General features: G+C 44.4%; 2 protein-coding genes and 1 long non-coding RNA gene across 9 annotated transcripts; all 3 read left to right on the top strand.

The window, feature by feature from the left end:
- Positions 1-2,531: 2,531 nt before the first annotated feature.
- PRDM15 (PR/SET domain 15) lies at positions 2,532-38,981 on the top strand. 7 transcript variants are annotated; one of them, XM_058853154.1, is made up of 25 exons: positions 2,532-2,821; positions 6,483-6,529; positions 9,745-9,838; positions 12,020-12,173; positions 12,892-13,144; positions 14,246-14,371; positions 16,717-16,815; positions 17,587-17,814; positions 18,436-18,571; positions 19,664-19,788; positions 20,417-20,511; positions 21,291-21,378; positions 22,091-22,258; positions 24,227-24,321; positions 25,436-25,567; positions 25,943-26,077; positions 28,405-28,568; positions 29,017-29,096; positions 29,691-29,810; positions 30,465-30,596; positions 31,087-31,170; positions 31,386-31,561; positions 32,651-32,731; positions 33,061-33,273; positions 33,742-38,981. In XM_058853154.1, exons 2-25 carry the CDS (start codon positions 6,493-6,495, stop codon positions 34,219-34,221), a joined length of 3,495 nt encoding a protein of 1,164 aa, XP_058709137.1. In that variant the 5' UTR covers positions 2,532-2,821; positions 6,483-6,492; the 3' UTR covers positions 34,222-38,981. The 7 variants fall into 7 exon arrangements, with proteins under 7 accessions (XP_058709137.1, XP_058709125.1, XP_058709132.1 ...); XM_058853142.1 differs by having other exon boundaries at positions 19,610-19,788; XM_058853149.1 differs by having other exon boundaries at positions 2,533-2,821; positions 19,607-19,788; positions 31,389-31,561.
- A 15,595-nt stretch (positions 38,982-54,576) lies between these two features.
- LOC131574460 (uncharacterized) lies at positions 54,577-57,572 on the top strand. The gene is made up of 3 exons (XR_009276511.1): positions 54,577-54,649; positions 55,964-56,073; positions 56,590-57,572. It is a non-coding gene; the product is annotated as an uncharacterized LOC131574460 (long non-coding RNA).
- Positions 57,573-66,364: 8,792 nt separating this feature from the next.
- Positions 66,365-89,898, top strand: RIPK4 (receptor interacting serine/threonine kinase 4). Its single transcript, XM_058828919.1, has 8 exons — positions 66,365-66,966; positions 74,595-74,886; positions 82,878-83,026; positions 83,788-83,837; positions 84,868-85,026; positions 85,954-86,060; positions 86,583-86,835; positions 87,737-89,898. The coding sequence occupies exons 1-8, from the start codon at positions 66,431-66,433 to the stop codon at positions 88,912-88,914; spliced, it is 2,724 nt and encodes a 907-aa protein (XP_058684902.1). The 5' UTR covers positions 66,365-66,430; the 3' UTR covers positions 88,915-89,898.
- The last annotated feature ends 20,821 nt before the right edge of the window (positions 89,899-110,719 follow it).

The raw sequence follows: 110,719 nt of genomic DNA, 5'->3' as shown, positions 1-110,719 counted from the left end.
TTCATCCTTTTCCTCCTTGTTCTAATCTGTGGTGAGTTTTTTTACCTTAAGTGATGCCAGTCCTGTACATTAAAGTTGTCACAAAAGTGACAAGACCTGTCAGAGGGAGAGCAGGAATGGATGTAGCTCCAAGTGTGGCACCAAACTCTTCCCTCCAGTTCATCATTCTTAAACAATAAATATAAAGGATCTTCAATTTTTCACCTCTCTACCCAGGTGAGCCTGGCATAAGGTGCAATTTCACAGTCTGAGGTTAATGCTGAAAAAAATAATTTTTGAGCTGCAGGATCCAGATTCACATGCATTGTAAATGTACAGATAACTATACTGAATTAATTTATACTTATTTTGAAAAAGTGAATGCACTGAAAGTAGGATAAACAACTCTGCTGTTGTTGGTTGCTGGATGCTGGTGAAAACCAGGCAGAAATCCATGTGAGTGTGCACTGAGATATAGAGGGAAAATAACTAAAAACAGACTACCAGTACAAAAACTACTAGTCAGATTCAGTCCTTGAAAAAGCAAATGATTTGTACATGCAGTTAGATGCTTAAAAAAACTCCAGTTACTACTCCTGTAGTAATTTAAAACTGGTGAGTCATTTTGAAAGAAGAAATGGTTCTGTTAATCCTGAAATTAACACTGTTTTGCCAAGTACAATATTTTGAACATTCAAATGCTGCCTTGTTTCAGTTTCCCCAAGCACCTGACGAGACAGTCACAGTATGGTCGTGGTGCCCTGGGGGGCATCATGATGAGCATTTTTGGAAGGTCAGGGAGAGGATCCTGCCCCTGTGCCCAGCCCTGGAGGCACCTCTGGGGTGCTGTGTCCAGCCTTGGATCCTCTGCACAGCAGGGACGGGAGCAGGGCCAGCAGAGGGTGACAAAATAAGGGCCTGGAGCATCTCTGCTATGAGGAAAGGCTGAGGGAGCTGGGGCTGTTCAGTCCAAAGAAGAGACACCTGAGAGGGGACCTCATTAATATAAATTTATTTATAAATTAGCTATAAATAGCTAAAGGGGCAATGCCCTGAGGATGGATCCAGGCTCTGCCACAGGATGAGAGGAACAGGCAGAAACTGATGCACTGGAGTTCCACCTGAACATGAGGCAGAACTTCCCTGTGCAGTGACCAAGCCCTGAACAGATTGTCCAGAGAGGCTGTGGAGTCTCCCTTGCTGGAGTTACTCCAGAACCATCTGGACACAACCCTGTGCCGTGTGCTCTGGGATGGCCCTGCTGGAGCAGGGAGATGTGACCTGGTGACACACTGTGGTCCCTTCCAGCCTGACCCATGCTCAGAATGCTCTCTCTGTGTCTCTTTTGAAACTGGTACTTGGGTTTGTGGGATGGGTGACAACTGAGAAAGGCCCTGGCTGTGTCCAGCTGTTAAAGGTGTAGCCAGATGTGAGAGGAGCACATTCCTTGGGGAAAACAGAGCTGGTGCCAGCTTCCCACCGCCTTTTGATGTCCAGGGGTGTTCTGCCTGTGAAGGCTGACCTGTCACACCGTGGTGGCAGGGAGCACTGCATAAGGCTTTGGGGGGACTCCACTGCAGGCAACACTTCTCAGCAGAGCAAAATACAAAATACATCTTGCTTGAATACAAAAAGCCTCCGTGCTTCTTACCCTGGTCACTACCTGGAGTGGTGCAATAACCACATAGAATCATTTAGGTTGGATATGACCTCCAAGGTGATTGAGTCCAACCCTTGCCCAATCCCCACCTTGTCACCCAGCCCAGAGCACTGAGTGCCACGTCCAGATATTGGACACCTCCAGGGATGGGGACTCCAACACCTCCCTGGGCAGCCCCTGCCAATGCCTAATCACTTTTATGTGAAGAAATTCCTCCTCATGTCCAACCTGAACCTCTCCTGGTGCAACTTGAGACTATGTCCTCTCATCCTGGAGCTCTGAACCTCAGTTTGGCTTGGATAAGGAGGCTCAGGTGCTTGTGTACATGGCCAGGGCTTGGGCCAACAGCCCACTGAGCGCCTGATGTGGCTTTTGTCCAGAGAAAGACAACACAGCTGGGGAAGGATCTGGAGCAGAAGACCTCTGAGGAGCGACTGAGGGATCTGGGGGTGTTCAGCCTGCAGAAAAGGAGGCTCGGGGGTGATGTTCCTGCTCCTCACAACTCCCTGACAGGAGGGCACAGCCAGGTGGGGATCGGGCTCTGCTCCCAGGGAACAAGGGACAGGGCGAGGGGAAATGACCTAAGCCGCGCCAGGGTGGGGGCCAGGTCGGACATTAGGAAGAATTTCTTCAGTGATGTGATTAAACATTGAACGGGCTGCTCAGGGACGTGCTGGAGTCCCCCCGCCTGGGTGTGTTTGAGGAAACACTGGACGTGGCACTCAGAGCCGCGGTCTGATGGACAAGGTGCTGCTTGGACTGGATGATCCTGGAGGTCTTTTCCAACTTAACCCACCCTGTGACTCTGTTTCTGCCAACCCTTGCGCCAGCTCGCTCCGGGCCGCCTCCCCCGCGGCCGGCACTGCCCGAGAGCAGACGGGAAACCCGGCGAGAGCCACGCGGGTGCTCGGCCACCTTCAGAGCGGCCCGGAGCCGCCGCCACGGCCTCCGGGGGCTCAGGCGCGGGGCCCGCCCGTGAGGGGAGCCGTGTGGCGGCACCCCGGGCGCTGGGGCTGTGAGGCGGGGACGCGGCGGGGGTCAGGGCCGGGGCCGGCCCCGCCGCACTACACTTCCCGCCCTGCTCCGCGCCCGCCCGCGCCGGCTTCCGCTGGCGCGTGGTTTCCGGAGCGGATCGGAACCCGGAGCGCGGATCCGATCCGGGTCTGGCCATTCCCAGGGCAGGTAACGCCGGCTCCCCGCGCTCCTCCCGCCGCACCTCGCGCCCTCCCCGCCACCCCCGCCCGGGACCCCCCGCGCCCGCCCCGCCGCGGCTCCTCCCGCCGCTCCCCGGGACGCGCGGCGGGGCCGGGGCGGGCGCGGCGGCCGCTCCGAGCGCTCCCGGGGCGGCGGCTGCGGCCCCGCCGCCTCCTCCTCCTCCTCCGCCGCCGCCGCCTCCTCCAGGCCGCCTGTTCTTTGTTACAGCGCCCGGGAGGGCGGTAGCGAAGGGGGCGAGGCGGGTCCGAGGCAAAACCCGGCGGAGCCGCTCCCGGATCCCGGGCCCCGACGGGCTCCGGGCGGCGGCGGCGGCGGCGCGGTCCCTGAGGGGCGGGCGCGGGGCGATCCCCGCGGGCTCGGCCGGGCAGGGCACGGAGCCGTCGCGGCCACGGGGATGCGGGGCCGGGAGCGGGGAGCGCCGGGGCTTGGCCGCAGGGGGTTGGGGATGGAGGGGGGTGGGAGCTCCCAGGTGCGAGGGCGTGATGGAGAGGGAGGAGGAGGAGGAGGTGTGGGGATGCCGCCCTGCCCCGGCGTGTGCCCTGGGAGAGGGTGCGGTGGGCGCCCGAGGAGACAAAAGGAGGAGAGCCGCGGTCTGCGGGGCTTCGCACATGTGAAATTTTCTGCAGTACGCTCGTTTTCTGCTCAGGGCCATTAAACTTTGCGTGTAGTTTATTCACGCGTTCCTGGGAAGGGCAGGTGGCACAGACCCCGCCAGCTGCTGTGTTACCCCATGCCCCCCCGACTGGCCTAGAAATCGTCTCCCTCCTCAAAAATAATTGATAGAATAGCCTTCTTTTTTAAAGAAATATGAGGCCTCACCGTAGTTTGTTCTGCAATTCTTTTGAGTGGTAGCATGAACAAGTTCTACTACATCATGAGGAAAACTGGGTTTTTAGCGTATCCTTCCACATACATATGTGCAGCGCCCATCTGCTTGTGTTCTCAAGTTATTCACACTCATAGAAACCCATTCTCAGATTGAAGAAAGGGTAACTTTAATTCTGCCTTGTTGATCATTAAGTTCAAGCGCAGATTTTCAGGCATTCTTTTAATTTTTCTGACCTACTTTTTCAAAAACCCAGTAGCAAGATCAAAATGGCTCAACTTAGCACTTGAGCCTGATTTTTTTCATCAGGAGTTTATAAGGGGAAAATGTGATTTTACATCTGTTCTTAAATTTTTACAGCTCACGTGGTTCCCTGACAGTATCTTTGCACATCATGGGCTGCAGGCAGGTACCTGTGATGCTGCAGCTCCTCAGTGTCATCATTTGTGTTCCCTCAAGTTCCAGATATGCTCAGAGGCCTGTGTTGTAGCCGGAATTTTTGTGCATTTTTGTGTGGCTCTACACTTGGGCAAAAAAATCACCCATCTAATTATACAAGCCAAAAAATGATTTATGCTCTTTTACTGCCATCAGAATTAGGCTTTGTACCTGGTCTAATTTCCTCTGTGTGGCTTTTCTTCTGATTATTGACCGCTGATGATTACTCGCTGTTTTATGGAAAAAAAATACCTGGAAGCTTTGATTATCCCTGCAAGACAAGAACAGAATTAGGAGCAGTGGGATGAGTTGACTATATGGAGTATTTTTCTGTTACAAATGTTTGAAAAGAAAAAAAAAAAAAAATCAGACGTGGCCCATAGCAACGGCAGATGAGGGCAAAAACAATTCTGAAGCCTGTCTTCAGTGCCATCATGTGAGTGGCACATCGTGACTCTGTTTACCAGCTGGAGCGGGTGGCATCGTGTCGTTTATTTCACAAACTCCTGGGATGTGCAGCTGAGATCAGGGAGGAGGAGTTTTTAAAGCGCACGGGTGAGGAGGGTGTAAATCAGAATTGTAAAGCAAGTGCTGGTGTTTGTTTGGGAGCGAGGGGTGCCGATGGATCAGGAGTGCTGTGATGTGCAGAACACGGAAAGTCCTTGCTGCAGAGACGGGAACTGCGCTAATGCAGATCGCTGAGGCTGCGCGAGGCACCTGTGAGGGCTCTTCACGCTTCCTCCCCATCACCTTGAAGAACGCTGATGATTTCTCCGCCCCTTTGTTGCTATTCTCATCTGACACGGAGCTGCTGCTCCTGTAATGTCACTTGTCCCCAGTCTGCTGTTTGCCAAGGATGCGACACAGCAGCGTCCTGGAGGGTGAATGCCTTTGGTGGTGTGGCTGCACTGCGCCCCTGAACCATTGACCAAGGCCATTATTTGTTAATTCAGCAGTATTTAGGATAAAGTCTTGTCAGGACACAAACTATCTAAAAATAGCTGGGCATGCCCCTCTTGAAATAGTGCAAAGCATCCAAAAGAAGTGTTGGTTAAAAGGCAAACCAAACCATTTTTGACATCAACTTAGGCCACTTGTTTTTCAGTATTGTGCTTGGACTCCCCTAAATACCTGTTGCTTTTGAGGAAATTTCCTGAATTGCTGTTTGTGCTCAGCATTGGACTTTTGTATAAATTTTTTTTGTTCTGTTATTTGAGCTTAGTCCCCAAAAGCTGCAGCCAAGAAAGGCTCAGCTTGTGCCATGGATGGGGAGTGTTTGTCCCTTGGAGCAATATTAGGGAGGGATCCTGCTGCTGACAGGTGGAGTTGGGAAGGGTGTGTTTGAAGAGTCCCGATCCTGATTAGTAGCTGTGCTCCCACATTTCTGGCTTGGCTTTTGTTGCTGTAGTAGCAAATGCTTTATCTATTTTCAAACAGGGCTCTGCGAGTTTAGTGTGTCATGTTTCCTCTCCCTCTCACAGGTTCAGGCTCTTAGTCCTTCCTGTCCTCTGCTTGGCCAATACACTTGCTGTTTTGCAGCCTCACCTCTCTCAGACTTGGGTCATGATCTTTGTGTTGCTTTGCCTCTCTTCTGGGGCATTGGGAAAATTGCTTATTTGAGGAGGAGACCCTTTTTTGGATAGAAAAGGGAAAAACCTAGAAAAACCTAGAAAAACTTCTACATCGTGTTTGTGTTGTGGGCTTAGCCATACTTAGTCAGACTTTTTGCCAACCATAATTTAATTGTTGAGGGCAAATAGCGTTCATGCAAGTTTTTAATACAGACTGACACTAATCAAGTGAATATAGATTAACTTTTTTTAACTGTGAAATCAAATTGGTCAGTTACCATTTCATGGAAGGCCAGTGACAGAGGCAGGATTTTATTTCCCCAGATTTTCTGGTGCTCAGTACCACATGATACCTTTACCTCTGGAAAAGATACAGTTCAATAAAATGTTGCACCGGGCCTCCTTCCTGCAGTGGTTGCTGCTGACCTGGATTATCCTCTGGTCCTGCATGTTCTGAGGCTCCACAGGAGCTTTTTAGCAGGGATGGCTGGAAGTTTGTCAGAGATGGGGAGCAGCAGGAGACAGCATTTCCTCACAGAGAACTGCCTGAGAACCCACAGACATTGAGGCTTCCTTGGTAGTGATGTCTGCAACACGTGTAATAATACAGCAGTCTCTGAGGCTTTATAGCAACTTTAATTTCTTTAATTTTCCATTGATTCTCCTGCAGGGACATTAATGTGTTTGGGTGGACTCGGGGTCAGTCAGCATCATTACTTCACAAGGGGATGTTTGTATGAGACAGAAAGTAAAAGTCAATTCAGAACTAACTTAGTCTTTTGTATTTTGGCAGGTTTAAAAAAATGGCTGAAGATGGCACCGAGGAGATTGTGTTTATTTGTAAGTATTAGGAAAAGGATCTAACTCTCACTGTGTGTGACTTGTCTACTCAGAATGCTTGAAATTAAAGTCTAAACCAGACTTAAGATTTTATTTAGAAAAAGTGCTTTATGTAAAGGAGGCTCAAACAGCTAAAGGATAGATAGAGAGGAGGCTGTGTAATTTAAGCATACACTTTCTGACACTGTTGGCAAACACACAATGAAACCTCTGAATGTGAGTTAGCAGCACAGCTTTTTCATGGCTGAAGTGAGTGAGATTGAAGGTCTAACACTCATGTAAGCCCTTTGTTTATACAGCCAGCTCTAGCTGCCAGGAGTGTCTGGGGATCACTCTGACCTCTGGCCTGACTTGGGGATCTGCACCTCCACAGCAGGGGCAGGCAGACTCATAATTCTTTCAGAACAAGCCCAGTTTAAGATGCACCAGATGCCCTGGCAGGTGTCACTTGTGGCATTCACTGTGCTTCTTGCTGTGCCCTGTGTGTAACCCTGAGTGCCAGGCTGGGCTCTGTGACTGGGATCCAGGCTCCTGCTTGGTAGTGGTGAGGAGAGGCTGCAGCAGGGCTGTGCCCAGGCTGGGCAGTGTCCCACACTTGCTGGAGCTTGGCTGGTGGGCTTGGGTCTCACATTAATCCTCTCTTTCGTCTCCAGCCTGGACATGCAGGACCTGGTGTCACTGCGGAAAAGAGTTAAGGGATGTATGGTCCTGGTGTGAGCAGAGAGGGCCCAGATATTGTGGATCCAGTCAGGGTGAAGCAGAATGGAGCATATCCTTGGTTTTTGGATCCACAGTATTTTACCTCTGATAGTTCCACAGCTGCATTTATGGCAACTATCAGAAAGTTCAATTTTCTCCTTCTACCTGATTCCTTCAGAAATAGTGTTGATAGTTTGCATTTTTACTGAGATGCAGGTACCAATAGTGGTTACCTTATTTTCCCCTTCATAAAAAGATTTTGGTGGACAGCAAAAAGAATGGGGATGTGATGCCACTCCTAATTAGATAGAAGGTGTAAAGCAACATGATTTTCTCCCTTCCAGTGGGGGTTGTGGTCACTGAATATCTTGAGCTTTTTCTTGTGCTCTCTGAAATTAGTTTTTCCCATGGGATATGGGGACTGCTTATGTTCCAAAAAAGTGAGCTGCTATAAATGACACGCTGCACTCCCAATAAAAAACATCCTTGAATATATATTTCATAGACAAGAGAATTTTGGAATTTTTTTTTTTTTATTTTTTATTAAGTGTGTGAATATAGTCTCTCCTGGGGTATTTTATGGTTATTCCCATGCTTGTTTTTGTGTTTCTCCTGTGAAGTGTTTCTCTCTTGAAAGTGTCACATTTTGCAAGTCTAACAGCTTTGGGGACGGCTGTGGTAGGGCATTCCTTGGATATTGAGCTGTGCCACACAATGTCATTGTCATGTTCCCCTGCAAAGGAGTGAGAGGAATGTGTGGCTTATTCCTGTCTGTAGTTGTGGGTAGTGCTGTCTGCACCTTTCAGAGGCTTATCTTTGCAGAAATGAGGAGTACCTTGATGCAGTCAAGAGATAAGGAAAATGACAAAGTGCTTTTTGCTTTGGACAGCAAAGCCTGTTGGAGAAGCTGTTACTCAGGCTATTCCTTCCTGTCCTCTTGCTTATGACAACCCTTTGTGGATGACAGTCCATTTCTTTTCAGCAGTCAGGTTTACACATTCTTCTGTGGCTCCATCACCCTCTCTGGTTTGGGAAATCTGCTTTTAGCCCAGATTATTTCAGTAATAGTAAAGCCAGCCTGGGCTACAGGCACACCTGGAGCAGCAGGGGAATGGTGGAACAGTAAACAGGACAGCTGTAGGCTGAGCTTTGGTGCTGGTGCTCTGTAAGTAGCACTTGGCCATTGATCTTTTCCTCTGGTACAATAACTCTGTGGTGTTGTACAGCAAGCCAGGCTGGGAAATCCCTTCTGCTGAAAAATCACGTGAAGAGCTGGTTGTTTCATTCCTTGGCTCACCAGAAAGCAGCAAAAACAGCTCAACAGGAGGCAGTGACCAGGCTTGGGGGTTGCACCAGCCAGAAATGCTGTTGGTCAAATAAATGTATTTTTTCACTGCTAAGCTGGTTTTATTGCCAGAAGAAATGTGAAGCAGTTTGAAATCCCTTGATTTAGAAGTCCTTTTGTTCACTGGGACGAAAACCTGGTGGGGAAAGAGGCTTCTAGTTGGGAGCACAGGGTAGCTTTACCAGAGGGGATATACCTTGGAATGACATGGCATTTGTCACGTCTTCCCCAAAAAAAGGGTTTAACAACCCTCTACTTTACACTTTCTGGGGTTTCTGAGTTGCACTTGTAAGCATGGAGCTCAGATGTAAAAGGCCCCACAGCAATATAACCCCTGTGTGATGATCTCTCCTGAAGCTGTGTCAGCAGCTGACCAGGCAGGGCAGTTTGACAGCTATTTTTTTCACAGTGAAGCACTGTATAAGCATTTGGAATCCTGTTAAGTTTGCTTATTTTAGAAAGCCTCAAATTATCCTCGTCTGAAAATTGTTTCTTAGGAACCACTCAGTTCTGGGTAATTTACAGCCACTTAAACTAAAAGTTAATTTAGCTAAGCTGACAGTGAATTAGTTGGCCAGTGTGTGTTGTGCAGACAGCTGACTTGTCTGGAAGGGCAGCAGGAGGTACCTGGGAGCTCTCTGTCCTGCCCTGTGGGTGAGAAGTGTGTGTGGCCAGGCAGATCTGGGCTCCCAGGACATGCTGGTGCCCTGCTGAGCCCTGTGCCAGTTCTGCTGCTGGTTCTGGGTTTGTGCCTCCTGTCACTGGAAGCACCACAATACCCAAGCTGTTCATAACAGCCTGGCTCCTGGGGAAGGCAGTGATGTGGTTTGCTTTAGCTGCTATGTGTTGCAGCACTTTATCTGAAGAACAATGCCATCTTTAAGCAGAATATTTACTGTTAGTGTAAGGCATTTATTTTCTTTGAGAGAGAATTTATACAATTGTGCTCTGATGGTACTGATCACAGTGTGTGTTATCTCACCTACGCAGGTGCTAGCTATCAACTCAGTGTTCAATTATTCATGTTCTTTTAAGCAATATAAATAAACACCTGCCCCTCTACCTATGTATTTTGCATTTTGTATTTTGTATCTGGTTTTCTCTTGAAAGAGGGAGGAAACTATCTTACAGAAGTGTTTTCCACCAACCTTTTCTGTCTGGTTCCTTGCAGGGTGCGAGGACTGTGGGCAGTACCATGATTCAGAGTGTCCTGAGCTGGGCCCAGTGGTGACAGTCAAAGACTCCTTTGTGTTGAGCAGGGCAAGGTAAGAAATGTTTGTGTTAATCCTGACTAACCCAACGCCCATGCTAGTCCTTTAAAGCATATTTGCTGTTCAGTGGTTGTCACGCTGAAAGCTGGAAACTGAAGTCCCAGAGGATGACAGAAATCTATGGAAAGCACATGGCCTTGATTAAATAGAAAAATTGATGCACACACTTAAGTGCTGTGCTGAATTGAAGCCAAAAAAAATAACTTGCTGCTCATCAGGACTAGTTTTCTTTGCTGAGGTTTCTGGCAAGAAGTCAGGTGGTACCAGATGGGGTGATGACTTCTGTCGTGGTTGAGTACCTGCCAATTTTATCCCCCTTAGATACATTGGATTCACTTCAGAGAAGTGTGTGAGGATTTCTCATTCATGTGTATGAACTCTGTCATTCCTCCACTTAGAAGCAAAACAAGTTGTTCTCATTATTGTGGGTCTTTGTAAACGATTAGGGGTAATAGTTCTGTCAGCAAATCTGTGACAGTGCAGCAGAAACACTCATGTTTGCCAAAAGAAACAAATAGACTCAATCTAGTTGGGAGAAAACAACACTGACTAATGATTTTTACAGGGAAAGACAATCAGGCACTGTCAGCAAAATTCATATTAAGGTGTAGAATGTAAGGCTAAGGAAAAGAACCAACCATTGTGAAGGTGTAGTACAGATCCAAAAAGAGAAGTGTTCAGATGCCTTCATATGTTACATAATGTGTGCAGGCCTTCTATATTTCCTCTTGGGAAGTCACAGGCACGTGGGCAGCAAGTCTGGCACATCCTGGCTGTGTAGGCCATGCTGTGTATTCCCAGCATCATTTTGTAACAAATGCTGATGTGCTGGATCTGCCACGTGGGTGCCACAGCCCCTTGGCCAGGGCAGGGTGCTCTTGGTGTCCCATGAGTACAGTGGCTGCACCTGTGCAGGAGTGTCCCTGCTTTTCTGGGCCTTCCCACAAAAGGAATTTCCCTGCAGTTCCACTGCCTTCCTGTGCCTGGAAACCTGCCCTGGATGATCCCCTCCAGCAGCTGTTAATGGTTAACAGCTCTGACACTACAGGTGCTTGAGGGTAATTTAAAATTTTAAAAATAATTATTGGAATAATCAAAGCTGGTGAGGGAGGTGCTTTTACTGTAAATAAAAAATGGGCAGTGCAGTAAGTCTCTAGTTTGTACTGCACACATTTAATGACAAACTACTATTTCCTACCTTTTTTCTATTTTTTTAACTTACCCTTTAAGGTCTAGATGTTCCAGCTGGGAATGTTTGCAAATATGGTGCATGCACTGGTTTTCAGTCTCCTTTTAATATGCAAATGCTAAGTTTTCCCTAGTGGAAGTGTGGGCTGCTGGACCATAGACTTTAAAGCAGAGCTTAAAATTGACTTCTTTACAGATAAATGTATTTATTCTCCTGAAGAGTTTTCAGCTGAAATCAGGTAAGATAAGAAAAGAATAAATTTAGTTGCAGCCTTTATAATGTGGGGAACAGTAGCTGAAAGTGAGTTATCTGAGGCTGAGGGCAAGTTTAACCACAAACTGGATATGAATCTTTTAAAAACAGTCTGCTTGCTTAACCATGTTTGTTGTTCCCTCTGTCTTACTGAAAAGATAAAATGGATGCTTTATGGTTAGAAGTGTTGAGAAACATCTCCTGAACTTCTCTAACGCTGCTTATTGTATATTTCAAACAAAAAAGTATTTTTATTTTGCTATCACTATGATTGCCAGTTTTTTGTATTTCTTTTTATCTAGGCAGTAAAGCAGTTCTGCCACTGTCAACCTCTACAGGATAGTCAGTAGCCTGTCTGACTATTTTTAGTTTTTCATCTATTAGCACAGACCTAAAAAAACAGAACTGCATTTGGTCTGTAAAACCAATACAGTGGGGCCAGTCATGTAAATTTTTGGGAAGATGTTCTCTGTGTATTGTATTTAGTAACAGTGTTTACTAAAATGTAGTTCTTCTTCATGAAACTTGTTTGGGAAAAGAGAGAGGCTGGTAGCACAGAAACACTTGTGTTTAATGCTGACTTCTTTCTTCCATGGGCTCCTGCAGTGCATAACGATTACTGGACGAGGTGCTGTTCAGCCAAAGGTTGAACTTGATGATCTTGGAAGTCTTTTCCAACCGAATTAGTTCTGTGATTTATTTATTTTTTCTCAATTCTCTCTTAAAATTTTTAGATCATCTCTGCCTTCTAATTTGGAGATAAGACAACTGGAGGATGGGACTGAGGGTGTGTTTGCTCTGACTCAGCTGGTGAAACGTACCCAGTTTGGCCCCTTTGAATCCAAGAGAGTTCTCAAGCTGGAGAAAGAATCAATTTTTCCCCTGAAGGTAAAACACAGAATTTGTAAAGCAATAAATAGGAAGGAGTCAGTTTTCCCTGTGATGAATTAGTGCTGTCTAACACTATGGAAACAAAGATATGTGAAGGGGGATTATTTGGAATATCTTTTAGGTGTGCCCTGTAAGAGATGAGCTAAACAAACATTCTCTGGGCAAGGAACAGCAGAACCAAACTAGAAGCTCAGTTATTTTAATGAGTCTCTTCAATTTGATTGAATTTCCCTAATGAGCCACATATGCATTAGGTTTATGGAACATGCAGAATAAGTGGGTTTTTTCCCTGTCTTGCAGTTGTTTTATTCCTCTCTTGACAAGTTTTGGTAGGAGAAATGCCACATTAAGAATGGAATTCAGTCTTCATTTTCACTAATACCTAACTCAGAAGTAAAGATTTAGAAATGTGCTTTGGGCTGATGGGTGTTTGGATACCCTTCCACTTATGTATGCAGTAATTTTTTGGGAAAAAATAGTGGCTACAGCAAGAATTCTTGGGGTACTTCTGTTCAGTTTGTTCCCATCTTGCTTCTGGTTGTGTGTCTCATCTGAAGGTGTGACTAAGTGAAAAATGCAAGACTTGAGGCTTGCTTCGTCCCTGATGTCCATTGAAAAGAAACCACTGTAAAAGCAGAAAATAATTTTTTTTTTTTTTTCCTTAACTTTGTATCACTTCTCAGAGTTTTTATTCTGTGCACATTTTGCTTGGCAGGTGTTCCAGAAGGAAGGGCCCCTGGTGTATTTTGACACCACAAACGAAGATGACTGCAACTGGATGATGATGGTGCGCCCAGCCACCGAGTATGAGCATCAAAACTTAACTGCCTTCCAGCATGACAATGACATTTACTTCACCACCTGCCAGGACATCCCCCCAGGAACTGAGCTGCGAGTGTGGTATGCAGCTTTTTACGCCAAAAAAATGGAAAAGCCAGTGCTGAAGCAGGTCACTAGTGTTGCCAATGGTATGTGTGGGGGCCTTTCTTCCTTCCTAAGGGCCCAGTGCTGGCAGGGACTGACAGTCCCTGGCTGTTGGAGTTGACAGTGCTGTTTGTCCAGTAGGCTCTTATCCTGCAGAGTCAGGCCAGCCTGCACATGTGGGTGCCCTGTGAGAAGAAAGTGTAGATTCTTCACCATGATACAGCCAGGTTTTTTAAAACAGGTGGCCTAGTTAGTGATTCAGCCTCTTCAGAGTGGACAAACCTGATAAATCGTCCTTAACTAAAGATTTGGTGGCTGTATCAAAAGCATTTCTGGGTAGAACAGCAAAGGAGCTCAGTTATCAGAGAAATCTGTGTGCAGATTTGCTAAAAAAGCTGTTCCTCAGTTGCAGTGAAAATTATTTGGTTTTACACAGTTCTAAAATGCCAGATTTGTCTTAAGCAGCTTCACATGGGACCCACTAGAGTAAGATCCACATGGCTGTGCTTTGGAAAGAAGAGAATCAGATCTTTTAGAATCTGAATTAGAATTGCCACAAGATCCATCATTTTTTCCCTTTGTATTCTCCTACTTTTCCATTTCTACAGCTGAAAGCCAAGATCCTTTAGCATTGCAAGGGTGTTTTCTTCCTGCTCTTGAGCTGGGAGACTCCCTGGGTGTTACAACTGCTCTGCTGGGTGTAATTTGTGGTGACAAATTTGGGGAGAGGCCATTGCCACCAGTGTCAGCTTTATGGCTGCCCTTTATCCTAAGCAGAGTGCTACAGCTGAATCAATGCAGTTGATGTTTCTGAACTCTGAAATGTTTCCAGTTGGTATTAATGGAGAGGTTTCATCTTTTCCCTCTTTAGTTTAACCTGTTCATGTATTTTTGTGGGGTTATGGGTATTTAAAAATACTGTTGAATTATGCCCTGCTCTCTCTGTTCAGCACTTCACAGAATATTTAAGGCACAGTGGGTGAAATTCAGGTATAAGAATGCCCTGGTTGAAATTTTACATGAGAATGTTATTTGCAGGCCTGTTACAGAATAAAACATTCTGACTGTGGTTACTGCCCTCAGCACAGAGCGAGAGTCAAAGGGTCTGGGCAGTAAAGAAGATGAATTATTTTTCCTCTTTGCAGATACATCCTTGGTAGCAATGGAATCTGATAAAGAAGGGGATAATAACATCTCTCCAAAACCTTCATCTGCTGTCTTACCCCATAAAAAAACCAAGAGATCCAGCATACTAGCAGCTGATCCAGCAGGTATGCAAAACTACAGTGCTCTTAAAGGAGATGGAGAACAGATACAGGTCTGCAGAGATGTTAGATGTAGCACACCTACACATGTATTATGGATGTATAACTTCTGGCAAATACTAATTTAGAGAGGATTTGAAAGCTTGAATTTTTCTTTTCATTTTCATGGCCACAATGCTTAAAATGGATACACAGGTTAAAAAGTGACAGAGGGGCCAATAAGCTTTTAAGCAGATTATTTTCATGAAAACCACAAGTGCTCCTGACTTTGGAGGTTGTTAGGGTTGGGGTGGGGACAGTCCCCAAGAAAATCTTCATTCTGCCTATTCAAAGTGTAGTAATTCAAATGATCAGGCCAAGTCTTAGAAGAAAACCTTTCAAATGTTTCGAAATGATCAGAACACTGGCCATTCCCAAATTACAGTAATACCACAATATATTCTACTTTTAGAGTTCAGACCATTCTAAATTACAGAAACTCAAATTTAAATAAACTTACAAGCACTATATATCCTCTTGGCAAAGAACAAACGGAAATAGCTGGTAGTGTCATAGGAACTCTGTCCCAAGGATTCATTACAAAGCAGTGCCTCCCTCCCCAGACTCTGTTAAATGAAGCAGGGAAATTAAGAACCCACTTAACACAGATTTCAGGAAGTACACTTAGAGTATACAAGATCAAAAGAAAACCATTCTAGGTCTGCTCTTTGAGAGGTTATTTTCCTAAATTTGCTTATTAATAGTAAAAGTAGCTGGGAGGAAAGGAGGAAAGTTGTTGCAGATATGTACTGAGCAATTTATCAGAGGATCCATTTGTCATCTTAGGTTCTGTCACAGCTAACCTGTCAAGGTGACTGGGGAGTTGTCTTCCAGTTTGGCAATATTGGTTTTTCCAGAGGTAAAATGATGAACTGGAGCAGCCCCATCTACCTCCTTCACCCTACTGCCTTAAAGTCCAACTTGAGTAGAAACAAAATGCTGCCTCTTCTATTTTCGGAACCCTGAGGTGTTCCCACTGATGTAGTCTTTTGTTGTTTCTAAAACAAAATTTTCTTCTTTGGATTCTGTTTGCCTCAAGTCATACCAAGCAGTTGCCAGCTGTCAGATCTGTGGTTCCAGGTCAGCCAGATTGCCCTGCAGCTGCCCTGGAAGCCCGAGGAGGTGGGAACTTAAAAAGGACCTGAGTCTTCCTGACAAACCAGGAGCAAGGGATGTGCAGAGTCAGGCACAATTAGCTTACACAGAATCTTGGTTTTCTGCTTTTGTCCTTCTGGACAGAGCCCTCAAGAAGTTCTTTATGTAGCCTGTGAAGAAGGAATTTTTGTTGCTGTATTGCCAAGTCATTTCTTAATAATTTACTTATTGCAGCATGGATGAGATCACACCTTTGTAGTGCAGAGTGTTGAATGTATCTTGTAGCAGGGAACAGCCTCTGCCTCAGAGAATCCTTTATTTAAGAGCCAGCACTGAAAAGAAGGAAGAACTTTAGTTTTCAGATGGGGTCCTCAGGCAGAGAGAGATGAACTGACATGTAACAACCATCCAGGAAATCTGTGGCAGAAACAGAGGCACAATATGAATTCCCTGTGCTGCCATTCACTTACCCTGACTTCAGTGTCATCCTCCTCCTCTGCAGGAGGAACCTTGTACACTGTGGGATATTCAGCTTTTTCTGTGCCAAAAAAATCTCTGAATCCATCCAAGTTTATCAGATCCTCTTGACAGTTCAAATATATCATCTAGGGACTGAAGTACAAAGGACTGTGAACAGAGTAACTCTATTTTATTTTTTTTTACTCCAGTTTCATTTTTGCCCTAATTTCTTTTTCTCTATCTTTCTTGAGTTGATGTGTTAATTAAAGTATTAGTATGGTGATTTCCTAGCACATCTAATTAATGAAACTGCTCAAACCCGGGTTTTCATTGTTGTCACCCTTACTTCCATTAATCTAAATGTTCTTACTCTGCAATGCCCTTCACAGAGAGCATGGAGATTTTTCCTGCTTCTGTCCTCAGCTAACCCAGAAGAAGACTGGTAGCTCTGGTTTTAAAGGTGCAAAAAATTGCTTTATGCCATGCCTTTTATGAACACAGTTCTTTAGAACGTGATAAAGGAACCCTAAGGAGTTTACAGGGGCACTGATACTCTCTCCTGGCATCATTTATATCTTCTGATAGTTCAGCTCTTCATGTTGGAGAATCCTGTAACGGTCCCAGCTGCCCCCAGGGGCTTCTTGCTGCTTAAATTGTACCCTGTGATACTCAGGGAGGTACTGCAAGATAAACAAAGCTACAGGGGTTTACCACCTTCCCATTTTCAAAGCTTTTCAGTATTTCTTGTTGTGATTTAGTGAACACTCCAGAAGGCAGTGGAACAGCAGAAGCAAAGCCCAACCAGTGGACGTGTAAAGTGTGTTCATCTGCTTTCCAAGAGCCCCAGCTGCTGACAGGTAGGAAGTGCTAGAAATTCATGTGAGAGCAGTGAGGATCATCAGCAGAATTCTGCTCTTCCACGACTGTGAAGCCACGCACCATCCATGGTGCAGTAAGATAAAAGTTTTAGATTTCCCATTCCTTTAAGGAAAGGAAGTACTAGGGAAGGTAGAACAGGGATATTTTGGTTGTTTTGACCATGGCAGCGTTCAGTCTCTGGACAAACAATTGTGATGTTGAATTAGAAATTAAACTGTGATCTAGAAGATGATGTGACTGTCAGGAAAATCAAGGATAGGGAGTTGCATGAGCAGTGTAAAGGTCAGTGATGCCAGGTTATACTTAGTGATATTGTCCATCTGGTATTTGTGGCACAGATTTAGTAAGGGCAATGAAGTACATATTTCTTTTCTGCATTTAATTTGCAGCTTTTTTTATGCAGTTTTCAGAAGGACTTAAAATTGTTTCAGAGCTTTGACCATTTGATGAATCAATTTTTGAAAAGGGGACTTAGGTCAGTAAATAACTTGGGCATTTGGAAAAATGTACCCATTATTAGAAACACAAACTTTTTACTGTGATATCAACAAATTTCTTTAAAAAATCAGTTCTTTGGACTCTTGAATAAATTGCAGGCTTTGATTTATGAAGGTATTGTGACTGCTTTTGAAATAATATGAAGTCTCTGCAAAGTGAAATGGACCTGATAGAAGGGCTTCACCTAGTTCCATTTGAATATTTTAAGGATAATTTCTTCCTTACTCTCCTGTTCTTCCCTATCCACCCAGAGCACTTGCTGAGTCACCTGGAGCAAGCCAAATGTGCCCCCCCAAGCAGCCAAAATGATGCTGAGAAAGCAGAGAAAGCAGCAGAGGCTGTGCCAGCAGATCAAGCAGTGGCAAGTGATGCAGCCAGTGCCAGCACAGACTCAAGGAGAAAGGCCAGGAGGGGAAGGAAAGCCAAAACAGCAAAAGTAGAAACACCTCTTATCATTGATGAAGAGAAAGATTCTGCAGGTAAAACAGAAATCTAGAAAATGCTAAGCAATATATCTGCTTATACATCTGTGACAATGCCTTTGCAGAAAGGTCAAAAAAGCAGCAGAGACAAGAGGGAGGTTTTTAGTTAGATCACTAAAGCTGCCAGTTTACAAGTTTTGTTAGTTATTTCTGAGAGCCTTGAAGGCAGCACCCACACTCAGTCACCTGCATTCTTCTGGCATGGTTTGTACAGAGCCCCAGAGAAACACAGGGTAGTGGTTATGAGAATTGCAAGGAGAGGAAGCATCCTTACCCTCAAGAGGACAAATCTTTCTCTCTCTACCTCAAGTTTAGTTTAGAAGGGGCTTTAATTTCCTTGAAGAGATGTTCTAATAGGAAATTTCATGATGCTTGGTCAACTGACCCTTCAGTAATAGCTTGGAAAGGTAAGAAGTTAGAAGAAGATGAGACGTCCCTGCCCGTGGCAGGGAGTTGGATTAGATTTTTAAGAGTCCCTTCCAACCACACTGGTCTATGATTATTTGAATGTGTTTGTGGACAATTGATTTGTCCTGTGCCACATCTTATAGCAAATTTGAAGTTTTACTTCCAGCTGTCCACATTACTGCTGTATTTACTTCTTTGGTGTGTGTGCAGTGGAACGTGTGGCTGATGCTGTCACTGAGGTCCCTCCAGAGGATGTGGCCCTGCCTCCAGCTCCAGATGAGAGGATTATGGATCTGGTTCTAGGAAAGATGCCCAGCACCACAAACAGCATCAGCTCAGTGACAAAGTAAGTGTTCTGGGATGCAGAATTTCCTCTTAGTTGCAGCTTAGATGATGTAGCAAGCAACAGTTCTGCTCAACTTCTGGGCCCACAGATGCTCTTTTTTATCAGCATAAAATTGTGTGATGCTGCTGCTGTTCAAGAGGCGATTTTGAGTGCCACTTGTACACTGGTAGGATTTTGGAACATAACATAAATGAAAATTTCTTTTTTCATCATGTTACTGCTTTTATTCAGTGTGTTTCCAAAAGCCTCTTGCAGCTGCAAGGTGAAATTTGCTCCCATTGAATGTTAGTGATAAGACAGGCAAAGAGATTTTTTTGTTTCAGAATATGTTAATCATTATTATTATTATTCAGTCTTGCTTGTCATCTTAGCTCATGAATGACTTCATGTTGATTTTGCATGTGATACTCTAGATTTGGAGCAGTAGGAGGGGAAACTTGAATATAACAGATCCTCAGGAAGGCTCTTAAGTATCACGTGATTAATTCAGATTCTTTTATGTCCTTTTGTCTTGGTAAAATTGGCCTTTTGAATTTTCTTTTTGTATAACAGAGCACTCAATTTTTATGAATTAGCTAGTAATGGTATATATTGAAGTCCCTAGCAGACACAGAGCTGTGAAAAAGGCATTTCAGCAGGTGGTTGTGCTGGGAAATGGCACAGTGCTGCTTGGCACCCTGCTGCCCTCTGCCCAAATACAGCTTTTACGTGGGGGCTGCCAAGCTTCCTAAGCTGAGATAGTGCTGATGTTTCCAGAGCAGAACAGATCCTTTCTGTTCCTCTGAGGGGCCTGCAAAGAGAATCTCTGCTGCTGATTTTTGCCTTGTTGGTTCTGGGTGAAGAAAATTTGGAGTGAGTGACATCTGCAGCTTCCAGGGGGTGGCCAGGGGAGCACCCTGGAGCTGGGAACTCCATCCAGGCCCCCTCCCTCCTGCCAGGAGCTGAGTTGAACACTCCTCTGGCTTTTGCCAGCTGCTGGAACTCTGTTGCAACCTGTGGGATAGCTTTCAGTCCCTGCCTTTCTCTCTAATCCAGTAGGTTTGCTCATCACCAAAACACCATGTCCCTCAAAAGAAGTTTAATTCTCTCCAGTAGACACGGGATTCGGCGGAAGCTGATAAAGCAGCTGGGGGAGCACAAGAGGGTCTATCAGTGCAGCATCTGCAGTAAGATCTTCCAGAACAGCAGCAACCTCAGCAGGCACATCCGTTCTCATGGTGGGTTGGCTTTTCCCTTGCCTGGGCATTGATTTTATGTCTTGGTTCCACCTTTGAGTTAAACAGCAGGGCTCGTTTTAGGTATAGGGATACATATTTATAAGAGAGCTGGTTTTGCTTTTTGCTTTCTTTCACTCTCCAGGAAACTATTTTAATATTTCAGACCAAAGCATGAGAAGATAACAGTGCAAAATTGAAGTTAAAACTATTTAAAATTTGAATCATCTTTTAAATGAGGGCAAGGATGTGATGTTTTTTCCAAGGCTCTTATTGCCTTTAAATATATACATAAATATCACCCCCACCTACACAGGCACATGGGTAACATAGTTGTAATATGGGTAAAATGTCAGGTGAGTGTTTTTCCACCTGTGATCTGCAGTTCCAGGTGTCTGTGTCCTATTCTAATGGTTCAATGAAAAAATCATCAGTGAAAAAGGGTGGGGGAACTAAACCAAAATTGCTGGAAATGGTTAAAATCCACTGGTTACATCTCCTGAATTACTAAATTTTTCATCACTAGACTGTTTGTTTGCAGTTGCTTGTGCTTTGGTTTCCTCTGCCTTGCCTGGGGTTGGTTATTATCAATCACTGACTACTTCCCTTTCATCTGGATTGATCCCCTCAGGTGACAAACTGTTTAAATGTGAGGAATGTGCAAAGCTGTTCAGCAGGAAGGAGAGCTTGAAGCAGCACGTTTCATACAAGCACAGCAGGAACGAAGTGAGTGGAAATGGCTCTTGCAGGGTTTATGTGGAAAGGCACAGTGAGATTCCAGGTGTGAGCTGGGCAGCTGCATGTGAGCAGGTATCCCATGTGAGTGAGAAAGGACAGAGAGGGGATGTAACATCTTACTTTAGAATAATTGATGAATTTGAGAAGTGTGTTTGAACAGGTGCAAACCCTTTTCCTATAGAAAATTGCTCTCAGGCATCAGTTCCAGCAAGACAAGCTGGAGTTAGCTGGACCTGCATGATACAGAGGTGACATCTGACTTGAGTTATGCTACTAAATAGGGTTGTTCTATTCTTGTTGGCTTGTCCCGTTTAATTTCTCCCCACTTATCATTCCTTTCATGTGTGAACTCTGCCTTTGGATGCTGCTGCCATAGAAATATTAAACACACCTGTAGTGGCACTTTATTAGTGAAAATTTCTGTTGTTCCTTGGCACCAGGGTCCTTAACCCTCAGATTGCTGCCATCTCATTTGGAAGATGAGTCAGGTCACAGCTTGCTTCTCAAACATTGTGTGTCTGTGTTAGACCAGGGGAATACCAGGGAGACTGCTACATCCTCACAGGAGCATAGTCTTTGGGGTTTTTTTATAACTCAGATGTAGGAATGTGGCAGGATGATACAGCATCAGAATTTTGCACCACTGTGTAGTTAAATGCCCTCTTGAAGGAATAAAAATTAGAAAGGAAACAGAAAACAGAAGAGGTGTGCAAGGTTTAGAATTTCTCTGTCAGAGTGACTTGGCTTTTGCTGTTTGTGACCCTCAGGTGGACAGCGAGTACAGATACAAGTGCACCACGTGTGAAAAGGCCTTTCGGATAGAGAGTGCATTGGAATTCCACAACTGCAGGACAGGTGAGAATGGATCACTCTTCCTCTGGCATCTCTGCTCCATTCTGGGAAGATGTCCCCAAATCCATCTCAGCAGAGAAACTACAGAAGGGGAGTAGGGATTTAGGTTTTTGTCATCATCACAAGAAGCAACCTGGTTTTTATATAAGAAAAGTATAACCAGTAATCTGTAGAGAAACACATCCACTTAGGAATTAGCTTTTTTTTAGTATATCTGTGAACAAAGGAAACACCAGTGAGGGTATTACACAGGTGAGCAGGAGAATCATCTGTCATCATCTCTGTTTAACCTTTTTCCCTGAAACTAAGTTCCACCTCTCTCCTCTGAAACAGAGGAACTGGAAACAGGACCCATATTAGTGGCAATTCACAGTTTTCTGGGATTACAGTTTTCTTCAGCTTTCTCCAGCTTTATACTTGCAGTAGTCTCTAAATTTTTTTCTTAGTATCACTCCAGTCTGTTTTTCTCCCATAGCCATCCCTTGTGGTTACTCATATTATTTATACTGTGATCTTATTCTCAGAAAATGACATCCTGGTTACTTTTATGGCCCCACAACAATGTTCAGTCCAGAATCACCCAGGTAATTGCCCTTAGAGCACAGGGATGGTTTACATGTTTAAAACCCAGATCCAACAGAAGAGCCACCTGTCTCACAAAAGTATAAAACCTGTTTTCAGCTGTAAAGAGCTGCATGGTTTCTCTTGCTTACAGATGACAAGACATTCCAGTGTGAGATGTGTTTCAGATTCTTCTCTACAAACAGCAACCTTTCAAAACACAAGAAAAAGCACGGGGATAAGAAGTTTGCATGTGAGATCTGCAATAAGATGTTCTACAGGAAGGATGTCATGCTGGACCATCAAAGGCGGCACTTGGAAGGTAAATTTACTGCAGATCAACCTAATTATTTCTCTTGAAACATCAGTGGAGGCGGGCAGGTTAAGGAAATGATAGTGTGCATTAGATTCTTCTAGATGTTGGCTGGGTTTTTTTTATTATCAGTTGCCTGATCAAGAGTTTCAAGTTTCAGCAAAATGTGACATTTATGAAAAATAACAGTAGTGGGTCCAGAGCTATTAATAGCCATAAGCTGCATGGCTTATTATGCAGCAGTTTAGACTGGCTGATTTTAATTATATATATTTCTTCCTTTGCATCCTATTCTTCCTTTTTTTTTAAATTCATGTGGTAACTTGAAAATCTGAAGGCAGAGAGTTAACTTGCTGTGTACAGCTGAGAGTGACTACAATATAAATACAGTGTCAGTGGCATGTTACCTTTGAAACATTTGAGAATATATGAAAAAGAGATTATGAGAGCTTACTGTTCAAAATCTCAAACATCTAAGGATTTTACAGGTACTCAAAGACTGGAAAAAGTTGGTACATTGCTCAACATGTATTAGAATGTGGTTTGTGGCTTAGATGATAAAACCAAAAGTGATTTTTAAAAAAAGTAGCCAGGTTGTCTATTTTGTGTCATGAACCAGAGGACAAGGGGCTGTATCACACTGGCAGTGTCTCATTTTTAGCTGTCAAAGAAGAGCAGGAGCCCTCTGCTCTCTTGAAAGTAGCAGAGAAAGAGGTCTGAAATCCTCTCTGAGCATTACAGCTGGTGCTGGATTGTTGCATCTCTCCTTAGTGACCTCCTCTCCTCTCTTTCTTAGTGAGGGTGAATTTCTGGGCCAGATACCAGATTGAAGTGCCAAGGCCTATGAGATCTGCCTGTTTCCTGGTGCTGACAAAAATGCTTTTGACAAGTGTTTTCAGACACTTTACAGTTGTACAAACACTGTGCAGTTGTTGGTAACCATAAGCCATAACCCATCACTTTGGCAGACTGCTTCTATATTCTTAAAACACACTTTTAATTTAGAAATCACCCTTTTGTTAGCAATTAAACCCTGCATTGAGGCCCTTCCCAGCTGGGGACACCATAAACTATCAAAGACAGTGAAAAAAGGAATTAAGTTTTAGAGGGGGAAGAGAAAATAAGAAGATGCTTTAATAAGCTAAAATATTTTTCTGTTAAAACTATAGAGATGATCAGTAGTGTTCTGAAAAAAACTCTTTTAATTCATAGCAGAGTATATTGAAAAGAATGGAGTGTTTCAAAGTGTAGATTTTGAGCAAATAGTGAAGTAGTTGTGATCCTGTGAGATCAGGGGGGGAAAAGTAATAGTTAAAGATTTGTAGCCTTTAAGAAGCAAAAAAACCCCTTCTGTTTCCAGAGAAACTCACAAAAACAGATAAAGAAAACTTTTACCTTTGAATAACTCATCCTTAAACTCATTGACCCATAAAACACCTCAGAGTGATATGAAACGAGAAGAAAAAACTGATGACAGTATTTCTGAGCAGCTAGCATCAAAAAAATAGAAACCGATGAAAAAAATAGTTTTCTTGTAAAAAACTCCATAAATTAACAAAAGAAAACTTCTTTTTCTCTACAGAAACTGATAAAAAAACTATAACAAGAATTAAGACTGTTTTAACCACCAAAGTTTTTTGTCTCTATGTTGTCATGTAAACAAGAAAATCATTAGGTAGTTAGAGAGAAAAAAGTTTCTAAAAGTTTTATTCTGGTTTCTTATTCTTGTAGTTTTTGTTAATAAACTTTCTTTGTTCCTTTTAAGTTTTAAACCTGTTTTACTCTTGTTCTAATCCATATCTCACAACAAAAAACAAGTAAGTTTTCTAGTGATTTTTCAGTTACTGCTTTAAAACCACGACGCCAGTGTTTCACTCTTCTTCCCTGTCTCCTCCTGAAAAGGCCTGCAGGCTGGAGTGGAAAGCCATGGTTTATTTCTTGTTTTGTTTTTTTTTTGATGGGAACTGTTGTGTTAAGGGGTGAGGCGTGTGAAGAGGGAAGACTTTGAGCACAGCACGGAGAACATGGTTCGCTACAAGAAGGAGCCCTCGGGGTGCCCTGTGTGTGGGAAGGTAGGAGCTTGTGCCAGGTGTGCCATGAGAGGCTCTGCATTGTCCAGGGGTGCTGCAGATCAGTCTGGAGAGGACAATATTGAGGGGATCCATCCATGCATTTAAATACCTCCAGGGGGTATCAGAGGGGGTGCCAGACTCTTCCTGGTGGTGCTCAGCAATGGCACGAGGAGCTGTGGCCATAAAATAAAACAAAATAAGTTCCACCTGAACATGGGGAAGAAATCCCTCACCTTGAGGGTGGCAGAGCTCTGGAACAGCTGAGGGAGCATGTGGAGTCCAGTTAGGACATTCCTCTTCATTCCTCTTCAAACACCAATAGCTCTGTTATTTATCCAAGGCCACTGTGGCCATGGATGGTGGGAGCTGTTAGCACAAAGATAAGAGCAGAAGTGCATTTCAGGCCTGAACTTGTACAATGTAGAGTGTCACATGGCCACTGTGTGTGTCAGTGGAATTTCATGGCTTATGTTATTTAAAATGGAATTTTTCTGGCTGGTTGTAAACAGCTGGAGTTGACTGTGTGCATTGGGAATCCTCTCCCATGGGGAATAAAAGTGAATTAATGGTGTAATCATGGCATGGTTGCATTTGAATGCTCAACACTCATGATCTTAAGTCACTGATGTCACAAGGAGTGTGGGTTTAAGTTGTGATTTTATAAATGTTTAATGATTCATGGTGCAAAAGGTTCTCAAGAACTCTTAAGTGGCTGCGTAGACCTCTGGTTTTGATGCTTTGGGTATGTTTCATATCAGTCAAGATAGATTTTGTGGCTATGTCTTTATTTAGAGATTGAATATTTGTGATTCAAAAGACATTGTCTAAATATTTCAAATTCTGCTCTATGTAATTCTGCTGGAGCTTTCTTTGGAAGTCCACCCCTGAGGATGGCTAGTTTCAGCTGGTTCCTTGGAACTGTGCCCCTGGATTTTGCCATGCCAGCAGTTTGGAGGCAGACTGCTGGCTGGCTAACAGGAGCTCCTGCATGCTTCTGGCCAGAATGAATAAAAAAAGACAGTAAATGTGTTCTGTGCTCTCCATTGGACAGCTTGCAAAGAACTGTAGCCCTGCTGGACATGATCCAAAAATCCTTCCTTCTCTTTTCCTTTAGGTATTTTCATGTAGGAGCAACATGAACAAACACCTTCTAACACATGGAGACAAGAAATACACGTGTGAGATCTGTGGACGTAAATTTTTCAGGGTGGATGTGTTGAGAGATCATATTCATGTCCATTTTAAGGTATCATGTTAATAATCAATTGGAGCAGGCAGATTGTTTTGCCAACTGAATTGTAAGGAATTAAATGAAATTGAAGGGGAATTGTATCATTCAGTGGTGCTCATAAAGATGCTTTTATTGATGTCATATTGCACCAGCAGAGTCTCTTTACATTCAAATTCCTTTTATATGCAGAAAAATTAATATTAGTTGTTCAAATAGGTTATTCCTTGTGTGGTCCTGGACAGAGAAACTCTGGATTGAATGAAGCAGGAGGATATTAAATAAATAATAAATAATACTACAGCAGTTAATGCAAAGCAGTCTGTTTTGGTGACTTTATTTTTGAAGAAGTTTAATCTATTGAAACAAAACATTCTTTCCCACTCTACACAGGACATAGCCCTGATGGATGATCACCAGAGGGAAGAGTTCATTGGTAAAATTGGAATCTCATCAGAGGAAAATGACGACAACTCTGATGAAAGTGCAGATTCAGAGCCTCACAAGTATAGCTGCAAAAGGTGCCAGGTAGCTTTAAATACTTTCAAATTAACTTGTTTTGGCATGGGGGAGGGGGGGGGTGTCTATAAATCATTCAGAATTTTAAGTAACATTAAGGGTTCTCAAGGAGAAGGCCAGCTTTCATGTCTGCTGTCTCCTGCAGTGCTGTTACCTCTGATCTGTGAACTGAGGCTATTCCATAAGAATTGAGGTGGTGTCCAGTAAGGAGGATGATAAACACTTAAAAAAAGGAAAGACAGATACATTGACTTTTTCCTGTGAGGAAGAAAACAAGCAAAATTAGAGGAAGGATCAATAAAGGAACACTCACATCTCAAACTACCTTTTAATTATGTGCAACTTAAAATGGTTACAGCATTTCTAATTGATAGAGTCCACAAATTGATTAATTTTTATGAAGTCAAAAGGTTCATTAGTGGATATCCAGTTCAGAGGATGAAGACTGCTGCTTAAGTTCAGTGACTGCTTTTTCTTGCCCTACTCCAGTACAAACAGGATGGTGTTGGAAGTGCTGCAGGAACATAGCTCACTTGTCAGCTGAGAGAAGCAGACTTTTTAAACCTTTCACTGTGTGGCTTTTGCCATTTTCTAAAGAAATAACGTGTTCTTAAAGGCTCTGTGGCCTTCCTGGGTGAGCACACAGTACTGGGACAGGTGGGATGCAAAACCAGCCAGTGAGAACAGCAGAACTGACCCAGGGACAGGGGGTTTTTGATTGTTCAGCTGCTGAATTGATCCGTGGAAATCAGAGCTTATTTCATAGCCCACACTTAATGTGGTGAAAGTTCTTACTTTATCTTCATTTTGAGACCTGGAGATAATAATATTTCAGTTTTCTTACCCAGGAGCTGGTTTTAAGTGCAAACTGATTTTGTGTTGGTAAACATGTGAAGGTGTGGTGTCACAGCATTTCATCATGTGCTTGCTTTCACTGTGCTGATTTTCCTGCCTGGCACTTTATGGGTACATAAACTATATAAAATTGTGTGCTTCCAAGTGAGGGCAGTTGGGCCATTCAAATCAGAAAGATCTTTTTGGAACTTGGGGGTTTTTTTAGTGCTTTTGCAGGTGTTTGTGAAGTAAACAGTTGTGTAAGGGAACAGCTGTGGGAAATGGGATTTGATGTCAGGAGATGGGAACACTGAACAGCCAAAGAGAGAACATCTTGGAGAAATCTCTCTTCTGAGCTCTTGAAAAATCTGTTTTTCTGGTCTCAAAGTACACGTTCACCAAGCTGTGCAGTGCTGTTAGAAATGCCCTGACTAGTTCCAGAATTGGAGCAAAAGACCATGTCATTATGGCACTTCCCCTGGCATGCTGAAACATATATGGATATGCTGGAGCACATCTGGATGTGCACATCTGGAGCTCAGTAGTGCAGCACCTGTCTGTTGTAGCTGCAGCACTTCCAGGAGCTGAGCCAGAGTCACTGCCCTGCAGTGCCTGGGAATTCCAACCCTTCAGGAGCTGCTGCCAAAGCTGACGGTGCAGGCAGGAGCTCACCATGCCCCTGGAGCCCAGCAGATGTTTTCTCCATCTGTGATGCCCTCACTCTTACAGAATCACAGAATAAGCTGAGTTGGAAGAGACCCTCAGGGCACACTGAGTCCAACTCCTGGCTCTGTGCTGCCCCAAGAATCCCACCATGTGCCTGAGAACATTGTCCAAACGCTCCTTGAGCTCTGGCTGCTGTGACCAGAACCTGGGGAGCCTGTTCAGTGCCCAGCCACCCTCTGGGGGAAGAACCTTTTCCTAATATCCAACCTAAATCTTCCCTGTCACAACTTCAGGCCATTCCCTGGGGTCCTGTCACTGTCACCACAGAGCAGAGATCAGTGCCTGCCCCTCCTTCTGCCCCTGTGAGCAAGTTGAAACTGCAGTGAGGTCTCCCCTCAGTCTCCTGCAGGCTGAACAGACCCTCTGTGGCTCCTCACAAGACTTCCCCTCCAGACCCTTCACCCTCCTTTGGACATTCTCTGGTACTTTAATGTCCCTATACTGTGGTGACCAAAACTGCTCACAGTACTCAAGGTGAGCTGGTGGAGCTTAAAGGTGGCTGTTCCTCAGTGCACCAACAACTGGAGGTCCTCTTCTTGTGCAGAGGTGGAGACACCATCTCCAGCTAGAGAAAAGAGTGAATTGATGTCCTGTAGCAGCATCCTTGTATTGTCCAAAGAGTTTGAGGCCTAAATCCAGTTGTCACAGGTTTTTCATCTGGCAGCACACGGGATTTCAGTGGTACACGGGATATTTATGTCTGCTCGACGTTACACAGTCATTGTCGTGCCAAGGATGTTTTTCCCCCTTCCATTCACTATTGGTTCATTCCCCAGCTGACCTTTGGCAGAGGGAAGGAGTACCTGAAGCACATCATGGACGTGCACAAGGAGAAGGGTTACGGCTGCAGCATCTGCAACCGGCGCTTCGCCTTGAAGGCCACGTACCACGCGCACATGGTCATCCACAGGGAGAACCTGCCCGACCCCAATGTGCAGAAGTAAGGCTTGTTCCACTGAGAAGAGCTGTCTGCTTGGAGTTCTAATGGTTCTGCCACCTGGGGTACTCTTAGAGAATTTGGCTGTGCTAAAAGAACTGTGAAATGGGGGTTAAAATGTTTATTACGAGCTTGAAACGCATGTCTCTTGTGGTTGGCTTCACACAGATTGATGAGTCAGCAGCCCCCCAGTTTGGCCTTTGCAAAGTATAAATCAATGATTTTAATAAATGTTTTTTGAAAAAAAAAATGAGTGTATAGCAATGCCAGACTGCTCCAAGCTTGCAGTCAACTTGGAGGTTTCTTAAGGCTCATTTAGCAAAACTTGTGCTTCAAGGAACTTTTATAGTAGTTAGTATCAGCAAACAAAATACAGTTAAGTGGCAGAGATGCCTGAGAATCACCTCTGCCTCAAGAGAAGAATCACAGTTTTTGGTCTCTTTGGTTTCAGATACATCCATCCATGTGAAATCTGTGGGAGGATTTTTAACAGTATAGGAAATCTGGAAAGACATAAGCTTATACATACAGGTAAAAATGTTGTGTTTCTTAATCAATACTAAAGAAAAATTGCTGTTGCCAGTGCCTGCCTTTTTTTTTTTTGTTTTTTTTTTTTTTTTTGTCTAGAGGATTTTCACTCTACATTACAACAAGACAAATAGAATATTTATTCTTTTATAGTAAACCAGTTTTCTAAAGCAGGTAATATTAATGAATACATTTGATCTGGACACACAATCCAAATTCCTAGTTAATATGTTTGCAGGATTCACCTAATTCTGTATTCTGTTCTTCTCCAAATTCTTATCCATGCCACCTTCTCACCATTACACAGGCTGAAACCTGCTACTGCAAAATCATTTTTAACAGCTCATTACTATTTCATGCTATTCAGTCTTCTCCTACCTCAGGCTTTATCGTCTTTTTCTCACACAAAAAGCCAGCTTTTCTCTCTCTTCAAAGTCCTCTAATTTAATTTGGGCTCCAATATCCATGAAAGGTGTGGTTGTCAGCATAGGTGGGCTGTTGCCCTCTAATTCACCACTTTAATCAATTTTTAGGAGATGCACATTACTCATTAACATTTTTTTTTTGTTTACGTTGTCTTTTAAATTTATTTTCAAGGTGTAAAAAGTCATGCTTGTGAGCAATGTGGCAAATCATTTGCTAGAAAAGACATGTTAAAAGAACATATGCGAGTCCATGATAATATCCGAGAATACTTGTGTGCAGAGTGTGGCAAAGGTATGTCTGATGCCTTGTTTTCCATTCATTGTGATACTGAGTAGCAGGTGAATATTTGAATTTAAACAACTTCTGTGCTGAGAGGTAGAAAATGTATTAACCAGGAGCATTATGGTTACATGAGCTGCCCTAATTTTGTACAGTTTGGTTTCATGGCCTGTAAGACAACACTGATTTTAGTAGCATTTGTTTCTGTCAGGTTAAGGAATGCCTGATTTGCAGCACAAAAGTGAGTGGAAGTTGATTTTTTTCATTCTGGGCTGTTTACAGGCTTAAAAAATAGAGTAATTTCTCTCTGTAAGAGCCTTAAGAGTCACAGTCACTTCAGCTTCTTTAATTTCTTGTGTTATAACTTGACAAATGTGAGCTGGTATTTTAGTGAAAGGCAGTCTGACACCTCTAAGGATATTTTATCTTTGCTTGTCCCTGCTGTTTTGTTTGTCTATCAGTGATCACTCAGATGTTTTCCAGAGCTTTTTTTTCCTGGAATTAAAATAATAATGATGAAGTGCATTGCTACATAAACAATTAAAAACACACAGCAGTGGACTCACAGCAAATATAAAATAGAGCTGTTGGTTAACAACATGAGCCTGCGCTGTCCCCTGAAGGTGGGAGTGATGGACTAAGTGTCCTGTGCCTTCTGTCTCACAGGAATGAAGACAAAACATGCCCTTCGTCACCACATGAAGCTTCACAAAGGGATTAAGGAGTACGAGTGCAAGGAATGTCACCGAAAATTTGCACAGAAAGTCAACATGCTGAAACATTACAAAAGACACACAGGTGAGGACTTCAAAGACAGACATAAGTTGCACTGAATCAATTAAATGTTTCCCAAGATAACTCTTACCTAGAACAGCCAGACAGTATGACATAAACTATTAAAATATGCGTGTTCTGCTCTTTGAAAAGTGAGATTTTTGTCCTGTACTCAGCCAGGACTGCTTGTTCTACAGATAAATGCAGTTTAGTTGGTTTCAATTTTTGCTTTTTTTTTTAAGTTCTTGGTCTAGGGTAGCTCTACAGTGTTGGGTTTGTTTTAAGTTAGTGTTGAGTTTGTAATTTCCCAAAACAAAATCTTACTTCCCACATCCATTTCTCTGGGATTTATTTTCTGCTGGATACAGTGGAATGGATTAGATAAAAATAGCTGGTGAAGCTGGGCTTCTGCCTTTTTTTTCTGTGATTTTTTTTTGTTACTAATACAAAACTCAGAATTGTCCCAGATACCTTTAGGTTGCTTTCACAGGTGCCAAATGTGCTTTTCATGCAGGAATCAAAGATTTCATGTGTGAGCTCTGTGGCAAGACGTTCAGCGAGAGAAATACAATGGAGACTCACAAGTTGATTCATACAGGTAAACCCTCTAAAAAACAGTATCCAGCAAAACTACCTTAATTTTGCCCCTTAATTTTGATTTAGACTGGCCAGTCTTGGAACTAATGCTGCACATCCTATTACCAAACTGTGCAGTTCCCTAAACCACTAGCCAAACCCAAGCTGTTGCTCTCGTCGAGGCACTGGCAATCTGATGCTCACCCATGGGCTTTCCTTCCTTCCCTCTGCCACCAGTAGGAAAACAGTGGACGTGTTCAGTGTGTGATAAGAAGTATGTCACTGATTACATGCTGCAGAAGCACATCCAGCTCACCCATGACAAGGTGGAAGCCCAGAGCTGTCAGCTGTGTGGAACAAAAGTTTCTACCAGGGCGTCCATGAGTCGACACATGAGGCGTAAACACCCAGAGGTGAGGGAGTTTCAGTGGAGGATTGTGGAAGTTTTTATTATTTTTTTTTGAAAGAATGTTTATGGCCTTTGGTGACTTGAAAGGAATTTCTTTCCTCTTCTCTCTTTTTTTTTTTCTGTTCTTTTCCCCAGTTTTAAGTAGTAAAACATGGACTTAACTAAATCAGCCATTTTATTATCTGATTCTCAGTCCCTAAAAATGAAGTTCTTCTGATTATTTAAATCTGCATTATTTTTCTGCCCTGGCTTAAATATATGTTTTTTCATGTTTTGTGTCCATCCATTAGTGAGTATAATTGATTCTTTTTTCCTCATTGTGTTTTCAATATTCAGAAGTGATCTGAAAGAAGTGGTGAATAGAGAGGTGATGGGAGCATCTGCTGATGATACAAAATTATTCTCAGTATTAGAGATGAATGCTGACTGGAGAGAATCCGGATTAGAGGGGTGTTTTGTCTGCCTCCAATGGTTTTTTTTCTGTGTTCTAAATATTGTGTTTCTCCTCAGCATTTCTTGTTTAGGTTTGACAAAGGCTTGTCTATTCCCTTTGAAGCTTTTTAAACTTTTTTTAACTACCAATTTTTCATTAGCATTACTTTGCTGTTTTATCATGATGACTGGGAAGGAAGTCAACAAAATGCTTTGTTTATTGATTTGGGGATTTCAAATGCAGCTACATATCTGAAATCCAGAGGGCACTTTGTCTCTATGCTTTGATGAGCTGTGATGTGTAGATTCATCCGAAAATAATGAAGTAGGACACAGTTGATAGGTTTATAAATTGAAATGCTAACATAATATTTTTTTTTCCAAACACGTTGTTCTCTGTAGAACTCATCACTTCCCAGAGGGTTATGTTCTGTCTAGAATATGAAAATAGACATGTTCTTTTACTGTGTTTAGATGTTGCTGGATTTCAGCAGGAGGGAAAAGATGATATGCCAAGAGGTTATTTTAAAAAGCCACAGTTAAGTCCCTGTATTAAATACTATTAGATTGCCTCACTTTTGCTTGGTGATGGGGTTTGTTGGGGAAGTGCAGTGCTGTTTGCCTGTGGTCAGTTCTGCAGCTGACACCTCTTGGTGTTCAGATTCTTTCAGTGAGGATTGATGATTTAGAGCCGATGCCAGAGACGACGACCATTGATGCCTCTTCAATTGGGATTGTTCAGGTGAGTTCCTGCTGCAGGGGGAGGTGGGACATCACTTTTTGGGTACATAACATAGCTGGGCGTGGGCTGATGGGTGAGGAATGTGCTTTTTTAGAGAGTCAGCCCCAGTGGAACATGTCCAAGCAGCCACAAGCTGCTGATCTGCTTGGTTGTATAACAGGCAGAATGTAATTACAGGGTGAGGTCTCAATCCCTGGAGTCAGGATTTTGCTAAAGTTTGTTTCTTTGCTTGAGAACTGACAGTAAGCCAGCTTCAGGTGATTGTCTCTTACTTGGAACCTCACTAAGCAAAAGGAGTTGATGTTTTGTTTGGAAATGTGTTGCTGCAGCCGGAATTAGCCTTGGAACAGGGTGAACTACCAGAAGGGAAGCAGCACGTAAAAACTCCTAAACGTGGCCAGAAACAAAAACAGAAGTCAGGTGAGGAGGAGGAAGCTCAAGTGCCTGAGGACCCTGCCTTCAGTGAATACACAGAGAAGGAAGGTGAATTCACAGGGAATGTTGGAGATGAGACTAATTCAGCTGTACAGAGCATCCAACAGGTGAGCTGCAGGAGGAGGGTGATGGGTGGCATTGCTTGGAGGGATAACCCTTCTTTTGGTTAATAAACATCACAGAAGTGGTTGGAACATTTGGAGCTGATTGGATAAATTGTGGTTATACAAAGATGGGTTTAAAGACCCAAGAAGTTGGACCGATATGCTCCTCATGTTTGCTTTCATTTCCTCTGGTGTTAGCACCAGTTTGTTTGCTAGATATCACTAACTGGCTGAAGCTGTGATTAAAAGAGTGAAAGTTAATTGGGCTGTTTGTTCTGAATGTCACATATCCCTCTCTCCCATCACCATCTTATCTCTACACGTGGAAGTTGGTACATTCCAAGTTTCCTGCGTTCCCATCTGCTTGTGACTTGTCTTGCTGGCAACACGTTGAGCCCACCAGCTCTTCCCTGGTGTTTGATGGTCAGTTGGAAGCTGCAAGGCTGAGGTTCCCTTTGTGTTTCTCCTCAGGTGGTGGTGACCCTCAGCGACCCAAACGTCACGGCCCCCTCCAGCTCCGTGGGGCTCACCAACATCACCGTCACCCCCATCACCACGGCAGCCGGCAGCCAGTTCACCAACCTGCAGCCCGTGGCCGTGGGCCACCTGAGCGCCCCGGAGCGCCAGCTGCAGCTGGACAACTCCATCCTGACCGTCACCTTCGACACAGTCAGCGGCTCGGCCATGCTGCACAACCGCCAGAGCGACCTTCAGCTGCCGCCGCAGCCCGAGGCGCCCAACCCCCAGTCCGTGGCCCATTTCATTAACCTGACCACCCTGGTGAACTCCATTGCTCCCCTGGGGAACCAGATGACAGAACAGCACCCCCTGAGCTGGAGGTCAGTGCCTCAGACTGATGTCCTGCAGCCGCCGGCGCCGGCCGCGCCGCAGCAGCCGGGCCAGCAGCCCGTTCCCACAGAGCAGCAGCAGCAGCAGATGTACAGCTACTAATTTATACCTGGGGAAGTGCTGGCATGGACAGTGCTCAGAGACACAAAAATAAAACATCCCCACACTGACCTTTGGAAAATTTCTAATAGGATTGTTTGCTGGATACCAAACAGAGATGGGAAAATGTTTATATGTTGAAATTTAAGCTGAAATTGGCAGATCACCCTGCAACACCCTGGTCTGAGATTCTCGTGCAGTCTTTAGACCTTGCACTGTCTTAAAAAAATAACAGGGAAAAAACAAAATCTCACCACAAATTTAGCAGCCCCTTGCAGTTGTGCACTAGGATTGAGATTTGACAGGTGCATCATCACACACCTTAACCACAGCAGGGAAATCCTAAATTTTGCGGCACTTGTGTACATCACTTTGTGATGTACAAAAAACCCTTTCAGCCATACCATGTCACTTCATTCCAAGTCTGGAAATGACATCTGAAGACCTTGTTCACAGTGGGTGGAATGTCCTTGTGGCCAGCTGGAAAAGACTGAAATGTGAAGACACAAAGGGGCAAAACAAGAATTGTCTTTGTTTCTTATCTTCTTTAAGTCTTGTATCTAACAACATCGGTAAAGTAGGTGGAATTTGGGGTTTTGGGGTGGGCATGAGTGTGGTGTGGAAGAAAATATTACCAATTATTTCCATTTTAGTCATGGGAAAAGCCCTGTACCCATCAGACAGTGTTAGTGCTACTTGAGCCAGAGAGCTGGTCTAATGCTGAAGCAAACTTCTATGGTCTTCTAGTCAAGTTTCAATCAAACCAATTACAAACTGAAAGAAGAATGTGATACAGTTTTATGTAATTTTTCAAACCTGCTCTTTCAATCTTGCTTTTAGCTAATAGGCCTGAAGAGCAATTAGACCCCTTTGATGAAGTTCAGGATGTGAATTTTTTTCAATTAGACTTATTACATCGTGTAATAAACATTTGAGAAAGCATTCTTTTTATATATATATACATATACATATATATATATAGCCTTTGTATTTTACTGTGTGTTCCTGGTGAATATTTGTGTGAAAAACACTGTTACCAACACAATCCATGAATTTTTTCATGCCCATGTTGCCCCTTCTCATGGAAAAAACATATGGCTTCTGTTCCTTCTGTTTCCAAAATTTATTTCCCAAGTCCACAGCCACACACAAGGTTGTGTGAAGTGCAAGAAAAAGCAAAAGGAATGTCTGAAGCATATTCTGTGTCCTGCCACATGGAGTCAGTGTGCCCCAGTGTATAATGGGTGAGGTTTGCATGACTGCTGGGGATGCAAGTTGTGGGTTGGTCAAACACATCTTTGCTGACAGTGCCCCTTCATTTCATTCTCCATCCATGGATGTGCAGTCTGGACTTTTGCATGTCAAGAAGATAGTATTATTCCCACAGGGAAAATGAGCTGATGGCAAAAAGGAATAAACTAAATATATATATGTATATATGCATATATATATATATATAAAAAAATATTGTTGCTTGGAATCCTGAAGGGGAAACCCAGCTGTGGTTGAAGAACAAGGTCCTTTGGGGCAGCAGACTGAGCCACAGAACTGTGCTGAAGGGTTTTTTTTTTCCTGAGGATGAAGCGGCTGCTGTGTCTGACAGTGAGGATGGATTGGTGGTTGTAAAAATCCTGTCTGTGCCTATGGTATTTATGAAAAAGTTGTATGTTTTAGCAAAAATATGAGTAGGAACGACTTCAGCTTTGAAAGTCTCTATTAACACGGACTACTTCACCCCTAAAGGTTGCCTTATAATCTCTACAACAAATTCTCCCAAAGTATAAATGTCTGGATATTAAAATGAACCTCCAGTGGTTTTCTTGGTGCCGTGGCTGTGGCCAGAGGCTTGGTAGAGCAGGCTTTGTGTAAAGCTGCAGGACAGGGATTGGAAAGGGATTTCTGGGGACAGATTTTGTGTGTCAGAAGAGCAGAACTGTTTTTATTTAAATGTCATCTGGTCCATGAAATACCTGCATGAGAGGGACCAGTATTTGATGGGACAGGGATGCATATCAGAAAGAAAGGAACCTTTCAGCAGTGTGGGAAAGAGAATTTTTCATTCCCTACCCACTTTTGTCTTCCTTAGGTACTTCTCACACAAATACTGAGATCCTGTAATTTTTTTGGCCTGACATCTTGAGTACAGTTCCTGGATTATTTCACCACTGCCTTGAGCTAGTTCAGTTTCTCCTCAGCTGTCCTGTCCACAAATGCTTGTGTTTCACACCAAACCACTGGGCAAGAGGAACCCAGGTTTTATTTATGAAATATATTGTTTATATACTTGAAACTTTTTTTTTTTCCCCCTGTGTTTGGTGCCTAATTGGTAAAGGCACATTATGTTTTGGCAGGGTACTATGGAAAAAAAGGGGAAAAAAAGGGAAGGAAAGCAAATGGAGAGCTCCTAGGTCGAGTTGTTATGGTAAACACGGAATTTTTACACAATCAAGGTGTTTTTGAGACACATATAAATAGAGATTAGGCTTGTAATTGGGGAGGAAGAGGTTTTTTGCCTTAGCAGAGCAGATGAACTCTAATGTTGATACTACTGACAGTGGCATTTGTGCTGCATTGAATCAACCTGCATCATTTTAACACATAATTTCCTGTTTGATAAAAGGAAATCAACCTTTAGAGACCTCTCTGGCTTCACAAAATCTCTATCCTAATGTGATACCCTGGTCTTCTGTACTCTTATGGGGTTTGGCATCCCTTCTGTGCTACCTGGCCTCAATAACCTCACCCAGGCAATAGGATCTTGCCTTTCTGGCATTGGTTGATTCCAGGTGATTTTAGAAGGAATGTTCCCTCAGTAAGTACTTGCATGCTGGTTTTCATTTGAAAAGGTCCCTCTTCAATTTCTCAGCATCCCCAAAATCATAGAACAGCCCAGGCTGGAAGGCACCTCAAAAGGTGATTGATCTGGTCCAGCCTTTTTTTGGGGGAAAGGGAGCATAGGTGAGGTGATAGAATCATAAAATCACAATTAACCAGCATCCTGTCTAATTACCTCTTTTAAACCTCCAGTGACACAACTCTGGGAAGGTTGTTGTAGTGGGTGATTGTTCTTCCTGTAAAAATTACCTTAAATAATGTTCAGGAGAGGAAAATATAACCACTGGGAAGGCTTTGGTTAGGCCAGGCAATAGAAAGCTCTCTAAAAGTTGATCTTCCCAGAGCACTCCTTTGAGATGGTGCCTCATCATCTCCCAGCATGATTTTATTATTACTCCTGTTATTAACATCCCTATGAGAAAACAACTGTATCTTGGGTGTGCTACACCATGGGAAAAAAAAAAAAATCCAGAACAAATTAGTCTGTTTGCTTTTTGTTTCAAATTGTTTTGTTTGGAGATGTTGGAAATTGCTGCCTTTTCAGACAGAGCTTCCCTTGGACAAGCAGCAGCTGCTCTCCCAACTAAGCCTTTTCCAGGTGAATACCAAAGTTGTACTGATGCTGTTTTCAAACTGCATAAGAAATAAAACCACTCCATAAGGGATGTGCAATCTAAATTTCCTCTGCCAATTTGTTCCTTGCCTTTTCAGCTGTAGGATGTGAAGGCTTTATTGTTTTCAGCCACCTGTTGGAGGTTTTTGCATAACAACTGTTCAGTCACAAACTGGAATTACTTTGAGCCAAAGGAGTGATGTTGTGTGGTGTTCTGTGTATTGTCATTGTTTATTGCTAAGACTATTATTTAATTGAATGCTGTTTGTGGCACACTGGGCTCTGAAGTAAAGGAGCATCGAGGTACAGAATCCTTTCTCTGCCAGTGTTATTCTTTACTGTTCCTTAACTAAGATATTATTAGGATAAACATTTTTTTTTCCTTCATATCTCTCATATTTGCCTCAAAAGAAGTAAGATTAACCCTCATCCCGTGGAACCTTGTACATCCCAAATTATGGAAACACGGGGTAGCATTTTAAAATATTTAGAATCTAAAATATTTATTCTGTAGCTTGTTACTGGTAATAACAGAGAGCAGGAGAGATTGCATCTTTCATAGTTTCTGTGCTGAGTTCTCTCAGGAGAATTGACTGTATCAAGTGTTACTACACTTTATAAAACCCCCTTTTTAACTGTGTCATTGTGAAAAGTGAGTATTTTTGCAGAAACCCTCCAGCCAGTCTCCTGCCAGTCTAACCAGCCACATTTCTGTACTCTTATTGTTCCAGAGATTGTCTGAAGTTAACTTCCAGGTTACAGTTGGATTTATTTCAAGAACTGAATTCCCTGCCAGTTTGTCAGTGATTTGTTCTGTATACACAAAGATGTCTCAGTTTCTCATCTGGAAAACCAGGAATGGAATAAATTCCACACATCCAAGTGACAGTCATACCCAAACTATAGGTACCCCATGCAAATGGGGTAAATACCTTTGTGAATTCTTGGCCAGTGATGAGATTTCCCTGCTGCTGTTTACAGTAATCATAATGTCACTCCTGGTTCCTTTTGACCTGACATTTATTATTGATTTGGGTGTTCCTGTTGGAAACTCTTTAACCCTTGTGTTCTTGACCCTCTCACTGTTGGCCTCATCTGTAAAAGGAGATGAATATGGGAGGAGGATCTGCTCACCCACACCATGATGCACAGCAAAGCTCTGAAGTTTTGGGACTGACATGCAGCCAAGTGACTTGAATCTCTGAGATTCGTTACCAAGGTTTGTTTCCATATAGAAGTTGTTGGTTTTATTTTGTTTGTTTGGTTTTTTTTTGCTACAGCAAACCCAAAATCCCATGATGGCAGCAGGATAAAGGAAAAAATATATTTCTATCATGTTTCTCTTCAACCTGACTGTTTTGAGTATTGATTTTGCAATGTTCATGGCAGGAAGCTGTTAAAAAATCAGTGCAACCATGGTTGGAAAGGATGTTTCTTGCCCTAAAATGCTTTGAGAAAGCTCTTCTGGATTTATTTTTCCTCCTGGGTGCTGCAGGGCTGTTCTGCATCTGTGCTGCTGCTCTCAGTTCAGACAGGATTCTGCAGTAGGATCTTAAAGCACAGAATGGCTCTGTTTGGGAAGGACCTTAAAAATCATCCAGTGCCACCCCTGCCATGGCAGGGACACCTCCCACTGTCCCAGGAGCTCCCAATGTCCAGCCTGGCCTTGGGCACTGCCAGGGATCCAGGGGCAGCCCCAGCTGCTCTGGGCACCCTGTGCCAGGGCCTGCCCACCCTCACAGGGAAGAATTTCTTCTTAATACCAAACCTAAGCATACTTTCTTTCAGTTTAGAGCCATTCTCCCTTCTCCTGTCACTACGTACCCTTATAAAAAGTCCCTTTCCAGCTCTCCTGCGCAGCTGATGATGGCTGAAACACTGCATCACTAATCCAAAGAGTCCAAACTCACTGTTGCTAAATTTCCAATATCTGAGCAGAAAGAGTCCTGGAGATTTCAGTGTCACTGCCAGAGGAAGAATTCTGTCGACATTTGGGGTGTAATGCCCTTGTGTTCCTGCTTTATCCAGGAGCTCTGTTGGCCAGTTACAGTGCCTGGTTAGATGCTAACACTTTTGAAAAGCTGATTGTTGGGTGCTGATATGAAAAGCAAGAAAAACTACTGGGTTTGGAAGTTTATTTCATTTAAAGCCAAGTTTTTCAGTCCTAAAATCTTTGCTGTCACTCGAGTGCTTTCCTGTGTTTTCCTTTTTACTTGCAGGTTTTGATTCTAGAAGGTTTTTAAGGTGTCCCAGAAGTGTAGGAGAAAAAAAAAAGAAAAGGAAAGAAAAAAAAAAAAAGAAAGAAAGTAGGAAAAAAAAAAAGAGTAGTAATGGCAGAATGAGGAGTTAAAATCAGGAGAAACACGTGATGCTCATTTTCTACAGATTCCCACCCTTCTCCTGCCCACCAGAGCCTTAGGTTCCTGCTGTGATGGGTGATGGAAGCTCAGGGAAGGAGGCACACAAGCTCTGGCTCGTTTGCCAGAGCTGTGGGTTGGGATTGACGTGCAGGGTGTTGTTAATGAGAGCAGACACCAGCTCTGCCAGCCTTCCTTCCCCTCAAGCCACGTGCTCATCTCAGTGCCTGTCCCAGCACAGCTTTGCACAGAGCTCAGGGGAGCCTCGGAGTCTCCAGGACTCGTATCTTTCATGTTTAGTGAATGTAAAATCTCAGAATCCTTTTGGGCTGGAGAACACCTCTGAGATCATCGAGTCCAAGCTGTGTCTGATCCCCACCTTGTCCCCAGCCCTGAGTGCCACGTCCAGGTGACACCTCCAGGGATGGGGACTCCACCACCTCCATGGACAGCTCTTCCAGTGCCTGACCATCCTTTCTGTGAAGGAATTCTTCCTGGTGTCCAACCTGAGCCTCCCCTGGCACAGCTGGAGGCTCTTGTCCTATTCCTGCTTATCACAGAATGGTTTGGGTTGAAAGGGACCTTAAAAATCACCCATTCCCAGCCCAGCCATGGCAGGGACCCCTCCCACTGTCCCAGGAGCTCCCAATGTCCAGCCTGGCCTTGGGCACTGCCAGGGATCCAGGGGCAGCCCCAGCTGCTCTGGCAATTCCATCCCAGCCCCTGCCCACCCTGCCAGGGAACAATTCCAAGATCCAATCTAAACCTACTCTTGGTTTGTAGCCATTCCCCCTTCTCCTGTCACTCCGGTTCCTCGTGCATTGTCCCTCTCCAGCTTCCCTGTAGCCCCTTCAGGCACTGGAAGCTGCTCTGAGGTCTCCACACAACTTTCTCCTCCCCAGCCTGAACAGCCCCAACTCTCTCAGCAAGAAAGGGACTCAAAACTGGGGGGAAAGAGGGGCCTGAGGGGCAACGAGGCACACTGGAAGTACAGCTAAAAAATGGGTGAGAGAATGCAAGCTCAGGCTGCTGTGCTGAACTGATGGCAGGCTGTGCTTGGCTGCAGGGCCATTCACTGATGGGTGATTACTGCACAGAATCTGTGTGTAGGAATCCAGAAATGGACATTTCTCTGTTTGTCCTATTCTCCAAAAAAAGTGTTAATCCTATTTGTCACTGACAGAAAAGCTTCCAAATATCCCTGGGTAAACCAGGATTTATAAAAAAATTAAATAAAAAGCAGTAGAATGTTTAGTATGTCACTGAAGTGAAAAATACAGATTTTAAAGTGTTTAATACACGGAGTAAAGACAGAGGAAAAAAAGTGTAGTTCTTAGATCTCCTTCCTTCTTCTCCATGATTCTGCAGTTTTTAAGGGCACAAAGAGTGATTGGTTGAAAGTTAGTTGCAGTTTTAGTTACATAAGTAGGTATAGAAAACTCATTTGTTAATATATTAAAACAATACACGTGTCTATAGTTAATAAAGTAAAAATAGATATAAAAATGAAAACAACTGCATGGTTCAGGGCCATTTTATGCCATCAGAACCAAAGTGTGCCAAATTATAGTGATTTAAACTTGTGCAGAAAGTCTAGAAAAACCTGCCAAGTTTTGTGCTAACATCCTAATAAACACAAGAAACAAGATCCTAACGAGCTTTAAAGTTTTCTTCCTAACCCAGAGAACTGAAATAAAGAGAATTCCCTGTGAGGGAGTATTCCAGAAAAACTCAGCTCAAAAGAGACTGAGAAACCCAAGTGCAAGAAGTGCAGCAGAATCAAAAAGAGAAAAAGTTTCACTGTGTTCTGTCACCTGCACAGGGAAAAGTGTTGCTGCGTGCTCAGTGTGTGAATTTATTAAATGAATAAAACAGTTATGTGCAGCAACACGCAGGAAGCCAGCAGTGAGATGCCCAGTGATAAGAGAATGAAGAAGGCCCAGGTTTTGTGGCTTTTGGGAATTGTGGAAGCGAGGTTGGGAGCGGTTTTCTCCAGGGTGATTGTCCTTTCTCACGCACAGAACAAACCTCTGTGCTGCCTGCACGCACGTCAGGCACAGGAGAGTTCTCAGAGGGGTGACACTGGAGTAAAGGAGGACTTTGCAATCAGAAAAAAAACCTCTAAAAGAACCAAATCAGCTCATTACAGGAAAGGGTGGGGAAGTAATAACCCAAGATCCTTGCTCTGCAAAGGGACATACAAAAGAATAGCTCAGTCTGTTATACTGGTAGATAAAACAATAATAAATAAACTGCATGCTTACACTCCTTTTCCCTTCTCTCCACACCAATGCCCTGACCCCCATTAGAGCCTTCAAAGCAATAAATACCTTTTCTGACATGCAGATGGCACCTGTGCCCTCGTTAGGGAGTAAAATTGCTGAACTGCAATATGGGTGCATAGGTTGGGGGTGTTTGGGCAGGAGTGGGTTCTTCTTGGGGCTGTGTGTGTCTTTAAAAGCAAAGAACTGCTGCTTTATTGCCCTCCTGTGAAGTCCATGCTGATGCAAATAGATTTTTGCTGAAGAGACTGGAATCAGTGACAAAGCATCATTCTAAAGACACACACAACACACAGACACACAATATTTAATATTGCATAATCAAAGAGAAAAATTGGAAACTTTGTCCTGAAGGCAAATGCACCTATTTCTCATTCACTCTCCTCCCTTTTTCACTATTTTTTTCCCATGAAATACATGCAAATCCCAACATGCACTAAGTTTTCCTCCAGGCATGATATACTTGTGTGGTTATTTAAGAAGTGAGTTGAATAGAGATATGAGGTTTTCCCAGCAGAAAGAGCTTGGAAAAAAAAGAGTGCTCTGTTTACTGCTGTTGTTTTAAAGTTATGCACTCACCCCTGAGAGCATTTGTAGGTAGTAAAGGGGATAGCTGTCATTCTAATTATGAAAAACACACATTTCCTTCTTAATTTGCTTTGTCTTCTCACAGTACAGCCACTGTTTCTGAGTCTGCCTACTTGGAAAGGTGTCTAGAAATTAAGTTGTAAGTGATTTATCAAAATGAAGAGTGGTCTAAGGAGTAATTCAAGTAGAGCAAGAACTTGCTGTTATCAATTAATGCTTGAAAGAAATCACAAATTCTGGTTGCACAGGACATTTGTGAGTCTGGAAGCAGCAAATCAATGTGTGTGGTCTGCAAATCCTTCCAGAATCCTTCCAGCTCTCCATTGCCTTTCAAGGTGTTTGGGGTGAAGGATATTGAGAATGGTGGGGTTGAGCCTGAACTAACAGAAGTACAAACAGAAGGATTAGAGGGTGGGTGGGGTGTGGAGAGGAGGGAGGAGGGTTGTGGGAGGTTCAGCTGGGATGGGAGACAAGGAAAGGGGATGTGGGAGGTTCAAATAAAATATAAAAACCAGGAAGGGGGGGGTGAGAGGTTCAGGTGGGATGTGGAGAGAAGGAAGGGGGATGTGGGTGGTCAGGGGGGATGTACAGACAAGAGGATGCTGTGCCATTATGGACAGGAGGATTTCAAAGGCTCTCCCACAGTTTTCCCTCTGGTAGTTTTTGCCTCCAGCCGTTGGGATACTGTGGCTACTGGAGTTGGTCAATTAGAATAATTATAACTTGAGATATTTTGTTCCAGTGGTATTAATACTGTGGCTGGAATGGCTTTAATAAAGTTACTTGACCACAGATTATTTAATGTCCAGCACAAACACTACTCTTCCTGCCTTTCCCTCTGTCTTTAGGGATGCCAGGAGTTCCAAGCTTGGCTGTAGAAGTTTTGGATCAAACTCTCACAACGTGAGGAGGGTCCCACTTGGAATACCAGCCCATCATTTCTCTGGAAAGCTTTGCAGTATTCCACTTTCTGGCAGGGGAACACTTCCAGAGGGGTATTTTTAGTAGCTGGAAGTGCAAAGAGTACAAGGCCAGTGGTGTGGGTGGTGCCTGTTGAACACCATGGAGTTGGCACAGCGATTCCTGCACGTTTTCCCGCTTTCCCACTCGCTTTTTTCAGCCCTGAATTATGTCAGCACCCACGTTTTATAATCACTGGGATCAGCAGGAGCATCAGGGAAGACACAGTCAGGCTTTTACACTGATGCTTGAGGCTACTGGGCAGAGTTTGTCTTCCAGATCTGTATGAGAAAGTGAAGAGCCTCCTCCCAGCTGCTTGTTGCCATCCTCCTCCCCAAGTCTGCCTCTGACTGAGATCCATCAGCTGATCTGCTCCGAGGCTCCTCAAACCCTGAAAACTAATCCAGGCTGCTGGGAATAGAGCAAGCCAGGGAGTGGCTCTCAGAGCAGCTGATCTGGCAGATCTTTTGAGCTCCTCACACAGGGAAGAGGAAGGAGGTGGGAAGCCATGGAGAATGGGCCGGGAGAATTTTTTGTAATGAAGTTTGTTGTTGTATCTGTTCAGAGTGACAAAAAGCCAGTGGAACTATTTCTCACTGGTTTACATTCCTGTGGCTTCCTTTATACAAACATGCATCCAGCTGAGCAGAAAACTGAATTCTCTCTCTATCATCCCTCCCCAAAAACCAGCTTTCAGCTGCAAATCCTTCTTTTTTTTTTTTTATTTTATTTTCTTTCCATCAATTTTCTCATCAATTCAGCAGCTGTGCCAATCCCAGAGCTGCATCCTGAGAAGTGCAGGAAAATGGAAGCAGCTCTGTTCAGTGGGGTCCCACGCTGGTGTCAGTGACTGGAATTGCACTCCTGGTTATGGTTGCTTTGGCTTTTTGTGTGAAAAGAGATTTTACAGCTCTGCCATGGGCTTAAATTGTAAGAAAGGGACTCTCAGCATGGCATGGTGATCATAGGACTCTTACTGTGTGGTTGCAATGAAAATGTTACAACTTGTGGCTTCTGGCAAGGTGTAAATATTTGCAAAATATGGCCTTAGATACTCAAAATAAGGTGAACAGTAATTAAAAAAAAAACCAACCAAAAAACCAAAAAAGCAAGAACAGCAACAACAAAAAAAAAAAAGAAACAACCCCCCAAAACCCCCAAAAAATCATGTCCTTGAGGAAACTGTAATCTTGACTACCATTTTTACAAGAGAAATTCCCAGAAATGTGATATAACTAAAACTTTCAGGCAGTGGCCCCAGGAATCAAATTTAAGAGCACTGGGTTGATGCTGCCATGTGTGAAAGGAAAGAATGCTGCTTTGTAGGGAAGTGCATGCAGGCATTTTGCAATCCCACTGGGGAACACTTGCAGGAGCAGCCACAGCTGGAGCAGCAGGTCACTCCTATCTCACCTTTCACACAGATCCTGTGCCAGAATATTCCGGGGCTAGAAGGGAATCCTGATTTCAGTTTACCTGGGAAATAAATAACACTGACTGCAGTTTACCTGGAAAATAACACTGACTCCAGTTTACCTGGAAAATAACACTGACTGCAGTTTACCTGCACCTGAGCTTTGGTAAGCCCCACCTGCATGAAGCCCTTCAACAAGGCCTTATACCTGTTTTATTTCTTCCTTCATTCCTGGATTATTATTTTTCCTTATCCTGGATTTCTGTTTGTATTGATAACTATTACTAATATGGAAAGAGAGTGAAGAGGTGATGTCGTGAGAACTTCTGTTTAGGTTTTCTTTTCCAAGAGCAGGACCTTGCAGATTTTAACAAATTGTTTTTCATGGCAGAGTTTTCTTCCCTTTCAGGGATAAGTTTTAAGTTTAAATTAGGATTTGTATGAATCTTTCCAGGAAAAGGGGAACTTTTATTGTTTCTATGGTGTTTTCCTTAGTACACTGCTGTTATCATGATGGCTATTGTGTTTTACAGTTTTTAAATGGTATTAAATATACTCCAAAAGAAAACAAAAAAAAATCCAATTCTGCAGAAAATTACAGGCAGACTCTGTGGATGTAATAGCAATAATATACCAGACTTTTTAATATAGCTGGTTTGGCTCTTGTGTATCCTGCTCTTTATTCTTAACACTGTAATCAAGTGTAATTACAGGTGTAGACATTTTAATTAAAGGTGAATGAGTTTTAATTAAAGGTGAAAAAAGTAGAATTGGACCAACATTAACAATGTCTCTGTGACCTAAGCCAAAGAGTGTCACAGTATATACATAAGAAAATTCTGATTTTTACAAAATTCTGCTATTGAATCTAAGATGTGCTTTTGTGCAGGAAGTTGTGCTTTAAGGTACAAAGCACTCAGGTGTTGCTGCATTTGTGGGACAGTGGGAAATCTGTTTGCCACAGAGATTTGCAAGTTTTATTTGGTGCATTATCAGCAGATAGCAATGAGCAGCTTCTCTGCTAAGGCTGCTCACGGAGTATGAAGTTACCACAGAGGAGTTTGCTGGCAGAATTGTGATGTGAAATACTTGATATTGGCATTTTCTTTTCCTCTCCTAACTTCAGGATTCTTTGGATTTGGCTCACAATGAGGAGTTTTTTTGCTCAGTCTTACCCCTGAACGTGTCCCACTATCTCTGTGACACGAGATTGTCACAGTAGCAAAGACAAAAATGAAAACCACCTGCCCTGTAGAGAGATTAAATCTTTCTTGGATGCTTTGAATTTCCAGGGGATTGCAAGTCTGACAGAGCATTTATCTTTAGTATTCTTCTATGCTATTATTATTCTTCATTTGATTTTACTACTAACTCTGTGTGTTGCTCACAGTCTCCTTGAGCCCAAACTGCAAAAAATTGATCCAGTTTGTTTTGGAGCATGAGACTAATTTAACAGGTTATATCCATTTTTTTAATGTGTTCCAGAATAGCTTCTTTTGAACAGCTAAAGCACTGACATTCCTAACACACAGGCATCAGAAGTACACATAGAACTTTTCATTTCAATAACTCAAGCAGAAAAATAGAGAAAAATACAGAAGAGATCAGCCACAGAGGGTGTGGAGCTCCTTCCCTGGGGATATTCCAGATTTGTCTGGACAAAAAATCTGGACGTGGGACCAGATGAGCCACCGTGGTCCCTCCCAAGCTGACCCATTCCATGATATTTGCATGACATTTGTGACCTTGAATTCCAGTTTCTCTTTCTTGGGACTAAAGTGATTTTTTCTGACAAAGATGCAATTTTCCTGTGTTTTAGGAGCATATGTGAAAACCTTTAACTCACCCAGTTCAATGAAAAACTTGTAGTTTGTAGCCAGATCTTGAGTGTTTATTGTTGGTCTGGAGTAAAGGGTAACAAAATCTGATGTTTCCTTGGTTAGTTGGAAATGTTTGGGATTTTTTCATTGCTCAAAGAGAAATCAGACATTTGCACCAAGCTGTTCATCAAAGTTTGATGTTGAAACATTGCCAAAATTAGTTTCAATTAAAAATGGTTTGTACCTTGACCACTTTTTAATGTCCTGTGCTAAATAAAATAATTTATCTGTTCTGTGCCATTTCTGTACCAAGGCAAGAGCAGTTGCTGTATTTTTATTAACAATGCTAACATAAATACTGATGCCTATATGATTTTTTTTTTCTTGCATCTACAATATTTTTTTTCATGTTTTATGAGCTTTGCTCTTTCATTTAAGTGATATAACTGAAAAAATAATGACAAAGAAACAAGTGAATTGAATTACTGAAAAACTGTGACTCTAAACAATTTTGCAAACTTCATATGGACAAATCTGGTGCTGATTTTGAAATAATGAACTATTAATCCATATAAAAAAATCATTTTTCACAAGCCTTTGATAATTTTTTCCTTATGTCTCTCTATGCCTTTGAAAGATTCATTTCTTATAATCCTTAAATCCCATTCTCTATTATCTATGAGTTTTCTATATCAAAGTTTGTGATAATATTAATGACACAAACTATCTTTTTGAGGTTAAGAACAAGCACTAATGAGGATGAAAATATTTCCAAACAAGGTAATGTCAGACCAAAGGGTGGTGCTTTACAAAGATATTTTATTTCTCATGTGTGTCATATTAGAATTAGAATCAGTGTGATACTGGAGTATTTATTATCAGTATTTATTGGAATAAATATACTGCAGTGATGGAGCAAAGTCACTTCTGTTTTCTGATGGTGCCATGCTTTGCTTTACTAAACTTTGCCTTATTTAGTCTATAATTTCCTGTTTTCCTCTTAACATTTCAGATAGGTTGTCTAAAAATATCCTTTTGACCCTAAATTTAGAGTATCTATATTCACATAATGCTGTCTTTTCATTAATTTTTCCTTAAATGAAATAAGGAATTACATACAAATTCTATTTAAAGAGAGAGGTAGTTCTGTTGTTAAATCAATCTGTGAGAACCTCTACATAAAAACTTTTATTTAGAAGTGGATTACATATGGAGTACCCCACTGTCATCTTTTTAAAGCTGTAAGCCTAAGCAAATAATACAGATCATTATTTGTGATAACTTTTGGATTGTCTGCATAGTTTGGTTATAAACAATTGTTACAAACAAACTTTATTGTCGTTATGTTTGATATCTTACAGGAATCATTTATTGCACACCAATCAGTCTTTACTCACACAGGTTGGTCTATTTATTTTAAAAATGAAGAAGGTTCAGAAAAAGTTCAAAACCCTCAGAATTTTGCTTTGCTGCCTCTGTCACTAAGCACAGTCTTTGCTTGAAAAACATGCTTAAACCCCAGCTAATTGATTTAACATTCCACATTTTTGTATTTTTTAAGTGGGCAGTCTGGGCTGATGGAATCCTCGAGTCCACAAGCACTCTGCAAAACCCTTTTTTATACATGTTTCTTCAAGTTCCAACTATGTAGTGAATTTTATTAATTAGAAGAATGCTTCCCAACTTAGTAGGCAGGCTCCACCAGCCCCAGGAGGTGGGGTAGGGCACGCTGTGAAAGAGGAGAACTTTGAGGGCAGGGAAAGCTGCTTACCTTTCCCACCCGCCTGCAAATATGTTCCCAGAGTAATGAATATAATTCCCTTTGAAAAATCACCCGTGCAGCTTCCCCTGACACCTGGTGGGGGTTCAGCTGTGGCAGGTTCAGTTTCCCCACAGGTAAATCTTCTGACTCAGGCAACAGCCCCAAAAACTTCGCTCCTCTCCTGTTTACACACAAAGAATATTTAAGAAAGTTCCGTTGAAACACTCAAAGTTTTGGGGCCAATGAATTAAAATGAGTTTAAGCCCCGTATGGTTGCTCTGACTAAGAGTGAAGTGGTTTTCCTTCTGTCTAGCTCAATATTTTAGTTGACTCACTTTTATGTGCCTCTATGTTTCCATAGACACAGGACCTTGGATTTCTCAGATCCTGTTTCAAGCCCTTCCAAGGAAATAAGGGAAGCTAATAAGGGAATAAGTTTGCCTCAGGGAGCTGTTGTGAAATACACTGGAGTGTGAATTTAAAATGCAGCACTTTGCCTGCATTAACTCCTTGTGGGAATTCTGCACACAGAATGCTCAGCAGCTTGGTTTAATCCACTCTGCTAAGATTAGAATGACTAAAACCAGGTAATTCTAAAACCTAAAAGAGGGTTTTTAAAGGTATGTATTTTTCTTTAAACAACCTGAATGATATTTCCATTTTAATCAGCTGTTATCACCCTAAGGAGTTTTGCCCAGTTCCCTGGTGTTTGATTTGGTTGAAAGCAGTTCCTTGCCCCAAATTCAACCTGTGTCCTTACAAAGCTGTGCCAGCACAGCAGAAACTGAGGCTCAGATGGTTGGGAACTGAGGGGAGCACTTTGAATTTGGACTGCTGGCAGTGTGCACCTCTTCACACCACAGAAAATGCAATATGCAGCCCACTCTCACTCTCAGGTGTGGGGTTTTGTGGACTGAGGCAGAGGATAATTAAGGTTTAGTCCCCCCCTTGTCACATAAGACTCGTGAGGTGCTGCATCCTGACACCTAATTCAATTTAATCACCGTGCACTTCCCATTTCTGTTGGAATTCCCTGCACTGCCCTCATAAACCTTGAGAAAGAGCAGGGAGGAATGAAGGGAGGGGACAAAGTAAAAATATACAGAGAAATAAAGCAACAGAAATACATGAACAGACACATTCCTGCTCAAAAGAATGAGGAGCATTCACTCAATTAGTCTGGACAGACTTTTCAACCACGAGACGGAAGGTGAGAATTCAGGACCTGGTTTGTGTTGTGGATACTGCAAAATTTTCTGCATTTTTGTAGTTGATGTAATTGTCTCTGTTGGGGTGAGTTAATTAAATGTTACTGCAATATTTACTGGTGCCTGTTCAGTTTTTAAAAACACTTAGTTCTGTGTTCTTGTCAGTTGATTTTCTGTCAAAACCATCTTGTCCTCTCCATCTTTCTTTGGTTTATGTTACCTTCAGTAACCCTGTGTGGTTTTATGAACATGTTGCTTTTCATGCCTCTGATAAGGAGGAAGAAACTGTTACAAATTAAAAATAAAGGTTGTTTGTTGTCAAGTGGAAAGGTAGTTTATAAAAAAAAATGAAAACACACTATCTCAAAAAGTATTTCACATATAAAAGTTTCTTCTAAAATTCACTTAGTGCTCTATGTGCATAGGAATTTGTGAGAGATCTTTGGGTATTTTTTCACCTATCTAAAATAGTTGCAAAGACACTTTTATTTTATGAGCACCATGATTTAAGCAGGATAGTTCCTCTCATCCATGGGCACTTCTCAACTTGGGGTAACTGGGAGTTGAACAGAGTTGGGTTTCCTCATGATTCTGCTTGTGGGTGACAGTGCATAAACCATTCAAGCAGATTTTTGACTTATTTCTACCAGCCAGGATCAGAGTTGTCTCCCTCATAAGAATATTTCATGGTGAGCTTATTCCTCCTCCTGTCCAGCTGATCCTTTCAAATCAAGGGACACACACCTACTGCTGCCCCACTTTTGCTCACCTCTGTGGTAAGAAAGAGCATTTTTAATGCATTCTCTATATTGCAAGCTACCTCTTGTGTTAAAATTATTGTCGTGGCTTCAAAGGCGATGTCCTGCCCGTGGCTGTATTGGAGCCACATTCCATTGACAGCCTTTCATGGCAGATGCCTGGGCTGTTTGAGTAAGGGCCAAACTATTGGGTTTTATTTGCTGTGCATGCCATTCTTCTGCAGAGCTGGGCAGGGTGGGAGCAGAGCCTCTGCAGATGAAAAGCTGAAGGGAAATTGGGCAACCTGTGCGACTCTGCTCCTGGAACAGATCATTCTGTGCCCACTTCAAACCAATCAGTTTGGCTTTGTTAGGTCAAAAAAATGGGTCAACAGAGCTCATGTGTGATGGGAATCCTCTTGGTAAAGCCCCAAGATATGTGTCTCTTCAATTTATGGGCTGAAGTTGCTTTTTGGGGTAGCTCTTAATGACAAAGTTCCATCAGTGGATGCAAGGCAACACAAATGTATTCATTTTCCCCCTGGAGATTAGCTGATGCATTATTTTTTGTCTGGAGAACTCAACTCACTCCAGTGACCTGAGAGTGTAAAACTTCTAGTCCTTAAGAGGAACAAAAATCACACATCACTGGGACCATAACTTTGGAAAATAAAGCCCATCAGGCCAGGTGAAAGAATTCCTCTGGCTGTATAGCCTAAATATGGGAATGGAAAAAAGTCAGATGTGGAAGAAAAGGAATATGGTGAGTCTTCAAAGATGTTTAGGAACAGTGAAACCATTTGTTCTCCATGTCTGTGTAAAAGAGATGAGAAGAGGGGTGCAAGATCTGCTGAAGGCAAGGTGAGGTTTCAGAATTTCCTGTCTTTTAATAAAGATTTTAGGGTTCTGACCCTTTACTAAGCACATGAATTTGTAGCTCTGTGCCAGGAAATTGCCTGTATTCCATGCACTGGAGTGGATGTGGGCTGTGATCAAGGTTTTATATTCTTGCTCTTCTTGAGAGAACATCCTGATGAAGAGCAGAAATGGACCCACTGTGCACCTACTCAGTTACATGAGCTGAGCAAGTCCTTTTGGGTAAATGAATTTTATGTATTCATTTCTGAGACCTAAAGATATCCAAAGTGTCATTTAATTTGATTCACTTGATTATTCTTATCATCAAGAATATATCCTTTCCCTGCCTCCTGTTCTTGAATTTGCATTTAGTCCTCTTTGGTTGGGTGCAGGCTATGATTTCACCTTCCTAAAAGGGAGATTTCTGCATAGCTGTCACCTTTGTTAGGTAAATGACATTTGTTGCTGCTCCTTGCATGAGATGATAGGATCTTCCTTTACATATGTCTGAAGTTTTCTCCTGAAAGTAGATTTTTAGCTCTCTTTACAGCTAAACATAAACCCACTTGGGATTGTCCCCTTGTCACAGGTCAGCAGCCTGTTAAAACTATTTCTGCTGTTAAAACTTGCATTGTGTCCACAGTATCAGAGTTCCTGAGCTCAAGAGATCTGAGGACAGAGCTTTTTAAATGCAAAGATTGTTTGGTGGCTTGCTGATTGCTTGTGGTTAACCACTATGTGAATTTAAATATAAAGAATAGAAAGTGTGAAGATTGTTTTAAAAACGGGCTGTAAATGGAGTTCTAGAGATGTACAGCTGACATTTATTCACTGCCCCATCATCCTGGTGCTGCAGAGACTATGGAGATATCTATGGAGACATTCCAGAACAGTCTGGACACAACCCTGTGCCTCGGACATTTGCAGGGTTAAATGTCCTGTGGTGTTTGCAACACTGCTAACAGGATTTCTATTTTTTAAATAAGCAGTTTGTGTATTTCTAAAAATATAACAGTCAGACACAAGTATGTGATGGCTTCTTCTGCTTCTGCATTAGAAAGCACAGTCCTCATGTGCAGCTTTTTTTGGTTGGTTGGTTTGTTTAGGATGTTTGGGTGTATTTAAAGGAAGGTGTAGGGTTAGCTGTAGGTGGGGGTGGAAGCACTAAAAGAACCCCCACAAAACAAAAGGTTGAAGCTTGTCCTACTTGTGGAGGGATGGTCAACAACACCAGGTATTTTTATCATGCACAGAATCAAGTTCCAGGAAACAGCAAGGGGTTATGCTCTCATTTCTGTTTATATTTTTAAGATTATAATTTAATGTGCATGTGAAACAATAAATATTTCTACTTGCATAGAAGTCAATTGCATGAGAGCAGAGTTTGCTCCAGGAAAATTGTTGTGTTCATGAAATTCACAGAAAATTCACAGAAATTCTCTTTCCTTTGTGTGTTTGGTATTTTCTTCACCAGAACACTCCCTACCTCAACCAACTGTGTATTAAAAGTGCTGTGCTCTCCTGCAAGCTAAAAAGGGAGGGACAGGTGGTGTTTTTGTTCTGGTTTTAAGTGCTTGGAATATATTTAGGATTTGTGGATGTTTTGGTGATGGGAAGTGTGTGCATTGACAGAAGATCTCAAATTTGAAGCTGTTGGTTTTTTGACCAGGTTATTATTCTGTTTAGGATATTTACTTACTGATAAACAATCCTCTTCATTTAGCTTAAACTAAATTTGTAGTGGAAAAGAATACTGAAACTGTCTCAATGCTATATTAGCAAAACTGGCAGCTAAATTAATAATAAGTTATTAATTAATAAAACTTTCAAATTTATTTGTATTGCCACTAAAGAGTTCTGGTTTAAATTCAGAAAAAATATTTGTTTGACAGAAACATTCTGCCAATGAAAGGCTGCTACGAGATCACCTGAGGTAACATGGTTAGAGCTTCTTAAAATAAAACATCCTTTTCTCAAGGTTAGATAAACTACAGGTCAGATAAACCACAGAGCTACAAGATTTGTTATATCAGCTAAGAAAATTGATTTATGAACCTAGGTCAACTGTGTTATAAATGCTGGAAAAGTAAGGACTGTCTGTGCCTCTCAGGCATGAAAATTCCGTTCTTTGTGCCTTCAAACCAAAAAGGTTCAAGGGGCTTTTCTCTTTAGCAGCAGCTCCGGTGCAGATGTTTATTCTCCTCTCGCACCTCTGTTTATTTGCTTTCACAGCCAGGGCTGGGTGAAAGCCCAAGGCGTGTTCCAGCTCACCTTGCAGCACATCACCCAGCCCAGTCCTTCCCTGACCTAACCACAACCTCCCTCGGCTCCCCAGAGATTCCCACAGGTCAGCGCTGACTTGCTGGGAAAGAATCCTGCTGCATGCGAGGAGGAGGAGGAAACCTGGATATTGCTGTGGGACACCCAGGAAATGCAGGGAGCAGGGTGGGAAGGGGAATATTCCAGCCATGCAGCCAGAGCTGGGAACACTCAGGTTGTATAAACACACAAACAGCTCTGTGCAGACTTGCTCACCCCGGGTAAATTCTGTTTTCCAGTTGCATTCTACAGGAAACACGATTTTTCACTGGCTGTGACTCCACACATTGATGCTTAGGCACTCTGCCTTTCATTAGATTAGACTCAAGGTGCTTTTGGGAAGAGATTGGGAATAAATCCAGATTGAGATTTTTATTTTTGTTTTATTAACTAATGAAGCTGGTTAAATGTGCTGTTTGGTTTGGATTTGTTTTGGTTTGTTTTTTTTAGTTAAAGCGTAACACATTAACGTAGATCTGATATATGAAATAAAGCACATGGCTAACTGAACTATTTGTTTCTGGGTACTCTGGCTGTGATTAAAACTTTGTGAATTGTGCAATGTGCCTGGCTGTCCTTATCCCTGATAATTCTGCCTGTGTTCTGCTTGCTCAGGCAGGGAAAATCTAAAGGTGGCTGGAAAGGAGCAAGGCTGATGTGAACCTGTGTCATACCCCAGTAAGTGAACTTGGCTGAGGGAGCTGGGAGGCATCCCAGGGTCCCAGCTGCTCAGGCACAGCCTAAATCCATTCAGATATTGAAGCCAGTTACGTCCCTGGGTCATGATTCAGCTTTCTTTAGCAATTCTGGCAGCACACACGTCTGCATGTTGGTGCAGAGCGCCAGTGCAGATATGACATTCCCATATTCCTACCCCAGTGTATTGCATAACACCCTGCTGATAAATATTGAAATTCTCTTTTAAAGAGCTTGCTTACCTATAAGGAATTACTCTGAAATAAGCTGTGATGTGAATGCAAATGTTGCAGATATTCTGAAAGAATATTCAGATATTCCTCCCTATGTGAACATATTTACATGGCAGACAACTAAGTAAACTTGGATACTCCCATTCCAAGAGCCTGTTCAATTCACTGACACAGTTTTGCAGATTAAGTTATTCCAGACAGGTTTTTCACACAAAGCTATTTATGTTAGGGAGAAAAGCAAAACAAAATTCCTGGTCTGAGGCAAACTATGAGGAAAAATCCCTGTGCAGGGAGTGATTCCGGAATATTGCAATGCATTACATTCACTTTCATTTTTGGGGCAACATGACTGTTTTTTCTCTGGACATCTGTAAAGCAGTGGGCTGGTTATTAAACAGTGCAAAGTTTCAAATTCCTATAAAACCCAGCCTTTGTCCAAAGTCAAGCATTCTTCACAGGACTCTCCCTACGGCGCTCACCACGCCGCTGATTCATGCGCACAAAGCAGCGTTGTTTGTTCAGGGTAAGTCCCTCCAGCCCTGCCTGCCCATCTGCCAGAGGCTGTTCCAAATCCAGAGTCACAGAATCCCATATCTGAGCAAGCCCTGAGCACGGCTGTGCCTCCAGGAAAGAAATCCCACTGCATTTCCTGGCGGAGGATGCTCCTCCTGCTGCCCTGGTGACAGTGGCAACACCTCAAACACTTAAAGCAGATTTGACACTGCTTGTCCCTCAGAAGGCCTCCAGACAACATCCACCTTTCAAAAACCCTCCAAAAGTGCCAAAGGTGAAAAATTAATCATCCTTTTTGTCAGGGCCTAGAGGGTGAAACATGATCTTAACGTCTATTTTTTGGAAGTAACCTGAAATGCTGTAAATCAACCATTATTCCACTGCATTTTGTTTTGATCTCATTCTTTCTCTGTATATTTTATTCCCAAGTGCATTATGATATGCTAATTCTAAACTGACATTTTCTTTTCTTTTTGGTCATGTAGAAGACAAATTCCTGGTGAAGCTGTGCTAACAGAGAGAATGTTTCTGTCTCTATTATCTTTTCTAGTTAACTGTGTTACCTGTAGCCTTGGTGGGTGGTGAGCACAGGTGCCTCCTCACTGAGAGCACACATCCAGTTTTGACACCATAATTCCATTGTCACCTCTGTGACAGCAGGTAAGAAAATCTGAGGCTCCTGGCAAAGCAAGTTGCACATATAAGCGCTGTCAAATTAATTTTTCCTGAGAAGATGAGAGGCCTAGGCTTTGGGTGCTGGAAATGGGGTAAAATGCATCAATAGTTAATTACTTTTGAGTTCACATTGCGTGTGGATAGAAGGAAATAACCGGAATTTCTAAACCAAAGCAGATGATTGGTAATGGACAAGAATTTTCTCTATGTGAACATAAAGAAAGGGCGGTAGTTGTGGAAAAATAACCTGGATTTGGGCATGGTGTGGATGTGTGGGAAGAAAGAAGGAATGGAAAAAGAAATTAAGAGCACATCAAAGAGATGTCTGTACCATCCCCTTTCCACAGGTGGAAAAACTGAGGCAGAGAAGCAATTTACACAAATTCCGCTTTCACTTGTCATCGTCAGAGCCAAAAATTTCTACCTCCCAGTCCTAAACATGAACCACAAGGCTTTTCCTCTGTCTTATTATATCTGTTATTTGTTTTACCTTGTTTTCAGTTTTGAGAGCTCCTCTGATCTACATAAACATGTTGAAACACAGAGTGATTCAGGTGCCTACAGCTGTGATGTTGGAGGATGTGGTTTCATTTCATGGACTTCACCAACTTTGAGACAGCACTGCAAGACAGGGTAATAAACAGCAGGATAAATATATATTTCTCTAAATGAATCCAAAGTTTCAAATTTATGTGCATTTGGTTTCGTGTGAATTAATGAAATGTTTTATTTTTTTCATCAAATCCAGCATTTATTTGCACACATTTCTAGGACTCTTGCAAGTGTTATGAAATACCTGATTTCTCCTTTTGAGTGCTTACTGCAGGTACCTGCAGTTGCATTCTCAGAGTCTTGAACTCTGGCCAACCTCCTCCCACCTCCCTTTTTTTAATTTTTTTTTTTTTTTTTTAAGGGAAAAAAAATTCCCACATGGCAATTCTGATCTCAACAGCAAAGTATTTCAGGGAATAAAATCCAACATCACTTTTCTGGATTGTTACTCCATAATTAGAACTAATATGTTACCAGAAAATAGGGGAACTTTTAATCATGTGAGTCTGGTCACACATTAAAATTCAGTTTGGGCTGCTATAATTTATGCATGCTTGCTGCCTGTTTCTTCAGCTTCCTGAGCTGTGATCACTCCTGTAAAATGAATATATTTCAGTGGGATCTGTCATCCTGCTCTTGGAGATCTGCAGTAGCAATGGCCAGTGCAGAGAATTTCCACCTTCACTTCCTTTGATCAGACAAGTTCTAACAACCACAAACTGGAAATATTTTAGGAAGCTACTTCAAAATTTCACCTATTTAGTGTGATTTTCCCCTTTTCAACAGGGGATTAATTTTTGTCGTGTATATGTGCAAGCCTTCCATGACCCTGTCTCCCTTTCCAAGAGTAATTCTGAAATATAAATTCTATATCTGTCAAAAAATTTCTCCTGGAGTTATTCACTGACCCAACATCTTCATAAAGCTCATAAACTCAGCAGCCATTCTCATTCCAGGTATGTCACCAGCTGATTCTTGCTCAGACCATAAAGTATTTTTTCTAAAACATTCTGATTTACAGATCCAGATAATTAAAGTTTGCTGAAGTTTGGTTCTATTTTAGACATTCTGAGTGTTAAACAATTTACTATGTTTCATTAGGTTTTCCATCCTGGTAGTAAAACTTAAGATGGTTAAACCAAGGAAATAAAAAGTATTTTTTGCTTTTATAACGTTTACAACTGTGAAAATCTTGTCACTGATGCTGTTAGAAGAAATTTTTTTAGCCCTGCAAGTTGTATCCACAGAAGAGAGTACAGAAATATATGAATGGCTTCTGCAGTACAAATAAGTTGTTCCTTCCATTTTGGGATGAGAAAATCCAACAAATAAAATATTAATATGAATATCTATCTCCTAATTTCTCTTACATGCTGCATATTTGATAAAAACTACTTATTGGAGCCCTCCTGCAGGTGTTCCATCACAGAAAGTGTCTTTTGTTTGAGTGCCACATAGTAAACAACAACCTAATTCATCTTTTAATTGCTGACAATATCAGTTTTGGCAATCTAATTAATCTAATTAATGTTATTCTTATTTTCTGCTGCAAATACTATGTTTGTAGTTTGTGTTTTCATTATTTTCAATTGGTTTTTTCCCCTTGGACATAAAGATGACAATGAAAGTCACAGGAGTTTGGATGCAGCCAGGGTTTGGGTCAGGATCTCTAGATGGTGACAAATAAGGCTTGACCAAGTCAAAATAATTTTAGCAGTGATGGAATGGAACTGGGCTTGGGGATTTAGATAGATTTCTAAAAAACCAGTCTTTTATTGGATTTTTACTATAAAAAAGATGAGGATTTTTTACTCTTTGGAAGAGGTTTGCTTTCTTAAACAAAGCAAGTCTTAAAGTTTTCACTTTTATCCTTGACAAATCTCATATAAAACACTGCCTTTTCCCAGTTTACTTAAATTATTCTGATGTGCTTAGAGAATATGTTGAAGATCCACTTCCAATAAGTTCATTTATAGCTTTTGTGAGAAGAAACTTTGAAGTTCTGTATATTCATATAGCAGATATATGTGTTCATTTATTTATTAAAAACATACAGGCAGTGGGGAAAATGTTGAGCCAGTGCATGACACAAAGAGTTTGAGTTTGTAGGTAAAACATCCCATTTTTTATTAGCCCACTATGTTATTTATTAGAAATTGCCTAACAGCTTGTGAGATGTATTAAGGAATGTAAAAATTTTGGCAGGTTTCTTAGCTTGGTTAGTGACTTCAAAAATATTTCAGGAGTTATTAGAGAGACTTTCTTGTTACAATGGAAATATTGCAAAGGAATTTATAAGCCCTGTCACAAATACAGTGGCAATAAAAGAGGCAGGTGTAAAAATCTCCTCCCATAAATTCCTGCCTGAAAAGCTTTGCAGGCAGCTGAGATCTCCGTGCTCAGGTTTTAATCTCACTCAAAACCCTGGGCTGTAAAGTGATTTTTCAGGAGCACTTGAGCCATCTGTGCAGAGGGGAAAGGCCAGACACGTGTGGGTGTCAGCCTGATTTTAATCTGTGTGAATCAGGGAGGCAGCATTTTTAATTCTGTAATTCTGCAGGTAGAAGTGAGTCACGTTTCTCTGGGCCATGGCTCGGTACCACTATAGCCTCTGGGATTTCCCTTGCTGAATATCAAAGGCCTGCAACAAGCAGAGAGGTGTTAACCCTTCCCAAAGAAAGAGTCCTTTAGAATGGAAAGGATTTGTCAGCCAGAACACGCAGCAGTGTTGGGAAGGCAGAATTAGAAAGAAATTATAAATATGATTCTGTAGCCAGAAAGGCTAAGGAAGAAATACAAATGATAGCACGGTTTGAATAATTCAAAGAAACCAGTCTGGCATGCCAGAACACATTCTGTCCCCCAATAAAACTCAGCTGAGACCCCTCTCCCCAGCCTTATAAAGAAAAGTCCAAAGTACCCCTGATATAACTAAAAATATGCAAAAGCAGCGATTTCTATAGGTTGCACACAAATGTTACTGTATTAGTATACTTAGAAAGATTGATTAGTAAAGGAATAGAATATTCCAATGTATAGGTTATATAAGTAATTGAAAAAGAGAGTTCTATCTCTTGGTTCTCTTAGTCTCTCTTGGTCTCTCTCTTGCTACTCCCTTGCTATGCTCTCTTAGCCCTCTTGCCTCACTCTTTCTACACTCTTACTGCTCTTTTTTTCCCCAGCTCTCTCACTTCTGTTCTGTTACTCTCTTTCTTAGCAATCTTAAGTCTTGAGCTCATGTATTCATATTTTACCCTCTTTGTATTGTTCCCTCTGAGCCTGCTTTGAGCTCTATCTGCTGGCTCATAGCAGAGCTCTCTCTCTCTCTCTATCCCATGCCCTGGAATAAACCTCTAACACCTAACTCGATTATAGAGGTCTCTGCCGTGTCTCAGACCGTCCCCAGAAAGGGTCTCCTACACAGCAGCCTCTTCCAGGCTTTTCCAGCAGTTTACCTGCAGTCTCTAATCCCAAATCCCACATTTAATCCCCAAGCCTGATGGGGAGCTTGCTGCCCTCGGTGCAAGGTACCAGGGCTCATTTACACCAAGCCCACTCAGGATTCTTTCCACTTCACTCAGCAGATTCAAACACGGCGCTGTTTGATTCGTGCTTGTGCTGTGGAGCTGAATAAGAGCAAGAATACAACCTGCAACTCCAAAATTCCCACCTCGTGCTGTGAGCCTATTAAATACATTAAACACATTATGATTTTGTAAGGCAAAATCAACTGTGGAGTCAGACTGAATAATAACAATAACTTACTAATGGAGAGCAGTTTTTGAATTTTTTTTAAATAATGGCTCTTGTTTATTCTATTATTGCTTAGTTACCTGGCTTATTTCATTGTTATTTACAGAGCTTGCATTCAAGGGGTTTGCAAAGATAAGAGTTGCTTTATTTTATCTTTTTTTTTTGTCAGTAATCTATTTTAGAATTTCCACCTTTGTGTTAGTTTGTATATGGAGGCTCCACTGACACACGTTTCTAGTAGACAACAGTAGTTAGCAACAACTACTTTTTCAGGGATTTTTCAGCATTTTTCCAAATTTTTGGTTAATATTTTTAATGATAAAATGTTAAAAATCTTCTGTTAATATTTTAATAATCTTTTGTTAATATTTTAATAATTTTTTGTCAAGATTATTAGCACCCCAAGATGCTGATGTGAATGCACAAAATAAAATACCCATTTGAAAACATTTTGGTGAAAAGACATGTTTTTTGACAAAACAATGAAGAATTTCAGAGGTTTTTCAGCGTTTTTCTAAGTTTCTGGTTAATATTTTTAATTATCTTATATTCAAATGTTAATAATCTTTTGTTAGTATTTTAATAATCTTTTGCCAAGATTATTAGCACCCCAAGATGCTGATGTGAATGCACAAAATAAAATATCCATTTGAAAGCATTTTGGTGAAAATACGTGGCTTTTGACAAAGCAATGACGAATTTCAGGGTGTTTTTTTCAAGTTTTTGGTTAATATTTTTAATTATCTTATATTCAAATGTTAATAATCTTTTGCTAATATTTTAATAATCTTTTGCCAAGATTATTAGCACCCCAAGATGCTGATGTGAATGCACAAAATAAAATACCCATTTGAAAGCGTTTTGGCAAAAAGCTTTTTTTTCCCTCCCTGATTTTGATACCTAATTTTAATTTTTTTTTTTTTTTTTTGACTGAAACGGCAGTGTGGGGATCTATTTGGGTTTGAGAAGCAGAGTTTTGGTTGGGTTTAGTTTTGGGGATGGTTTTGGGGTGGATTCCCCGCAGCAGCGCTGTCCCATGGAGGAGGGCAGTGGGTACCTGCGGACCCCGAACGCACACGGGGTTTGTGCCTGGCAAATCTCCTTGTCCAGCACCTCTCCCCATCCCAGGAAAAGGCGGCTCCGACACCAACAAGGCGTCGTTTGCTGGGATTTGTGGGATCCAGCCTGAATCATCCTGGATCATCCCCGCTCCGTGTGCGCCGCGGGGATGAGGCGGCCGTGAGTCAGCGGGGCAGGCTCTGGTGGAGCCGGAGCATCAGATAAGGGATGGAAAAGCTCCGCGGTGTCTGCCCGGGGCTCTGGCACAGCATTTCTGTCCTGCAGCTCAGCCCTGGGCTCTGTGCGGGCAGCTGCAGCTCGTCCTGATGCCAAAGAGCCCCTGCTGGCCCTGCCCGCAGAGGTGATGCCCTGCAGCGCAGCCTGCAGCAGGGAAAAAACAGCGTGCCCCAAAACGGACCTGGGAAATGTGCCCCAAAAATGTACCTGAAAAGTGTACCTGAGAAATGTGTACCTGAAAAATGTACCTGAGAAATGTGCCCCAAAAATGTGTACCTGAAAAATGTACCTGAGAAATGTGTACCAGAGAAATGTACCTGAGAAATGTGCCCCAAAAATGTACCTGAAAAGTGTACCTGAGAAATGTACCTGAAAAATGTACCTGAGAAATGTGTACCTGAAAAATGTACCTGAGAAATGTGCCCCAAAAATGTACCTGAAAAATATACTCAAAAAATATGTACCCGAAAAAAAGGTGTACCTGAAAAATGTGTGCCTAAAAAATGTGTACCTAAAAATGTACCCAAAAAATGTGTACCTGAAAAATGTACCTGAGAAATGTATCTGAAAAATGTACCCAAAAAATGTACCTCAGAAATGTGTACCCAAAAAAAAGTACCTGAAAAATGTACCCTAAAAGTGTGTACCCAAAAAATGTACCCAAAAAAAGTACCCGAAAAATGTACCCAAGAAATCACCCAAAAAATGTTCCCGAAAAACGAGCGTGGCTACCAAGAAGCAAAGCAACACTGAGCTGGAGAAAATCATGCAGAACTCATTATCTGTTCTCAGAGGTTTAAGAATTAAAATTTAAAACTAGGCATTCTTCTCTGGAATAGCATACAAACAACTGTGTTAGTCATTTGCTGCTAATAAAAATATGATTTTTTTTTTTGTAATTACTATTTTTTCACATTGTGCAGGCTCTCCATCATTAACAGAACTGATAACAAGGTGCATGTAAAATTTGGGTCATTTAATATTTCTCAATTAGGCTCGTGAATGCAGGGCTTTCTTATTATCCATGCAGAGGAAGAATGTTAGCAAAGATAGTTCAGCAGTTTCTAGGAAAGCAGCAGAGAAAAACCACAGTATTTGTCTCTGGGAAAAAAAGAGTCTCAAAGCTGGATCACTAAGCAGTGCTATTATTTTGCACAGGCTTTAAAGTTTGGTGTCTGGGAGAGGAGTGGTTGCCCTGATATGGCTTTTAGTATGTAATTCCATTAAATAAGAGCTGTTAAAAGCAATCTGCAAAGCCTGCCTAAAGCCCCAAGCCAGTAATTTTCTCACTAGATCACATCAAATACAGAGCTTGTTCTGTTTTTGTCTACAGCAAGGAGCTTTTGTGATCTCCAGCAAATGATGATGTGCCTCAATTCTCTGCCTCTAAAGAAGAGTTCTCATCTCTACAAGGAAGCCACGAGGTTTTTATTAACCTGTGTTCTCATTTGTTCAGCTATTATGAGCACTAAAACCACTCTGCTGAAGGCCCAAGTGTGGTCCTCAACCTGCCTTTTAATTCCTGGCTTAACTTTTGTGCATTCAAATCAATTTATAAAGGAACTGACTCTTGGGGTACTGAGCAGGCAGAGCTGCCTTCACCTTCAGCTCTGCACTCACAAAAATCCACACACGTGCCCAGAGCAGTCCAGCCCCACCGTGTCATTGACTTCAGTGGGACTACCTGCACCTTGCTTTTTTAAAAAATTCCCCCAGTAGAAGCTGGTTTCAGGATTCCCCCTGTCTTCCCATGGCTCATTTCCATCTCCACACCAGGGTTTGTGAGGGTGCTTTAGGTGAGATCAGCAGGGAGCTGCAGCATCCTCTGCAAGGTGCAGCCGTGCCCCTTTCATCACCTCCACACGGAGGCAGGTCCCTCCAGCCCACTCTTGCCTTGCTGTTGACATCAAGGAGCACCTGGGAAGCCAGGCCAGCTTTCTGATCTGCCTGCAAACTAACCAAGGGAGTTTTTTTGAAGTGAGATCACTGAGCTGATTCAGTTACTGTTCAACCACGTGAGTGCAAATGCAGTCCTGTGAACAGGAGCACAAGAAGGGGATGGCAGCCTCCTTCAGAGCTCTGGGTTGGCTTAACCCAGCTGCACTATTGCACCATCTGTGTAGAAAAAAACCCAACATAGCTAAATATTTGCAGAGTGGACGAATAGATGGATTTCTGTTTAATAGTTCTGCAAACTAGTGCTGTTTTATATCAACTTTAAAGCTATTACCTAGTTGCCAGCTGCTGTCTGCTCACAGAATTTAAAAGCAAAATATTTTAGCTCTAACATAGAGGACAAAGGGGCCCTGTGACCTGCTGAAGCACCAGGCTGAGTTCACTCATGCCAAGCAACCCTTGAGAAGCATTTCATTCTAAAACAACCAAGCTGAAGCACTGGATTGGATCCTGTTCTCTGAAAGGACTGGGAAATATTGCAAGACAGTGAAGCAGAATAAGAAGAGAGGTTCCCTGTGGTGCCCCTGCTAACATACACACAGGAGGGAAGGAATTACATGAGGCTGGTTACCTTGCCACAGAAGGATAAATTTTGGTTTATTTTGGTATAAAAAAATACAAAGGTTGGTTGCACAAGATTTGTTCTCAAGAAACCTAGTACTGACTGCTGTATGTCAGCCTGGCCAACTGTTAGGATGTTTTAAATTATTAATTAATTAATTAATCTGTTTATTTATTCATTCATTATTATTCAGTGACCTGACTGCTCTGGAATTCCCTTGCTGGTTTCTTTTTCTGCCTCTTGAAGACAAGCTCTTCTGGTGTCCTTTTCCAGCCTTCCTAAATTTCATCAAGAAAAAGCTCAGAGCATAGGAAGCCAGTCCTCTAAGCGTTTAAATGTGAATTTTATTTAGTCCTAGCCCTTTTGAAAGCATGTAAATAATTGAAATTCCCTCAGATGAGCTCTTTCCATGTCCTGCCATGAGCTCTTACTCCTTTCTTGCTTGGTGTTTGTTGAATTAATTCTCAAATCATTGTGGAGGCAGAAGGTGCACAATTCACTTTTTGGTTAAACTTAACTGCCAGCTAAATGCAAGCTGAATTTTGTCTTGCTTAACTTTCACCATCTTCCCAGTGAAACAGGGGTTTGAGTGACAATGTATCATTAGAGGAATAAAGTTGTGAGCTCTTCCAGAAATGTTCAGCACCCTGGTTCTCCAAATCCCTTCATTTTAAGCAGAGCTCTGTGAGAGCAGGACACGCTCTCCAGGCTGATCCACTGAGAGCTGAATCCCAAGTAAAAGCAAGGAGCAGCTCAGGATGATATCCAGGAGACAGAGGCCAGGTAGAGGTGTATTGCTGAGCCACAGAGGTGACCCATGGGCTTGTCTCTACACACAGCTATTTCTTATTTCTGATTTATTTCTACAAAGATGTTCTCATTCAGAGTAAGCCGTTGTTTAGTTTAATCCGGAGTAAATTAAGCAGGAAGAAATCCGTGTGGAATAAAGCCTTGAGAGCAGGTTTCATGTCCTGTGCCTTTTGAAGGTAATTAAATGTCTCTGTAGATTCTTTTTGAAATGGAGCTTTGCAAAGAACTGCTATTACCCTGGCTTTAAAACACATTGTCCTCTATCTATTGCCCAACCTGCCAGATTAAATGACACACACTGGCTGCCTAGAACAATCACCTCGAGTCTGATACTCAGTGTAACAAACAAAGGCCAGCTTTATTAACCTTCAGACTTGTGATAGGGGTGAAGGTTGTGATGCAGGTCGGAACAGCCTCTTCACCAGTCCTGTTACACACCAAAGGCTGCAGGCTCTTTAATTCCGACTGCAGCATCTCAGTAACAGGGTGAGGCCCCAAATCCCTTGGTCTGAGCCACGGCTGGACATGAGCCCAGAGGTGCCCAGGTGGCCAAGAAGGCCAGTGGCACCTGGCCTGTGTCAGGAATGGTGTGACCTGCAGGGCAGAGATTGTCCCTCAGGCACTGCTGGGGCCACTCCTCCAATCCTGTGTCCAGTTTTGGGCTCCTAAATTCAGGAAAGGCATTGAGGTGTGTCCAGGGCAGAGCAAAGGAGATGGTGAAGGATCCAGTCAGTCCAGTGATGGATGGCTGAGGGAGCTGAGGGGGTTTAGTCTGGAGAAAAGGAGGCTCAGGGGGAACCTTCTCACTCTTTACAATTCCCTGACAACAGGGGACAGCCAGGGAAGGTCCGGCTCTGCTCCTAGGGAACAAGGGGCAGGATGAGAGGCCACAGCCTCAAGCTGCACCAGGGGAGGTTTAGCTCGGAATCAGGAAGAATTTCTACCCTGAAAGGGTGGTCAGGCATTAGGACAACAACCCAGGGAGGAGCTGGAGTCCCCATCCCTGGAGGTGCTCAAGAAACTGGATATGGCACTTGGTGCTATGGTTTAGCTGACAAGGTGGAGATTGGCCAGAGGTTGGACTTGATGATCTTGGATGTTTTTTCCGAACAAAACAATTCTGGGAGTCCTGTGGTCTTTGCAATTAGATCCACAAAAGGATCCAGGCACTGAAATCTCATCAAAGCTTCTAATCCCACGGGCAACTAAAGCCCAGAGATGTCTGAGCTCTCGGCAATAGCTTCCCAGAGCCTAAAAGCTGTTGCTTCAGAGCGTGTCTGGGCAGAGTGCAGCCTGGGGCAGGCTGGCCGGAGTGCCGCACACCAGGCTGGGATGCACAGGGACAGAGGGACAGGGACAGGGGGACAGGGACCCGCTGCCCTCCCTGGGCAGGGGGAGGAAGAAAAGGCAGGAATGAGGTGGCTGGCGCTTCCCTCTCCCGTATTTAACACTTCAGCCTTATTTAATATCCTTTTTGTCACAACTTATTTGTCCCAGCTCAGCAGCGTGCGCGGCGCTCCCCTCCCGCCCCATCGCTGTGCCCGGCGAGCTCCGGACAGCCAGAACGCTGGAGCTACCCCGCTCCTGTGTGCCGGGACATCCAAGGGAGCTGTGCAAAAAAAAACCCAGTGCAAACCCACCCCCTGGGCCGTCCCAGGAAGTGACGAGGCGGCGGTGCCCCCGGCACACCTGAGTCACTCACCTGGGCGGGCGGGGCGCAGCGCTGCGCTCCGCGGAGCCGGGCGCGGTCCGGGCACGGCAGCGGCGATGGCGAGGGACGGCGGCTCCCCCTGGGCCATGGGGCTGCTGAAAACCTTCGAGGAGAGCGAGTTCAGCAGCTGGGAGAAAATCGGCTCGGGGGGGTTCGGGCAGGTGTACAAGGTGCGGCACCTCCACTGGAAAACCTGGCTCGCCATCAAGTGTTCGCCCAGCCTGCATGTGGATGAGAAGTAAGGGGGGGACGGAGGGAATGGGGGACAACGGGGGGGGACGAGGGGCTCTTCCCGCAGAGGTTCCCCGAGCGCAGCCCTGCCCGTCTCACAGCCAGCAGCAGCAGATCCCGGGAAATATCCCCAATGTCTCTCCTGTTCCCTCGGAGCCCTGCGGAAGGCGTTCCTGCCCTGCCCAGGCTGTGCCGGCTTGCACGGGCCCGCTGCGGGCGCCGAGCGCCCCGGGATGGGCTGGGAAGGGCAGGAGGAGTGGGAATGTCTGGGATGCAGGGGCTTGGGAAGAGCCAGGCCTGCAGCTCTCAGGGGCAGGATTTGTGTGGTGTGCTGGCAGCCTGCTCGGGCTGGCGGGTGTCAGGGTCTTTAGGGAGCTGGAATGTTCCTAAAGGACATTTCTGCTGGGAAATGTGTCCGGCTCCAGTGCAGGGCCAGCGCTTCTCCGTGTGTCTGTGCTCGGGACGAGTCCCTGGAGGTGGATTGTTCTGCAGGTAAAGGTGCCCCGCGGTGGGGCTCCCCTGCCCTCTGCCACTCCTTGTGGTCCTTGCTGAGGACGATGGGCTCTGCTGCTCTCACGCTGTGTGTGATCGCAGAACCACAGATGGATTTGGGGTTGGAAAAGACCTTGAAGCTCATCTCGTTCTGGCCCCCCGCCACGACCAGGTTGCTCCAAACCCCATCCAGCCTGGCCGGGAGCACGTCCAGGGGTGGGAGCTGTGAGTGCAGGTCTCCTTTCCGAGGAGAGGAGGGCTGTCAGATCACCTTCAGGAGCATCCCTGTGCTGTGGGGACAGCGGTGGCTTCCAGCAGCAGAGGGAGGTGAATATTCCCAAATCGTGTTCCTGGAGCTTTCCCCAGCTCAGCTTGATCTCTGGGATCGCTAGCAGAGCTCACAAGCCGATTCTGCAGTTTTTGAGACGTGGATTGGCTCAGTCACAAAAGGTTTCCTGTTGGTGCCTTTCCTGCAGAAGGAGGGAGATAAGCTAGCCCAAGACTGAAAACGTTTGTAAACCCATCTTCTGCAGGATTTCTGGGGTAGTTGAGCATCTTTTCCAGCATCTAAATTGCTGACTTTGCAGTAGGCATGGCGTATAGAGCGGAATAAATGAAATTAAATGTTCTTTGGAGAGGGAGCGTTTACTGTTATGCATAGGGTAACTGTGCTGTCTGTGAATAAAATGGAAAAGAGCTGTAAATTGCAGATTGTATTTTTATTGTGCTAATCTTCAAGCCCCCTACTATTAAAACCTCAAAGAAGGTTTCGGGTTTGATGCTTATTGATCAAAATAGTACCATGGCCGATTAATTTTGAAGTTAAGATTAAAAACATGTCTTAAAAATAAGCTAGAAGTTTTCATTTGCAGTGTACAGCTAGAAATTTACTCCAAAAGTTGATTTTCACTCTGAGACAAAGGATGCTGTCACCTATTTTAATATGAACAATTACTTTTGAGATTTGCTATCAGATCTCTGTATTAATATATACCATGTGCAGTAGAGAGCCACCTGTCCCTCCGTGGCTGAGGTGTGCAAATACTGGAAGACCATACAAACATGCAGCTCAGTAAGGAAAAAATGCCTTGAGAATTTGGGAACTTTGAGACCACAGGGCTCCTGCAGCTTCTGATTTATTTTAATAAACCATTCCTTCAAACTCTAATTTATTTTACTGCAGAATCTGTGCTTCAGATGCTTGAGGAGAGCATTGATAAGAAATTGGAGTGTCCTTGGCCTTTGAAAGAGCTACAAAATAAATGTAAACTGATTTTTATTTATTTATTTTTTTAATATTTCTCCTTTGGTTCTTGGGCTGCTCTATCCAACCCCTTTCAGGAGATGGTTATGCTGAGACTTTTCACCCAAAACTTTTCTAATAAACTTGTACTATTCAAATGGTGGGGTGGGGGGCACAGACAGAATCAAACACAGCCTCTTTAGCTGGCAGGTTGCAACAAGCCTGTGTAATTAGATTGTTAATCCAGGAGATTAACTTGACTAGCTGTTTCTTGGAACCCTATGAAGAGTTAGAAGAATTGCCAGTGGAATCAGAAACATTAACTGAAAAGCACGGAGGCTTTTTCTGATGTATTTATTTGGTACCACATGAAAACGCTGTTTGTAATGGTTTGCTGGTGGTAATGCTCTGTGTAGTCGCTCTTACCGTGTTTCTGCAGACAGTGAGAGATTTGGAGTAATTCCCTCGGCAATTATCACATCACAGAGCCAAGTGGCCTCAAGCAGAAGAAAAACTGAATGTAGAGCCAGAAGTGTATTTTACCTTTCAGCCCAAGCCCTCAGACAATCCAGCCAAATTCCATTCCTAACACCTTATTTGCTCCCACATCCCTGAGATCTCGATTCTCACATGGGACTCGGGATGAGGAGGAGGTTCCACGTAAATCTGAACAAAACGAGTGTGACCCAGGAAGGTGGAGGAGCCTCTTCCCCAGGACTTGCAGTGGAGAGGCTCAAGTCTCTTCCCTTTACCCGTGTGGGCCAGAATGGAAGTGTGGTGTGGGGAAAAACAGGGGCAAGCTCGGAGAGAGAGAATCCTTTGTTGATTTCATCTGCTGAACGCAAACGCGCTGACTGTAAGGTGTAACATTTCCTGGAGAGGGATCTTTACTGGAGCTGTTGGCCATGGGGGTGACTGCAGGGTGTGGAGGTGCAAAAAAATTCTTGATTAAGGGGGAAAAAAACCCCAAGCAAAGCCCTACCTATATCTCCTTCTGCACATCTTGGATTTAGGAATGGAGCAGGACTTTGAAACTGAGGAGGTTTTGGAAATGCCTCGCTGTTAGTGGATGCTGCGTTTATTTAGGTGGTGAAGGTGAATGAATGTGTCTTCTGTGTAGGGAGAACCTAAGAGTCACCTTGTGCTCCTTAAAGAGTAGGAGAGAGCCTGGCTGTCCTATAATTCTGTTAGCAGGGCTGACATCTGTTAACCTGAAAAAAAGGGATTTTCTTCCTTCCCCCCTGCAACATACTCTGACCATGCAGTGTTTTTTCTTGTTTTCTCATATTCACATTCTTCTCTGAGAGTCAGCAGTGTGGAAATTGTTAAATGTGTACCCTGCAGAGCAGAGGCCACTGTGTGCTTATAAAACTTCTGCCATGATGCAGATGAGAAGAGTTCCTGAGGACATTCAGGGCTGGTGTAATTTGGTGGACCCCCACCTGCACCACCAGCAGTTTGTGAAGAGGTAACTAAAATTCCTGACTGCAGAGCAGGGCTGGATCTCCCCTGGGCTGGGAGAAGCCTGGCTGCTCTGTGTCTGGAGGTGGCTCACACAAATGGCCTCATTACAAATTTTGAGCTTCTCTGGAGCAACTTCTTGAGTTTCTTTTAACTTGAGCAACTTTTAACTGCTCTGTCTCAGACTCCATTAGGGAAATGTGGTGGCAGTGGTGGGGGAATATAAAACTGCAAGGACTGCCTGCTGAGTCTAAGGTTGTAGTTTTACAGCAGTGTTATCTCTAGGGCACAAAGATTGGATCCATGCAAATGCAGGCACAGCTGCAATTCCTGCTGTTCTTGTGGCAGGGTTTGTGGGACAAGGGCTGGGCCCTGGGGACTGGGGCAGTGGGCAAGAGCAAGGTCCAGGAGAATCCAAGGAATGCAGCCCTATCTGTCTGACTTTGAGTGGAAGCAGACAGCTCTCTGGAGGTCTCCAATCCATGCAATATTTCTAGCTGCTTTGAAAAAGATTGATCTGTACTGACTCCTCTGACAGAGATGCTCTTTGGCACTGGACCAGTGCTGGAGCTCTTGATGTGTGGGCCCCCGTCTTCTGGTTTTATTTACAGGAGAAAGTGTGTGCATCCCATCATTTACATGACCTCAGCTGTCCTGTGTATAAGCTTTTTTTTTTCCCCTTTTTTCCCTTTTTATTATTTTTTTCTTTTCTTTTTTTTCTTTTTCCTTTTCCTTTTTTTTCCTTTTTTCTTTTTCATTTTTCTTTTTTCTTTTTCCTTTTTTCTTTTTCTTTTTTCTCTTTTCTTTTTCCTTTTCCTTTTTCCTTTTTTTCTTTCTTCTTTATCCTTTTTTTTTCCTTTTTCCTTCTTCCTTTTCCTTTTCTCCCTTTCTCCCCCTTGTTTGTCCATTTTTCTTTTTCCCCTTCTTTTTTCACCCCATTTTCCCTCCTCCTTTATTTTTCCCTCTGCTTTCTCTTCCCCCCATTTTTCTCCATTTCCCTCCTTTCCCTCCCTTCTCCCTTCTATTTTCCCTTTTATTCTTTTTCCTTTATTACGACAAAGTTATGATGCACTACTGGAGGGAGAGGGGAGCAGAGCCTTGGCGCCTAGAGAAGATAACTCCTTAATCGAGTGGGTATTAAACAAAAAACCATTACAACAGGGGCTAGAGCTGCTGCTCCCGACTGAAAAGCGCCACCAGGAGCTTTGCTTTCCCTTTCCTTTGGATGGTTCAGAGTAACTCCCCAGCAGCGGAGCGGTCCAGCATCCCCCAGCCGCATCCTTTGATGCGCTGCCTGTGAACTTGGCGGCTGCAGCCCCGCAGCAGCCAAACCCCGATGGGTTTTACAAACCCATTAGCACTCGTGTGCTGGGGCCGTGGGGCTCCGAGCTTCGGGAGAGGGGAGGGAGACACTTTTATCCCTGCCTGCCGGAGGAGATCTTGCTTTAACGAGCTGTTTGTGTTAATGCCATTAATGCCGGTGCGCTCCGGCACTCGGCTAATGACTGCTTTGGCTCTCTTCAGTCCTTTTGTCTTCTCGCCTTTTCTGTTTTCAGAAGGTGACAGGGGCCCTTTTGAAAGTTCTTTGAAAGCCGACGAGCCTCGCCGGCCGTCCCTGGCCTCTGGCTGGTTCAGTTTTGAATGCTCTGGGTATGGGAAAGTGCTAAGGGTGGTAATTGTCGCATGGGGGTTTATTTAAACAGGCAGATTAGATAGAGGGCACTCGCCTGTTATTCTGTTAATTCACTCAATTGACTGGATCTGGTCCAAGCAGAAAGGGAGCTTTTTTTCCCCCCTCCCTTTCTTTTTTAAATTATTCTAATGAAACAGAAAATTCTGCTCCTTTAGAAAACGCCCCATTTCCAGCAGCCAATCTGTGCTTGTGGCGATGCTCTCTCAGGCTGTTGCTAGCCTGAGAACCCCATCCCGAGGAGTCTTAGTGGTTCTTGCTTTGCCTGGGAGGGCTCAGACGGGTGTTTTACATCCCTGACTCCGCCGAGGCCCGGTGAATTATGCTGGCTATGCGTGTGGCTTGGGGGCAAGGAGTTGCTTGTGTTATTCATAGGCGCTCCCTTCCAGCGTGCCAAAGAGCAAACTGGATACTTGTCTGCAAAGGCAATTATTTCACAAGAAAGTTGCTGTAGGGAGCAGCCGGAGCCAACATGGTTAATAGAAAAGATTTCCCTTATCTTTTTTATTTCTCTCTCGGCGCGTACGTCCCTCTTGAGATGATTTTTTTTCCGCCCGATCTTGCCTCTGCAATGGGTCTGCTGGGAAATGTTCCCTGCAGCAGGTTATTGCAGGCTGCCAGAGCAGCTGAGCAGCAGAAACATCCCCAGCCTTGGGGAGTGTCCTGCTGCCGAGCCTGAGGGCCGAATGACAGCTCCCAAAATCCTCCAAATGAGCTCCCAAAATCTGAGGGTCCCTCACAGGCTGCACTTCAGCTTCTCCCAGGTCATCCAGACATTGGGGGACACTTGGGAAGACTTGGCCGTGTGCAGGCTGGACTTGGTGTTTTCTCTTTTGAAAAGTGGACAGTGCTTCTAGCTGGCTTTGGATTTGAAATTTTAAACCCAAAACAGTTAGATTGATGGCTTTGGATTTGAAATTTTAAACCCAAACCAGTTAGATTGAGCTGAGGTTCTGCCATGAGGCTCCCACAGTGGGAGCTGGCATCACTCGGTGGTGGCACAGAGCACAAACTTTGTCCTTTTACTTCAGGTACTGTTGTCCATTAGGTAGTGGGCACATCTTTGGGTGCATTGCAGGAGCTGTTGTGTAATAAGAGAGGGTCTGCTCAGGAAATATTACCTGTCTGACCTCCCTGTGCCCTCTTTTGTCAATCTATGGCAGCAATAGCGATGTGTCAGTGCCCATGGCCCAAAGCTGCTCTGGGCAGGGTTCATAATCACTAATAACACAGTTTTTAGGGTCTTTCAGCCATCAAGTGTGGCTCCTCTGTGGGCACAGCCAGCCTGGGCTGTTTCTCCTCTCCAGCCTGATGCCTTGGAGCTGCTGCAGAAGGCTGTGAGTGAGGTGCACAAGAAAGGCACAGCAATTAAGGGTCTTGACCTGGGAGGCTGCAGCTTGGACTGAGTAACACTTAACCCTGTGCAGGGTCAGGCTGAAGTGACCTGTAAACAACCCGGGGTGCTCATTACAGCTGCCAGGCCCGGGCCTGTTACATCACTGAAAACGCTGTGCTCCGAGTTCTCGGCACCTGCTGGAGCTCAGGGAGCGCAGTTTTGGACTTGTCTGATCTGTATTTTTTGGGGAGGCTTTTGTTGTGTCTCCCTGGTTACAGCAGGCAGTTTGCTGCCCTCAGTGGTGTCTCCAAGGATTCCTCTCCCAAGGTTTGGGTCTGTTTATGCTCAGGATGCAGCAGCAGGGCTGTGAAGCCAGTGCCTGGCTTCTCTTCCGATTAACACAGCCCTTATGACTCACAAAAACTTAATGACTTCAGCCCAAGGAGTTCCAGCAGTGGTAAAGCTGGGCTCTATGTGTCTCATCCTTCTGAACAGCACAGCACAACCACCAAAGCAGGGAGATGGGCTTTGCACCTGGGATATTCACACTGTGGAAGTGTAGGGCTCACCTGTGGTCCTGCAGCTGGGAGCTGCCTGCTGCTGAAAGCATGAAACCTGTGAAAAACGAGGTTCACGTAATTTTTATAGAATTTAAAAGTTTAATAAAAAAGACAATTAGGAGAAAAAAATACAGTAAAGTGTACAGATACGGCCGGGTGTCTCTGCATTCAGCCAAGAGAGCACACCTTACTAACAAAGGATTGTCTCTTAAAAACAGAATCCTGCTACATATCCATAAATTCTCATACATATTCATACATTCTTCTTAGGATCTTTGGGGTTCTTCTGTTTAGTTTTCTCTTGCCCCCTTCCCAATAGATCAATCTTCTTGGCGTTATTGAGATTTACATTCTCTGATACCAGAAATGCAATAAATTCCTCCCCCAGAGTTCTGGTCACTGCTGTCTTCATCTGGATAAGATAGTTTACAAATGCAGGAGTTCTCTAGCTATTTTTTTTTTCTCAGTCTTTGAGTTATACAAACAAAAGCAGTTTTTATTTTAATACTATGCCATAGCCTTAGATATATGTATTATACTACTATTTCTAAATTTCATCAATAACAGAAATAAAGCAAACTATATTAATACAACAAAATTTCTCATTCTTATACACATAACATTCATTTTAATATTTGTGGAAAGCCAACAATATAAAATGTATCTATAACAAAACCCCAAATCAGTAAATATGGCAATCCACCTGGAGTGCAGGCTGGTGAGATGGCAGCTTGGGTCAGCCAGGGGATGGGCACGAAAGGTGGTGTTCAGTTTTGTAAGAAATGTTTTGTGCGTGTTTGGCTTGAGGAGAAACAGCTGCTCCATCCCTCACCTCCCATTCTCTCCCACCCAGGGAGCGCATGGAGTTACTGGAAGAAGCCAGGAAGATGGAAATGGCCAAGTTTCGCTACATCCTTCCTGTCTATGGCATCTGCAGAGAGCCGGTGGGTTTGGTGATGGAATACATGGAAACGGGGTCCCTGGAAAAGCTCCTGGCGTCCGAGCCCCTGCCCTGGGAACTGCGCTTCCGCATCATCCACGAGACAGCGGTGGGGATGAACTTCCTGCACTGCATGTCCCCCCCGCTGCTCCACCTGGACCTCAAACCTGCAAACATCCTGCTGGATGCCCACTACCACGTCAAGGTACGCACTTGTGAAAAACGAAGCTCACTCCTGTAAAATTTTAAAATGGTTTAATAAAGACAATAAGAGACATAAAGTAAAGCAAAGAGTTATGGCCGGGTGCCTTGGCGCGCTGCCAAGAGCACACCTGGTATCTCAGGAACACTCTTTTTATCCCCCCCTGCTGTGAGGGGTTAATGCATATTCAAAGCGTGTCCCCTCCCTGGTTCTGCCTTCTTAGATCATGCTTTTGCACAACTTAATTTTCTGCTGGTCAGCACTATTTTTGCTGGTCATCATTATTCTTGCTGATGAGCATTATTTTGGAGTTTGGTTTCCTTTCTCTTGCAAATGGTCACTGTTGATAAGAGTCCGCCCCAACATCCCTCCTCTGAGGGTATCTGGGCTTCATATCTTTCGCTGATAACAGTTTGGACTCTATTGTTCTCCTGATAACAGCTTGGGCCCCACTGTCTTTGCCCTCTGGGATTTCCTTGCCTTGTACCTAGGAAATTCTTTTAAGCTTAAGACTTGTTAGTAAGAAAAAAGTTCATACATAGCTAAAAAGTATTTAACATATAAGATTCATCTGTGAAAGCCAATATCACAATACAAATTTATAACACACTGGATGCTCGGTGCCAGGGAGCCACCTTTGGATCTTCCCCCGTGGCTCCTGCCAGGTGCAAAAAGCCTGAGAGAAACCAGCAGCGTTCCTTTAGAATTAGAGAAATGCCCACTGACCTAACCCCTCCGATTCCCAACTTAAAATCCACCCAAAAAGAGCCCTTAAAAAAATCCACCTGGTTTATGCACCATTTTAGTACATAAATAGAGGTATGGCTAGATAACTCCTGAAATTTTAGAAGGTTGTAGCGAATTCTGCTTCTGAGACCTAATGGGCCCTGCTACAAATTTCCCTGCAGCAGGGTCATGAGAACAGGGAGAGAAAAGTAGTGTGAACCTCTACATCATCTTTGCCACTTCCACAGTTGCCATGGTTGTCTTGTTCTAGGTCTTGGCACCCCTAAATGCACAGGTCCCATTTATGGCTGGAGTCTGGAGAAGCCTTCCCAGAGGAAGCTCATTTCCATTTGCTCAGAGCATGTACAGGGATGAAGAATCTCTGTCCTGACTGTTCATACATACCAGAGGTCACTGAAAGGAATTTCTTTTGTGGCTGTCACAGCATGAAATTATTTTTGTTATCCATTTCAAGAGTAAACTTGGCAAACTTGTTAGCCTTCTCTGCTGGAGGTTCTGTGGTCAGCTGGACCAAAGAGGTTGTGCTTGCTTTCTCAACTTTCTTTTTCAGCACAGAGACTGAAATACAGGTTTTTTCCCTGGTTTTTTTTTTTTTTTTTTTTTTTAGTGTTTGATTATTATTTTTAGCAGTGCCATAATCCATCTGCTCCCTGTTTTCCTGGCCCCCTCACCAATCAAGTGCCTTTGATCTTGCCTGTATCGTTCTAAAAATGAAGTTTTCATTAAATAAAGACAGATTTCCTGATGTCATGAGAGGGTTGGAGCCATAAGAGGTGTGTGCCACCAATGCAATCACACTTGTGATGGTCTCAGCTCTTTTACTAGGCCTCTTAGTGACTTATTTCTTAGAAGGATTTTGTTTCTGAAGTAGGAGGCATCTAGAGCTGGTCATGCTATTATGACCAGAACATCAGGATTTGAACTGTTGAAAGCCTGTTCTCACACAATGGTGCTGAGAGACCTTTGCTAAGTATTTATTTACTTAAAAGTTCATGCTTGCTTGCATAACTTCTTAAATTCCTGATTCTTGACTCATCCATGAGCCCAGATAGCAAGGCTGTGTTTTTTCTCACTGTTTCAGGAGTGCCTGATGTTCTGCCTGCTGCACACAGCCTATATCTGGGCAGTGATGTAACACAAAGGGGCAAAGTGCAAAATGTACAAAAATAAAAAAATAGTCGCTGGTGAGGTCATTGCTGACATCCCTGAACTGTTGGCTTCTCTATGAAACACATCAAGGTCTTGAGAAACTTCTCAAGGAAAGCTTGAGAACTTCTGTGGAGTTCAGAAAGGAATGGTCTAATCCAAAACTTTTCCAGCCAGCAGTCTCTTACATCCACAGGCATCTTGGAAAGCCCTCCAAGAAGCAAAGCAGGCACAGGAACCTATATGCAAAATAAGAGATGAACATATTCTGTGAGGCGCCTTCACTTTGAAAATGTGGCCCCAAACCTTCTTTTTGTGTGATGTGAAATTTATAATTAAATTTCAGACCCTGCAGCTCGGTTTAATGTGCATTTTCTCGCTGGAAGGCTAATGGAGCTGCTGATTGAAGTGTTTTTAAATGTCAGCATTAATTTAGTATGTGACCTGTCCCTAATAGAGTCCTAAGGTGAGTGAAGAGATGTTGCAAACTGCAAAAGAAGAGTTTGGAGGTAGGGAGGACTTTTACAAACTGTTTGCCCTTGAGCCAGGAAACAGTCAGTCTTCCAGTGGAGAGCATTAGAAATGCTGCTGTGCCATCCTGCAGTTAAATGCAAACACACCCTGCTCCTTTTATGAGCACGGTGCTCACTGTAAAGCCCTGAGTGAGGCTGGTGACTCAGGCAGTGCTGCTGTGCAGAACTTATCATCAAGTGGGTGCCTCCATATCATAAAGCCTGGGCATTACATAAGTGTGTGCTGGATTGGGAGGATAATTAGGAGGATGGGATTAGTCTGAGCACAGATATAGATAGATATTAATTTTACCAAAGGCACACTGGGGGATTCCCTGGTGATTTTAAATATTTGTGTGTAATATGTACAGTGCAAGGTAAAGCTTTGCTGTTTTTTGGAAGGTGGATGCATCCATCCTCCATTGTGAGTTGGTGGTGGGAGCTCCCTTCCCTGCCATGTCCTGTTCCATCTTGTTTGCTTTTCTTGGCAGGATTATTCCATACCTAGACAGGGTTTGCTAGCAGGGATCAACCTGCTTTTCTTCCTTCCTTCATGTCAACATTTTACTTCTCTTTATGCCACCAAGATCCTCCCTTGCCCCTTTCTCCAGATTTCCTTTTGATATTTACATGCTGACTGACATCTATTTCTCTGCTCAACTGGACCACATCTTTTTGAGCTCATTCTTCAGCTCTCCTGCCCTGCACACACGTTCTGGATGTGTCCCCAGAGCTACTGTGATGTGGCAATGGCTGGCACAGGGAAGCAATGCCACATTCCAGCGCTGCCCTCGTGGGTTTGCTCCTTCCCTGCTGCGATGTGATCTCTCTGCAGGGCCCTTGGTAGGAGAATAAACACCCCACCACGTGCAGAGATCTCATGCCCAACTTGCTGCCAGCTACCGTGCCCTCATGATCTCTGTTGCTGCTTCACAGGTTTCCTATCTTCCAAAATCTCATGGTCAAGTGTGTTACTTTTTGTTCAGGGGTTTAAAATTAAGCCAACCTGCAATTTAATAGTTTTGGGCAGAAACATTATTTTTAAATTCTTGTTTCTCTCACTGTCCAGCTTGGGTTTTTTGTAGCTCCTCATCTTGTCATACATATGTTTGTACACATACATGTATATATGTGTGGGTTCATGCACACACAGAGACAAGCCTGACCAGTTGTTTTTCATCTCCTAGATTTTGGTTTTAAAGAACTTGAAGCAGAATGAGCTGCTCTCAGCTGTGCACTGCTTTAAGCTCTCTGTAGTTGCTTTTGTCCCCTCTCCAGTTCTCTGGTTTAAACCAGTGTGAAGTTTGCTGCTGTGTTGTACTGTACTGATGGTCTTACCATTGAAGTGGTCTTCACTTTTATTTGCTTCAGCTGCAAAATTTCTCAGCATGGAGTTGGATGCAGCCCAGTCAGATAGCAAATTTAATTATCAGAAAGCTTCTCCATGTAGGTTGTTAACTGGACATCCAAGCAATACGCACAGGCCAGGTTGGTAAAGAGCAGTTCTATCATTTTATTGGACAGACACTTTTTTATCAGCTGCAGTTGCTCTCCTGTTATTAGAGATGAGGAGAGCCTTTGTTTTGTGTGTCCCTTCTGCTTGTTTCCTACCCTTCCTGATCAAAGTTTCCATGCAGGGCTCTTGTTGCATGGCTCCTTAATCCCAACCAACAAATCTGGTTTGCACCTTGATCAATTCTTTGATTGATCTAATTATGGTGGCAGAGGGGAGGGAACAAAACCATCCCTGTTACAGTAATGCAGATTCATGATGGATTAAAATGGATATTTAGCTTTGGTTTGTGATGCTTCTGAAAAGAGGATTACAAATGTCCCACCTGAAACGGGTTTGGAGGAGTTAAAAGTTTCAGAGCAGGTTGGAAAAGGATGGAAATGCAGTCTATTTCAGAAAGGTTTCTTTTAGAAGCTTACTGAAGTGCATTCATTAAAAATCCTGTTCATAAAGACACAGGTTTGAAGTGCACCTTGTGTTGGTATTTGGAATTAATTTTTAGTCTTAATTTTTAGTAGTCCAAATCAGTGATCTGTGTAAATTTCTTTAAAATTTCAGATATTTCTTAAGAACAAAAATGTAAGCCTTTTTTCCCCTACTCCAAGAAAAAACAAACAAAGGAAGCGTCCCGCACCACCAGACACTTGAACACCCCACAGACAAATGTGGAGGCATTCTCAATATCCAAGTGCAGATACTTTGTACAAATACTGGATATTCTAGCAGAGATTAAAAATTAATCCAGTGGATTTGATGCAGAAAATCTCTTGGTGAGCTCTGTCCCTGAATCTATTGCAGTGGGTTCTTGAGTTTTGCTTTCAGAAAAATGACAAAGCATCAGGAGCTAAGTGCAGAGCTCAGGATATCAGGAGGTGAGAGCAGAGTTCAGGGCAGTCTGTCAGGAATCATCAGTAAAAAAAGGCACTTTCCAAGCACTCATTTTGTTCCTGGGAGCTAGATCCCTGCAGTGCTTGGGAATAGCTGGCTGTAGTAGTTTTGTAGTTATGCGAGCCTTTCTTCTAGTAAAAAAATAAAAAAAAAAAAAAAAAATCCAAAAAAAAAAAAAAATTCCAAAAAAAAAAAAATCCAAAATAAAAAAAAAATCCAAAATACAAAAAAAAATTCCAAAAATAATTTCTTAAAGCATCTAAAACTTTGCAAGTGAGTGTTCTTTGTACGAACTAAAACGGAAAAATCCACAAATGGCAGAAGCAGAGAAAAGCTGGAGTGCGTGAGTTAAAAAACTGAACTAAAAAAAAAAAAAAATAAAAAAAAATAATCAGAAATCTTCAGATCTTGGAATCCTTCAGTAAGGATTCAGTAAGGATCCTTCCTTGCTGGAAGTGGGCAGGAGAACACGTGCAGCTCCTGTCCCTGCTCGGTGCTCACGTGTTGGTTCTCATGCAGCGCTTGAAGGAGCAGAGCTGCCCGAACATGAAGCATCCCACCACCGCCTGCGTGGGCTTTGGCCAAGGCTCCTTTCTCTTCCTCCCACCTCCCCACCGCGGGTTTTGCATGGAGCAGTCTGTCGCCTCCGTGTCTCCCCTGCTGCTGCCACGGCTGCTTTTGAAGGGACCCACCTGAGATCACTGATGTGAGGAGCCAGGCTGCGGATTCCCTTGGAATTCAGGGGCAGGGCTGCAGGGACCAGCAAGGATCTGCAGGAAGGGGTGGGGAAGGGTTCTCCACTTCCACTGCCTTCCCCAGCAAGGGTGCTGCAGAACGAGGTGCCTGGCAAGCAATTTAAAGGCAAAACAGGCAAGTTAAATGGCTGTCTTCCACCCACTGCGCAGTTCCCACTGGTGTTTAAAGAACCTGCATGACTAAATACACCATGCAGCGTGGAAAATTCACCCTAGAGCAACTAATAAAAGCCACAAAAAGCTGTCTGCAGAACCTCACTATTTTGTTACAGCCTGCAAGATAACAATTCCTCAATTTCCACTGCTTTCTCCTTCTGGAACAGAATTTGATATGATCGAAGCCCTGCTCTACAGGTGATCTTTTATTAATTGACACAACGCCCAGTCCTTCACACTAGGTAGGGACAGTTCCACAAGGTGAAGTTCTTGCTAGCCCAGGGAGGGTGTATACCATGTACCTTAGCTGTTTTTTTGTTTGTAGGGTGGCTTTTTCTGTCTGGAGTGCTCAGCTCTGCCTTAGCCCCCAGCCTTAGATTCACACACCGTAGCTGGTGGCTCCAAACACAGGAGTGTCACCCTGCCGTCTGCATTTCATCTTTATTTCTTAACTCACACAGTAGGAAACACAGCATTGTTTAGACAAAGAGGGAGGTGTGTGGCTTTAATTATGGCTGGATTTCTTGAGGTGCACACAAGCCTCTGCTTCACGTTCATCAAAGGGGAGCAGCGCTTCACCACGTCGGATCCGTTCAGACTTGCAGCGTTCGGTTCATTTCTAAGCTGACACCACAGCCTGGTGTCATGCTGGGGTTGTGCTTTTGTTCTCCTCTGGAGCACCAGGTGCCCCAGACTCATGCAGCATTTCCTGAGGTGGTCGATTTGAATCTTCCCAGGGTGTGTTGACAGGGGTTTCCTATTTGCTGCTTTCCTGGGCTCCAGTGCTTGGCTTGCTGAGGAGTCCAGCAATCCCTCTCTTGAGAGTGTAGCTCTACAAGGATGAGTAACTATTCCTCCAGAGAACTTTGCTTTTTCCCTTTTCTCCCCTCTTTCTTAATTTTTTTTTAAAATCCTGTGTGTGGTTTTTTTGTTCTCAAGTCATTCCCACATTACCCTGCAGATTAAAGAGGGACAACAGGTTGGACATACCTGTGTTCTAGGGTGCAGGATTTCTCCTGCTTCTCAGAATGCCTCTGCTGAGCTCTTTGTCCATGGGAGAAGTTCTTGCTGAAGCTGTGTGGGTTGCTTTGTTTGTTTTATGGCAAAAGGAGATTCCTTGCATGGCTGTGTAACCTGCCTGTTCTCCAGGAGGCTGAAGCTGGCAGCAGTTTTCTCCCTTTCCAGTAATGGACACATGTTACAACTAGTTTTGTGGTATGTTTAGAGAGAAACTTCTCAAAGTGTACAGTAAAAAAAAAAAAAAAAAGCTTTTTTTAATTATGCTTGTTGTTTTGAGGGAAAACTTTCTCAAAGGAGAAGCTGTGAAGATCAAAAAGGGAATGAGTCATTGAAAAACCTGAGTATTTATTAGATAAAAAGAATGTATAAGTTAGGGGGAGGGGGAATCTTATCTGACATGTAGACAAAAATCAGTGTGCTCAGTGGTCCAAAAAGACTTGACTTTTCTTGACATTTCCACTTGGCATAATAGACATTTTTGTCCAGTGGGAAATTAAGTAAGACAAAGGAAATTCCTGGCCTATCTGTTTGCTCGATGATTGGTATGCCTTTGAGAGCAAATGAATGCATATTTGCTTGACACTTCAAATTAAAGTGGAGGTGTGTCCTTTTCATAAACTTGCTGTCACTTGTTGTGCTCATTTCAGCTGGGCTCACTGCGTCACTGCACCAACTTGCTGGATCTCCTGGCTGCCAAAAAGAGTTCCCTGTGTGGGATTTTGGAGTGTGTGTGCTTCCATTTGGGTTTTTGGAGCACTCCATGGCTCTGCTGTTTGGCTTGGTCAGTGAAGAGTGATATTTGAAAGAGTGATTCTCCAGAGTTCATTGGAGAGCAGGACGTTTAAACACATGGTACAGTGTGAGGTTATGTAGGGAAAGGGGTTGGCAGAGCCAATAATTACATTAAAGTAGTTTGCAGTAGCTAAATTCGACTGGTTTAAATTACAATAAATTGTCTTGACTGTTTGTTGTGTTTGCTGTGTAATGGGCTGGCATGTTGTTGCTTGCAAAAACTGCTTGCCTTTATTTTTTTTTTTCCCTTCTTCTTTAACTTAAGAAAAACCCACTGAAACATTATGCTTCCAGAGATGTTTTACTGCCTTAGTGTTTCTGAACAGCACTTCACTGTATTTTTTGGGTCACCCTGTTGCATCTGTTGCTCTTTGCAGAAAATATTTTGTGAACACCTTGAAAGTCTGATGGTACCATGCACTTTTCTCACCTTCTTCCTCCTCCTTTTTTTTTTTTCCCCCCCAGATTTCTGACTTTGGGCTTGCAAAGTGCAATGGCTTGTCCCATTCCCATGACATCAGCATGGATGGCTTGTGTGGCACCATTGCCTATCTTCCTCCAGAACGCATCAAGGAGAAAAACAGGTGTTTTGACACCAAACATGACGTGTACAGGTCAGTGAACTATGAAAACACTTAAATGCTATTTTAGTAACCCTGTATAATGAGCCCTTTTTAATTTTTTTTAAGCATGAAACCCCTAAATATAATTTGAGGCTCATCTTGAAATGTGTCACATTTGCTTTGAGTTTTGCAAAGTCTTTGTAGGGTAGAGGCCTGTTAAAAACTGCAGGTGATCCTGGGTCTTGAAATTATTTGTTAGCAACTGGCAATGGGAGGCACTCTGCCCACCTTTAATTTCCCTTCTAATGGTACATCCTGACCTACTTTTCCAGTCTGTGATAAAATTCTGAGTTATGTTCAGTGGATTTCATCACAAGGTCTTTGGCTCTTCTTTCATGGCAAGATTATTAGGAAAAGGAAATCACAGCTTTAGATTTAAAAGATATCTCTTATTCTAAATTAAATGGATTTCTTTAAAGTCATCTTGCAGTGTAGAAGCATTAAATTAAATCCACTGTAATGCTTTCTCTGATTTTGTCAGGGTGGATGTGGAGTGGTTGGTAAATGCTACCAAGGACTTGGCAGCCTCCAGCAAGTCCCTCTGTCTGCTGCTTCAGGTTCCTCCCTGCCAAAGCTAGACTTTGAAATCATGACTTTTGTTGCATCTCTGTGTGTGTGTTCATCAGCTGAATTAGATACAAAAGTGGAGGGACAAGAAAAACAAATTATACTCCTCCAAGTTTTTCAGTTTTGTTTAAAAAAAAAACCTATAATTTTTTTTTACCTTTTTAATTTTTATTTTTTTTTGGTAGCTTTTCCATTGTGGTTTGGGGAGTTCTTACACAGAAGAAGCCTTTTGCAGGTAAGTTGTGCGTTATCTTGAATTTTTTTTTCTTTTTCCCATTACTAAGCACACTTCTTGTCCCACTAGCCCCAGCTTTTTGTGCAATTACCTCCAAATTCTAACAGTCTTGTGTGGTAGACACTTTTAAGCTCTCAAATTCTGAACAGAAGCTTAAATCCTCCTTTGTCCTACGTCATGAAAACAGAACCTGTGTTGCTGCAGGGGCCCTTGTCTGCACATTTTTGTTTCTGCTGGAGTTTGCTGCACAGCTTCAGATCAGAGTGTGGCAAAGCCAACTTGGCAGGCAGTTTTTCTGCTGTTTTTCCTCTGTAGAGAGGTTCTGCAGTTTGCTTGTAGATTGTGGGCATAGATTTGTTCTTTTTTTTAAAAAAAAGCAATAAAAAAAACCCCAGAAAAAAGAAAATCTGTCTGTGAGAATAAGCCCTGTTCCACCCTGCAGTGGATGCACCGCTCAACAGGCAGCTATTTATTCTTTATGACTTTCCTGTGTCTGTGAGTGGCCTGTGTGGGGCAAACACGTCCCAACAAGTTCCAGTCTACTGCTCATTCTTCTCCCAGTGATGGATTCCGTTTAGCCCAGTGGTTGATTTACAGTCAGGAGCTGCCTTCCTGCACCTCTTGATTTGTGTTCTTCCTTCACCTTTATCAACAGTTCCGGTGCCTGGTCCAAATAAAACCTAAGGTTCTGTTTTCTTACAGCAGCTATGGGAATCCAAAGTGAAGTAGCAAAGAACTGTTTGAGGGTTTTTTTTTTTTTCCTTTTGTTCTTTATCTTTAATAGGTAGAAAAAGAACACAATCACCTGCTGAAAATTGTTTTTAAGTGATACATTGGAAGCAGGTGTTACTGCATTAAAAATACCTTGTTGGAGAAGACAACCAACAAGTTTTTTGCCTATTGATAAGAAAACTAGAAAAAATGTGTAAAAACAAATTTTCCAGCCTAATGGACTCTTAATGCTCTTGGAAAAAAAGAGAAGTGATTTCTTTTGCCGGGACATCTAAAGTTGTGTGCTTTTGCTTTACAGAGGAAAACAACATTTTACATATTATGGTAAAAGTAGTTAAAGGCCACCGCCCAGAGCTGCCTGCTGTTTCCAAATCCAGACCTCATTCATGTAATAACTTGATCAAACTGATGCAAAAATGTTGGCAAGATGATCCTGGTGAACGGCCAACATTTCAAGGTAAGATTTCCTCGTAACTTGGCTGCCCATTTATTCTTCTATGAGTCACATTATTGCTCAGGACTCTGCTAATCCTTGGGGTAAACGCTGAGAAGCTCTGTGACAGAATAAATAGAGCACATTGTGTGGTGGAGACAATGATACAGGCCACTTACTCATTTGTGGAGGAAGGGATTATCTGAGGACATGTCTGACCATGATGATGTTATGTAAACACGCCAGGAATAAGCCTTGTACTGAACCAGTCAGTCCATTTAGCCAGAAATTATATTTATTTCTGATAGTGTGTGTCAGGACATAGGCCAGGCTGGAGTTGCTGTGGTTTGCAGTGCACCAAAGCGTGGAAGGAACTGGCTCTTGAAATTTGTATTGTTATATGTTGAGAAAGTGAATTTTCTTGTAATGAAATAGTTTGTACAGTCACTTCTGTGCCAGTAAAAGGTCTGAACTTGTCCAAAGCACCTGTTATGAATTCAGGTGTTGTGGTAGTTTGGCACTAGCAAGTGCTGTCACCAGGTAGCTTCATTTAGGATTAATGGGAGAGATTAGCATCTTCCCTCTCCTCCTTCTCCTGCTCAAACAAGGAATGAGGACTGAAGAGGTGAGGGATTCCATCTTTTAAAAAAAACCATCTGAATCTGCCAGCAGTGCAGTGGTTCCCATTTCACAGCCCTGCAGTGTGGCCCCTGTATAACACCATGGGTGCGAGTGAAAATGAATTGTTTGGGCAGCCCTGTGTATTACCCTTGGCTTGGCTGCACACTTGTGCCCACTGAGGGGGTGCTGGATGGAATGGTCAGGACTGGAGTCCTTCTCCCTCAGTATCTCAGAGATTTTAAGTTCTATTGATAGAGAAAGGCAGCAGGGTATCTCAGAAACTCTCCTGAAAAAAACAAGCACTAAAAATTTCTCTTGTTTTCTTTAAAGAAATCACTTCAGAAACAGAGGCCCTTTGTGAAAAACCAGAAGATGAAACAAAAGAGATGGTCACCCAGGACCTGGACACCAAGAATGCCCCAGAGCAGCAGCCTGAGGTATTTTCTCTTTCACTTCTTGTTCAAACTTGCAGGGTTTTGGGAGGAACAGGCTTCTTTATGACCTGGAAGGTTCCAAGCAACCTTTTCTTTGCTGCTTTTGAGTACCACCTTGTCTGATGGAAGTGGGTCTTGGTGAAGGACTGGAATGCACAAATGACAGCAGGGACATGGATCAGCTCAGGAAAACCTCAGGGCAGATCCAAATGCAAAGTGCATCTTACTCTGTGGAGGGGGATAGCAGGACAGTTAGGAAATAAAGGCTGGAGCTGTGTGGGTGTGACTGATCTTAAAAACCATCGTAGACAGAAGGGCCACGTGGCTTTAGTGGTTCTGTGAGTACTGATGGAAGCTGCCCTCCTGCTTCTGAAAAAGTTCAGTGACCTCATTCATAGGTTTCATTTAATACAAATAGTGTTTAAAAGCTACCTGCAAAGTAACAAATTCATGTTTCTTCTGTAGGGCCTCCTGCTCAGTTTTGTTTGCTGACCTTTCTAAAATGCTTGTGTGCTTCTCTTGAAGGGGATTTGTGCACTATCCCAGAAGAAACAGGAGCCTGCTCTGCCATCAGTTAAGGATTACAGTCTCTCAGAGTTGTTGTCCCAGTTGGATTCAGGGATTTCACAGACTATGGAAGGCCCTGAGGATCTCAGCCGCAGCTCTTCGGAGTCCAAACTTGCCTCCAGTGACAAGCGGCTCTCAGGAGTTTCATCTGTAGATTCAGCTTTTTCATCCAGAGGATCCCTTTCCCTTTCCTTTGAAAGGGAGAGTTCAGGTAATGGTCACGTTTTCCTTTGTAGCTGTTTGGACTGGGGCATGGGAGTCAATGGGCTGGAGAGTAGAATAACATTCTGGAAATTACTGTTAGCCTTGCTTTCTCTTGCTGTCAGCACTACAAATTTATTTACTGGAGGTAGTTATTTAAAAGGAAAAAATACAAATAGAAAAATTACGTGGTTCCCAAACATGATCTAATGAGAAATAATAAATCTCATTTACTTTTGTAAAGGAGTAAACTCCCATTAAAGCAATTACAGAATCAGTCATGTAGAGTTTGGTTGGAAGGGAGGTCACTACTAGTCCAGCATCCTGCTTGACATGGGATTAAAGCCAGTGCCCAGTCAGGTCAGCTGAGTCTGTGGCTTGCACAGTTAAACTAAGCCTAAACCTGAGCACCTTAGTTTTTAAGAGGACTCAAGCCACATTCTCAGCAGCCCCTGGGACCATTGTGATAAAGACCCCCTCACTTTTCAGTCCAGTGCTGCAAACCCCAGACATCTGTTTTCCAGTCAGGTAAACAAATGGTTAGTGCAGGGAGACCAACCACAACATCCTTTGGTCTTCGTGCCACAAGAAATAGAGTCAGTGGGGGTCCAGATCGGACTTGAAAATGTTCTGGGACTCCTGTGGGGCAAGGGGAGTGGATTGTACAGCAGGCAGCTCATTGTTGAAACCATGATCAGGTAAGGTTTGATGGGCATCAGAACTGTGATGCTGTCTTTTCCACAGAATCTTAGAACAGTTTGGGTTGGAGTGGACCTTTAATGAGCAGGGACATCTTCAACTAGATCAAGGTGAATGTTTTCAGGGATGAGGCATCCATCACCTCTCTGGGCAACCTGTTCCAGTGTTTCACCACACTCATGGTAAAATTTTTCTTCTATCTATCCATTTAGATATTGGTACTACCGACATACAGAAGAGGAAGCTGACGGAGGCAATTTTATCCGGGGATACCAGCAAGCTGATGAAGATCCTCCAGCCTCAAGATGTTGATATTGTTTTAGATGGGAACTCCAGTCTTCTGCACTTGGCTGTTGAAGCAGGTCAAGAAGAATGTGTCAAATGGCTCCTGCTGTACAATGCTAACCCTAACCTCACCAACAAGAAAGGGTCCACCCCTCTTCACATAGCCATCGAGAAGAAGTTTAAAAGCATCGTGGAGCTGATTATGGCCAGGAAAATCAACATCAATGCCAAAGATGAGGACCAGTGGACTGCTCTTCACTTTGCTGCCCAAAACGGGGATGATTTCAGCACTAAAATGCTGCTTGACAAGAACGCGTCCTTAAACGAGGTGGATTTTGAGGGCAGAGCCCCCATCCACATAGCCTGCCAGTACGGCCAGGAGAACATCGTGCGCATCCTGCTGAGAAGAGGCGTCAACGTGAACATCAAGGGGAAGGACGACTGGGTGCCCCTTCACTACGCCGCCTGGCAAGGCCACCTCCCCATCGTGAAGCTGCTGGCCAAGCAGCGCGGCGCCGACGTCAACGTGCAGACCGTGGACGGAAGGACCTCGCTCCACCTGGCCGCCCAGCGGGGTCACTACCGCGTCGCTCGCCTCCTCATCGACCTGGAGTCGGACGTCAACGTCCGCAACGGGCTCCTGCAGACTGCCCTCCACATCGCCGCTGAAACCGGCCACACGAGCACCTCCAGGCTGCTCCTCAAGCACGGGGCAGACATGGAGGCCACCACGGCAGAGGGATACACGGCCCTGCACTTGGCATCCCGCAGCGGCCACTTAGCCACAACAAAGCTGCTGATGGATGAAAGGGCCAGCGTTCTAGCCAGAGGGCCTTTAAATAGGACAGCGTTGCACCTTGCCGCGGAAAACGGGCACTCTGAAGTAGTAGAAGAACTTGTCAGTGCAGAAAATATCAATATTTCTGACAGCGAGGGGTTCACGGCTCTTCACCTGGCTGCGCGAGGGGGGCATGCGAAAGCAGTGGAGGTTCTCCTGAAGCACGGGGCTCACACTGACATGCCGAGACCCAAGTGTCAGACCCTGCTCCCGCCTGCTCAGCAGAGCAGGAACAGCTCATTTACCGTGTTGTTAAGTGACACTTAAGCAAAAGGTGCCGAGTGGTGCGTTTTTAACCTGGTGTGAGGAGGCTGCTGGCGCTCAGGGCTTTCTCCAGCTGTGCAGGGATGCGCTCACCAGCACTGGCAGCTGGTGGACTGAGGTGTTTGAGTGTGACTAAGGCCAAGAGCTGGAGTCTGCCATGGTCTGTGTCATTCATTCTGTGCCTGCCCACCCTGCCTGGATGCAGACATTCCCCTCCCAAGGACGTTGTGAGAGAAGGATGCGACTCACCTGTTCCCCCTGCTTTTTTTTTTTTTTCCCCTATGTGCCAAACTAATTTAAGAACTAACATTGTGCTTTTTTTATTTTCCTCAAAACAAAAAGAAAAAAAAAGATGGCATAGATTTGTGGTTTATTGCAGCGATCTATATTTTGGGCTGAAAGCCTCCGGTGTAGAATAAGCACAACAGCAGTCTGCTTGAAATTAATGCAGAAGTTGAGGAAAGGGCTATTTAAGGTACAGTTAATCAGGTTTCTGTTACATTTTTTAATGGAGACATTGATTACAGATTTCTATGTACTCAAAGTTTATAAGGCAGACTTAATAACAAGGCAGGATTCCAAAAAAAAAAAAAAAAAGCAGAAGTAAAAGCTTAACACTGCTGTCTTCATGTACAGTACTACCTTGTATGTATCCTGAAATCAGTAAACTGGACTAAGTGCTTAGTGGTTTGTCTTAAATGAGCAAGTCAAGAGCTGAAATTCATACTGGACTGGAATTGGATGGTCTGTTCTAACACCAATTGTTGTAGCAATTTGCAAAACACTGTTTGGAGGGGCTGATGACTGGAACGGATATACTGTGTATATAGGATTTCTATCTGTTGTATGCTTTTTTTCTACTGAAGAAAATAGATTGCTTAGAGTGGGTATGTTTTAATACACCTTTTAATTTCACTCTTTTTGAAGTACAAATGTGGCCTGTTAATAATAAAAAAATGTGTTCCACAACTTGTCTGTATTTTCGAGTCGATAAAGCAACTGAAAACCCATTGACCAACAACAGCAGAACACAACTATCATGTGTTAGAAGGGACCTTAAAGACCCCCTGACCTGGGCAGGGACACCTTCCACTAGATCAGGTTGCTCAGAGCTCCAGCTAGCCTTGTCTTGAATGATGTTGAATCCCAAACTGTTGACATGTAAGGCTGCCCTCAGTTTTACATTCCCTACGGCTTTACAGAAAGTCAGGAGCTTGAAGGAATGGGAGGTGTTTGTTATTTACAGAAAAAAATTGTAGAATAAAGCCTCACATAACCAAACCTTTAGGTGTGTAACACATTGATGTACAGCTGGGATGGTTTCTTCTTATGCTGTAGATGTTTGTGAAGAATTAAATGGTATTAAAAAGTAGACGGTGAAGCCATGCTCCTGCCACTACATGGAGTTTACAAAGCAATGCCACTCCTCGCAGAGCATGGCAGTCCCAGCAAGCTCCTAAAGGTGCTGACAGTGAAACTTCTCATTCAGCAAACAAAACTGTCATTTTCCTACTGCCTCCTTCCACTTCTTTGGAGACCAATAAGGTGGCCATGTTTCATTAAGCTGCACTTAATCACTGTCTCAATATAGCAAATTCAACCACAGACCACTTGGTCTCTCAAGCTTAAATGCTTGGCTTAGCCTAGCACACACCATTCCTTTCTATTTCACAGTCTCCTGAGCAGTGAGATTAAAGATACTTAAATTCCAGCACTTGCCTGAAGTGTAAAAGAGCTGTAAGACCAGGTAACAGCAGTCTTGCACCTCCTAATAAAGGTGGTTCACACCAGCAAGACAAGGGGAAAGTACACTTATAAAATGCTTTTAAAACAGCTCAAACACTGCTTCGCCAGTACATTCCTTCAGTGCCTAATAATAATAGTACATTAGCGTCTAATTAAACATGAGGCCACACTCATGAGTCCTTATTTCCATGCTGTCTTTCACAATAACAGGCACCAGCGATGCATTACAGAGAAGGCAACACAGCTGGCACTAGAGAAAAAAAACAACAAAGGATTGCAATGACATGCTGCCAGGATTGGAGTGGGTATTTTTGCCTGTGGACTAGCCTGCCTTGGGGGCAGGAGGGGTGAGTGGGGGTGCTAAATTGGCAATAATACAGCAATTAGGAAGTACTGTTTTGTAAAGGTCTCCTACAGGTGACTTTTCTAGTTGTATGTACACTCCTCTGACTTAGCTGAAGTCTCTGGCTCTGACCTAAAGCTTTTAGGCATTTCTTTGTCTCTTCCCAAAGTCTGGGGTGTGTTCTTTAAAAAAAAACCCTGCAGGCTTGGGAGGTGGGTTTGAGGTTGTGTGTGATACAAAGGGCTCCATGGAGCTGAGCCTGCTCCAGGTCCCCAGCTGCTCTCTTGCAGGTGAGAGGGCTGAAAGATGAACATCAGCTCTTCCTGCTCACCTCCAAGATCAGGCAGAGGGTGCTTGCAGGCCTTCTGCAGACTCTGTGCCCATTTGCTTCCTCTGGGCTGCTGCTGACCATGGCCCCAGGTGGCTATTTCAACTCAGGGAGAAACATAAGAAAAAAAAAAAAAGATACAATGAAATGATGTTCGTGACCATAACCTTCCCCTTTTCATCTCTAGATGTGGTTTTTCTGCCTGCACAGCTCCGGTGGCACAGTCTGGGTGCCTGCCAGGCCCCGCTGGTGCCGTCTCCCCGTGCAGGAGCTCCAGCAGCGGGGAAGGTGCCTCACACCATCCCCATTCCTGACTCCTCTGCCCCGGGGGACAGCACAGCCCCTGCTGCATTCATTACCCGTCTTTGCAGCAGTTTGTTCCCAGCACCAGGCAGCTTTATTTACCTGCTGCTCCGCGCCGTGTTTGTACAGGCCTCGGGAGGACTCGACAAGCCTGCGGTTCAAACGCGGCGGTGGCGGAGAGGGGAGAGAATTGCTGGGTGATTGCAAAGAGGCCCCGGGGCAAACCTCAGCCCTTTCATTCCTGCCTCCTCTCCTCTCTTGCACCACCTTGGCTCCACTCAACATCGGGCTTGCAAGAAAAACAAGGCATGTGGGAGCTGCTCTGCAAGGCCTCCCTTTAGCAGAGAGGTCTGGATGTTAAGAATAATTCGAATATTGTTACCATATTACTGTTTGTAAACCCCTTACTTACCTTGTACCCCTGTCCCAGGTTTACTTACCTTGTACCCCTGTCCCAGGTTTACTTACCTTGTACCCCTGTCCCAAGTTGCCTTGTACCCCTGTCCCAGGTTTACTTACCTTGTACCCCTGTCCCAAGTTGCTGTACCCTGTGTTTCTTGTTCTGTGTTCAGCCAGGCCCTGCCCCCTCTCCCAAGTTGCTGTACCCTGTGTTTCTTGTTCCGTGTTCAGCCAGGCCCTGCCCCCACTGCTCCTAGACTCCCACATGGCAACATTGTACCCCTGCCCCAAGTTGCTGTACCTTGTTCAGTTGGGCCCTGAGGAGGAGGATGACATAAGGACTTTCATGTAAACGAGAGAAAGACCAGAGACTCATGGGACGCACCCAGACTGGAAAAAACCCCGAGACAACGAGACACACAAAAGGGAAGGAATAAAAACAGTACCATCGAACAAGGAAGGCCCAGAGGAGTCCCCTGACTTCCCTCCAGAGGCCGACATAACCACGAGGGGACTCGACTGGGATGACACCCTAGGCTACGAGGCCAAGAGAACGAGTCTTCCCGGGGACTCCCGTGAGGAAGGAAGGCCCAGCTCTGCCCTAGTGACAAAGCTGCACGGATCCTCCTCTTCTGCGGTGTCCAAGTGGGAGCAGTGGCGGTGTGCGCGACCCCTCGGGCCCCCACCCCAGAGCTGTCCTGTTTAATAAAGGCCTTTTTAAAAGGAGCTGGTCTCCTGGCCCGTTCATCACAGCTTGGGGGCTCGTCCGGGATAGCCACGCCCCGAAGAGGACCAGGGACGGGACGGCCGCCCGCCCTATCGGGCCTCCGGGGGACAGCTGGCTATACTGGACCAGAAGGACAGCCTGGGATCAGCAGCGCAGAAGAGCGCCGGATTGGGTAAGCCACCGGTGGCGGGAGTAGGAGGCGAACGAGTGTGGTGTGAGTGAGACGGGGGCTGGCAGCTCGGACCCCCGGGGCGAGTGTGGACTGCCCAGTACCGCGGTTCCGGACTCCCGCGAGGGGGCCGGCCGGGAACGGCAGGAAGCGAAAGAGGCCCAATTGGGCCCAGAGAAACGAGTGAGGCGTCTCCTGGGGATAAAACCCCCCCTCTGAGTGTGCAGAGGGTACCTAAGTGGATGAGTGGCACACATAGGGGTAGGCCCCTCTACTGAAAAGGGCTACACGCAGGCAATCTAGGTAACTCCCGGGGTGGTGTGTGGGGGTGCCTAGGTTAGGTGTGAGTGAACACACCCCCCCCGCTTGGGGAATTGGAAATCTAGGTAACTCCCGGGGTGGTGTGTGGGGGTGCCTAGGTTAGGTGTGAGTGAACACACCCCCCCCGCTTGGGGAATTGGAAATCTAGGTAACTCCCGGGGTGGTGTGTGGGGGTGCCTAGATTAGGTGTGAGTGAACACACCCCCCCCGCTTGGGTACTCAAGACGACCTGACCGGGGAATTGGAATTGGGGGTCCCCAGGCCCTACCGGCACCAGGCGGTCAGCGAAGGGCCCTCGCTTCCCAGGGTCTGTGACACAGGACGTGCTGAAAGGCTCTAGTTGTCGCGGCTCAGTCTCGGCTCAGGGGGTTCCTGGGAAGGGAGGTCGTCAACCTGCTGCCGGAGAGCACAGGGGCAGGTAGTCTGCGCGGGCGGGCAAGGCAGCTAGAGTAAAACACTCACGCATCCCTTAGCCGAAGCCATTCCCTGGTGGGCGGTGTGGCTAGGAGGCAAGGGGGAATTTTCCCACCACTCACTTACACTCAGCCCTCGCGCAGAAGCTATTCTCACTGGGGAAGGGGGATAGTCAGGGAGCGGAGGGGCAGGGGGTTCCGGGGTGAGCCCTGCTGACCAAACCTTGTGGACGGCACTGAGACAGGGACGGGGGAAGGTCCCAGGAGTGTCTAGTGCTAGGGTCCCCTCGACGTCGACCCAGGAGTGCTCATAGTCTTCGCTGGCAAAGGGGTCAGGGAGGCGAGGCGCGAGGGGAACGTGATTGGGGTGTAGGGAGGGGCAAGCGGAGCCTGCAAGCCCCGTTGGGACCTAACCCCAGGGGCAAGCGGAGACTGCAAGCCCCAGAAAGTTCGAAGTGTGAGTGGAAGGCCGGCCGAGTGTAAGAAAGGGTGCAGATTCCTGTGTGAGATTGAGTGTATTCCCTAGTGTGAAAGGAGAGAGTGAGTTCCTGGAGTGTAAGTGGTTTTTTTTGTTGAAGTTTGAAAGGTCAGTTGCCCGTCATTACAGATTTTCAGTTTGAGTAGGGGCACCTTTATAAAGTATAGTTTAAGTAAGGGCCAGTTTTAAGTTGTTTAGAGGTTGTGTTGCCTGTCAGTTCTAGTTTCGTTCGGGTAGAGGCACCGTAAGTTTTAAGTTAAGGCCCATAGACAAAAGAGCAATGGGACAGTGTCTAAGTAAGAGTGTAGGTCCCAAGGAAGATGAAGAGGCCACCAGAACCATTGCCCCTGATAGCCCACTAGGGCAAATGTTAAATTGCTGGGATGCACAAGAGGCCGCCAAGGGCCTAGACCGGATCAAGATGATCCATTACTGTATAGAGGTCTGGCCCAAACTAGAGATGCAAGGACAATGGCCTTGGTATGGTACTAAAGATCCTTGGATGTGCTCCCAACTGTACCAGCATCTGAAAACCAGAAAAGGCTCGAGTCCAGAGGAGATCAGTTATGCAGCCATGTGGCTGAAAGAAAGAGTGGATACAGAGATGGTGAAGGTATGCAAGTTAAAGGAACAGAAGGGAGAAGGGAAAGAAAGTAGGAAGCAAGAAAAGGAGGCTAGCGAAACAGGTAGTAGATGGGACCCCCTAGATCATCTACCCCCTCCTCCTGCATACCCAAGAGCACCCCAGACTTCTCCTCCTAATTCCCTGACTTTTTCCTCTTCTGCATCATCCCCACGAGACCCCTGTATTTCCAATTCAAACCCTTTCCACCCAAACCAATCCCCCTCTACATCTTCAGCCTCCTCTACCATCCCGATACCCTTCTCCTTAAACCCACCACCATTGGTGGCCCCAGTTCCTTCTAATCTACTTGTCACCTCTCCCTTACCTCCAGAAACCCCTATATCAGACCAAGTTTCTTCTCCTTCGCCTAGTACTGTCCCTTTGCCCCCTCCCAACTGGGAGCTGAGTACCCCCAAGGTTAATCCTCCTCCTAACAACCAGCAGGTCCCTATGACTCCCACCTCTAGTCAGGGACAGGATCTTGGAGATGGACCCTACTGTCACACACGATCTAAGACAACTAAGCTCCTTCCCCTAAGAGAAGTCCCTATGGGAGGAGTAGCTGGAGGGGTAGGGTTTGTCAATGCCCCATTGACAGCTTCAGAAGTCCGGGGATTTAAGAAAGAGCTAGGGAACCTAGTTGAAGACCCAGTAGGGATAGCCAACCAGGTAGACCAGTTCCTGGGTCCAAACACTTACACCTGGGGGGAGTTAAACTCTATTTTAAACATCTTATTTAACCCTGAAGAGGTTGCCATGATCCGTACTGCAGGGATACGGATCTGGGAAAGGGAGAATAGATCGGGACTCCCAGGAGAGTATAAACTCCCGCAGGTAGATCCAGGGTGGGATCCTAACAGGGAGGAGGGAAGGCGGAACATGAGGGACTACAGGTCCCTAATAGTGAAGGGTATTAAGGAATCAGTTCCCCGTGGTAATAACACAAAACTAGCCTTTGATGGGACCCAAGAGAAGGACGAGACTCCAGCCACCTGGTTGAATAGGTTGAGGAGAAATTTTCAACTATATTCAAACATAGACCCCGACAGTCCTGAAGGCCAGGTACTCTTAAAAGTCCAGTTTGTCACTAAGTCCTGGCCTGATATCAGGAGGAAGCTAGAAAAATTAGACGACTGGCAAGAAAAGGGGATCAATGAGCTATTGAAGGAGGCTCTAAGAGTCTACTTGAGGAGAGAGGAGGAGAAGACAAAGACGAAGGCAAGGCTCATGGTGGCAGTAGCCAGGGAGATTGTCAGGAATCAGGCAGATAGGGATCAGCCAGGTGATGGAAAGCCAAAGTCCCAGTTGGAGGGAGATAGGAAGAAATCCGTTATGCCTCCATGGACCAACCCTGGGAACCCTCGAGGGAGTGGGAGGTGTTATTACTGTGGAGAGACTGGGCATCTCAAAAGGGACTGCAAAAAATTATCTCTGGATGAGGCAATAGCTAGAGAGCAGGATGTCATGGAGAAAATCTTGAGGGGAGAGGAAGCTTGTGATTAGGGGTGTCAGGGGCTGTATGTATTAGGGGACCCGATGAAACACCGAGAAGAGCCCCTGGTAAACCTTGAAGTAGGTCCCCAGAGTGAGGAGGTTGAATTTTTAGCAGACACGGGAGCAGACCGTTCAAGTTTGAACAAGCTCCCAGCTGGAATGTTTTTAAGTAACAAAGTTTGTGAAGTGTTAGGAGCTGAGGGAAAACCCTTCATGGCTCCTGTGATAAGAAATGTTGAAGTAAAGGGAAATTCTCGGCAGTGCTATGCAGACTTTGTGTATCTACCAGATTTGGAGACTAACCTGCTGGGAAGGGACTTGCAGGTGCAGCTGGGGGTGGGAATAATACCAGTGAACGGAAAGATGGTGGTCCAGATGATGAAGCTAACAACAGAAGATATAGAAGAGATTAACCCTGAGGTTTGGGCAGAAGAGGGAAAGTTTGGGTATTTAGACATTTCCCCAGTAAAGATAGAAATCCAGAAAGGAACCTCTCCTATCAGAATCAGGCAGTACCCAATGTCCCTAGAGGGCAGAAAAGGACTGGCCCCTGTCATTGATCACCTGTTGACAGAAGGCATTTTAGAGCCATGCATGTCCCCCCATAACACCCCGATTCTGGTTGTCAAAAAGGCAGAAGGGAAATACAGGTTAGTCCAGGACCTGAGGGAGGTAAATAAGAGGACTGTTACCAGGCACCCAGTGGTGTCAAACCCATACACTCTCCTGAGTCAAGTGCCTAATGAGCAAGGTGTTTGCCTCTCGCCCTCCTGAGAATCAGAACCAGGCCACGATCTGACCTTGGGGCCTCCCAATACGAAATGATGTCTGGGCTCCCCTTTCTAATGACCCCTTATAGCACTGGAGATCATATAGAAGGGGAAGAAATGGCTAAAAAGTACCTAGAGACAATTTGAAAGACCCTAAACAACTTAAGAAAGAGAGGATATCTCCCCCAAACCTTCCCACTTGACACAAACATTCACCAGATCAATCCGGGGGATTGGGTATTGATTAAAATCCTGGAAAGACACCCCCTTAACCCCAAAATCTGAAGGTCCCTTCCAGGTCCTGCTGGTGACCCACGCTGCTATTCGGACCCAAGAAAAGGGGTGGACTCACGTCTCCCGTGAAAAAGGACCAGTATCACCCCCTCCTGACTGTGGACAAGACACAGAAAAATACTCCACGAATTCCCCCAAGTGGACTGCCATTACAGATCCTACCAGTCTAAAAGTGACTCTTAAGAGGCAGCCAGAAATAGACTGAGAGAAAAAGAATTGAAACAAAGACTGCAGAACTCTGCTGAGTGTGTTGGTTTAAGCCGGGAGTGTTCTTTAAGTTGTTGTTGTGGTTATTGCTGTTAAGTATTTTGATGTTAGTAAAGTTGGTTTAATAGGAAACCCCCCCCATTAACTTCTCCCACAGAACATTCTCCAAAAAGGCAACTAAATTAAAGAAAAGGTGGGAAGAGAAGGACCATACCATCTCTCCTGATCCCCATCTCTCCCGATCCCCAAACCTAAGAGGCAAGACCGGGTGAGGCTAAAAAGGAGGTGAGCCATGAAGCTCCCTAAAATGAAACTAGCTCATACCGGACTCTTAGGTGGACTAATATTGGTCCAGCTGGTGAGCCTTGGGATAGGGGGCGGTGGAGAAGCATGTACAAAGTGCTACTATCCCCTATATGATGGAGAGGATCTAGGATCACTGATGAGAGTCCACACAAACATCAATCCCACCTGTTTTGATCATACCCAACTGGAAACCTGCCAGGAGGAGGGAAAGACATATTGGATTACTAGAAATACTGCCTCATTTAGGCAACGCCTGCTTGGAGAATGCCCTGTAGGAGAATCCTGGCTCTGCTTTGAAGAAGAAGGACTGAATGATATATATGAGCAATATCAAGAATTAAGAGAGAAATATTTCCAAGAGCCAGAAGTTAAAGGTTGATGCGGGCTAGAGCCCGATCAAAATATAAGAGGGGGGATATTGTTAAGAATAATTCGAATATTGTTACCATATTACTGTTTGTAAACCCCTTACTTACCTTGTACCCCTGTCCCAGGTTTACTTACCTTGTACCCCTGTCCCAGGTTTACTTACCTTGTACCCCTGTCCCAAGTTGCCTTGTACCCCTGTCCCAGGTTTACTTACCTTGTACCCCTGTCCCAAGTTGCTGTACCCTGTGTTTCTTGTTCTGTGTTCAGCCAGGCCCTGCCCCCTCTCCCAAGTTGCTGTACCCTGTGTTTCTTGTTCCGTGTTCAGCCAGGCCCTGCCCCCACTGCTCCTAGACTCCCACATGGCAACATTGTACCCCTGCCCCAAGTTGCTGTACCTTGTTCAGTTGGGCCCTGAGGAGGAGGATGACATAAGGACTTTCATGTAAACGAGAGAAAGACCAGAGACTCATGGGACGCACCCAGACTGGAAAAAACCCCGAGACAACGAGACACACAAAAGGGAAGGAATAAAAACAGTACCATCGAACAAGGAAGGCCCAGAGGAGTCCCCTGACTTCCCTCCAGAGGCCGACATAACCACGAGGGGACTCGACTGGGATGACACCCTAGGCTACGAGGCCAAGAGAACGAGTCTTCCCGGGGACTCCCGTGAGGAAGGAAGGCCCAGCTCTGCCCTAGTGACAAAGCTGCACGGATCCTCCTCTTCTGCGGTGTCCAAGTGGGAGCAGTGGCGGTGTGCGCGACCCCTCGGGCCCCCACCCCAGAGCTGTCCTGTTTAATAAAGGCCTTTTTAAAAGGAGCTGGTCTCCTGGCCCGTTCATCACATGGAGGAGGGGATATCTCCTCTCCTCCATGCTCCTTTAACCCCAGCTGGGTACCATGAGGTGCAGAGCAGCCCGTGGGTGTCTCCAAAAATCCCAGGCAAAGCCTCCAGCTGCCAAAGTGCTCATGGGGTGCAAACCTGTGTTACCTCCCTGGCTGGCTGTGGGCTCAGCTGTTGATCAGATCCCGTTGTCCCTGTGCCTTGGGGATGGAGCATCCAGCCTTTCCCTTCCTTGACTCTGGATGTGTTTCTTTGGAGGAGACCCCCACAAGCAAGGAAGGCAGAGCAGTGGGCTCTCCAGACACCAGTCCTGGGGCCAGGGGGTTGAGGGAAGATGTCCAGCTGCACTTTGTCTGTCCTGTTCTTTGGCCAGAACCACCTGAAAGTGCGCCCAGGTCTCTGCATGAAGCCCGTAACAACTTGGGCCTTACCAGTTTGGTATTGGAGAAATATGGATCATTCACAGCACTGCTCCACTGCCTCCCCTCTCAGTTCTGCGATGCTCTTCCATCCAGGGCTGTGGTAAAATGCCAAACCCAGGCACTCCTATGGAATCACAGAATCGTTTAGGTTGGAAAAGACCTCCAAGATCATCGAGCCCAGCCATTTACCCAGCACTGCCATGTCCACTACTATTGCCAGCCCAAGCCAGGGAGAGCCTCACGCCCCAAGGCGAGCGCTGATTAAGCAGGGCAGGGTAAGAGCACAGGAAGCCCTTTCCAGGGGAGGTGGCACAGGCAGATCCCAACACGTCGGGCTGAGCGTCAGGGGCTGTCGGCAGGGAGGGAAGAGAGCTGTGATGGAGAGAGGGTGGGGAGGCTGTGCCCCGGGGACACTGTCACCCTGGAGAGGCTGGCATGACACCCAGCTGGGCTGGAAAACCCTCGCTGCTGCACCAAAGTCCTGAGCTTATAGGGAAACGCTCAGCAGGCACATGAGGAAGAATGGGATTTAAAATCAGTGCTGCCACTACCTTATTTACCTGGTGTTTTTGAAATATTGCAGGAGAGGCTTTCAGGCTTTGCTCTGCAGTGATGTGGAGCTAAGCCCATTTAAGAGCTAATAAAGAGCAACTTGTGATCTACACAGAAACACCTTGTCTAAGAGACTCGAGTAGAAACACGCAGAAGTGAAAGACAAACACTACAGCCGTAGTTCCCAACGAGAAGGGAAAAGATGTTCTGCACTCTCCCCTGGAAGAGCAGGCAGGAGCCCGTTTGCTCTGCCCTAGAGGCACAGAGTAACCCTTGACCGTGACAGGAATAAGGGCCGTGGGCCAACCCAGAACATGCACGAGGAGAGAAATTTGCCTGAAGAGTCTCCCCCACCCCAGTCTCCATTGCCTGATCGGATCAGAGGAAATAAATCCTGGCAGAGCCAGTTTTCACAGGAGTTCATGCCCTGACCCTGCCTCAACAGGGACCGGGTCCAATACGTTTCCCTTTTATCTATTTAAATAGGATTGCTTTTCTTAGTCCACTAACAGGCAAAACATGCCAAGTCCTGTGCTGAATTACTGATGTCTGCTATGTTTTAAAACCCCCAGTGAGGCTGGCTTTGCCCCAGCATTGCCTTGCTTTTGTAAAGATGCTTAGCTAGGGGCATTGTAGGAGGTTTAGCAGGCCACAATTATAACTGACATTGGAAACTTCTATCACAGTAGCTACATCCAAAAGCACACGTGCAGTGGGGTTTAGGCATTTGCAAAATCAAAGTCTAGACGTTTGTGGTGAATATAAAGGCTGACTTCAGTCTAACCTCTACCAGTCTCCACAGCTCACATATGACTTCATCTTCCCTTAAAAAAAGGTAAGATTTAAAATCTATTCAGCAGATCAGGCCATCCCAGCTTGAAGAAGATGCTGGATGCCCTGAGATTAATTTAGCCTGACCACTGACTTCCCAAAGCAGAAAAGCCTTTATTCCCCAGGTCTCGACATAAATCCAGATCCTGATGGTGATTTATTAAAGAAAGGTCATACTGCTCCATTGCTCACCAAGCCAAACTGCTCTCAGGATCATCTGTGTTCTCCACTTATCCTCTGGGCTCCTGACACATTTCTCACTGTGCCAGTTCCCAAGGAAGAAGTTTGCCTTAGTGCAGCAGACCAGGGCAGCCAGTGCAGATGCAGACAAGCTCTCTGGCCACAGGTACAGCCCCACAGCCTGCACCACCCTCCCTTTCACTAGGGCAGTGTTTTCTCTGCCAAAAAGGCCCCAAATCGAGGTAATTTCCAAAGCAATAATCTTTGCAGAGTTGGAAACTGAGGGGCTCACTTCCCATCCTTGTCTCTGCCAGCTTTGGGGAAAGAGAGAGCTGCAGAACTGCTCCTGGCACCCCCACAGCGGTGCCAAGGACACAGCCCCAGACATGCTTTCAGCACAGCACCCTGTGTTTCCTTCCCAAAGGCCTGGCAGGATGAGGCAGCTCTGCAGCAGCTCTGCAGCAGCCCTTTGCCCCGGGTGGCAGCCAGCTCGGCGTGTGCCGGCAAGCGCCGCGCTACAGGTGGCTCCGGCTCACGGGGCTGGCTGGGATTTGCCAGCCAGTTTTTGGCAGGGAGGTGGCGTTGCAGATGCCACTGGACTCCATCCATTCATTTCTCTGCATTAGTAACCAAAACAGCCACTCGAGCCAGGGTGAAGCCCGATGGTGAAGGTTGCTGTTAATAAGCAGAGCTGGCAAGCACGCCCAGCAAAGAGAAAGGGCTGGGGAGTGATCGTGGCTCAGAACCAGCCTGTGCCACTGGGGAAGCACACCTGATCCTCCCCCTCCTCCCTCTGAGCTTCCTTTGCCTCTCAATTAGTTGAGAGGTAACTCCTCCTTCCTGGAGGAGTTAAAAGAAAAAATAAACTAAAAGGCCAACAAATGTGGAGGAATACACCGGCCTCGCCCTGATGGCAGAGGCGTGTGCCTAGAGGGGGTTCCCTTTTTCCCCCACTGGGGTGGGTGCTGGCAGCTGGAGGGCAGGGGGGAAGCAGGGTGGGGGTCAGGCAGAGGGTGCAGTGGCAAGCTAGCCAAGCTGACCCTTGGAAAGGGACTGCTCTGCTTCATGGTATTTTCAGGTCTGTGCTGACAGTCTCTAGCCTGAAGCGAGCCAAGAAAAGGTGCTCCAGGGGAGGCTGTCACTCCTTTAACAACAGCAGCCTGTTTCCAAGGGATTTTATGCATCTGACTCCCATTAAAACCAGAAGGACGCTGACCTAAGGGACTTGGCCAGCGTTCTGCTTGACGTCTGCAGACATCTGGAACTGCTCTTTCAAATCCCACCTTCTCTGCTCCCTCCTGCCCCACACCGCAGCACCCTGCTCCAGCCAATGCTCCACAGCGTCCAGAAAAACCTTTCAAGTCAGGTTGTTTCCATGTAAAATTCCCAGAACTGCTCTGAGGTGTGCCACAAAGGCCCCCAGGGTGCACCAATACTTTGTCCCCTCTGTGAGCTTGCAGGCAGGGCTCCTCCAGTGTCACAAGCTGGCACAAGGGTCACAACAAGGCAAATCAACAGGGACACAGGACAGCGTGAGGCTGGGTGAGGTAGGAGGCGACAGGGATGGGACCTCGAGCCATTCCAGCTTTTTGGCATGGCTCTTTCCTCACTGGCCTCACAGGGACAGCCAGGTGCCCGTGCCCCTCCCTGCACAGGCACACACGTGTCCGTGCTCCTCCTGCACACCTGCTCACTCACACAACGCTCATTTCTCCTTTTTACACTGAAAATTAGCCACTTCTCGAGGCAGGGAGCTCACAGAGCACTACATCCACCAAACTCCCCCCAGCACAAGCTGCTCACAGACAGGGGCATCACTCTTTGCTTTCAGGGGCAGAATAAAACACGAGGATGGAGACAGCAGTAACTCATCTCTGCTTGTGCAAAGCTTTGCTGACCTGATCTCACCGACTGCTCGGTCCCACAGCAGTTTGCAGCTCTCCCCTTTAGCTGTTCCCTCCCAGCTCCCTGGGAGTCTATCAGAGCATCCATGTGGCTAAAAGCTGCCTCAGGGTGTGTCCCTCGAGGCTGGCAAAGGTTCAAGTTAATCCACTCCCGTGGGGCACTGCTGCTGTCAGAAAGAAATCAAATCCTGTCCGCAAAGAAAGAGGAAGAAACATCCACATCCTCAGCCATGAGCATCAGTATGGCTGTTCCCAACTCAGAAAGCACAACCTGGGTCAGACCAACATTCCTCAAATCTGGTTTTGCCTCAGAGTTTCCTGTGGTAAAAGCCCAAGGAAAAATCAAATCATAAGTCCTCTCTGAGCAGTTAGGAAACAGAGTGCTCATAGGGAGAATGCCTTCCACATCCCAGTCACTTATTACAGTGTCCACTTTCTCTATAGTAAATATTTAAATATTTCCAGAATCCTACACTGTTCTTCAGTTACCATTTTAAAAAATATTAATAGATACATACCTATTGTTATGCACATTCAGACACATAAATATATGTGTCTGTGCATATATATTTTCCCACACATAAAAAGAAAAAACAGACCTTGAAAGCATTTATTTGATCAGTCTAAAGTAATCCTGCCTTTGGATTCTGTTTCTGCCTCCTCTTGTGGCAAAATAAGTCATCTTTATCTTCTTTTTAGCAATCACACAAGACAGGATACAAACTAATGCTGGTTCCCCTGCAACACTTTTTGTTGACAACAGCTCCAACCCATCCCAACAACCCAAATCCCAACCCAGGTGCAAGGACCTGGGTCCAGAATGGTGCATGAGGCTGCTGCTCCTGCATCACCAAAAACTAAAGGACCTGCAAGTAACTTACTTTCTTTTGGTCTCATTTTTGAGACCTCCTCTTTTCAGATGTTTATTTGTTTTTATTTATTTATTTACTATTTATTTGTGCCAGGTTGGGTGGGGCTTTGAGCAACCTGGTCCAGTGGGAGGTGTCCCTGCCCATGGCAGTGGGGTTGGAACTGGATGATCTTTAAGGTTCTTTCCAACCCAAACCATTCTATGACTCCTTCCCTTGTCCCCCTGCTGCCTTCTTCACAATATTTTAATAACTGTTTAATAACTGTTGCTCCTCTAAGGGTCATTCTTTGGTCCATAAAGAAGGGATTTGCCAAGTATTTCTTACATCCACTGCAGATACACATGTGCACACGCAGATTAGGCAGTTGTAGAGCTACATTGCTTTTTATCAAGCCTCTTCCTGCCCTTCTGCTGTTTTCCCAAGATCTGCTTGTTTCCCCAGGTTTACTCTAAGGCCCTGAATGTATCCCAAATTAACAAAATTCACCAGAGACCAAGATGTAAGGGGCAAAATCTTCCAGCCAAGGGGATGAAGTCTCCCAGCAAAGTTAGGTTTATATATCTCAACTAAAAATGTCTTCTTGCCCCCTTCCTATGCCTGGTGAGTGCCAGGGGCTCTGTGCCAAGCCCTGGCCACTCCTCACCTGCCATGCTGTCATGCCAGAGGATTATGGCTTCCTCGAAGGCCTCCTGAGAGGCTTCAGTTATCTTCCTTGATCAAATACCAGAGCTCCTGTGCCAGCAGCCAGCAGGCCCAGCTGCTGAGAAGATTCGCTCCTGAGCGGGGTGTCCTGCAGGGAGGGTGAGCCCCAGCATCTCAGCTCCACAGAAAGTTTAATTACTTGAGAGGTCTGTTCTGGGAGAGGCACAGCCCAGCCCTTGAGAGATGTTTTGGGGGCAGCTCTGATGCTCCCCAGTAGACCACGAGAGTTGAGTGAAATGGAAGGGGGAAATCATTGGGGCTGCTGCAGAAACCTGCCAGAAGGCCAGAGCCAGCCTGAGTTTTTTTGGGTTTGGCTCCCCCTTGCAGTGCTATTAACTCCTTAAAGCTCTTCCTGAAGAACCAATCCAATCCTCCAGCTTTGCCCAAAAGGAGTTTGGCTGACAGCAGGGAAGTTGTCAGTATACAAACACATCTGATGCCAACAGAGTTTGGCTGCAGATCCCAGTTGTAACACGATTAATACCTAATGAGGATGTAAATATTATATTGTGACACACATAAGATCACCAGGTTTCCACAGAATATGTTGTTGTGGAGGAGCCAAGAAATAATCCTTTAACCATGGATTAAATTTAGTGCTATTTGACATCCTATCCTTCAATCAAGCCATTCAGAGATCCTGGGACAGGAACATTTCCTCACCAGAAATACTCATATCCGGGTGATATATCTTTTAGCATGCATGGAAATAAGAAGTGATGAGGCTCTCCAAGGAATGGCTGCTCCAATCTAGTGCCTGCTTTGTGCCTAGGCTACATTAAATGCTGATATCTTGTCAGAAAAAGGTCATTAAGCTGTATCTGTTCTTTCTTTCAGCTGGGTCTTGCCCCCAAAGTTCACCCACCAGACTTTAAGCCAGCTCCCAGCTGCCCACATTTGGTGTCCCTTGAAGCAGCACTTGCAGGGGTGCTGTCACTGCTGGGTGACCCAGCTGTGCCTCCCAGGCATGGAGCTGTCACCACACATGCCGAGGGTCCAGCCTGCCCTTCCTTTCCTCAGGTGTGCCAGCTGCCACTGGAAAGGTGCTTAAGCCTCTCTTCATCTCCTGCTCCTCTTCTGGGCCCTGCCCTTTGAGTCTCACAAATCCAGAGCTGAAAGGTGAATCCTCAGTGACTCACAGGGCAGAGAGGGAAGGGAGGGAAAGGAACACAAAGGACAGCCCATGTATTTCAGCCCTCTGCAGAGGAGATTTTCTCTCCCCTCTGTATCCTGCAGGGCTGCAATGTGATTTCCAGAGGCTGGAGGTGTCTGCTTCCCTGGAGCAGCAGTTTCAGTGTTTTGTGGGAGCACAGCTGCCAACATCCTCTGTAACTCAGCCTGGTACCCTGCACAGTCTCTACAGCTTTCCCTCTCTCTCCCTGACACCTACAGTGGAGATCCCCAGGGATCCACCTTTCATTTCCTCCTGTCTTAGCTGAGCAGAGTTATTAAGGATCTCTCTCTCTCTCTCTCTCTCTAGCAGCAGCAAAATGGGGACAGACATGGCAAACTTAGGAAATCAGTGCAAAGAAAGCCAACTCCTGTAACAGAAATGTGGAAGAGGAACATCAAGAAGAGAGGTGGAAATGAAAAGCACATTGTGGAATTATGCAGCATCCCTGTAACAAAATCAGTTATACAACTCTTTGTGAGGACACCTATTTGCATTATTCCTGGGGTATTAATTACATAACTCTCAACTTTTCTTTTTGAGACTTTGCCATTATAACTCAACACCTGTAGCAGGTAACCCAGCAGCACTTTTCTGCCTCCAACACAGCCTATTCAGTTTTTTCCTCCTGCCTTATTATGACAATTGCTTTCTTATCCTCCTCCTTTATTTCCCTTGACTCCCGTTGTTTGAACCAGCCATTACATCTCTAATGTTCCTGTACCGAAGTTGTTTTCTGCAGACCCCACCCAAGACAGCAGCATGATATCACCTGGTGTCAGGTAACAGCTGAAATCAGCTCTCCAGCAGGTGTTTTTCTGACAGCTCCTAACAAAAAGGAGCCTGTGGGTTTGTTTTGTTTTCCTCTGACTTCTGCATCTCTCCCTAGCCTCCTCTTACCATACATCCCTGCTCAGAACATGCTGGATGTGTGGTCTCAGAGGCTGTCCCAGAAGTGACAGGGATCCCAAGGAAGGGCTCAGCCCACTGTCTAAGCACAGCTTACCAGCTCCTCAGAGCTGAAATCCATTGCACTGAGGGCATGAACATCCCCACGGACTCAGAGAGCCCACAGCAGCACCAGGCAGCAGTGCAGGGTCTCCTCCCACACATCCCAGGTCAGGGGCTGTACTCAGACCCCAGCAGGTAACATTCTTACCAATGAATTAATGAGAGCACCAACAGAGGACCAAAAGAACTCATTTACAAAGGCTAAAAATAGGTGACCGAGTCAGAGACTTCTGTGAGAAGCTGCTAGAAGCTTCCTTTTTGATCAAAAGAAATAACCTGAGCAACATTGTCTAGAAGATGATCATCAATTGGCAAGCCAATGGTCATCATAGGAGCAAGAAACTTATTCCAGCTTTTCCAGTAACACTCAACATCCATTTGTCCTAAATGAAGGTATTTGATTCAGCACTTAAGGCACCAGTAATCAGCCAAGTTTGACACTCACTTCTCTTCACAATGAGGAAAACTGCTTTTCTGAGACCTAACACCCATCTTGTCCCTTATCTTAAGCCTAGACCACAACCCTGTTTTTACACTGTAGTTTTCTGTTCACGAGGTGTAAACCGTAATACTTGTTCAGTATATATATATCTATATCTACATATATATATATATATATATTTACAATGAGTTGAAGCTGTCCCAGAATAATCAATGCTGGATTACACAAGGAGGCATTGTCTCTTTTAAGCCTTACAGTAAAATCTCATCTGCCTTCTGAGCCAATCAAAGACTATTTGCCTCCACGAAAATCAGCCCTTATCTTAGCCAGACAAGCCCTGCAGATGCTCATCTTATATCAAACTCTTCAGCTTCTGCTCTCAGCACTCTAATCCAGTGATGTTGAGCTGAACCTAAGTGAATTATGACCCTTTTGCCCCAGGTGATGCTGACTCTTCAGTTTTACGGGGCTACAAGAACCAAACAGAAATTACAGCTTTGTGAGCAGCCTGAGCCCTAATGATGGGGTGATATCCTTGCTTACAGGCCCTGAGCTGGCACAAAGTGAATTAGGATTCTTCACCCACAGGGTAGCCATCCTATTTTTAAATGCCCATCAGGACACAGCAGAACATAAAGCCCAAGAGATCTTCAGCCAGTGATAAATCAACCCCTGACCATCCTCCTTTCTGCCATGTTTTTGTTTTTTTTTTTTTAAACAGCCCTGAACAAATCACAGATCACTGTTTTCCCTTGGGATGACACCCTCACTTTGGCTTGTTTGGCCTTGCAGGCACACAGACATATTGATCCATGCAATTCTTTAGTCCCTTAGTTTTCCACACGGTCCCTCAGACACAGAGTCTCAACTCCCCACCCACGAGGCACCAGCACTAATCTAAGCCCAAAGGCAGTGGAAACACCCCAGAAAGCTCAGGGCAGGGCCAGGGCTTCATTCAGGAGGAGTTTCCTGTTTCACCACGAGGCAAATCCAGGAGCCTGGGATGAGAGCCTGCGCAGCGTCCTGAAGGGATTAGTGTTTTTCATAAGGATGAGCTCCCAGAGGTCCTGTGCTAAAATGAGGGCCAAGATTAGGAACAGCAGGGTTGGTGGAGCCCAAGTGATCCACAGAGCTCCCAAGCAGGAGGAGGGCTGGCATTAAAACAAGCCAATGACTTTTGGGCTATTTTGGGATGAGGCAGGGTCTCCCACATTAGTGTCTACAGGCACACACTCAATGCTTGGGTTGGCAGAGCCTGTTTTCCTGCTGTGATTGGCCCAGTGGGAAGGCAGGGTGGAAGCTGGAGTTGGGGTTATTTAGCCCTCCTCACCATCACTGTCTGACCAAACTCATCATCAGCTCCACCCATGGGGCCTTCCCAGCTCCTTTTTCAGGCCACAGCGACTCCACTTTGCCCAGTGCCACCAAACCTCCAGCATCTGGTGCCTCCTAATCACCCTTGGCAAACAGCAGCCCTCTGTTGCATATCAAAGGAGGAGGACCTGGCAGGATTAGGGATCAAAACAATGCATGGGAGATCTCAGCCTGCTTCTGAATCATTCAGGGCTGGGAGGCTGGGATTAGAGATGGTGCCACTGGAATTCAATAGCTCCTGTTTGGTTTTTAGTTTTTTGTTGTTTTTTTTTTTTTTTTCTGGGACTGGGATGCTACTCCATGGCATGGTAGTTTTTAAACACAGGGTTGGCACTTTGTCCCAAAAGTCTATGCCAAATGATAAATCCTGGAGATTTGCATAAACACTGGTGTCAGTCTGGATGGCTTCTATGTAACTGTGGGGCATGTGTGGATCTACTGGATATACAATAGCAGGAGCAAATAACTTAATAGGTCTGTTGTGAGTAAAGCTTGCATCAAAGGCTGGAGTTGAAGTCCTGATTAAGAAAACCGAGGGATGAAAAGCTAAGCTGATTTACACATTTTGCAACACCTCCCAAGGTAGAATGAGGGCTGCTGGTAATAGCAGCAAGCGTCTCCTGGTTTGTCTTGGGGCACAAATTGTTCTCCAGACAAACACAGGCAAGCCTAGAACTGGGCTTAATATTAGGGAAGGAGACAACTGGAGACCTCTTTATTGTTGTTTGCACTTTAGCTTAGAGCATTACAGTGGCTGCTGTCCTGGCAAGAGATTATCAACATGCCCAGCACTCTCTGCCTGGCCGGTGCCTTGGCTTGGTCAGGCTGCTGCAGTCAGCCCTCAGACAGCGGCACCTTTCTGCTCAGGTCCAGGGATCAGTTCAGGTTAACACCAGAGCCACCTGCCCTCACCAGCAGCACCTTTGCTCCTCAGTCCTGGCAAGAGAAACCATCTCAGAGCCAGCCCCACAGCTCTCATGGCACCACCCAGCCAGGCTCTGTGTCCCTTGCTCCCTCATCATCCTGTGCTATTCTGCAGCACAGATGTGTCCTGACACCCACCAGACAAGATATATCCAGGGAATATATCCAAATCATCAGGGGATCTGCTTGGGAGTTACAAATTCCAGAGAACACATCCTGCTATCCCCCCATGCCCCACTCCCCCAATAGCAGATGTTGGCTTAGATGACCTGAATTTTTCCATTCCTAATTAATTCTCTTTAAAAATGCACATCTTTTTTTAAAGTTACTAACTGAAGATGTCTTCTTTTGAAGGTCATTGTTATCTATTAGAGCTGGAGAACCTCTGTTGACTCTGAATAACTGCCTTTCTATTTCCAGCTGACGTTACTGAAAGGGCTATTGAACATGAAGCAATATGAACTTCTGTTTATAAAATTTACATTTTATTACAATAATCTTTTACATGACAGCTACCTCTGCCTCTTTTATGTACCCCTGTCCACCTTCATGTGCAAATGTATTGCTCACAAATTTTAATAGATATTGGAAATGCTCACTGGAGTGAGAATGGTCTTTTTCACTGGCCACAAACACAATATGACAGCACTAACATTTCTTTCCACCCTGCTCTTTTTTTTTTTTTTTTTGATCCTGGCTTCTTATTTAATAATAAACCAGGCTGTGAACACACTGACTCATCTCTTGTTTTCTCAAAATAGTGAGTTTTATTTATTTTTTTTAATCAGTAACTACCCGAGAGAAAGGAATGCCTCATAAGATAAAGGCATTTAATTAGTTTGTTTGCTGTTAAGAAAAATATGTAGGTGGATGTGGGCAGAACGCCAAGCCAAAGTGGTCTGGCTTTGCTGACAGTTCAGCAAAAGAAAAAGATTAGACGTCATGGAAAAAATTACTCCCTGAACAGGAAAAGCTGGACACGGCACATATTTCTCTTCTTGCTCCAGCTTTGTAACAGTAAAAGGAACCTCTAGCAGTAGCTAACAGAACATATTTAGTGTGCAAGAGGGCTGCAAGACAACAAAGCTGGCTGATTCACAGGGCTTTGGTAATTACATGAGATTTCTTTCAAACCTCTTGTTCTTCATCAGTATTATTATTAATATTATTCTAGCAAGAGCTATATCCCTTGTCTCCCCAGACTGCACGAAGGCCAACACGTCAGCATTGCTCAGGGCACTGTGAACCTTTGGCTTCTCTGTGCACGTTTCGGAGCTGACCCAGACA

This window comes from Poecile atricapillus, chromosome 1, assembly GCF_030490865.1.
Source record: "Poecile atricapillus isolate bPoeAtr1 chromosome 1, bPoeAtr1.hap1, whole genome shotgun sequence".
NCBI lineage: Eukaryota > Metazoa > Chordata > Aves > Passeriformes > Paridae > Poecile > Poecile atricapillus.
This window is presented reverse-complemented; position numbering and strand designations above follow the sequence as displayed.

Excerpts from the sequence above, each read along its gene's own strand:
- PRDM15 (XM_058853139.1), top strand. The coding sequence starts at position 6,493 with ATGGCTGAAGATGGCACCGAGGAGATTGTGTTTATTT. Across the intron at positions 21,379-22,090 it reads ATTCCACAACTGCAGGACAG|ATGACAAGACATTCCAGTGT; the intron begins GTGAGAATGGAT and ends TCTTGCTTACAG. Across the intron at positions 31,171-31,385 it reads TCACAAGTTGATTCATACAG|TAGGAAAACAGTGGACGTGT; the intron begins GTAAACCCTCTA and ends CTCTGCCACCAG.
- RIPK4 (XM_058828919.1), top strand. The coding sequence starts at position 66,431 with ATGAGGTGGCTGGCGCTTCCCTCTCCCGTATTTAACACTTCAGCCTTA. Across the intron at positions 66,967-74,594 it reads AGCCTGCATGTGGATGAGAA|GGAGCGCATGGAGTTACTGG; the intron begins GTAAGGGGGGGA and ends TCTCCCACCCAG. Across the intron at positions 86,061-86,582 it reads CCCCAGAGCAGCAGCCTGAG|GGGATTTGTGCACTATCCCA; the intron begins GTATTTTCTCTT and ends CTTCTCTTGAAG.